The 108,225-nt window shown below is 47.5% G+C and overlaps 10 protein-coding genes, 3 long non-coding RNA genes and 2 pseudogenes across 31 annotated transcripts; 10 read left to right on the forward strand and 5 right to left on the reverse strand.

The window, feature by feature from the left end:
* Nucleotides 1-6,423: 6,423 nt before the first annotated feature.
* On the reverse strand, nucleotides 6,424-18,726 carry LOC104584449 (putative disease resistance RPP13-like protein 2). Of its 15 annotated transcripts, none has more exons than XM_024455388.1 (14): nucleotides 17,375-17,587; nucleotides 16,019-16,802; nucleotides 13,360-15,296; nucleotides 12,924-13,290; nucleotides 10,814-11,258; nucleotides 9,815-9,867; nucleotides 9,500-9,600; nucleotides 9,187-9,303; nucleotides 8,944-9,044; nucleotides 8,552-8,608; nucleotides 8,023-8,227; nucleotides 7,704-7,941; nucleotides 7,450-7,597; nucleotides 6,424-7,036 (listed from the first exon to the last, which is right to left on the reverse strand). In XM_024455388.1, exons 1-14 carry the CDS (start codon nucleotides 17,481-17,483, stop codon nucleotides 6,764-6,766), a joined length of 4,935 nt encoding a protein of 1,644 aa, XP_024311156.1. In that variant the 5' UTR covers nucleotides 17,484-17,587; the 3' UTR covers nucleotides 6,424-6,763. The 15 variants fall into 15 exon arrangements, 10 of the variants coding, with proteins under 10 accessions (XP_024311156.1, XP_024311158.1, XP_024311157.1 ...); XM_024455390.1 differs by having other exon boundaries at nucleotides 12,924-13,050; nucleotides 13,258-15,296; XR_002960573.1 differs by adding an exon at nucleotides 7,215-7,327 and having other exon boundaries at nucleotides 6,894-7,036; nucleotides 12,924-15,296.
* Nucleotides 17,498-20,703, forward strand: LOC100832795 (disease resistance protein RPM1). Its single transcript, XM_024454528.1, has 3 exons — nucleotides 17,498-18,258; nucleotides 18,622-20,630; nucleotides 20,681-20,703. The coding sequence occupies exons 1-3, from the start codon at nucleotides 17,498-17,500 to the stop codon at nucleotides 20,701-20,703; spliced, it is 2,793 nt and encodes a 930-aa protein (XP_024310296.1).
* A 13-nt stretch (nucleotides 20,704-20,716) lies between these two features.
* Nucleotides 20,717-21,304, forward strand: LOC112268972. Its single transcript, XR_002960579.1, has 2 exons — nucleotides 20,717-20,859; nucleotides 21,056-21,304. It is a non-coding gene; the product is annotated as an uncharacterized LOC112268972 (long non-coding RNA).
* Nucleotides 21,305-23,994: 2,690 nt separating this feature from the next.
* On the reverse strand, nucleotides 23,995-27,971 carry LOC112268631 (atherin-like). The gene is made up of 3 exons (XM_024454530.1): nucleotides 27,959-27,971; nucleotides 24,922-25,953; nucleotides 23,995-24,429 (listed from the first exon to the last, which is right to left on the reverse strand). The coding sequence occupies exons 1-2, from the start codon at nucleotides 27,969-27,971 to the stop codon at nucleotides 25,040-25,042; spliced, it is 927 nt and encodes a 308-aa protein (XP_024310298.1). The 3' UTR covers nucleotides 23,995-24,429; nucleotides 24,922-25,039.
* Nucleotides 27,972-29,178: 1,207 nt separating this feature from the next.
* Nucleotides 29,179-31,008, forward strand: LOC100833106 (GDSL esterase/lipase At3g09930). Its single transcript, XM_024455399.1, has 4 exons — nucleotides 29,179-29,258; nucleotides 29,345-29,922; nucleotides 30,014-30,293; nucleotides 30,400-31,008. The coding sequence occupies exons 1-4, from the start codon at nucleotides 29,201-29,203 to the stop codon at nucleotides 30,636-30,638; spliced, it is 1,155 nt and encodes a 384-aa protein (XP_024311167.1). The 5' UTR covers nucleotides 29,179-29,200; the 3' UTR covers nucleotides 30,639-31,008.
* A 3,103-nt stretch (nucleotides 31,009-34,111) lies between these two features.
* LOC104584898 (keratin-associated protein 5-2-like) lies at nucleotides 34,112-35,089 on the forward strand. Its single transcript, XM_010240711.1, has 2 exons — nucleotides 34,112-34,590; nucleotides 34,762-35,089. The coding sequence occupies exons 1-2, from the start codon at nucleotides 34,112-34,114 to the stop codon at nucleotides 35,087-35,089; spliced, it is 807 nt and encodes a 268-aa protein (XP_010239013.1).
* A 1,457-nt stretch (nucleotides 35,090-36,546) lies between these two features.
* On the reverse strand, nucleotides 36,547-41,811 carry LOC112268970. Its single transcript, XR_002960577.1, has 2 exons — nucleotides 41,423-41,811; nucleotides 36,547-36,987 (listed from the first exon to the last, which is right to left on the reverse strand). It is a non-coding gene; the product is annotated as an uncharacterized LOC112268970 (long non-coding RNA).
* A 729-nt stretch (nucleotides 41,812-42,540) lies between these two features.
* LOC112268632 (retrovirus-related Pol polyprotein from transposon TNT 1-94) lies at nucleotides 42,541-43,529 on the forward strand. Its single transcript, XM_024454531.1, has 2 exons — nucleotides 42,541-43,375; nucleotides 43,483-43,529. Exons 1-2 carry the CDS (start codon nucleotides 42,541-42,543, stop codon nucleotides 43,527-43,529), a joined length of 882 nt encoding a protein of 293 aa, XP_024310299.1.
* A 6,420-nt stretch (nucleotides 43,530-49,949) lies between these two features.
* LOC100833722 lies at nucleotides 49,950-57,511 on the forward strand (annotated as a pseudogene). Its single transcript, XR_002960017.1, has 5 exons — nucleotides 49,950-50,446; nucleotides 50,706-51,203; nucleotides 51,334-52,484; nucleotides 54,790-55,390; nucleotides 55,514-57,511. The product of XR_002960017.1 is annotated as an uncharacterized LOC100833722 (transcript).
* Nucleotides 57,512-58,380: 869 nt separating this feature from the next.
* LOC106865433 (receptor-like cytoplasmic kinase 176) lies at nucleotides 58,381-61,033 on the forward strand. 2 transcript variants are annotated; one of them, XM_014902463.2, is made up of 3 exons: nucleotides 58,381-58,859; nucleotides 59,026-59,533; nucleotides 59,651-61,033. In XM_014902463.2, exons 2-3 carry the CDS (start codon nucleotides 59,048-59,050, stop codon nucleotides 60,809-60,811), a joined length of 1,647 nt encoding a protein of 548 aa, XP_014757949.1. In that variant the 5' UTR covers nucleotides 58,381-58,859; nucleotides 59,026-59,047; the 3' UTR covers nucleotides 60,812-61,033. The 2 variants fall into 2 exon arrangements, with proteins under 2 accessions (XP_014757949.1, XP_024311162.1); XM_024455394.1 differs by lacking the exon at nucleotides 58,381-58,859 and having other exon boundaries at nucleotides 58,883-59,533.
* A 573-nt stretch (nucleotides 61,034-61,606) lies between these two features.
* On the forward strand, nucleotides 61,607-65,022 carry LOC100834640 (annotated as a pseudogene).
* Nucleotides 65,023-76,446: 11,424 nt separating this feature from the next.
* LOC104584451 lies at nucleotides 76,447-78,237 on the forward strand. 2 transcript variants are annotated; one of them, XM_010239134.3, is made up of 4 exons: nucleotides 76,447-76,567; nucleotides 76,944-77,412; nucleotides 77,506-77,583; nucleotides 77,724-78,237. In XM_010239134.3, the coding sequence occupies exons 2-4, from the start codon at nucleotides 76,975-76,977 to the stop codon at nucleotides 78,015-78,017; spliced, it is 810 nt and encodes a 269-aa protein (XP_010237436.1). In that variant the 5' UTR covers nucleotides 76,447-76,567; nucleotides 76,944-76,974; the 3' UTR covers nucleotides 78,018-78,237. The 2 variants fall into 2 exon arrangements, with proteins under 2 accessions (XP_010237436.1, XP_014757955.2); XM_014902469.2 differs by having other exon boundaries at nucleotides 77,730-78,237.
* Nucleotides 78,238-78,662: 425 nt separating this feature from the next.
* Nucleotides 78,663-81,867, reverse strand: LOC104584452 (cysteine-rich receptor-like protein kinase 19). 2 transcript variants are annotated; one of them, XM_024455400.1, is made up of 8 exons: nucleotides 81,305-81,867; nucleotides 81,038-81,042; nucleotides 80,883-80,990; nucleotides 80,668-80,765; nucleotides 79,947-80,160; nucleotides 79,634-79,862; nucleotides 79,396-79,543; nucleotides 78,663-79,219 (listed from the first exon to the last, which is right to left on the reverse strand). In XM_024455400.1, exons 1-8 carry the CDS (start codon nucleotides 81,349-81,351, stop codon nucleotides 79,001-79,003), a joined length of 1,068 nt encoding a protein of 355 aa, XP_024311168.1. In that variant the 5' UTR covers nucleotides 81,352-81,867; the 3' UTR covers nucleotides 78,663-79,000. The 2 variants fall into 2 exon arrangements, with proteins under 2 accessions (XP_024311168.1, XP_010237438.1); XM_010239136.3 differs by having other exon boundaries at nucleotides 80,988-81,042; nucleotides 81,305-81,864.
* Nucleotides 81,868-82,893: 1,026 nt separating this feature from the next.
* On the forward strand, nucleotides 82,894-83,633 carry LOC112268971. Its single transcript, XR_002960578.1, has 2 exons — nucleotides 82,894-83,280; nucleotides 83,402-83,633. It is a non-coding gene; the product is annotated as an uncharacterized LOC112268971 (long non-coding RNA).
* Nucleotides 83,634-87,531: 3,898 nt separating this feature from the next.
* On the reverse strand, nucleotides 87,532-88,622 carry LOC100835253. Its single transcript, XM_010240712.3, has 2 exons — nucleotides 88,612-88,622; nucleotides 87,532-88,075 (listed from the first exon to the last, which is right to left on the reverse strand). The coding sequence occupies exons 1-2, from the start codon at nucleotides 88,620-88,622 to the stop codon at nucleotides 87,586-87,588; spliced, it is 501 nt and encodes a 166-aa protein (XP_010239014.2). The 3' UTR covers nucleotides 87,532-87,585.
* Between the last annotated feature and the right edge of the window lie 19,603 nt (nucleotides 88,623-108,225).

Consider the following 108,225-nt stretch of genomic DNA (forward strand, 5'->3'; position numbering starts at 1 on the left):
GAAAAGTTAACACATGTAAATTCAGAGGTATAGTGGCTCAAGAGGCCAATACATGGAAGAGGGGGGGGGGGTGTAACATCAATTTTTAAGATAAATTGTGAAATCCAGAACTTGAACTTGAGACCTTTGACTCTGGTACCATGTCAAGCTTCATGCGCTAGCCAACGCAACCAAAAGTCCGATCTGATGGAAAGAGCTAGGCAATCCATTTATACACTTTAACAGTGTGGTACAACAACTATCATTCACGTTTTGCTATAGCGGTGCTATTTATGTATATAGGTAGACCTAATATAAGACCATTGGATGTACCAACAGTAGGTATATGACCTAGAGGTGATATTGGAGGTGTTATAAACTATTCAAAGGAGTGACTCATTCAAATGGGACAATAACTAATTCTATACCCAAAATAACATTTGATATCAACATACACATGCACATGCATATTTATTAAAACAAAGTAGGTATAATGCAAATGTGGGATTTAACATGATCAAGGGGATGCTTGCCTGGCTCGTTGAAGTCTTGGTGCTGCTCGGGGTCTTCGACGAAATCCTCGTACACGTGTTTTTCTACTCGTTCGCAAAAGAATCGAATAAGCAAATAAATAACAGTGAAATTCATAAAAGCTAAAAATTATGACAAAAGAGCTATTGGATATAGTTTTCAATTTGATGAATTTAGAAATTTGTTTCACTCGATTTGGAGTTACGGTTTAAAAGTTAGGGACATTTGTTTGTTAACAGAACGTAATGAACATTCACTGCTTAACTTTTGGCAAATGATTCTGATAAGCCGGCCGATCCACGCGCCCGCGTCCGCCACGTGCCAGGCCATCTGATCGCGACGATGCTAAGCGCGACCGCGCTGCGTGTCAAAAAAAAGCGCGCCTGAAAACCGCACAGTGTACCGGGCTGGGCCTGGCCTTCATTTTTCTGCCCCAAACCCGGCCCGAAAGCCTGAAAAAGTCTTAAATGGCTTAAATTGAGTAATATTTTTAGAAAAAATAGGTATAAAAATACATTTATTTATTCTGAAAATAATTATTTTAATGCTTAAATGGCCTATTTTTGGGGTTTCGGGCCGGGCTCGGGTTTCAGTTTTGACCGTCGGGCTTTTATGAAGCTCGGCTTGAACCCGGCCTAGCCCGGGTTTGTCCAGGTATGTTGCCGACCGGGAGAGTCGCTCCTGCCACAGGCCGCATCGCGGGCGTTTCCTCCCGCTGCCAACGTGCCAAGCATCTTTGCTGGCAGGAGCCGCTGGCCCCAACGCGCACCACTGTCCGGGGCCGCCATGACGACCTTGCCGCCTGCCGCGATCGTCGCCTGTCGTCGCTGCGACCTGCTGCGAAATCTGCCGTCGCGGGAGAAGAAGAGGCAATACAATTTTGGTTTTTTGAATTTTTTGACTTTATAAATGGTATTCTTATGTGTTACAAGTATGTATTTTTCGCGAACTTTGGGTGTCCGTCAGGGCATAAAATCCTCCGATCTGCCGTCTGTAGAGCCGTTAGATGAGCGCCTCATACCGTCTCCTTCCAATCACCCACGTGAATCCCTCCCCGTAACACAACTCCCCTTCGTAGCATCGGCGGAAGACCTCGCACCACCACCACCTCCCCCTCGTAGCATCAGTGGACTAGACTCACAGCATCGACGCATCCCCTCTCGCAGGACCCTGCCTCTTCCTTGCAGCACTGGCGGGCCCCCTCGTAGCACCACCATCAACCCCTCGCCGCACCGACGCCTTGGAGTCGCAACGCGTTTTGTCCTACTTGCAGCAGCGACGACCACGGCTCGTAGCATCGTCGGCCCTTGCTTGCAACATCGCCGACGAATGCTCGCAACACCGCCATGGCGGCCGGAGCTTACGGCTGCCACCGCTCGCAACACCGATGTCATGTACATCCTCGCCGCACCCATGAGCATCGCATGCAGCGTCGCTGGCGCCCTTCCTTGCAGCACCGTCATCACCGCCACCTACTTGCAGCAACCACGACCATCGCTTGCAGCATCATCACTGACCATCTCTTGCAGCACCGCTACAAGGGCCATGGCAGCTGGAGATTCCTTGCGGCCACCGCAAAACCACTGCTCATAGCATCAATGGCCCAGCCTTGCAACGCCCATGCCCACCGCACGCAGCATCGTCCCTGCTGCCACCTGCTTGCAGCAGCGACGACCACCGCTCGTAGCCACCATGGGAGTCACCAACACGGGAGAAGAAGTAGTGCATTTTGATTTTTCGATGTCGCAAATGATGTTTTTATAGGCTAAAAGCGTGCATTTTCTTTGCCACGTACACAACGACATTATGTTGCAACGATTATTGGGTATGTGCGAGAGGAGTCTCTATATATGATGCAAATGTTGCATGCTAAATTATTATGTTGCGATAAGCTTTTAGACCAATGTTGCGACGATATTGCAAACGTTAAATAAAAATATTGGATGCCAGAGTTTGATGCTGCGATGATTGGACGTAACATGCGACTCATTTTCTGAAATTTTAACATGGGTACGTATTTGATCACGTGTGTAGCCAGATACACGTACATGTCCTAATAGTTGATCGATTAATTGATCAGGCTGCGCTGCGCATGCACGTGCACCAGCCAAACCATCCATACACGATCAGATAACTATGGCTTGTACACGTACGTACATGCTCCATGTATTTCAGATCACAGGCGGTGCGCGGAACGGTAGAAACGTTAAACTAAATCGGACGTCACAGGTCTATCGAATCGTGTGGCCACGAAGGCGGCGGATCACGGGCTAGAATCAGCCGACCGACGCATAGCGATGCCCTTAACTTTTCGGGTAAGCAATAAAAAATGCAATCACAACTGATTGGACGTATTCCTGAAACTACCGGTTGCAATTGAGGAAACGGGCCACTGCTTTTGGCGCGTCTGGGTTGAACCCGACAGGTGGAGTCCACCTGTCGGTCAAACGGAACAGAGGGGACAGTGGCGGGCTTACCGGCGGCGAATGGCGGAACGGAAGCGGTCGTCGAGGGCACGGGAAGGATCAGGAGCTTTCTGCGTTCCTACTAGTTCTGCTTATGGACGACGGGGCGAACTGGAGGTGGCAGGAGACGAGGAACATCAGCAACCGGCAGCGGCGCTCGTCGCGAGCTCACCGGAGAGCTTGGGCACCTGAACAGGCAGAGGTTAAATACTCAGTGGGTGCCTAATGTGCCCTATGCAAGATTCATCGAGAAACGGAGGAGAGAGGCCGTCGCCAAGAACGGCGGAGGGCGCGACAGCGTACCTCGCCGGAGAGGAGGAAGAAGAGATCCTCCGGCTCTGATTCTGCTCTTGAGGGGAATTGAGGGAGATTGTAGGTGGTGCGAGGTGCTTCAGAGGCTCGGGGTGGCTTTATATAGCCGGCCCTCGGCGCACCGTAGGCTCGGTCTAAGGAGAGCGCGGAGGCGAGGAATCCGGGAATCCCGGCTTTGCAGCGCGCGTCCAACGGCGGCAAGATGCTCGCGCGGGGCTTATATTCAAAAATGTCGCGGTGAAACAACGCGTGGGAAGCGATTTACCATGCTGCGGATTGGCGCACGCAAACTGTTCGATGCAATGATTTCGGCCTGCGCGGGAAAGATAGATGCAGAGAACGGGAGAGAAGGCTTCGCGATGAACTATAAGAGAGTGAGGGAAGCTTCAGGGAAGCTGAGATACGCGGGGCTGCAAGCTGCGGCGGATGGCGGCGCGAGACGTGGTGGCGTGCGCGGGCGGCGACGCGCGGCCGATGCAACGGTCGGGGAGCGTCTGGCCGGTCAAGGTCGTCGAGGCCTTGACATAAGAGGCGTAGGGATGCAGGTCTATGGCTAGGGCGAGCTTAGGCTAGGCTGGTCGCGTCCAGCTACTGTAGCTGCGCCGCTCGGCTCACAGCAGCCTGAGGAGGAAGAAGGAAAGGCTAGGAGGCTGTTTAATGGGTCCAGGGGAACATCTATCTGTCCACAGAAAACACATTCCTTAGGTCCTTTCCACCTCCTATGCAACAGAACATCTCTAATCAAGATACTATTTCGATGAATCAACCACATGAATACTTTAATCTTTAGTGGCATTTTAAGTTTCCAAAACTGTCTAAAAGGAAATCTAATCCTACGAGTAACTAATGCATTATAGAAAGAACGAACAGAAAACACACCATTTTTCTCTAAAATCCAATGACATTTATCCTCCCCACTTGTAAGCCTTACTGTAGAACAATGATTCTGTAAATCTTGCCACATCATATAGGTATCAGTAGTAAAATTCTTCTAAAAGAGAGGATCTGTAAGTCACTGCTAATAGCATCAAATACATTAATGTCTTGATTCATAGAAATGCAATAAAGCCTAGGATATCTATGCTGTAAACTAGAGGGTCCTAGCCATTGATCTTTCCAAAACCTGGTCCTTTTACCATTCCCTATTTTCTTAGTACAGAACTGAGAAAATAAATCTTTAACCTGCATCAAACCATTTCAGAATTGAGATTGCCCTGTTTTTCTACCACATTGACCAAGTGTGCCCTTCTTCACATATTTATTTCTTAAAAGACGTTGCCAAAGACCATCCTCATGTTCTAATCTCCAAATCCATTTACCCAAATAACTAATATTTTTAGCAGTTAAGTCAACAACACCCAAACCACCTTACTCTTTGGGTTGGCATACAATCTGCCAACTCACAAGATGATACTTTTTTACACCTTGATCTTCTTGCCAAAGTAACCTAGTTCTAAAATAGTCTATATGTTTCTTAACACCTTTAGGCAAAACATAAAGTGACATCATGTAAGAAGGAACATGCGTTAAACTAGAATTTAAAAGAGTCAAGCGTCCTCCATAGGAAAGTAATTTGCCTTTCCGGCAACCTAATTTCTTCTCAACTCCTTCTGTATCTTTCCAATCAGCATTACTTAAATATTTATTATGCACAGGTAAACCAAGATATTTAAATGGAACTGTACCAATTTTACAAGTAAAAATTTGAGCCAGGGCCTCACTATTATTAACAGCATTACCAAAACAGTAGACTTCGCTTTTATGAAAATTAATCTTTAAACCAGTGATATGTTCAAAGATACAGAGCAGAAATTTGAGGTTCCTAGCTCCTTCTAGATTCCCATCAAACAAAAAAATAGTATCATCAGCATACTGAAGCATATTCAGACCACCAGGAACTAGTCTAGGAATTAAAACTTTAATTAGACCTTGTTTTTGAGCCCTCTTAAGTAAAACATTAAGCACATCTACCACCAAGTTAAACAATAAAGGAGAGAAAGGATCTCCCTGCCTGAGTCCTTTCTTAGTTTTAAAGTAAGGACCCAACATGTCATTTACCACAATCCCTACACTACCCCCCGTAACAATATGCATTACCATCTTAATAAACTGTTCTAGGAAGCCTTTCATCTGTAAAACATTGAGAAGGCAACTCCAACTAATTTTGTCATACGCTTTTTCAAAATCAACCTTAAAAAGGACTGCATCAGTATGGGTCTTAGTGACTTCATGCAAAGTTTTATGCAGTAACACTACATCATCCAAAATAAATCTACCCTTGATGAAGGCAGATTGCACTTCATCTATTGTTATCAGCTACTAGCATAGTTCTACAATTCAAGGTTTTAGTAAAAAAATTCAGGAGAGTATTGGACAGACAAATAGGCCTATACTTTTGTATACGATCAGCGTCCTGTCCGAGAATTTCACTTTGATCGGGTGCTCAAAACTAGTACTGTTCTTGCCCATGGTTTTGGTTCTGTGGGTGGAGAAGATGGTAATGCTCCAACGTGCAAAGGTTCCCGTTGTTTCCCATCTGAACCATATACATTCACTCTGTTGCAGGAGGCAGAGCAATAAAAATTGAAAACATGTTTTATCATGCCATACGCAAATATTTTATCACATCGTACACAAATATTGTACTAGTATAATATTTTTATGTGCTTTCATATTATGTCACATGATCTGTGTGCAACTTTTCAGATATCTTGATTCTATAAATTTCCTCCGCCCCATAATTTTTGCCGCTGTTTAAAGTTCAGACGGGACGACGGAGGGAGTGTTTACGACGGATCAGGCCTCGGAAGCCGGGCACGCGTACAGCGGGGGCACGCCGGCTCTCTGGTGGTGGCACATGTACACGAAGGTCTGCGGCAACTGGATCGGCAAGCGGCAGACGCCGGCGATGAGGTCGAAGGCGCCGTTGACGGGGATGTCGACGCCGACGGCCCGCGCCGCGGCGTGGTTCACGATGTGGCACAGGCACATTATCGGGCCGTTACACGATTCTGCGCAGGCCCTCGCAGCAGCCCTCCGGCGCCGGCGTCGGCACCGTGCTGGGCGTCCCTGAAGAAGGGCAGGCTACTCTGTACCATGCAAAAATACTCAGGCAAGACCAACCAAACAGGTGATATACGGACGTCGGATACTTCCAAGGGAAATTCCCCCACTTGGCAACATGAACAAGCCGGCCAGTCTTTCATGTTCAGCTGCCTCCACCCCCCATAACAGAAACATCACTCTTCTAGAAGGTTACAACTTGTTTTACAAATCTGTTCTGGCAGAAACAGGAGCCCTGCAGTCTTAAGCACTAGACCATACTCGCACTTTCAATACTGCTACACATCTCTCTTATGCTAATTAAGACCGTCATATCTCTTGCGCCGCGTGATTGCATGAAAGACGGCTTAAGTTGTCAATTACACATCACCAGAAAAAATCCTAGGAAGAAAACAAGCTTAAAGATAACGATGTCACATAGTTAGACATTGCACTTGTTGCTCCGGGGAATTCGGGGCAGACTCCTCGTTGACTTGCTGCATCGGAGGATTGGGAACAGGTAAGGAGACACTCCCACAGTTCAGCATGTGGAGAACCTCTGACATGGTGGGCCTGTCTTCCCGATGCTCTTGAACACACAACAGCGCTATCTGAACGCACCTGAGTATATCACTTATTGCAGGTTCATCATGCAACAATGGTTGTATCAGCTCCATTGTTCTCCCAGTTGACCATAACTTCCATGCCTGAAAATAGAACACTTCAGTGATCGTTCCAAATGAATGAAACTCCATCGATCCTAAAATGCAGTGATAATTAATCATAATGTTTAGACCAGCTCGGTTGTTTTCCATCAAGAATCATGTTCCCTTACAATGACAGTGACGAGCCCAGGTTACCCTCTTATGAAAAATGAAAAGAGACCTTTACCGGTAGGTCTCCGTACCGACGGCCCCAAGGGAAAGCCTCCGGCAAAGGCTTTGCCGGCGGGTTTTGTGTCTTTGCCGGAGGCCCTAGGCTGCCGGCAACACAACATTCTGCAGCAGTGAAGGCATAACACAGGTGTTTGTGGGGCAGGCCATATTCAGATAATGAGTATTGAAGCAACCGCAAAAATAAGATGGCAAAGAGGCAATATGCCCCGAGAGTGTTTACTTACATGAACAACCAAGCTTTGTCGTCTCTCTAGAAAATTTGTATATGGCTGTCTTAAACTGATTATCCGGAGAAGAGTGACACCAAAGGCATACAAATCGCTCATGGTGGAGATAATGCCTGAGCTAATATATTCAGGATCAAGATAACCGCTGCAAAAGAAAAATCAAACCATTAAAGAATCAAGGGCTGAAGGGCTTAATGTCATAATGACCTAGTGTCCGGTTAAAAAATGGACTATTGAACTGATATACTTACAGAGTTCCTGACACATGAGATGTCTCTTTTTCATCTAAACCTGAACTTAATACTTCAGAAATGCCAAAATCAGCAATCCTAGGAGTCATATGACAATCCAAGAAAACATTGCTTGGTTTCAGATCCCCATGAATTACGCGTAGTCGGGAGTGCTGGTGTAGATAGACTACACCTTGAGCTACCCCTTTAACTATGCCAAACCATATAGGCCAATTGATCTGGAGACCTTTTCCCTCCTCTGTAACAATAACAACAATTTAAAAGGAAAAATTAAGAAATAAGACAACAAAATAAACTGCAAATAAAATGAAAATATTACCAATTAGACAGTCCAAACTTCCATTTGGCATATATTCGTAGACTAATATCTTCTTGTCTCCTTCCATGCAGCATCCCAGAAGTTTAATGATATTTGCATGCTGGAGTTTTGAGGTAATTCGCACTTCATTTTCAAAATCAGGTCTATGAGATGTGTACTTGTCATTAATTTTTATTGCAACATCTAGACCACTTGGCAATTGGCCCTGAAAAGCAATAAATAATCTAGTCTTAAAATGTTTGTTCTATATTGGAAAAAATATCATATGCAATCACCCTTCGTGATTGCTCATGCATTTTTTTTTAATGGGCGATTGCTCATGCATTCAACCTTCGGTTTTCGAACCAAACCAACATGAAAAAAATCAAATTTGTAGCAAGAGACAAACAAATTAAGTTTAATGTCTGTAAGATTGTAACTTCTAGCATTCGGCGACATATCTTCCCTTCCGTTTTGATTTATCCTTGTTCAGATGTTTCACATTTGCTGTTACTCTTCACAAACACAGAAATTGCACCTGAAATTATACCTGAGCATTCGTCGGGCCAGGCCGGGCTTCGTAAAACCAGGTAGGGGAACCCCAAGCCTGAGGCAGAAAAAACCTCCGTTTTGACTATTGAAAATATTAAAACAATCCTTTTGAGATTAAAAAAATGATTTCTATACCTTTTTTTTTAAATACTTTTTTTATTCATTTCGGGACTGGTCGAAAAGTGAAGCCCCCCAGCCCGGCCGGGGACACTGGGCTTCAGGCCTGGCCACCCATGCCCAGGTACATTTGAAATACATAGGTACAGCAAACTGGGAGGTACATCTTGAACTTTACAGCATAATCTCACAAGAAATAAAAAATATAAACAATCTTTTTATAAGGAAAATCAAGTACGACACTACCAGTTACGAAAAAAGTATGTACATTACCTTGTAAACAGAACCATAACCACCCCTTCCAATTTTGTTGCCATGCGAGAAATCATTTGTCGATGCAGCCAGCTGAGAGAAACTGAATATTGTAAATCCTGCTGGAAAATGATCATATAAACAACCATTCTTCAGTACCACAAGACTTCACTTTCTTTCTTTGCTTTTATGGATATGGTTGTTACAAGCTCATATTAGCTCATCTTGTCTAATTGTAATATGTTACTGTTTCCAGCATGTTACCTATTCCTTCATGACCAATGAGCCTGTCAACCAAGCTAGTTGTCTCCTTCTGAGCCCACCAAGAAGGCCACCTAAATTGATGCCTTCTTTTGGGCAACACTTTAGTACCTCCAGAGCCTGCAAATAAGTGACTTAAACCCAGTGGACAACACTTGAAGAAATAAGCATGAAATAATTCAATCCCCATTGTTGTGGCAACACGATTAATAGCTTCAAAAACAAGCAAACATCGTTCAACATTATTGACCAATTAGTTAGGAACTACGAACATAATCAAAGATACAGTATATATGATATTTAATTCTAGACGTACCGTATCTACTAAAGCTGGCAAAGGAATTAGCAGCTTGCTTGGGCTCAGTTGTTTCTGAAACCCCTACTGATTCAATGTCGTCAACAACTCTTTCTTCAGTCCTAATACAAAACGATGTGCGTTCAACACAAAAATGGAATTGCTTCATACATGAGTACTATCATTATTGAAAATAAAAAAAATGAGTACTTTTAGGCAAGATTAAATGCAATGGCTATCATGTTCTTTCAAACACAACACTGTTATATGTATAACACGAGAATCGTGACATACAGGGTGACTAAAAAGCACCTATATTAGAGAATTAGGACTTACATCAGTTCAGGGTCTGAATGACTAGAAAATGACCCCAGCTTCTCTTTGACTGCCTGGAGTAAAAAGTAACTTGCTTAGGAGTTAGGACAATAGACTAGAAATATGGAAGAACTGGGATTTTCATGTAAGTTTTAAATATGTGGATGAATGGTGACCGCACAAGAGCTGATGTAAATCGAGTATATTAGACTGGTTACTATTATGCTTTAACAAAAGTAACTCGCTTAGGATATTAGACTATTATGCTTTAAAAAATTCTTGGAATATAATTACGGAATTCACCAATATATTTGTACTTTCAACAATCAAACAAACTGATATTAATATCCTTTTCAACCATCACAAATATCCATTTACTCTTTTGTTATTAATCTGTTGCTTGAAACTTTTAACAATTCATGTGACCTAAGTTACACATTATTAAGTCTAAAACTACACCTCTGAAGTACTATATATGTCGTGACATGGAGATGAGGATGGTTAGATGTGGTCATGTGGATACATTGATTCTGAAATGGGGCTGAGGTACTATAACAAAATTTCAGGCAACTTATGAGAAAAAACAACTTTTTAGATTTATTCCGACTTTTGCTTTCATATACACACACCGTACTGGTGGGTGCACCGGTGCAGTTACTCCACGTTGAATGTACTACCATGTGCTATTATATATTCTACTTTATCATTTTTCATAAATTCATACACTGTTTCTAAGATAATTCAAAGCAAACTACATGAAAAAAATCTCAAGTTGGTACGTAGTTTTTAATTACTACTCTCTCAGATCCATAATACGTGTCTCAGACTTAGTACAATTTTGTACTAAGTTAGTACAAAATCTGAGACACTCATGATGGATCGGAGGGAGTATATTTTAGAAATACCTTCATATTTGTACAAATAATAGAGTATGTTAAATATATATAGCAACAAATTAATAGGTGAGGCCATATATTATTTTGCATGCATGCAGTTAAGTAATGGTATATATGGACATACCTCTGGAGGAGACATACGAGCACCATCTTGAAAATGTCTAATAGGAACGACAACATTATTTTCTGAAGCAAGGGTGATGACCACCATCTGATCGATGATATCCCTGTTGACTTCCTGCAACTGTCTGGAAATTTTCCTGAGCCTGAAGGGTTGCCTGGCGACGGTACGCCTCTCCTTGCAGGAAGAAATGAGTTCAAGAGCCCGGCCCAGGTGCTCTTCGAGTGCGTCGAGGGCAGCGCTCATCTCCGCCCCCCTGATAACTTCCTCCTCCAACGGTGCCAGAATGGCACATAGTCTCTCCACAAGCGATCCAGTCCTACGGCAATCATGCTTGTTGTGCCTCACCTTATCCACCACCTCCTTGATCTTCGACCCAAGCTCGAGAACCGTCGTCAATGTATCGGCCATCCTGATTTTACGATCGAGGAGCATATCCAATCCCAATCTGCACGATGTTGAATGAATATAAATCCTTTTTTTTCGAGAAAACGCAAAAGCATTGCGTCTCGTTGTATTGAAAAGGTAGAAGAGTATTTACAAGCCTAGAGACACTGGGTACAAACACACGCAAGACACAATTAGTGCACATCCCAGGATTCGGGCAGCAACACACGCAATCCTAAAGCGCCTGCTCTAGCCCAAAGCTTCGCTTCCTCTTGGATCCTTTGTAGGATGGTGGAAGAGCAGGGTCGGGCGTTCTCAAAGGTGCACTCGTTTCGCTTGTCCAAATCATCCTAGCAGTCAACATGACCGAAGAGTCTAGACCCTTGCGGCATTTCGCTTGTCCAAATCATCCTAGCAGTCAACATGACGAAGAGTCTAGACCCTTGCGGAGGGGCTTTCGGGAAGAACAACGGTTGACAGACAAGGTGCCACCAAGTCGAGAGGGTAACTCCCTGGGTAGGAGGTTGGCAGGTCTCTAATCCAAGAGAGGACGCAGTGCCAGACCTGCTGCGAGAAAGGGCAGTCGACGAGAAGGTGTTGCATGGTCTCAGGGCGCTGGTCGCACAGCACACAACAAGGCTTGTGGGACAGGCCGCGACGGGCGAAAGGTCCAGCAGCAACCAAGGTCCGCGAGCCAGTAGAAGAACTTGACCTTCCGCGGTGTCCAGGTCTTCCAGGTGAGCTTCCATGAGTCGCTGCACATGGAGCCCTGAAAGGTGGCAAGGTAGCAAGAGCGAGCTGAGTAAGCTCCAGCCGAAGTCCAGCGCCACACAAGGGTGTCAGGCTCCTGAGTGAGGTGGGTGCGGCTAACAGCAAGCCAGAGCGACAGGTACTCGAGCAACGCTTCGCCACGCAAGTCACCCTGGATATCGCAGGCCATCCAACTGTGGTTCAGGAGCCCGTCTGCAACCGTCCTCAATATACGCCTGCGCTTCGAAACCAATTCATGGACAGCAGGCACGAGCTCGGATGTGGAGCGGCCGCCGATCCATCTGTCGATCGAACCGTTCCCGATCACCATGTGGGTAGAGGCGAAGAATAGGGACTGCTCCTCCTCGTTGAAGCTGAGGTCTAGGTCGTGCCATGGCTTAGAGAATCAGATAGCTCTTTTTTGACGTTATGGCAGGTGTGCTACCCTTGCATTAAGTTCGGGCAGGGGGGGGGGGGGGTGTTAATGGTAGGTGTTCCAAGTCTTCCATTAGCAGTCTGGTTGTGCGCAAGAGATGGGCCACTTGCCTACCACATCTACAGGCCTTAACTCCAAATCTTCATAATCAATCCGGTTTCTCGCTTTCCGAATTAATCAATCGATCAATGTGATTTAATCTAGACCATGAACTGTACAAGATGACAGTCCGGACTCCACAGAAACGTGATATCTTTTCCTTTGTTTTACACTTAGGAATTTGGGATGTGAGATCATATGTCCCATATGAACATATATTATGTCAACGTGATTTAATCTAAACTGTTATACCTTGGTCCCACCAAATCAACAGGTTTTGCTTTTTTCTGAGATTTTTCTAGCGTTATATCTATTTTCTGGTTATATTAGCTATTTCTTGGAACAACTCACCATGAACAATTTGGTAATCAGTAATCATTGATAATTTCAAAAGAAGAAGAAGAGAACACAAGCTCCTCCTTTTTGAAGGAAAGTTCGTACCTGGTGTTCTTATCTCCCCCTTTGTTCTCGACTTGAGTGTTGCATTCATCTTGGTTTTCTACCTCCACGATGGCATCTTGTTGGTCTGGAGCCATGTGTTCTTCCCCTTTTTTGCCCATAATTATACCTTCCTCGCCATAATCATTGATAATTTCAAAAGAAGAAGAAGAGAACACAAACTCCTCCTTTTTGAAGGAAAGTTCGTACCTGGTGTTCTTATCTCCCCCTTTGTTCTCGACTTGAGTGTTGCATTCATCTTGGTTTTCTACCTCCACGATGGCATCTTGTTGGTCTGGAGCCATGTGTTCTTCCCCTTTTTTGCCCATAATTATACCTTCCTCGCCATAAATGACGCAATCCACCAAATCTACGTCGATACTAGGATTGCTTAGATGATTGTTAACTGCAGTTGTCAAGGCAGACTCTGCATCAGTACCTGCTCCCCTAATTTTTGCGGAGATCTCTACTAGGCTTGACAAATGCTCGATGTTGATAGGTGCTGCACTATGTTGGTCCACAGCAGGGGCATTGAAACCTAGCTTGAGCTTCTGAAGCTTGGGCATTGCACCTGCCTCAAATTTCACGAAAGGTACTCTGCCTCTGCACCTGAACTTGAAGTATCTAAGAACTGAGAAACCTGCCTTTCCGAAGAAGATCATTTCTGCAGGCGCTGCCTCGATATACAGCGAGAGAGCAGTGAGTGAAAGAAATCCTCCAAGAACATCAATGTCATGTGTCAGCAGCTTCCCAACTGCAATCTTCAAAATACAGAGCTTAGCAAGTTTATTGGTCCAGTCAGGTAAGCTCGAGAAGATGCAACAGCGCCGAGATAAGTCGAGTCTCTCAATAAGTGCGGGAGGGGATAGAAAGGTGAAAACATCAAAAGAAATTCTAATGCTTGAAGCAACAGCGGCATTAGGACTATCAACACGAGAGGATCCTGCAGCAGGTGCCAGAGTTAAACATTTCAGGTTTCTTAGCTCCACCAGGGCTGAGCCAAGGAGTCGCATTTTGTCCTCCAGATTGCCAGATTGCACCGTAGAACAGGTGAGATGAAGCTCCTGAAGATTGGTCAGGTTGCAAATGTTCATCAGATTGCATCTTGAGTTCATGCTCAGATCGAGATACCCCAGAGTGCGAAGAGATCTCATCCAGCGAATGCTGTCAGGCAGAGGAGTTTCGCTAGGAAGACGGAGGTACAACAAACCGGCTGGCAGATCGAAAGTATCTGATGGAAGTGCTGCAGTTAGTTTTGCTTGAATTTCCAAGGCCACCAATTCTTTTAGCTGTTGCATCTGGGTTGGAAGCTCCACAGTCACATGAGATTGAGACACACCAATACTCAAATATTTCAGTCGAAACAGTGCCAAAATTCCAGTGAGGTTGAAACTCACACCATCAGGTTCAGTGAGGTTGTCACTCATGTCAACAGGTTCAAATAGTAATTTAAGGATCAGAACCTGAAGAAACCGAAACTTCACAATAGAAGGCATGCACTTGAGCAATCCAGAAAAGGCAAGTGATCGGACTCGCGACAGTCTCAGAGTCGCCGTCAGTGTTGCATCTTCCGCATTGCTGAAGTTGAGACCCAACCTACGGACCTTTTCAGCATGTCTTATAGAGGTCTGGGAATCATCTATGGCAATGCTGAAATTCTTTTCTATGGACTTGTCTCTAATAAACTGATGTACCATGCGGTGCACTGTACAGGACAACACTTCATCATTGCAGTTGATATCTTCAGGTTGGATCATTCCCCTGTTAACAAGCTCGTCAAAATAGCTCCCTGCAGTCTCCTCCCTGCTGGTATCCCCTTCCCCTGCACAGATAAAACCTTCAGCTATCCACTGCTTCATTAAATCATCCTTCCAGATTATACAGTCCTCCTCATAAAGACTCAGATATAGCATGCATCCTTTCAAACAGTGAGGAAGGCTGTTGTAACCGAGGTTCAGGACTTGTTTCACCCCTTCCAAATTAGGATCTGTGATCAGACCCAAATCCAGCGAATTCCTTAAGTAATTGCATTGTTCTATGCTGACTGGCTGGCATGCTAAAATACTGGCCGTGGCAATAACAGCTAGCGGCAGACCACCACACCTATTTATGATTTCATATAAAACATTATTGAGGTGTTCAGGAATTTCGGATTGACGGCCAAGTAGTGTGCTGGAAAATAATTGTCTCGACTCATCTTCACTGAGAAGTTCCTTCTTGTATATGTACTTGGAGTTACCAGCACAGCATATTTGAGCTACAACGTCAACTTCGGTCGTAGCCAGTATTCTACTGCAGCAACCATCCTTTGGCAAAGCACGGTTAACAAGATTCCACATTGATGGTGACAACAAATCATCAATTATGATGAAATACCTGTCAAAACATATGTATAAGAAAGTGCCACTTCATTTTTTGAGGTGGTAACTTACTAAAATTTAAAATTTCTATAGGAACTTCGTTTTTTTGCAATGAATAAATTCAGCGAATTCTATGTTCCATATATATTCTCGTGCAGGCCACGATGGACTTTCCGAGTAATCAACAGCCAAATTTGGTTAGGTGTTCGAGAATTCATTTGAAGATCAAAATATTTATGTGGTACTTTCATAGGGGCGGTGCAGCCAGATGCCGACAAAGGAATAGTGGAAGGCAATCAGTGTTTGTTGCTTCGGTGAGGAGACAATTCAGCATCTATTTCTTGTTGAAAAACATCTATTTCTTGATTATCATTTTGCTTGTTACTTAGACGTATGGACCAGTGTATCATTAAGGTGTGAACGGATATGGATTATATGATCTATGATAAGGCAATTCATCAAAATTAGTACGGAAATCCTTTGAATCAAAGAGGCCCTAAATGGTGTAACTCGTCTAATGTTTGTGCAACTAGGAGGTAAAAGTCGGAATTCACTCTAAAAGTAATGAAGCTCTAGCTCTTCGTGATTAAGGTTCGTGCATATTGAATTTTGTCTTAAAAATGACAGGCTTTAGCGAATCAAACTGAGCAAACATTAGCAGTTCGCTGCATGTATGCCTCCCAAGTGTATTCAACGATCTCAAAAATAGATTAATGACAAGAAATTAGAAGTACTTACGTCTTATCTTTTAGGTACGCATTCAGCTCATCTACAATTTTTTGCAGCTTCCAATTGCTGTGTAGCTGATCCTGTCGAACTTGCGACAGTATGCTGGTGAGGAGCCTCCTCACGTCAGGCTTTCGAGAAGCCTGCACAAAAGCCTTGCACTGGTATTGCTGTCGGAGCTGACGGTACAGCTCTCTGGCAAGGGTGGTTTTACCGACCCCGGAAACCCCAACAATGGACACCACCTTCCGTTCTGGCTTTCCATTATTAGCTAGCAACCTGTGGATCTCTCTAATGGAGCTCTTGTGCATACCAACAAGGCGATGTTGTTGTCGGCGTGGAGGCGGGGGCGGCCAGTTACCCAAAGTACTTCTGCTACTGCTGCTAGGCTGCATCTCACAGTTTGCAAGATAGCAATCGTGCCATCGAATCACTTGCGCCACACGAGCCCTGAATCCCAAGATCTCATTGGCAACGGTGACACTCTCCCGCGGTTTCAGCTTCTTGATGCTGCCGGCGCCATGGACGAGATCGTCGATGAAGTCGTCGATATCGTATGACAGTTCGCGCACCTCGTCAGCCCAGCAGTCGGCCATTGAGGCAGGGGCAACTACCTCGGATGGCTCTATGCAATAATTGTTTAGCAGTTGCTGTAGATCGTCTTTCAGGATGTTGATCTCGTTTCGCCCTGCCCCTTGCAGACCATAGTGGCGTGACAGCAACCACTGGAGCTTCATGGGAAGAGAGCGCATGGCCCCCTGGGAAGCACTGGTCCAAGCCTCCATTTCCCCCATCCCTGAAGCGAACCACAACACTGGTAAGTCTGATTCACGAATGTAGGCAAATATGATGACAGATGAATAATAAAACAGAAATTATATACACATGAACAAGCAGATCGGCAATGTGTGGACCTCTAGGCTCTAGCTACCATGGCCAGGCTAGCTGGACATTAATGTGCACTCGACCTCTACCATGACATGGTAAAAAGAAGTTTTATGATACAAATGAACCAAGGAACAATCGTTCCAGCCAAACAGATGGTTGGTGAGAGTGAGACCCGGTATTAGCAGCCAGCCGGCCTTGAGGAACAATCGTCGCCCGTGCCAATGCACTAATGAACCAAGGCCAGGCCGGCTGTTGGCATTACACTAGATAACGGTATTAGTGCATTGGCGCATTTAACACTCCGTTCAATTCCTAATGAACAAGGGACAGGCCGGCTGTTGGCACACTAGTATTTCAGCCGGCCTTCAGGGAAGAACAGGCCGGCCCGCAAGTCCGATCAACTCGTAGCAGCTGGCTAGATCGAGATCGATAAAATATTAGGAGTAGAACTTAGCCGGCCTGGAATTGCGTGCTTCGTACCTTGTCTCTTGGCTCCATCGGCAATCCCCTTGATTTCCCGACCCACCAAAGCCAGGCACTCGCTGCCGCCCACGGACAGCATCAATGGAGAAAGCCGCGGCGACGGCATTCGCGAAGGTCGCCATGGGGAAGGCGATGGCGCTGATCGAGGAGAAATACAAGGACTGGACGAGCATCAAGGACAACTGCGAGTCCCTGGAGAGATCCCTCCTCTTCCTCGCCGCAGCACTGGACGACGAGCTTGCCAGGCGGAAGGGCGCCGCTCCGCCCGTCGCTCTGGCGAGAGCGTACAGCAAGGTGATGCGCGAGCTGACGCACGACATCGAGGACTGCATGGAGCGCTTCCTCTACCGCGTCAGCCGCAAGAAGGGGTCCTCAAGGATCCGCCGGGTTTTCCACTGGGCGGCCACGGTTGGCCTCCGCGACCAGTTCGCTTCCGAGATCAAGAAGCTCAAGAAGCGGTCCGAGGACGCAAATGGCACCATCAGAAATCTCATCGCTTCTTCCAGCAGCGGCAACCATGCCGCGCCTCCAGCAGAACTACAGCCTTATTGTGTGGTGCCGGAGCCTCTTGGCATCAAGGAACCCATCGAGAAGATCCTGTCTCTGTTAGATCTGACGGGGCACGAACCGGAGAAGCTGAGGGTGATCGCCATCGCGGGGTTCGGAGGCTCCGGGAAGACAACTCTCGCACAGGAAGTGTTCAAGGTGGCAAGCCCATCATTCACTTGCAGCGCCTTGGTTGGTACACTGGACTGCGGAAATGCCAATGACCTTCTAAACAAGATAATCAGGAAGGTCTGCCAGCCGCCCACCGCTGTCCTCCAAGAATCAGATTGTACAAGTCTTCAAGATCGTCTCAAAGTTCACCTAAGGGATAAGAGGTCAGAGACTCCGGTGTTAGTTACTCTTCCATATTGCACGATCATTGATATATTTGCCTATCTATTTGCCTGCTTGTTGTCTATTACTCCCTGTGTGCTTTTTTCAAAAATTCATACATGCAGTTTTTTTTACAAAATAAGCTAATGGGACGATGTACTACTTGGCTTTCTTTTCATATTTCACTTTGTAATCATGTTGTCCAACATGTGGTTGTGTATAAAGCCATTGTGTGGTCTTACTGTTCAAAAAGCAAAATGATAAATTTACTTTTATTTCATCAAAAGGAAATCTTTATAAATCAAAAGAAACATGGCTTAACTGTAACTAACCTTATTTTCTTCTCATTTCCTTTTCGTTTATAGGTGTCTCATTGTTATTGATGACATCGACGTGCATTACTGGGACATTGTAATCCCTATCTTCAACTTCAGAGACAGTCTCCCTATGGGCAGCAGAATAATAGTGACCACGTCCACTCATCACGTAGCTAATACTTGCACTTCCGGGCATGGCATCGGTTACATGCACAAGATGGAAACTCTTGGAGAAGAAGCTTCAAAGGGTATAGTTCTTCCAAGGATACCTCCTCCCCCTGAGTTGGCACGGGGTTCCACTGCACTTCTGAAGAAATGTGATGGTCTTCTGCTTGCTCTTACTAGCGTGAGAAGACAATTGACAAGTGAAAAGGAATTAACTGGGGAATCATGCAAGGAATTGAACAGCAAGTTGGGTTATTACCTGGAAGGAGACAGGGGGCCTTACTTTGCAAGACTTCGAGGTGTGCTTATGGATACCTATGCCGGTTTGCCTGATTATAATGCCAGAAACTGCTTGCTGTATCTCGGTATATTCCCAATCAATCGTCCCCTCAGGAGGAATGTTGTGACCAGGCGATGGCTGGCTGAAGGATATGCACGAAGCCATCAAGGCCAACAACATGATGTATGGGCTGCTCAGCAAAATTTTGAGAAATTTATCGACCGTGGTATCATTGGGCCTGTTGTTCCAGGAAGCAATGCAACAGTAGAGCTATGCAAAACTCATGGTATTGTGCATGAGTTCTTGTTGCGCAAGTCCATGTGTGAACAATTCCGGCACCTTTCTATCCATCCAGGGAATGATGATACAGGGTACGGTATGATGTCAGATGTTGATTTATCTCGTGTCCGGTCTCTGACAATCTCAGGGAATGCAGGTGATGCTATCTCTGATTTTGGTAAGTACAAGATTGTGAGAGTGCTGGACCTGGAAGAATGCACTGACATAACAGATGTTTATATGAAAGACATATGCATGAGGTGGAATCTGAGATATCTAAGCCTGGGGCCCACCGTCACTAAACTTCCCAAAGAAATTGCACAGCTAACACTGTTGGAAACACTAGATTTAAGCAAAACGAAGGTGGATGTGTTGCCGGTTGAGGTTATTGGATTGCCCAGTTTAGTTCATCTGATTGGAAAGTTTAAACTTCCAGGTGGAATCAGCACAGAGCAACTGCCGAAAGAACGTAAACTTGAGACCCTGGCAGGATTTGTGGTCAACGGGCACCATGAATTCCTTCAACTTATGGCCCATATGAAGAAACTGAACATGATCAAGATATCGTGTCACTCTGAGAGTGGCCAGGGATTTCAGAAACTTATTTTGGATATGAATACTCAGCTTATCGAGGCCATTAAACAGTACACTGGAGCTGACATAACTGAAGGCAATTTTCGCTCCCTGTCAGTTGACTTCCGAAGTTTACCGAAGGATGCTCAGTTGGCTCTGGCAGAAGTATGTAACCAAAGATTGCTGCCCGGTAATACAGAATATTACCTCACCTCGCTGGAATTATGCGGCAGCTCATCCACGTTGCCCCGGTTCATTACCTTGTTTCCTTATCTCACTGAGTTGTGCCTGATCTTGACAACAATTATGACACAAGAACTTCTGTCAGTCCTCGCCAGCAGAATGCATTTCTTGCTTTACCTCAAACTGACCGTTGTCAACCAGATCGACGGCTTCAACGTGCAAGCTGGGGAATTCAAGAGCCTGCAACGCTTATGTTTTGTGTCCAATGTTGAGAATCCGATCCTACCAGCAAGCGAGGATGGATGTCCAGGGGGACTTGACATCAAACATGGAGCTCTGCCGCAACTCGTGTCATTGCAGCTGATTTGCAGGCATCTAGTTGGTCTTTCTTGCATCAACATTGCACACCTGAAAGAACTCAAGGAGATCATTCTTGATGCTAGAGTGTCTGACACAACAACGGCGACATGGGTAGAAGAAGTGACAAAGCACCCCAACAGACCAAATGTTATGACGGTCGAATGGGCTGATGATGATGATGATGATGATGATGATGGCACGGACAATGATGAACGAGGTTCTGCTCCTGACCAGGGACCAACAACTGTTCGGAATGGGATTATCGAGCAAGAACAACCAGAGCACTCTGAAGTGCAGACTGCTGGGCGAAGCAGCATACATAATTTCAAACACAGCTGCTCAGGCCTTACGCTCAACATTCCTACTTCAGTACAACAGCACAATTAACGGTGGCGATCTTGGTCGTTAAAGCTAAATGCAGACGTACCGGTCTCCCTAGCTTCCTGGTAAATATCTTGCTCTCACTGTTTAACTCTTCTTCTTTGTGTTCAACAGAACGCACTATAATACTGGCATGTCCTGCACATAGTCATGACCCACAACAGTTTTTAGTTCAGTTAAGTTATATTTCAGCCATTTGGACTGGTAGTGCAATTATACATGTGCATTTTTATCGACCTTATGTTACTTTCTGTATCGCAGAACAGGGCGTACCTTTTGTGCGCCAGGCTGCAGGGTATGGAGACGATTTATCTTCGATCTTCATATAGGGAGTCAGTGGGGAAGAGAAACTGCTGTCGTATGGTAAAAGATTCAACGATCTGTAACTTGCTGAAGAAATCTGCAAGATTTAGACATGACTCAGTGTGCAAACAATTTGATTTGGTCCATGTTTTTCAGTACATAAGGATATAGGAACTCATAATTTTGTGATAGGTTTAGGGGAGATAATATGATGGTACACCTCTGGGGGGGGCAGGATGAGCACCATCGCTCGTCTGTCTCGAGATATATGGTACACCATGATGGTTAATGCCACTTTGAACTCGAAGTTCCCATCCGATATGCCCCAACCCACCATGCTCAGTTGCTTTGCTTGGAAAGCTTCCCCGACGTGCAGGTGCAGCAGAGGCACATGTCGTTGGCCAGCTCCTGGCAACCCATCACAAGCTCCAGGACCTCACCGAGGACCTTGCCGAACGCCTCGACAGCGGCGCGCACTGCGGAGTCCACTCCTCCATCAGCTCCGTGTTGCCCTCGCACAGTGACAGACCATGGATGCCCCTTTTGTTCGTGGATGCGGCATTTTGACAAACACCCTGCGTACCTGAGCCATGTGAGGCGCACCGGTCACTCCACCCTTACAAGAGGAAGAAACGGTAAACGCCGCATCCCTCGGCTGGGGCATTTCTCCGAGCACCTTCGCGGCGTTTGCCTCGGCTTGGGAGCGGGACTCCTCCGCCGGTCCAGTGCCGACGGCGGTGCTTTGGATTGGCCAGAAGGCCCCGACCGAGAGAGTTGCCACGCCTCGGCGTCGTCGTAGGACGGTAGGAGTAGGAAAATGGTGAATCCTCGCCGAACCGGCGACGATGACGAGGTGCGAGCCGTTATTGTGCTCCTGCTCAGGCGCCATTCCTGGGTCGATTTTTGGGTCACATGTTCAGGAAAACCACCCTTTTTAAAAAAAAAACCGTGCACTAATTTCGTTGTTTATCGCGTTTTGGCGGTAAAACAGACGGGGGGCCACATGGCTCCACGCTGGCCCAGGGCGTTCACCGTGTCCGGCCACGGGCGACGCCGCCATAGACTGCTCCGAGGAAGCTCTGGCCAGAGGAGTGCGCTTCGTGGTCGCGGACTGTCAGGGCGCGGGCGCGGCGAGTCTGGCAGAGGACGCCGACCACGACGTGGCCCCGTTCAAGCAGCTCGTCCCAGAGCTCAATACCGGCGCGCTCCCGGCAGAGGCCATGGCCGCTCCGTCTGGACGTTCCTCGAGGCTCTGGGATGGCGTCCGCGGGGAGGCCGCCGCCATCTCCTTTGTCTTCCCCACCGCGCGAAGCCCCTTCCACCCTCGGATTCAAGCCCCGCGAGCCCCAGCCGCCCCACATCGGAGCCCAACCCCGGCCTCCCCGGATTCGATCCCGCGTACCCCGGCCTACCTCGGATTTGATCCAAGCGATCCTCCATCGGGCTGCGTCGCGGGGGCGGTCCGGGGCACGCCTTGGCACTTCGGGGTGCTCTCCTCGTGCGCGCCGGCAAAGGGTGGCGGAAGACGGCGTCGACGACGGAAATCGACGCCGGAGATCAGGCTGCCGTCGGCGGCGTGTAAGACCCCGGACCGGAATTATGCAATTTAGCCCCAATTTGTTAACCTTTGCATAACTCAAGCCTCATATTTACATACACGCATTAATGTGTTCATCACAGGATTTTGCAACATGAATATCATTATCAAACTATACAGAAGAGAGTAATTACAAAGCTCATACAAGGAGCAGAATAATAATTATTACAAAGAGAGGACACATGTCCCAACATTACATCATTACATCAGCGAAAGTCGAATTATGCCCGAGTACGGACAAGAATACAGCATGGCCTGAAGAGGCTGGAAGCTGGAAGGAAACCCGCCACGAGTCTCAGAACCCTGATCTGGATCTTCTGGCTAAACATCGAATCCAACGTCGTGCTCCATGAAGAACCTAGCGGCTCACCGTTCTGCTGGAACTTCTGAAGAAAACAACCTTGCAAAGCAACTAAGTACAAAGTACTCGCAAGACTTACGGGGAGATCTATGCTAGTATGCAACATGTCTCAAAGGAGGGTAAAGTGGGGTTATGCAGCAACAGATATCTGGAGAGACACTCTAATAACAACGTCTAAGTAGAGGATGAGAAACGTCTGCCAGGTAAAAGGTGATTAACCTATTTACTAAACACCAAACAACACAATCCTCATATCACCCCCTCAACACCCTGTGAGGAAGCAATCCAAAGGACACTCACACTTAAGCAGTTTTGAGCATATCCATGATTAAGGCTAATTACTACTCAAGTTTATGAGGTTAAGTTAATTAAATTGATTAAGTTCTCTATGATCAAGTAATGACCAACCACGTCGTCCATAACCGCAGACACGGCTTTCCGAAAGATTTATCCCTACAGGGTGTGCCAATTTACCCGTACACGTTCGTCCAACCCTTGTTACCACTCGAGTAGGAACACACAAAGACGTGTGTCAGCAGGATTGGGCGACACGACGTTTCCAAGCCTCACAATTAATCCAGGGGACCACCCAACTGAGTCTAATCCGAAACGAGAGCCCGGCCGAAACGTCGTACGGACTCAAGAGTTGCGGAAACAGCTGGTAGTGGTTCAGTGTCCGCAGAATGACCATTCCAGACGTGTGCCGCAGTCCTATATGAATGCAAAGTCAACAACAAGTCTCCACGAATCTCTGTGTGCATGCAATGCAAATGCCAAATGAAACGCCCGAACTATGTGGCCCCTGGAAGAGCTATGAAACGAGTACTAAGTCGAGGGGGAACCCATATATTCTCCCATGAGCGGTTAGCGCGAAGTTTCTTGGATCGGCGAAAACGAGAACTCAGTTCTTAGGTCGGCGCAAATGGAACAAATCACCAATGCGTTCGAGCACGGCCTCCCATCGTTGCCTTGTTACAATTTAATATCATATCACGGTTCAATAATTGCAATTTAAATACAGGAAGTAGCATGTGGATGTAGCAATTGTGGAACCACAGATATAAGAATAGTAGATTCGCAACTAAGCATGACATCTAATGACCAAGATGTAGGGCATCAACAAACATGTGACATGGTATTAGGACAAGTAACAAGACATAAGGCAATAAGTGGAGCTGACTAAAAGCTATGCAATCCTAGAGGCATCGTGACCAGAACTGAGAACGTAACTTAGTGCAAGAAAGAGAGAGAGGCATTGGGTATAATCAACATGTTCAAGAAATGGCTGCTTGCCTGGAGTACTCAATTGTCCGGAATTGAGCAAGAATTCTGGAAGAAGAACACAAGCGTAGTCGTCGTTGTAGGAATCGAAGACTAGCGAGGAAGAAGCAAATCCACCACATAAAAGGAAAGTATAAGCATACACGATACACATGGTAATTAATATGCGCAATCAAGGGATGATGCGTGACATAGGGATGATGCATGACATATTAAGTATTCCGATAATAAATCCGATTTACAATTTACCAAGTTAAATTGAGTCCGAAACATCTACACATAGCATCTAAACAACTCCATATGCAAGGAATAGAGTTTAATTGATTAACTACACACAACAATGTGATAGTTGTATTAGCATGCATGACAATGACATGAATAGGTGCGATGCATGCTTTAAAACAAGAACGACACACCAAACAAACAACTCGGTCGGGGTTGCACACGCCGGTGGCAACGATGTACCTGCAACTAGTGCTATCGATACAAACACGGACATCTCATACAACACATGCGTTTCATATATTGCAACCTACGGGTTTCCGCCGAAGAACGGTCGGTTCACGGGACGGTCGCTCGTTATACCTTGGACACGTGCGGCGTCGCGATGTAGAGGAAGTAGTCGACATAGTCATACACGTAGTCGTCATAGGCGAAGTAACTGTTCACGTAGGCGATGTAGTCGTCGCGGCGAAGTAGTCGTTCAAGGCTCCAACTCCGGGGTTCGTCGGTCTTCGCGGCGCACGGCAAGGTCTTGAGCAGCGGCACGGCGAAGCACACGCAGAGCGGCGGCAACGTCAGCACAGCAGCAAGCACATGGAGGCGCTGACCAGCAGGGCCCACACGTCAGGATTCTATTAATTTTAGAAAACAGAAAAGAAAAGGGGAAAAGGCCACGGGCCTGGGCATTGCTGGGCTTTGAGACGGGCCAGAGAAGATGGGCCAGGAGGGGGCTCGGCTGGGCTTGGGCGAGCCGGGCTTGCTCGGGCCTTCGGGCTGGAGGCAGAGGAGGCTGGTGGGGAGCGCTGCAGGCGGGCAGAGCAGAGGAGAAAGGGAGGCGCGCGTGCGGGCATGCGAGGTGGAGGCGGCGCCGGGCGGCGGGGCGAGGCGCGCGGGCGGAGCCGGGTGCTGGCGGCGCGGCCAGGAGCAAGGGGAGAGGCGCGCGGGGTGGTGGTGCTGGAGCAGCAGGCGGGCGGCGCGCGTGGTCGGCTTGGCGAGGAGGCAGACGATGCAGGGCTGATGGTGCGGGCACGGAAGAGGAAGAGGCGCGGCCGGGCGGCGCTCGGGGAAGCAGAGGGCGGAGCGGGAGCTGGGCGGCGCGCGAGGAGAGGCGGCGCCGGCGGTGAGCTCGCGCGGGAGGCAGCAGGCGCTCGCGGAGCTGCAGGCGCGGGGAGAGGAGGGCGCGCGGGGCGGACGCGGGCGACGGGGAGGCGCGCGCGAGGGAGAGAGAGCCAGGGGGCTTGGCCACGGGAGGAGCTCGCGGGAAGGAAGCTCGCGTAGAGCCAGCGAGGTGGAGGCGCTCGGGGAAAGAAGGAAGAAGAACGGAAGAAGAAAGAGCTGGCGGCGTGGCTTGGGAAGAAAAAGGGAGAAAGAAAAAGAAAAGAAAAAAGGGATTAGCTTATAGGCAAAAGTTAGGATTCGACCAACAAAAACCTCAAACAAAAAATACAGTTTTGCAATTTTAGAGTTTCGCAATAAGTCAAGAGACAAGAGGTTAAGTCTAATTAAATCCGGATTTATTTTGTCAAACCAAATTAGATTTTCTACAAAATAATTTTAGGTTTTCGCGAACACAATAAAAAGACAGCAAATGACAACAAAAAAGTGACATTTCGTGCAAACAAATAATTATTTCATGCAACATGATGCTAATGACATGGCAAAATAAAGATGATGAAACGAACAAAATAAAGATGATGACAATAATTAAATTACCAAACAGTCCAAAAGAATTTAAAAGGAAAATGGTTGGTATCGGTATGTTACACGGCGGGCGGCCGGCAGTGGATGCGTGCATCGCGGGATGGCTTCGGTACGCGGGAGAGGAGGTCGAGGGCACCGGAGGGCTCGCAGAGGCGTTCCGGTGCTCGATCGCAAGCGGCGGGGCCGGTGGAGTTTCGAGGCGGCGACGCGAGCACGGGCGCCGCTAGGCCGGAGATGGGGATGAAAGCCTCTGTGCGGCGCGGCGGCCTTGGAGCGAGTCGACGTCCACGCGGTGCAGATCCTGAAACGAGGCTGAGCAGCTAACCATATTGGCGCGGATTCGAGGGCGAGGGCAGGCCGGAGCAGCCGGGCGAGGCTCGTCGGAGGAGAAAACAGAGAGGATTCGAGGGAGAATTAAGGAAAGGAGCTCTCGGTGGGGAAGAAAACCAGGGAAGGAGCAGGGGTGGAGGAGAAATAGGGAGGGAGTCGGGGAGCTGGCTTGGGGATAAGGGCGAGGGCGCTGTGGTGGAGCAGTGCAGCCGGACGGACGAGACGGTGAGGTGATGGCGGCCATGCGGCTACAGAACGACGAGGACGGGAGCAGTCGGGGCAGGCTAGGGGTCGGGTCTGGACACGACACGGTGGACGGCCGGGGCCAGCGTGTTGCCGACGTGGACCTTACATGTGGGTCTCCCGTCAATTTTTCTGTCAAAACACGATAAACAGCAAATTAGTGCGTGGGAGTACAACGGACCGAGAAAGTGGTGATAATTTGAAAAAAAAGGTGGTTTTCCTGACATGTGTCCCAAATGTGATGGTTTTACGTAATTTTCTTTTTTTTAAGGATCCTCTAAAAAAACATAGGTTGACTGCACTACACCTACGGCGCCTCCTCCCTGGCCGCCAGCAGCCTCCGCCCCACGGGTCGCTTCTCCGACCACCTCGTCCGGCCCGACATCCTCGCCACGATGCTCAACATGGGTAGACTCGAGGGCCCGCCGGCGCGCAAGCTGACCATTAAGAACTACTGTGACGTGTTCGGGATGAACTTCACCATCGGCGGCTCGATCTCGCGTAAATGTAAATTGTAAATAACTATTCGATTGCATCATCACACAATTTACAAGAGGTCCAACTCGGTGCTGCTAAGTTGACCCTGCGTAGGAAACGCCGTTGTAAAGAAGTCGAATAATAAACGCTTCAAGAGCCTTGGTTAAAACATGCAAAAATACACAAAGTTTACAAACAAAAAACAAATTCTACCTGCATACATAGAATTTATCTCGTATGATATTTTTTAAAACAAACACGTTTTTTTTACAGAAAAATGCGAAGATATCACGCCACAAATTAGTTCGTTTATGAGATGCTTATGCTTATCAGGTACTACTAATTCGGGGCTGCCTGATGCATGTAAACTGCATACATAAACTTTGTTGTTTATTACCTTATTTTACATGATATTTGCATCACTTTACATGTTATTATCCTTGTTTTTAGTGATTTAGGAGATTTTCCTAATAACCCTCATTTATTTGGTATTTAACTCTGGGCGGCAGAAAATCCATTTTCATTGTTTTTACTCTGTCAGGAGCTACGTAACTCATCCGGACCTGAAATTTCACGAGGATCGTTATTTTTAAAGGACAAAGATTGCGTGCAAAGGAAGCCTAGGCCGTGCCATGGGGCCAGCTGCTACCTGTCGCGTACATCGTATACAGACCAGCCCACACATTTTTCAAATATATGGACTAAACTGCTCATAGATTACTTTTATTCTCTCACGGAAAGAAAAATATGAGTTCTTTTGAGAACAACGACCTGACTTTATTTATTTATTTTTGAGCGAATGATCTGGCTTTATTTATTTTTTAGAACTGTCTGGCTTTATTGATTAATAGAAAAAAGTAAAATAGATGGAAACAAGCTAAACGAACATAAGGAACGATCCACTATAGAACTAAAAGCTACATCATGATCTTCCGAAATCAACATCTCTAATCCATCTTCCGCACTTTGACGTTTCTCCATGTAACCGGTAACGGAATTGCAGAACACCGTGATTGCACAAACTGGACTAACATTATAGGTTTTAAAAAGCCGCTTGAGTCGCCCACCTCAAACAATGAGAACCTAAGATCGTTGAACGTACCATGACCGGGACACACCCCTTACAAGGCAAGTTGTGAAACTGTTTCTCCGTTGATGAATTGACAAGAAAAAAAACCAAAAACATCAAAAGAAGAATTGCGAGAACCACTGACTCCATGAAGTAGAACGCGACGCCTACGCCAGGACGGGGACGGAGTCAGGACATAGATCTTCTAAACGACGTCATCTCCACCGTCAAGATGCCACCGTGAAGAACACACAAACCTAATCAGCAAACTGCAAAACAGATGCTAGATGTTGTTCCGTGGTTCCCCGTCTCTTAACGCGGAAACGGCAGTCAGAGGCGAGGGGACCGTTGGAGATTAAAATTCCCTTCAGCTAGGTCTTCTCTTGACGGCTATGGTTCATAACAGATACGGGGAGCTGCGGAGACCGGAGAGACAGCGTTGCGGCGTGGATTTGGTATTCAGTGAATGTAGTACAACCGATCGAGAACGTGAGTGCCAGCTTGCGCAGCCCAGCCCAACATCGCCGGTTTCAGCGCAGGGAGAAACGCAGTGACGGAAGAACAAAACCTGGACCGAAGAACAAAGCCTACTCGCGCAGCCCAGCCCAGCCTAACAGAGCAGGGAGAACAGAACGCAGCGACAAACGGACGGAGAAAAGCTCGCGCAAGCCGCGTTTATGCATGCCCCGATCCCAAAAAAATAGTAACAAACTTGATGCCTATCAATTCGGGGCACCTCTTTCCCGTCTAGCCTATAAGTACAGGCGCGTGTCATACGCCTGAGTATCCAGCGACACGAATCACACGATCAGAAACATAGATATGACGAAGCTAGCAGCGACCTCTCTCCTCATCCTCGCTGTGGTTCTGCTGATAAATGGTAATCTCCTTAGTTGTTGTTTGGTGTTTGATAATAAATCTCGATTAACTGTATTTCTCTTGCAATTCTTTTTTGGGTGCAACTAGGCGTGCAATCTGTCAAGCAATCGGTCAAGGCTCCTGCGCCTGCACCATCTGACAAGTTTCCCGGGAAGAAACCACGTGTCGGAGTGAAGAGCGGGCACTCCCATGTGTACAAGATGTTTGTGTTCGGCGACTCTTTCGCCGACAACGGCAACCTCCCGAGGTGGTGCTCTAGCCCGATCACCCGGCAGTGGCACTACCCATACGGTGCCTCCTCCTTGGCCGCCAACAGCCTCCGCCCCACGGGCCGCTTCTCCGACCACCTGGTCCAGCCTGACATCCTCGCCACGATGCTCAACATGGGCAGACTTGAGGGCCCGCCGGCGTGCAAGATGACGTTGAAGAATTACTGCAACGCGTTCGGCATGAACTTCGCCGTCGGCGGCTCGGGCGTCTTCGAGCCGTTCCTGCCACCGCTGCCGCACCGGCTCAAGCTGACGACGCTCGCTGCCCAGATTGACCAGTTCGAGAAGCTCCTCCATGACCGCGTCATCGGGAGCTGGAACCTCGAAGACTCCATCGCCCTCGTCGCCATCTCCGGCAACGACTACACCCGCGTCGCCAACGCTAGCAGCAACGAGGTACGTATAATCATTGTGCCATCCTAGTCGATCGATAAGCTTCCATTAATTTACTATATTTAAAAAAAATTGTGGTTTGTTCCATGCGTAGATCTTTGCGTTTGTCAAGAACGTCACGACGGAGATCGCGGCGAACGTGAAGAGGCTGCAGGACCTCGGCATCAACAAGATCCTCGTAAACAACCTTCACCCTCTCGGGTGCACGCCATGGCAGGCCAGGCCAAGCAACTACACCAAGTGCGCCGGCTTACCCAACGTGGGATCCAGCGTCCACAACACCGATCTCCTCGATAAGCTCGGCGGGATGGAGAACGTCAAGATCGTCGACCTCAACACCGCCTTCTCCAAAATCGTCGGCGAACAACCCCCTGGTACACACATGTTTACAACTAATTTGTTTGTATCTTTCTGGTTAATTTGTTTGTGCAATAATCCGATTAATCGATTGATGTATGAATCTGTGTTACCCTTGTTTAGGGTCGGGGTCGGAGCTGGCGAAGCGGTTCAAGTATACGCTGAGGCCGTGCTGCGAGAGCTCGGATCCGGACGGCTTCTGCGGGGAGTGGGGCGAGGACGAGCATGATCGGCTGTACACGCTGTGCAAGGACCCGAGCAAGCACTTTTACTGGGACGATGTGCACCCCACGCAGGCTGGATGGCAGGCCGTCATGGACCAGCTCAAAGTTGAGATCCAGGAGTTCCTCGACGTGTTCTAGCTTGGCTAGATATTGTTCCATGCGTGCCGTGTTAGTAATTTTTTGGTTCGTTGGGTCGTCTGTTAATTGTCGGTTTCGAGTGTCGTTTAGGTTGGTTGTTTTTGGACGGCACTATCTCGATGCCATAGTTGTGTGAGTTATGTTTGCATCTTGTTTTGTTGGTCTTCATGGAATGGTTCAGTTCTCCGGAAATTAATCAACAATCAGCTAGTACTAGATGCCTTTTATTTCTCAAAGGCCAACGTTTTGCGATCTTCTCTCCTCTGTTCGACGCAGTTTCTGCAGAGCACATTGCCCTGGCCAAATGCACATTAGTGCTGCTGAGCTTTGTTTAAAAAATCCATTTGTACAGCCAAATTCTAGATCCAGAGGTGTTTCGTTGCGTACAAACACACGTCTGAAATGCTGAGTTGGTAGCAAGAACTAGGGTGGCAGATCCCCGTCGCCGGCGCCGGCGCCGCCCCTGGTTGGCTGGTTAATTAGGCGTCGTAAGATAGGCAGCTAGGTGCTTGCGCAAGGATCTGGCCACCCTGTTTGTGGGAACACCGCAGCACGCGGACACTCTGGAGGTGCGCACGTCCGCGACCTGTTCGTGGAAATGCCGCAGCAAGCGGGCACTCGAGTCCCGGGCCTCAGATTCCGTTTATCCTCGTCCTCTCCGGTTGTGGGAAAACGGCGGCATATCGTGCCGGCCGGCCGCTTCGCCTCCGCTGGTAGCCCGTTTCTGACGGCAAGCCCCACTACCACCGTGCTAGACTGGTACTAGTAGTAACACCAACCCACCCAGGCATGCTCTGCTTTCTGCTCCATACAAAGAATGCCACATAGCCAAATGCTCTGGAACTTCCCCCGGGAGTATCTTACAGTCTCGAGCTAGTCTCATCTTGTGTGCAGGTCACTAGGCGGCTGGCTGACATGGCACTGTGGACTGGGCTGGGTCAGGCGGCGGCGGTGGCGCAGCTCGTCGGCGCCGACATCGGCGGGCTCATCTCCATGATCATCTCTGGAACTTCTCCCAGGAGTACTTGATCGTCTATGAGTACATGGAGAATAGCACACTCTACGAGCACCTGCACTGCGAGCCCTCCTCACAGACGAGCGTGTCATGGAAAATGCGCATCGATGCGCTTCTGGGCGTGTCGCTTGCCATCGAGCACTTGCAGTGCCACACCGTGCCGCCGGTCATCCACTGCTTACATCATAATATCTTCCATATGTAAATACAGAATGCTGACACTTGGCTACTCGTATATCTTCCATATGTAATAAGGTTATCAAAGTAACCCGATGTACATTCGAGTAACTAATTTTCTCCTCCCCTGCAAAAAAAAAACTAATTTTCTCCTCGGTGGTCGAGGTCTTGCACAAGTTGGAAATCAACACATATCAAACCACGTCAACAACCAATGGTAATTGTGAACTCCACTTGTAACATTCATGGCGCAGATCTTGACTTGGCAACCTGTGCAATTTACATAAATGATCCAATTTACGTAATCGTGCAGATCTCGCCCTTGCACATGGCTCTTGCTAATCTACTTCCTCCGTTCCTTGAAAGAAGACATACTTAACTTTCATTAAGGCAAGTCTTTGACTAAGAATTAATCTATTAATATGTGGCTCATAAAATATGAAACCACAACTAATATATAGTACTTTTGATAGCGAATCTAACGATACTAATTTAATGTCACAGAAATCATAGCTTAACATATTAATTTATAGTCAAAGTCTTGTCCTAATTAATGAAAGCTAATATGACCTCTTTCAAGGAACGGAGGGAGTACATTTCGCATATACACCGGTGGAGCCAGCATGGTGGCACGGTGGGGCCTGGACCACCCTAAGAATCCGGCACATGTTCACAAATTATTGTTAACAAAAAGAAAAAAATTCGAAAAAACCTATTGCTCGGTTGAAAAGTTGCGGCCCAACAACCAACAGGCCGAATAGTACGCTACTAACCGCATGGGCGATCTGTCTTCACAAGCGCATCGTAAACCGCACGGGCGTTCCATCTTCGCAAAACGCTTCGTCTCTCCCTACTGCTGTGCCTGTACGACTACAACTCCCAAATCCCCAATTCCCTGTTACTCAATTCCCCACGAAATCAAAGTTTCGGTCAGGCAAGAGGCGCTACCGCACCTGTAGAGCTGAGTAGGACGCGGGGTGAAGGCAAGCAGCAGGCACATCACTGGAAAGGAGTGTTCCAAGGCGGCCACGCCGTCGCCGGGCATCGCAAGACACTTCCAAAGTTCCAATCTTTGTTCGTTCTGAAGCTTTCAAGCCTAACTTAAGGTGTGCTTTTGTGGGAATTGAGAATTCAGATCATTAGATGTTGCTTTACATTGATTGATAATTCATTGTACTGAACCTAAAAAAATTTAGTCGCCCCACCCTAAACAAAAATCCTATCTCCGCCACTGCACATATATAGTGCATTTCAGTAACTAATTATCTCCTCGGTGATCAAGGTCTTCACCAAATTGGAAGTGAACGCACATGTCGAGCCACATCAAGAACCAATGGTAATTATGAAGTCAACTTGTAACATGCATGGTGCAGATCTCGACATGGCAATTTGGTGCAATTTACATAAACAATCCAATCAACCTAGCTATATATAGTTGATTAAGTCATAGGTATGAACCTAGGGTCTTGCACTACACGAGTGCCTATAAAAATTGCATATATATTCCAATTACGAGTACGAGAATTGAAAGAGATGAAAATTCTCAATTATCTACGACGTCTAGGAGATAGATAGAATATTTTCAGCAACAAGAAAATCGGAAGAATCTTTCTCTCTGTTCACTACCATTCCGTGTCTTCGACTTCTATTAGTTTTTTTTCTTTTTTAATGAAATAGCTATAGTTTGATATAAGAATCTATTTCTCAAAGTAATGGAAACCATTCTCTTATAGGCTCTTGTGTTAGCTCTTCATTATCTCTAGCTTAATCCTAATTGTGTCTACACTAAGTAGGAACAGAGAGACGAGAGACTAATTAATTGCGGCTTGAGTCCAAACATATGTATGCGGGGAATCGGTCAAGATGAGTAGTCATATTTATGAAATGAAGTCAACTACTAATATGACAAGAATGGCCCAGATCTTGACTTGCAACTTGGTTCAGTTTACATAAATAATCGTTCATCCATATGTGTAGTTTAGTCCTGCTAGCTATACGCCTATACCAAGGGTCGTTCTTGGATGGCTATAAATTGCATCAACCAATCCTTCATATGTACACCACACTTAAGTCTTCACGTTTCATCCCATGTCTTGGATCTTCCGTAGCTAGGCAATAGCTAGTAGCTCTAGAAAGTTGCTTGCTCTGTTCACAACGCAATGGCTTCGGGGGCAGCCACTCTCGCTCTCAAAGTCGCCGCCCTCACCGCCGCTCTTGCCGTGCTGGCCGTGCCTTCCTTGGGGCGTTGTCCGTCTCTCGGGCCGGTACCACCGCCTCCACCATGGCAAGCTTTACCACCACCACCACCACCATCGTATGCATCGCCACCACCAGCAAATGCATCGCCGCCGCCACCACCATTGCCCACATCACCTCCACCGATGCAGGCATCACCACCGCCGCCACCGTCATATGCATCACTGCCGCCCCCGCCATTGTCCACACCACCACCACCGATGCAGGCATCACCGCCACCGTCGCAAGCATCACCACCATCGCCATGGCCACCGGCCCCCGCGCCAGCACCAGTGCCGGGGCGATGATATCATGCAACGACTGTTTCACGCAGTGCTACGTGCCGTGCCGCGCCACCGTCCGGTCGAATTGCAGCGGGCAATGCGACGGCGTCGAATCCAGCTGCAACTACTGCAAGACGGAGATCATGAAGAACTGCAAGGCCAGCGGCAGCTGCGACGACGGCAGCTGCGACTGCGATAAGCTCGACACCGCCGGTTCATGCACCAGCGCCTGCACTACCCGGTACTGCGACGGCTGCACGAACGCGCTCGACAGGCAGTGCACGGACAACTGCGGCCGCGAATGCTCCGCGCCCAGATGCGTCCCATGGGAGCCTGCACAGGTGGCGCCGGCGCCTTCGACGCCACCTCCGGCTCCGGCACCGGCACCGGGTCCCTCGCCGGTACGATGCAGCGACTGCTTCGCGCGCTGCTCCGCCACCGTGGCTGCCAAATGCAGCAGGAACTGCGACCGGCCGGCGGGCTGCGACGACTGCAGGTCGGCGGCGCTCCAGGGGTGCACGGCGTGCTGCAGCACCGACGGCAGCTGCAGCGGCGGTGGAGGAGACTGCGGCGCGTGCGACTACGACTGCGGCCGCGGGTGCGACAGCGCGGTGGACAGCAGGTGCCGGGGCGCCTGCTACGTGCAATACTTGGCGTGCTGGCACTGCCAGACCGGGGAAGGACAGCAGTGCGCGCTCGACTGCATCAGCAGCGGCTGCTCCAGGAACCAGGAGTATTAGCAAGATGCATGCATGTAGGGCTGGCTTAATTAATTTGCATCTGTTCCTTGGATCCTGGTCAACGTGCTTGCTTAACTGTATATGCATTTATATATGTGCATTGGAAGCGGTGATGGAACACGATGGCTAATAAATGTAATAGTATGATGTACTCCTAATAAAGCCGTCTCGATCAACCTGATACGAGTTCTTTGTGATCATATTCATAATTGGATTGAAATTTACATGTCTCCGAATTGTTAACTGCCTCTAACTATAATTGTAATATACTAGTAACTAGCACCGTGGCAAGGGCATCATCTTAAGGTGCCGGAGAAATAATTTTATTGTTTGATTCTAGATATTATTTTATTCAAAATAATACATTGCTATACTTTCATTGTGCCGTACGATGTAGAAGGAAGAACATTGTAACAGTCAAATTTTGATGTTTGTCGTGGAGGATTGATAGTGCCACAGATTGTAGTTTCTGCATAAACCATTGGGATGCAATCATCGACGACTCTATCTTTGGTTTATTTGACAATATTCTGCAAGGATACATATTATAGCATGATATACATATCTTTTTACTGAAGTGAACAATTAAATTCCAATTTTTCATACTGGCTGGATCCATGCACCTGAGCGGTAAAAATCCGAGCACCGAAAATCGAACTAAAACTACATTGCATTTCTTTTTCTAAATGATTGCAAGACAGGCATGTAAATTGTGAATGATAATTGGCTGTGAATAACTAATTACTTCATTAATCAATCATATACAAGTTGTTGGGCAGGGCTGCTCAATATTGTTTTTCAACTAAGGATCAAAAGCTAGCAAGAAGCATGAGGTGATAATCACTATAGTGATCAGCATATTAGGAAACTGTAAAGAGATCGACTATTGTTGTTCTCACAACTCCAGGTTTGTAGCCTTGTGTGTCTCATGTGGGACGGATTATCCTTTCAGTGGTAGGCGACATACCTATTGCTAGAAAGGCATGAGGTGATGAGTTCATCAATCTTAAGACTTCGCGACCCCGATCTTCTATAGGCGATAAAGTGTGGTGTCGTAGTGTACATGTGTGTCGAACTGTGGGTGTGTTTTTACAAAAGACCGTTGAAAAACACTGATTTTCATAGAGGAGCTGTGTGAGGTATTACTATATTAAAATTGTTCTGGGCAATAGTACTCTTATAAGGCAACCTAGAGTACCCTTCAATATTTATTTGGTTGGATACATGCTTTTGGAAGGTCATCGCACAATACTGCCATAGACTAATTCAGAAAACAACACATCAGAAGCTGTCAAAGATTCAAGGAACAGGGAAAACTTTAGTACATCCAGTGAGTCTGAAGATTTTTGTGGTCAAATAAGTTTCTATTAAAATTTGATATGAAACAATATAGACAAATTTCAATGGTTCCATAGGGAAAATATGTTATATTTAATATAGAAAAATTTCAATGGTTCTATAGGGAATATATGTTATATATATAGCCAGTAAAATACAAATGTCATATCATACTATCAAGATGTAAACTGAATCTCTTAAGAGAATGTTAATGTGAGAGGATAATAAACAGAATCAATGATAATTGACCCAAAAATCTGCAGAAAGCAAAATAATGAAGAAACCGTGATCTTCAAGATGGGCATGAAGAGACGCACTGAATAACCTTGCTTTCTCATTGAAAAGATGACAATTAAACATGTACATAGTAAAGACATGTGAACCTGTTACAAAAATTATATATAGTACGGTAGAATGACAGATGATGTAGGTGCGAACTGCAAATGATGAATATTGGAAAACATCTTATGATTAATAAACTGATTAATATGTACACAATAAGTAAATCTGACCTTTTGTAGGAATTTGAAGGACTCCTTTGCTGCATCAGAAAAATTTCCCTGTAGGTTTTATAAAAACTTTAGGGACTTCTTTGCAGGAAACACAAACTATAAGAACATAAGAAAAATAAGGTAAGTTGTATGAATAATAGATCTGAATTATACTACCAGCTGTGGTGGAATTATATATGAGGGAAACATAGCATATATAACATGCATGTACTTTCCTTGCAGAAATTTAGAGAAGCATACAGAAAATCCTTGAGCTATATAGTTTTGTAAAACTGTATAAAGCCCTATAAGAACCTGGACATATACTTTGATTTGCCATTCTGATAGGCTACACCCTTTGCCAACTATCTCTTCAAGGTGAATAATCATATAATATATTTCAGTGTATACCATATTACCATGTGCTTTGCTAAGGAAACAAAAGGAGCTATCTTAAAAATAGATCATGTAGAGGCAATAGGAGAAACTATTGGCAAACAATAAATGAAAGATCGCTTAAATGTCACTCGACATACACTGCTTAATTCCAAAGAGCGCCTGGGAAATCAATGAGTAAAGGTATTGTAATCGTACACGCAGATCAAGATAAGCAAACTGGGATAAAACTGCAAGTAATGGCACACTCAGTAGTGATGTTCAGCATGGCAGTTGGACCTGGACGTTCAGGGCTTGGGGGAGGAAAGATCCATGACGATTATTGGTCTTCCAAAGCGGCAGAATTAGGCAATGGATCATCCTATGATTGATCGAGAGGAGAGAAATTTAGGAAGCAAAGAGAACTCAGCAATTTTGGGGAAGATGACAAAGATTCGCTGCAACTGCACCAATGCTGTAACAGAGGCTAGAAAAATCCGGCAGCGATTGCTTTGCACAGTGATGCGAGACTGCTAGAATTCTTGTTCGTTTGCCTGGGTCGGAAACACAGTTGCTCTCACAAGATTGGACGGATTAATAAAATCCAATAGTGTTTCAGATCCAATGACGTCAAGATTCCAGATCTAACAGAGCATCATCAAGGGGATCGTGTGCGTTGCCGATGAAGCGCTCCACCGACGATGCCATGGCAGGCAGTGGCGGATGGTCAGCGGCGCTAGGGTGGAGATCGTCAGGTACGGGCGACCGGCGCCTCCAAGAACCCCGACGTGCATGGTGGGGTTCCTGCAGCTGTACCTGCCCCGATGGAGACTGGAGATCGATTTCTTTTTTTTTAGGGAGACTGGAGATCGATCTTGGGCAACGGATGGCATTCGGATCCTATTTTTAGGGATGGTTCCCTAAAAAAAAACGGAAGATGATGTGCATCGGAGCACGTATATCTAAACCGTTGATTATCTGTTTTATAACACGGGTCCACATAATAGATGGCTAGATGTTTTGCTTTTTTGTGGGATTTTCTAGCATCTCTATCTTTTTTGTGATTGTTCCGTCATGTACTTTTAATATATAATAGATGTCTATCCGTGAACATCTAAAAAAATACATCTACATGGTATTTGTGATAGTTTATTCTAAAAAATAAACCCTAAAAAATAGATCAAAATGATAAAATAACCAGGAATACATGATTCAAATCCCAGACTTGGCATGGGTGCTCATAGGGGCAGGGTGTGCGTGCGTGCGTGCGTCGTCGTAGGGTTGAGTGTACGTGCACGTGTGTGTGAGAGTGCTTGCGTCCGTACTGTGTTTCCTAAAAAAAGAATATTAAAAAAAACTCAACAAATTTAAAATAATTCAGAAATATACAAATATTAAAGAAAATCATGAAAACATGATATTTGAAAAGCATGTTCCTACATTTAAGGCCCCTTCTATAGTGCTTCAAAAGAGTATAATCTCTATACTAAAAGTTGTTTATTTAAGGAAAGTATAAAGTGTTCCTATAAAAGAGCTGCTATCTAACATTTGTGGCGTAGTGTATGTCGAGGCTATTTAACAGCGGTATTAGATAATGGTGATAATGGTTTTTGAATTCATAATACAATGATCTTGTAACCTTAAAAACAAGGAAATTCCACGAGAGAAACTTCAGAAATATTACGTAGATTTATTAAATATTAGACTTTATAAAATCAATTAAAATAATCGTATAACCATAAATTGAACAAAGTAGAACAGTCTAAGAAAGAAACTCTTGAAAATTTACAAATAATTTGGAAAACATACAAATATTATAGAAAATCAAGAAATTTGGGAACTACATGAATAAATTTAAATAGTCTTGGAAATCATTTGCATCCAGTCATAATAATAGAGCAATCAAGGCTACATAGTGTGCCTGTTAACCCTGCTCATGGATTTGTCTCCTTAACAAGAATTCAAGTTCTCAAGAAGTGGAAAAAGTAAGCAACTTTGCAATTTACTGGAGGGAAGTATGCAGCCCATACGAAAATCAAGAGCCCGCAAACCATGTCTATTTTCAGTTCTTGTACACAACATGTATATTTTCAACCAGTCAAAATCTGCTGCCGCCAGAGATCTTCAAATGCAGCATTATGTTTTGTGACATTAGTGCATATGCAAAGTTACCATGAACAAGAGGAAATCCAATTGCCAAGTTTCTGCACAAGTTGGGTCATGATCTCTGTCGGTTGTAAGATCCCCTTGGGTGTTCTTTTACAGGGTCTGCTTGAAGTAAAAGTAATAATGGGTTGATCATGTCTTCACTGCAGAAGAAGTAGCCATTTCCTCCAAAAGTTCCTTTTGCTCCATCACAGCAAATTTGTACATCATAATAACCTTATTTACGTTGGTGAACGTCCTTTTTGATTCAAGCTGGGTGCCGTGCTTATCGGACTTTGGCTCGTCGATCACCTGGTTCCAGGAAACCGGTTGGCATCGTAGGCACATTTGGGTACCTTGACCCTGAGTACTACATCACACATCGCTTCTGAAGCCGACGATTGACTTGTACGGCTTGGGCGTGGCGATGCTCGAGGTACTGACTGGAAAGTGTTGGTTCATCTTGGCTTAGACCGAGTCATAAGGGATTAGGATGAGGGTGGGGCCCACGAACCAATGTTCGTGGCCTTATCCCAACGAACGATACGCACCCTGATCGGGGGTGCCAAAACCAATCGATGGTTCAGGTCCCTTGTCGTGCAATGCTATATAAGAAACGAAATCGGCAGTAGACGTGGATGTGACTCTCGTTCTCATTTTTGATATGGACATGGCCACCACGGATATGACCATTAGAATCCTAATTGTTGGAGTATTCAATAACAATTATAATCAAGTGAAATCAATTATTAAATGTGTTCAATATGTTACTTGCAAAGAGGCAGAGCTACTATCTTATGTGATCTTGTTATGCAGGCATCTTATTGAACTCTACAAGTCCAAAGTGTAGATGAGGCGCCATATCATGCAGCAGGAGATTCAAAGTGAAGCCTATCAAGTCTACTTTCCAACAAATCAAACGGCACATGATTCAGAGCTTGTTAGAGAAAGATACCACGAATTAAAGTTGAATCCGATTCGGGTCCGAGCTGTCAGGAGACCCGAATTTGTTTTAATCACCCAGGACGCATCCGGTGTCCAAATCAAACATACAAGTACTTGTTGGAAAGGTAATTACAATACCTTTCCAACGCATCCAGCCCCACAAGGAGATTCAACGCATGCAGACCGTGGCGGACAAAACAAGCAGACGGATCTGTTTTTCAGTTCCCAAATGAGTTGTAGTTTGTTAGGAAAGTTAGAGATAGACTTGGTTTCAGCCTCCATACTCAAGGTGGAAGAAAATCTCTCTCCCTCCTCCTTTATATACCCCACCAGCCCCCTTTGGAGACTTGGGTTTTGATTAGATAAAGTTTAGCCATCTTTGCTACTTTCATATAATCGCGTGTGTCGGTTAGACCACCTGTTTTACCGTCGTCAAGACTCCAACTTATCGTCTCGTTGAGACATTGGTTTGATATAGTATATTCACAATTTCAGATTGCATCTGCTATTTATCTTGTTCTTACTTGTTCTTCGATTGCTTGCAGGAACAAAGACCTTCGTGGTCAGATTGATCGTGCCCCCGCATGATCAATAACCCTCTGGAGTTGGTGTATCGATTGCTAGTGCTCTAAATAATTACCAGTGCATGTTTAGGCCTAGCCTAATGAATCTTAAGTCCTAACAATGGTATCAGACGCCTAATCTGGTAAAATTAGAGCCTATTTTGTTCACTGGTTAATCCTCCGATTAGGGTTAAGATTAATACTACTTAATTACTTTCTGTCACTGCTAATTGCACATGATTAAGGACTAATTAAGGTTAGATTAGCACTGCTTTTTCCTAATCGGATTTTTGGCCGTGGGTTTCATGGGTTTACTCATGCTGTCGGTTAGCAATTAGAAGGAGGGGAATTTTTGAACTGCAAATCCTCAAATGTCAAAACCCTAAAATTTCCCCATATCCAAACCCTAGATAAAGTTCCTGAAACCGTAATGTCAAATCGAAAGAATGCTTTTCGGGATAAATTGATGTGCTTACCTGAAGGATGGCGGCATCTCGTCTCGCCGCCGTCGACTCCAAACGAAGTAGCCGCCGCCGGCTGCCGCCATAAAAAAAAGGCCACGGCGTCGCCTATCCTTCCCTCGGGGAGGAGCCGCACGGCAACTTAGCGTGAGAGGGCGCCGCTGCCGCCACCACGCCGCTCCGGTGCGTGGGAACGCGCTGTGGCCGGCCGGCATCCCCGCCCCTCATCCGCCCGAAGGAACAGGCGTCGCCGGCGGCGACGCTCGACGGAGGAGCGCGCGGGGCTTGCCCTGACGCGCGCTGCTCTTGGGAGCGCAGCCGCCGTGCCGCCCAGAACGCCGGTCGCCGGGTCGGGTCGCCATGGGCGCCGCCGCCGTCTCGGGTTCCACCGAGATTTTCAGGGGAGGAATGGTGAAGTGCGGCGGCTAGGGTTTGGTTTGGGCAGTTTTGTTCGGCCGAGGAGAAGCCATAGCCGTTGGATCTGATCCAACGGCTGCGGATCACGCGGGCATGAAGATGGGCCTGCGGGAAGTAACGAGCCAATTTCGGCCACGGGCTTCAGCCCAAGTTAAAAAGGCTGCGCGTTTTTTTTCCTGTTTTTTTTTCTTCCGCTGTGCACGTGCGGGGAATCAAATGGGCCGGCCCAGTTTCGGCAAAAATGACGATTTAATGTTTTTTCTTTAATTCCAGTGCATTTAACCCATAAGATGTTCAATTAAATATGTTTTTGCACTGTTAATTAATGAAAATTGGCCGAAAATTATTCTTGCTGACTGTAATTGGACACTTAATTATTCTGAATGAGGTTGATCCAACGAGATACTTTACTTAGATTATTTTATTTGCTCCATGATGTTTACCTTTTAGGCATCAATTAATGATTAAATTCTAATGTATATTCTTGATGACTAAGTTGGTAAAATACTTTGGCTCTAAAATTAATTCTGACCAACGTTGTTTTAATTTATGAGCTACCCCATTATGTTTGCTACAATTCTTTGTCTTTTCTGCCCAAAAGTGATATGACTTAGAATTGTATACTCCTTCATGTTTATTAATCTACCAACGTAAATTTTTAATCATGCAATTTAACTTATGATTTTCTTATGTTATAATTGACAGCCGCTACACTGATGCGCTATGACAATATTGAGGTGCTAACGGGGAGCAACTTTAAAAATTGGAAGTCCCACGTTGAAATGAGTTTGGGGGTTAATGGACTCGATTACGCTCTCAGGGAAAAGAAACCTAAGCCTCCAACTCCTGGAGTTGCTGGGTATGATGACCTTATGAAAGCTTATGAAATAAAGCTGGAGAAGTGGGACAATTCAAATCATGTCACCTTCCTTGTTATGAAAACTTCAATCTCCCTTGATATCACCGGGGCTCTCCCCGACAAGGGCACTGCTAAAGAATTTCTTAAAGCAGTTGAAGAACAATTCAAAAGTTCGGAAAATGTATATTCTCGAGAGCTTCTTGGCAAGCTTCTTGAGAAGTATGTGATTGAAGAAAATGTAAGAGGCCATATCTTGAGGATGGTGAATGCAATTTCGAAGCTTAAGGCTTTGGAGTTTGTCCTTAATGAAAATATCCTAATCCTCCTGATATTAGAGTCTCTCACTCCAGAATTTGATCAATTCAAGATCAATTACAATTCCCTGAAAGAAAAATGGTCGCTCCCGGAGATGACTCCTCGAGTTGTTGAGGAAGAACAGAGGATCATGAAACAGGCAAAGGACCAGGCTTTCCATGTTGGCTCTTCCAAGAGAAAGCATGACGGCCAGGCATCTTCCTCAAAGGCTCTAAAGAAGCAATTCATCCACAATGATACTCAGACTGCTCCAAAGGGCAAAGGCCAGGCTGCCAACACCTCTGCTGGAGATGCGAAGAATACTTGCCATTTTTGCAAGGACGTAGGACATTTCCGGAAGAATTGCCCCGGATTTCTCAAGTGGATGATGAAGAGAGGTAATGATGAAGTTACTTTTGTTGATGAATCATTGTATGTTGATTTTTCTCGAAATACGTGGTGGATTGACTCAGGTGCAACCGTTCATGTTGCAAACTCTTTGCAGGGATTAAGTTTGATCCGCACCATAAGGACAAGAACAAGAAGTATTAAAGTCGCCAATGGGAAAGAAGCCGATGTTGAAGCCGTGGGGACTCTCACATTGGAGCTGCACACCGGCTTTCATCTACATTTGAATAATGTCCTTTACGTACCTACATTGAGTAGGAATTTAATTTCAGTTTATTGCTTAGACGATATTTCTATTTCATGTTTGTTTGGAAATCAACGATGCGTTATCAAACATTGTAATAATGACGTTGGCCTCGGTGTCAGATGAGGCAAATTATATATGTTGATGGTTAATTCTTTGGTTGATGTTTTAAATGTGAGTGATGTTACTGTTTTAAATGATGAATGTAATGTTGAGAAGAAATGGAAAAACACAAGCACTTCTTCGAAATTGTGGCATCGTCGCTTATGCCACATTTCGAGGGGGAGAATTTAACGTCTCATTAAAAATAAAATACTTCTTCCATTAGACTTCTCAGATGCGGACAAGTGTATTGACTGCATTAAAGGAAAATATGCAAAAACGATTAAGAAGGGAGCTACAAGACCCTCACAGGTCCTCGAATTAATTCATACTGACATATGTAGACCCTTGAATATTAAGTCTGTAGACGGGTTTGATTCATTCATCACATTCACGGACGATTTTTCCCATTACGGATATATTTACCCCATACGCGAACGATCTGAAGCTTTGGACAAATTTAAGATATTTAAAGCCGAAGTTGAAAATCAATTAAATGAAAAGATCAAAGTTGTACGTTCTGATCGTGGGGGAGAATATTATGGAAGGCACGCTCCTTATGGGCAAATTCCAGGACCTTTTGTAAAATTTCTAGCTGAAAATGGGATTTTTGCCCAATATTCAATGCCTGGTAAACCTTAGCAAAATGGTGTGGCTGAGCGTCGCAATTGCACGCTTATGGATATGGTGCGAAGCATGCTCAGTCATGCAAGTTTGTCGGTTAGACTATGGATGGAGGCCCTAAAGACAGCTGCGCACATATTAAATTTCGCTCCAACAAAATCAGCACCGAACACACCTTATGAGATGTGGACGGGAAAGAAGCCGAGTTCAAATTATTTACGTGTGTGGGGCGGCCCTGCAGAAGCAAGAATTTTCAATCCACAACCTAAGAAATTAGATCCAAAAACGATAAGTTGCCATTTTATTGGATACCCTCATAGGGGAAAGGGATACTGTTTTTATTGTCCGGGTCACACCACTAAATTTGTGGAGACCCGACAAGCGGTATTTTTTGAGGATAATGAAGTCACGGAAATAAGGGAAATCAATCTTGAGGAGAAACGGGTATGTGTCCCGTCCCCGGCCATCCAAGAGTTTTATCTCCCAATACGAAATATTAACGTGACACGAAATATTGAACTTGAGGTTCGTCGCTCAGGCGCTGAAACAAATGGAGATCCTGAAACAGAAGAAGGTCCCCAGCAAACTGGAGACCAAGAAAATGAGGATCCTCAACCAGATAATGATCCTCCACCATCACCTCTTGTGAGAAGATCACAACATGAAAAAAAGAAGGCCATCCCAGATGATTATGTCACTTTTATGAGTGAGGATATAAATGATTTAGGATAGGTGGAGGACCCATCCTCATATAAGGAAGCGATCGAAAGCGAAAACTCGTCTAAATGGGTAACCGCCATGGAGGACGAGTTGAAATTTATGGACACAAATAATGTTTGGAACTTAGTAGAAATTCTCAATGGAGCTAAAAGGGTAGGCTGCAAGTGGGTCTACAAAACTAAATATGACTCCAAAGGAAATGTCGAAAGACATAAAGCAAGGCTTGTCGCAAAAGGGTTTACACAGCGAGAGGGAATCGATTACAACGAGACTTTTTCTCCTGTGTCATCCAAGGATTCTTTTAGAATCGTTATGGCATTAGTGGCTCATTATGATCTAGAGCTACATCAAATGGACGTTAAAACGGCATTCCTAAATGTCGATTTAAATGAAGATGTATACATGACTCAACCGGAAGGTTTTGTGGTGGAAGGGAAAGAACATTTAGCATGTCGTCTAAAAAAGTCGATTTATGGCTTGAAGCAAGCTTCCAGACAATGGTACCTCAAGTTCGATGAAGTGATCCGAACTTTTGGTTTCACAGAAAATGTTGTGGACAACTGCATATACATCAAATTTAAAGGCAGTCGCTTCACAATTTTAGTCCTATATGAGGATGACATATTGTTGGCATGTAGCGATAAGGATATGATGTATGAAACCAAGAATTTTCTGTCATCAAATTTTGATATGAAAGATCTCGGTGAAGCCTCATATGTCTTGGGCATTGAGATTCATCGAGATAGGTCTAAATGCACATTGGGACTATCACAGAAAGCATACTTTGAGAGGGTACTGAAGAAATACAATATGCACAAGTGCTCCTCCTCACCTGCTCCTGTAGTCAAGGGCGATAAGTTTGGGACATTTCAATGCCCCAGAAACCAAACTGATCAAATGAAGCATGTTCCTTACGCTTCTGCTGTCGGAAGCATTATGTATGCACAAGTATGTACACGCCTTGACTTATCTTATGTTACCGGAATGCTTGGCAGATACCAATCGAATCCAGGACCAGACCACTGGAAGGCCGCAAAGAAAGTCTTGCGTTATATGCAAGGTACTAAAAATTACATGCTAACGTATCAAAAATCTGATAACCTGGAAGTTGTTGGTTATTCAGATGCTGATTTTGCCGGGTGTGTGGATAGTAAGAAATCCACGTCAGGTTATATATTCACACTCGCTGGGGGATCCATATCGTGGAAAAGCTCCAAGCAAACTTTGACTGCTTCATCTACAATGCAAGCAGAATTTGTAGCATGTTATGAGGCCACTGGGCAGGCTGTATGGCTAAAGAATTTTATTCGCGGACTTAAAGTGGTAGACAGCATTTCTAAACCACTAGTGTTGTACTGCGATAATGAACCCGCAGTTTTCTATACGAGTAACAACAAGTCAAGTGCCGCTGCCAAGCACATTGACATAAAGTATCATGTTGTGAAAGATAAATCCAGGATCAAACAATTGATGTCAAGCATATCAGCACTACTCATATGCTTGCGGATCCACTAACCAAGGGCTGATCACTCAGTACTTTTCGTGATCATGTTGCCGGCATGGGACTACTGGAAGCCGAATGATCCTGGAAATTTAAGGGACCAATAAAAGGAACCACTCCCAACAAGAAAAATGTTATCTTTTGAAACAGGCTGCTATACTATAAGTATTGAGTTTCAAAGACATTTTTATCGATCATTGTAACACCTTACTTTGGTATGATATTCCTGTGGAAAGGGACGAATGTAAATAAGCCTAACGATCAAGGGGGAGAATGTTGGTTGATCTTGGCTTAGACCGAGTCATAAGGGATTAGGATGAGGGTGGGGCCCACAAACCAACGTTCGTGGCCTTATCCCAACGAACGATCCACACCCTGATCGGGGGTGCCAAAACCAATCGACGGTTCTGGTCCCCTGTCGTGCAATGCTATATAAGAAAGGGAATCGGCAGTAAACGTGGATGTGACTCTCGTTCTCGTTTTGCCCACGAAATTCCAAAACCCTAAACCCAAAACCGATCTGGGAAAGCATTGTCTCCGACGGGAAGACCCGAGCCTTCTGCTCCCGTTCCGGGCCAGTGTAGGTGGCGGCCGGAAGGAAGGAGAAGCTTCACCAGAACTCCTCCGTCGACTACTTCCCCTACTTCCTCTACGGCATCGCCACTGCTTCATCTCTCCACCGACTCCACGACAATGGCATCGTCCTCCATCGCCCGTATGAACTTCTCTATTTACCTCTACTGCTAGTGCTCTAAATAATTACCAGTGCATATTTAGGCCTAGCCTAATGAATCTTAAGTCCTAACAGAAAGAAGCCAATCTTCATGGATAAGCAGCACGGCCGAATGATCATCGAGTCCGGTAATCTGGTGGAGTTCTTGGACAGGTGCCCGACACTAGAGCCGACTCTGCAGCGGCTAGAGCCTAGAGGCACTGGAGCTGGTGGCAAGAACGGCAGCGCAGTGCGTGAATTGAGGGGGCCGGGAGGATCGACCACCGATAGCAGACGTCGTGGCCAACCTATGGCGCTCCAGCTCATCTGCAGCAGCGAGGAGACCGATTCAGGGTGTGAAAGGGTGCTATCCCTCTGTCAGATTGAAGCAGTGTGGCGTGCAGAAGATCTATACCAATATATTAAATTGGAGTTGGTGGTGATGGTACGGTCGCCGCCGTAGGTTGGTACGGTTGCCGTCGTAGGTTAATTTCGTTAAAATTACAACTAATATGCCACTGCCTGTTATTTTTTTTCCTTCAGTTTTTTTCATGATTTCTCCTACTCCGTCTTACAATACAACCGACGCCACCACACCCGCATGCCGACCTCGACGGCGCCATGAGTTGCCTACACAAAAAATAAAAATAAATAGTTTGTGATTTTGTTGACCCGTAGCAACGCGCGGGCACACCTTCTAGTATGAAGTAGTTTAGGTTACAAATTTAGTACTCCGTATCACTGAAGGTAGGATGTGTGATAAATTGTTTTTTTCCTCTGTAAACGGATGCTGCTCATCAAAGATTGCTCAATCATATATCGTGGATGCAGTATCATTCTTGTCAGTTTCTCGCCAACTGCCATGCCTGTGATGTGGCTATACGCCTTGCATGTTGAGTAGTTGACTATTCCAACTTCAAGAAGAAGATTGCTCAATCAAATTGTTGACGTAATATGAATGTCCTCAGTTTTTCTCGTTTTCACCAAGTGCACTGTAGGTCGGCATCGTGCTGTTATGTTCCAACTTTGAAGACAATATTATTATAGAGGTGTGAACCCTGTGATGTAGCTTGTGTTTCTTCTCTTATAAGTTGGTCATGGGCAATTTGTTCCGGATGTTGAATCTTCATAATCATGTGCCTGGCATGCTTCTTTTGGATGATACTGCTCTTCAGTATGCTACTCACATACTCATCTCACAAGTTACCTATAACAATTCATGATAGGCGATTGAATCGTTTTTCTTTGGGATGTAAGTTTTTACTTGAGATGAAAGCAGGACACTTCGTGCAAGATTGCTTACAAAATTTGCAATCCTAGAGCTTTCGGTGTCAACGCTCCTTTTCTCCTGTTGAGCTGCATCAACATTGAATTTCAGAAATCCTTGTTCCGGAGCAGTCCATTTTGATCACTCAAGTAGAGGTGACCCAAAGAAACATGTTGTATGGTCCATTTTGATCACTCCATTAGTTTGTGTATCTCTGGAATTAAGGAGTGATTAAAATTTAACTAAAAAAATATTTGACTAAGGGATGTTGTCCCTGACAGAGTGACGGAGGATCCAATGAGCTTGGCGTCATATTAACCTGAGCTGAAAACCCAGATCAACACAAACCTCACGGGCCCTTCGTTGATGCCGAGACAGACGCCTCGAGGTAGGGAGAGGCCTAGAGACGGCCTCTAATGTTGGAGTTTCTTCTCCTCACCTTTTCTTTGTCGGTTGTCGACAGAGCCACCATGAGGCTAGGGATTATGAAGATAATTGCTGTTGGCATTGCTCTTCTTCTTGATTTTTGTTTCATCTTTTAATAATTCTTTTGGTTGCTCGACGTCTTGGACGACTCTTGGCATTATATTGTTGTAGAGGACGGATCGACCACTCTTTTCGAAGGAGGAAAAAACAAGTATTGAACTTTTTCTTAAATAATTTGTCCCAAAACCTTTTTTTGTGAGAAAGTAATTGGTATAACTCTTTTTCTTAGAGAGCATAATATATTAGTAACATATTGCCGCGCGGTTTTTCTTTTGAATTAGCTTGTTGTCTTGGTCCAACAAGGGCTGCAGTTATTACCCAATTTAACGGCCTCTGTCATTTGTCCTTAATTTTGAATTACTCCCTCCGATGCTTAATTTTTGTCGTGGTTTTAGTTTAAATTTGAGCTAAAAATAAAGAATTTGGTATCGGACATCCTGCGGTCTCTTCGACACCTCATCTCTGGACCCGTTTGCCTAGAGAGCGATTGCCTTACTCTCACTCGGGAGCTCGCCTGACCCTCAACAGGGCGCTTGCCGATCTCCTTGCTGGCGGCAGAGACGGTAAACCTTCTCAGAACCCTACAAGACTTCTCCATCAGCAAGACGCCAAGATCCGCAAATGGGGCTGCCCACGACATTGCTGCCTATGCTCGTTTAGGTGTGAGTTCGGGTGTGTTGACCGGTTCAGTTCCTGAAGCTGTTTCTATGGACCGTGTCGAACCTTGTAACGACTCTTATTGCAATTAATACACACCCTTCTTTCAAAAAAAAAAGAAAAGAATTTGGTACGGGAGGAAGCAGCTCGTTATCTTCGGGCCAAAAAGGTTAGCCCGACCATATTGATAACCCAAGTTCGTTGGGCCTCCGTGCTGTGGTCCATTTAAGTTAAACGCATGGCAAAGCCGACGCCGGGCAAACGCCACGCCATCGAGATGCGCGCACGAACAACCCATGGAGGCGACGAGGCGAACTCCCTACTGGGCGTGGGGCGGTGCACAGGCGGCGGAACCTTCAGCGTGCCAGCCGGAGCAGCCATCTCTCTTCGCGGGGCGTCGCTGTTACCTGCCGCAGGAACAGCTCCCCAAAATGGCAGCGACGGGGCGCGGCGTGTGAAGCGCGCTCGAGGTGTTCGTGGAAATGCCGCGCCAGGAAAACGGCGGAAAGTCGTGCCGGCCGCCGGCGCGGTGCGGCGTGGAATGGAAGGCCACGGGCGGAAGACCCAGCGCATTGTATTTCTTCCCTCACTCGAGTCTTGACTTGAGTACAGGAGGTCGTCGTCTCTGCTCTGCTCTGTGACTCTGGTGTGTGAGATGAGCACGCAAGCGCCACGGTCAACTGCCCGAGAAGTCAGTCCAAGATGTCAAGCGCATCCAAGGTGCAGGTACGACCGCCCCAGCTTCCAGGTAGTTTCACTGAGGCCGGGCACCTCAAATTTCTACTGAGAACGCGTTGCTTTGCTCTGCTCCCCCCACTCCCACTCCCACACCCATGCGCACACGCCTTGCTCTGCTTTCTGCTCCATAGAAGCATAAACCAACAGGCAGGCAGGCAGGCAGGCACAGAGCGACTTCAGCATCTTACACCGCGCTGGAACTTCTGCAGGACGGCAGGAGTATTTTACAGTCAGCAACCCTTCCGAGCTAGTCTCCCTCTTGTGTGCAGGTTACTAGGCGGCTAGCTGCCATGGCGTTGTGGACTGGGCTGGGTCAGGTGGCAATGGTGGCGCAGCTGGTTGGCGCCGACGTCGGCGGGCTCATCTCCATGATCATGCAGGCTGCGCTGACAGCTCGCCAGAACAAGAGGGAGTGCGAGCAGCTCGCGCGGCGGGTCCTCATGATCGCAGAGCTTCTGCCGCACCTGCAGGTGCAGGATCCGGAGGCCGTGCGGCCGCTGGTCGGGTTGGGCGACACGCTCCGGGACGCGCATGAGCTTGTTGTGTCCTGTCAGGGGAGGAGCGTGGCTTATCAACTTGTTATGTCTGGGAGGCAGGCTGACAGGTTCAGAGAGGTCCAGAGCAGGATCGACTCCTACCTCATCCTCTTCCCCATGGTCAGCTACATCGGCATAACACGCCAACTCAACCGAATCTACAACGTCCTCGTTCCAGATGATGCCTCAAGCTTTGAACCGTCTCCATCCTTCCAGTCGACCCTGGTTCAGGTATGTACAAGTATAGTACAAATTGATTGAGTTCTCCCTGAGATTCTGAGAAAGATGATGGAAATTGCCATGATTGTTTTCACGTGACGGAGAAAAGCTTACTACTCATTTTTTCTGGTTTTTGCCTCAGCAGCCTGCAGAGGTCGCTCGGGAGGTACTACCGCATGGAACCGGGGAGTTCAAGTTGCCAGAGATAGTGGCGGCCACCAATAACTTCGCCCTTGACACCGAGATCGGTGAAGGCGGCTTTGGAACGGTGTACAAGGGCAGACTTCACGATGGGCGGGAGGTGGCCGTCAAGCGTTACCGGCACCAAGGTTCCCACCAGATGAAGGAGTTCAACATGGAGCTCGCCATCCTTTCCCGTCTCCGCCACAAGCACATCGTTCATCTCCTTGGCTGGTGCCTGGACAAGGTGAAGGATAGGCGCCTACTATCCTTCCGAAGAAAGAAGCAGGAGCAGGGGCACTTGGTCATCTATGAGTACATGGAGAATGGCACGCTCTACGACCACCTGCACCGCGAGCCCTCCTCGCTGGTGACTGTGTCCTGGAAGATGCGCATCGATGTGCTTCTGGGTGTTTCGCGTGCCATCGAGCACCTGCACTGCCATGCCATGCCGCCGGTCATCCACCGCGACATCAAGTCAGTGAACGTCCTTTTTGACTCGAGCTGGGTTCCACGTGTGTCAGACTTTGGCATTTCAATCACCTGGCAAACGACGAATGAGGAGGAGGACTTCCCCGTTATAGGCACATATGGGTACATCGACCTGGAGTACGCCCACACAGGGCGCCTGAAACTGGCAAGTGACGTGTACAGCTTGGGTGTGGTGATGCTCGAGGTACTGACAGGGAAGAAGGCAATTATTGGCTGGGATGGGGAGACAGATTCACCGCTGGACCTGGTATCATTCTCGCTCCCCATCATTGAGGCCGGCAACATTGGGGAGTTGCTGGACAGACGCCCTTTGCCGGAACCAACGCCGCAACAGCTCATGGCGCTAGAGCATGTGGCGCAGACAGCAGCATGCTGCGTGCAGATGCAGGGTAAGGATCGGCCAGCCATATCAGACGTCGTTGCCAGCCTCGAGATGGCGCTCGATCACATCATCCCTTCCACCTCTTTGGCTGATGGGGTTCACAAGTGTTCTTTGCCTGTGCACTTCCACGACTCTCGTCCATGTCCTCGACTCTGTCCTGAGCCAGCTGAGAGCTGGTTTGCTACACAGGAGGAGTCGGAAGGGGTGCTATCAGATTCAGATATCCCTGAACCAAGATAGTGCACCATGATGTGCGCCCGAACACTTCACTTCTACATAGTCCTGAAGACATGAAGGAATTTATTATGTTCACTATCCGAGCATCAGTGGAGATTGAAAATGTGAGTGTCAATCATCATATTGCTCGGTAATATGAATCTTCTCAGTTCTCACCAGGTGAGCGGTAGGTAGGCATCGTGTTCATGCTGTTATGTTCAATATATACATCCTGCAGTTCTATTCCAACTTTCAAGACAATATTACATGTGTGTGAACCCTGTAATGTAGCGTGCGTTTCAAATCTTATAAGTTGGTCCTGGCCAATTTGTTCCGGATGTTGAAGTCTTCATAATCATGTGCCAGGCATGCTTATTTTGGATGATACTCCGTACTACTCTGCTCCTCACTATGCTAGTCACATACTCATCTCACTAGTTATAACTTATAACAATTCACGGTAGGTGATCGAGTTATTTTTCTATGGATGTTAGTTTTTTTGTTTAAGATGAAAGCGGGACACCGTATGCAAGACTATGCGAAGCAAAATTCCAATCCTGGAGCTTCCTACAAGCCTGGCCTAGCGTTGCTGGGTGTGTCAACGCTCATTTTCTCCCGCTGAACAACATCGACATTGAACTTGAGAAATCCTTGTTCAGGAGCAGTCCATATCTTAAAGTCATATATATATAGGCATTAAAGTTTGCATATCTCTTTAATTACGGAGTGATTAAAATTTAACAAAAAACAAATGACCAAGGATGTTGTCGGGTGGTGTCATATTAACCTTAGGGGAAAACCCTGACATGAGGACCAGAAGATGGTGGCACTGTTGACATCACTCACCATATTGTGGACGTCACCCTGAGGCTCTAGTATGGCTCACTTCGGTTTTTTATTCCTTCTCTGAGGTGAAAGCATATCAGCTTAGGGGACAACCATTGAGGCATCCTTCCGGAGTTTCAGATCGTCACCTCTTCGCTCTTCACTGTCTGAACAGAGTCACCATGAGGCTAACAGGCGTTAGGGATGCCACTTATGAAGAAAAATGTTGGCATTGCTCTTCTTCTTAATTTTGGTTTCACTTTGCAATTATTTGCTTGTAAGCATTGTCAATGTCTTGACCAACTCTTTGCATTATTTTGTCGCGGAAGGTGGAAGGATCGACTACCTTTTCCAAAGGAAAAAAAACTAGTACTGTAAAAATGTTTTCTTAAATAAATAATTGGTTGGTATCAACATTTTTTTGAGAAAATATTGTTTTTTTTTAGAATCACTTGTAACTTTATTCAACCTCGAAAACCATTACAAGTGTAGTGTTTCAGATTATAGACATAACAAATTACAAAATAGTCCTTACAGCTAAGAATTACAATGAAATCTCTTGATTAACATAATTGGTATTAACTTTTTTTAGGGAGACTAATTGCCATCTAACTTTTTTTGACATGTTGGCCCTTTTCTTTTGAGTTTTTTTTAGAACAATCTTTCTTTTGAGTTATCTGTGTTGTCTTGGCCCAACAAGGGTTGCACGGTTATTACCCAATTATCTCAATGGGCCTTTGCCTTTTGGTCTTTCATTACTTTGAATTAGCTCGTTATTGTAGGCCGAAAAGGATAGCCCAACTATATTGTATTCCAAGTAGTTCGTTGGGCCTCGGTGTTCTAGGCCTCTGGTCCATTCAAGTACTACAGGTCAAAGTCAAATCCGGCGCTGGGCAAACGCGACCAAATCGATACACGCACGCGGAACAGAGCAACCCATGGACACGGAGGCGACGAGGCGACCTCCCCTACTGGGCGGTGGCGGTGCACCCGCGGCGGAACCTTCAGCGAGCCAGCCGGAGCAGCCATCGCTCTTGCCGGCCGTTGTTATCATCTGTCGGCCGTCGCGTTCCTGCTCCTCGAAAAACAACGGGCGACGGGGCTCGGCGCGTGGATTGCGCTCGAGGTGTTCGTGGAAATGCCGCGCCGGGTAAACGACGGCAAATCGTGCACGTACTGCTTGCCGCCGGCGTGGTGCGCGTGGAATGGAAGGCCATGGGCGGCAGATCAAGCGCCATGTCTTAACCCTCTCTTGGGTATTGACTTGAGTACGCGAGGTCGTCGTCTCTATGACTATGAGAGCTTGAAAGCCAAGCTCCACGGTCAACTACCCAAGAAGTCGGGTCCAAGTCAAGCGCATTCAAGATGCAGGTAGTTTCGCGGAGGCCACCTCATTTATGCTGACAGCGCGTTGCTCTGCCGCATACACGGCTCTCCTCACTACCACAAATCCACAATTTCACCCCCACGCATTGCTTTGCTCTCTGCCCCATAAATCAACAGCCACAGAGCCCTTCCACTTCCAACAGGTAGATATTTCTTTGTCGTATTTTACAGGCAGCAATCCTTTCGAGCTAGTCTGGACTCTCAATCTTTTGTGCATGTTAGTAGTAGGTGGCTGCCTGCAATGGCGCTGTGGACTGGGCTGGGTCAGGCGGTGACGGTGGCGCAGCTGATCGGCACCGACATCGGCGGGCTCATCTCCATGATCATGCAGGCTGCGCTGACGGCTTGCCAAAACAGGAGGGAGTGCGAGCAGCTCGCGCGCCGGGTCCTCATGATCGCAGAGCTTCTGCCGCACCTGCAGGTGCAGGATCCGGAGGCCATGCGGCCGCTGGTCGGGTTGGGCGACACGCTCCGGGACGCGCACGAGCTTGTTGTGTCCTGCCAGGGGAGGAGCGTGGCTTATCAACTTGTTATGTCTGGGAGGCAGGCCGACAGGTTCAGGGAGGTCCAGAGCAGGATCGACTCGTACCTTATCCTCTTCCCCATGGTGAGCTACATCGGCATAACCCGCCGTCTCGACCGAATTTACAACATCCTCGTTCCAGATGATGCCACAAGCGGTGAACCGTCTCCACTCTTCCAGTCGACCCTGGTGCAGGTATGTATAAGGTATAGTACAAATTGATTGAGCGCTTCCTGAGAAGGTGATGGAAATTGGACGTGATTGTTTTCAAGTATGGAAGGAAGCTTACTACTACTCATTTTTCTGTCTTCTCCTCAGGAGTCTGAAGAGGTCACTCAGGAGGAATCACCGGATGGAACCGAGTTCACGTGGCGGCGATCATGGTGGCCACCAATAACTTTGCCCTTGACACCAGGATCGGTGTAGGCGGCTTTGGAACGGTGTACAAGGGAAGACTTCATGACGGCCGGGAGGTGGCCATCAAGCGCGCCCAGCACAATACGATCCAGGTTGAGGAGCAGTTCCGCATGGAGCTCATCGTCCTTTCCCGTCTCCGCCACAAGCATACCGTTAATCTCCTTGGCTGGTGCTTGGAGAAGGATAAGCGCCTACTATCCTTCCGAAGAAAGAAGCAGGATCAAGAGCACTTGATAGTCTATGAGTACATGGAGAATGGCACGCTCTACGACCACCTGCACCGCGAGCCCTCCTCCTCGCTGGTGACTGTGTCCTGGAAGATGCGCATCGATGTGCTTCTGGGTGTTTCACGTGCCATCGAGCACCTGCACTGCCACGCCATGCCACCGGTCATCCACCGCGACATCAAGTCAGAGAACGTCCTTTTTGACTCGAGCTGGGTTCCTCGTGTGTCGGACTTCGGACTATCGGTCATCTGGGACATGAAGAAAAACGAAGAGGAATTTCGCATTGCAGGCACGATTGGGTACGTCGACCCGGAGTACTACCACACAGGCCGCCTGAACCCGGCGAGTGACGTGTTCAGCTTGGGTGCGGTGATGCTTGAAGTACTAACAGGGAAGAAGGCATTTATAAGAGATTTATGGGTGGACCTGGTATCCTTCTCGCTTCCCATCATTGAGGCCGGAAATCTGGGGAAATTACTGGACAGGCGCCCAGCACCAGAGCCAACACCTCAACAACTCCAGGCACTGAAGCACGTAGCACAGACAGCAGCATGTTGCGTGCAGATTCAGGGCAAGGACCGGCCAGCCATATCAGACCTCGTCACCAGCCTCGAGATGGCGCTCGAGCACATCACACCTTCCACTCCTTTGGCTGGTGTGGTTTCCTTGCCTGTGCACTTCCATGGCTCTCATCCATGTCCTCTTATTTGGCCCGAGCCACCTGATACTGATAGCCGGTGGTATATACAGGAGGTGTCTGAAGGGGTGCTATCAGATTCAGACATCCCTGAACCAAGATAGCGCACATGAAAGCTTAAGAAAGTCAAATCATTTAACCATCAACATTTTACACTAAAAAGAACTCAACAAAAAAACCATTGCATTTTTACTTTGTAACGCTGGCATGCTGGAGTATTTTGAAACTCGAAATGATTGCATTTTTAACAATGCCTAGCCATCCCTCTATAGGTGTAGGAGGATCTTTAAAGAAAATATGAATCTAGTATTTCACCGTGCCAAAAGAAACACCTACAACAGTTTCAGGGGCTGGATTGTATCTTTCAGATAACGTTTCGTTATCCTGAACTCTTTGTAACATATTTTTTTTATACATATCTATATAGTCATAGTAGATCATTGATCTACTGTACTTTCCTCAAAAAATAACTACCGATTTTTCTAATTTAATCGCAAAACCACGATCATTCGGGCAAGTTTTGACACATTGCACGATTTGGCCATTTGCCGCTTTTAAGCTTGTTTAAGACAATAAAAAACCAATCAAAATTTGACAAACCTACAGAAATTATTTGAATACAACTACCAATAACACAAACATGAGCTCCATTACATATAGAAGGACATTATAAGTACATTTCAACAAAGTTTCAACATAGAAGTACATTCTTCACGATTAGAGACAAACAAGGGTCACACAAATTAAACTTCAAAATTTCATTGGTTTAAGCTTCAACCCTGTAAGTATTAAACCACCCACATACAACATTTAACCAATGACATTGAGGATGCATGCACAAGCTTAAACGGGGCGAGCAGCCAAATCGGTGCAAAAGTGACAAAACTTGCCTGAATGGTGGTGGTTTTGCGTTAAAATTACGAAAACCATGCAGTTGTTATGTGACACATGTGTCTTCAATGTGATGGTTCTGTATAATTGACTGTGAACGGCGCGTCTAACGCCGGCTCAGCCCGATCAACCTGACTTGTGGGCCCCACCGGTCAGAAATTCGCTGAAATGCGGCTAACGATAAAATCAATGTAATTTGTAAAAACGTGCCCGAATGGTGGTGGTTTGCGATAGAATTAGAAAAACCTGTACCTATGTGAAACAATTGTCTTCAGTGTGGTGAGTTTGCGCAATTTAATCGTCATATATATACATGGTGAGAGGATGCCTCAAAGGGGCACCTTTTACAGGAACCGTTTGTACGGTGTTTTTTTTTTAAAAAGATATTAAGAATTACATCATTAGTCACTAATCATAACTGCTATTGTTAACTGTTGTCAGTTAGGTGGTCGATGATACAATTGGTGGTGCAATTAACCTTTTCACAAAAAATCGAGGAATCATGTCGATCAGGACTATCGGGGGCTGCGAATTGGCGAGCACCAGCAACGCAAATAAGGTGGTCGATGATCACGGAGCTAGGAAAGGATTCCCGAATTATAAATTCTTATTCGAATTTCTCTCTCTCTCTCTCTCTCACGATCGCTTCCTTCCTCTTTCTATTCAAACTTGAAAAGGACGGGCGCAGGGCAAACCTATTGTTGCTGCTCAGTATTTATTTTCGAATTAGCTTGTTGTCTTGGCCCAACAAGGGTCATACGTCAGTATTACCCAATTATCTCGATGGGCCTCTGCCATTCCGTCCTTTATTTTGAATTAGCTCGTTATCTTTGGGCCAAAAAGGGTAGCCCAACGATAGCCCGGCTATATTGACATACCCAAGTACTGTAGTGGTCACCGCTCAAAAGAAAAAAAGTACTGTAGTGGTCCATTCAAGACGTGCCAAAGCCAACGCCGAGCAAACGCCACACGGCCGAAACGCCCTCGCGAACAGTCAACAATCCATGGAGGTCCTTTCAGAAAACAAAAACGGCGATGAGGCGACGACGGCGACCTGGCCTGCTGGGCGGTGCACCCGCGACGGAAGCTTCCGCGTGCCAGCCGGAGCAGCCATCGCTCTCGCCGGGCGTTGCTGTCGTCTGTCCTAGCGTCGCCTTCCCGTTCCCCGAAACGGCGGGCGACGGGGCGCGGCGTGTGAAGTGCGCCCGAGGTGTTCGTTGAAATGTCGCGCCGGGAAAATAGCGGCAAACCGTGCCAGTCCGGCCGGCCGCGGCGCGGTCCTGCGTAGAATGGAAGGACGTGGGCGGAAGATCTCGCGGTCGTCTTCTCTTATGAGATGAGCATGCAAGCGCCACGGTCAACTACCCAATAAGTCGGTCCAGCAAGTCAAGCGCCACGATCAACTACCCAGCTTCCGGGTAGTTTCACTGAGGCAGGCTACTTCACCTCCGCTGAGAGCGCATTTCTGCCGCGTACACAGCGACCCCCACCCCACTGCCACCAACCCACCCAAAGCACGCATGCGTTGCTCTGCTTTCTACTGCTCCATAGAAAGCATAAATCAACGCGGTTTCAGTGCCTTCTTATTTTGTGTGCAGGTTACTAGGTGGCTTGGCTACCATGGCGCTGTGGACTGAGCTGGGTCAGGCGGCGACGGTGGCGCAGCTCGTTGGCGCCGACATAGGTGGGCTCATCTCCATGACAATTCAGGCTGCACTGACAGCCCGCCAGAACAAGAAGGAGTGCGAGCAGCTCGCGCGACGGGTCCTCATGATCGCAGAGCTACTACCGCACCTGCAGCTGGAGGATCCGGAGGCTGTACGACCTCTGGCTGGGCTGGGCGACACTCTCCGGGCCGCACACGAGCTTGTTGTGTCATGCCAGGGCAGGAGCGTGGCTTACAAACTTGTTATGTCCGGGAGGCAGGCCGATAGGTTCAGGGATGTCCAGAGCAGGATCGACTCCTATCTCATCCTCTTTCCCGTGATCAGCTACATCGGCATAACCCACCAACTCAACCGAATCTACAACGTCCTTGTTCCAGATGACGCCCCAAGCGGTGAACCGTCTCCAATCTCCCTGTCGTCCCAACTTCCGTACCTACAGGTATGTACAAGGACAGTACAAATTGATCTAGCTCGATGTCTACGAAATTAGTGAAGTGATTGGGAAGCTCACCGCTGTATTCTGTACAAATTAATTTGTGTTGCCTTTGTTCTGCAGGAGTCTCCAGAGGTAGCTGCAGATATGATGATTCCCCATGGAGTTAAGCAGTTCACGTTGGATGAGATCACTGTGGCCACCAATAACTTTGCTATTGACGGCAGGATCGGCACAGGGGGCTCTGGAGATGTGTACAAAGGCAGGCTTCACGATGGGCGGGTGGTGGCCGTCAAGCACCTGATGGCTGATAGGTCACAGAACAAGGCAGATGTTTTCCGCATGGAGCTCGCAATCCTCTATCCGCTCCTACACGAAAACATCATCCGCCTCTTTGGCATGTGCATGGAGGGGGAGGAGCGCTTGGTCATCTACGAGCACATGGCCAACGGCGCGCTCAGCGACTATCTGCATGGCCAGCCGGCGACGGCATTCGATTCCTCACCGGTGAGGACGTCCTGGAAGACGCGTGTCGAGGTGTTGCTGGGTGCCGCTCGGGGGATCAAGCACCTGCACTGCCACGTTGTGCCGCCCGTCATCCACCGCGACATCAAGTCAAGCAACATACTTCTCGATGCGCGCTGGGTCGCACAGGTGACCGACTTTGGCATATCGGTCTCTTGGGACACACGCCAAGCTGATCGGGTGCATAGTGTCATGGGCACATATGGGTACGCTGCTCCAGAGCACTTCTTGGAGGGGCATCTGAGTCCAGCAAGCGACGTCTACAGCTTCGGCGTGGTGATGCTAGAAACGCTGACAGGGATGCTACCAATCCTGATTGATTCGAAGGAGGAACTGGCGAGCTTCGCTCTTCCAGCAATTGAGGCTGGGAATCTGAGGAAGGTGCTGGACAAGCGCCCAGCGTTGGAGCCGCGGCACTTCAAGGCACTTGAGCTGGTTGCACGCATGGTCGTGCGCTGTCTGCGGCTGAGCAGCAGGGATCGGCCACCAATTTCTGTCGTCGTGGCAAATCTCGAGGCGGCACTTGAAATCATCTGCAGCGATCCTAATTCGGTCAGTGAAAACAAATTTAAGCGCTTCTTTTTCCCAAAAAGCACAAAATCCATACATACAAGACTAAGAAGGCCCAAGAGACAGCCACACACACACACACAGCAACTTCCGGAGGCTGAACTGCAAACCAGAAACTCCAGCAGCATCCTCGGCCTTGATATCTACCGTAATTGGGAGGAGTTGAGGACGCGTGCCGTCAAGACATAAGCGCTCCTGTTTTTGTTCAGTTAGCTCTGACAGAATCCCTATGATCTGTGACTCGATCTGGTTTGTTCTGTCCCTAAAGAAAATATTATTTGTTCGGTAATGTATCCACGGCTCAGTTGCTGCCGATTAATTTGGCCATGTACTTCATATATATTTGTCATCTTTCTCGCGAGGACACATACGCGAGCAATCAGGCCTAACGTGACACTGCTCTTCAAGACTTGTACTCAGTTGCTGCACAAATGTTCCCTCAGCCCAGGCCTTCCGCAGTCGCCCCAGCTTCAGGTATGTACAGGACTTCTTTCTTCGGAGCAGGATCACCTGATTGTGTATGAGTACATGGAGAAGTAATTTATTGGGGGTGACTATCTGTGCATCAGCGGTGGTTCAAAATGTGTGAGTGTGATGAATCATTTTTTTATTACCCAAACACGTGCAGTTCAGCCAGATTGCTCAATCATATTGCTGAGGTAATATGAATCTTCTCTACTCCCACCAAGTGCACTGCAGGTAGGCGTCGTGCTCATGCTGTTATGTTCAATGCATCCTGCTGTTCTGTGCCAACTTTGAAGACAATATTACATGTGTGCCAACCTTGTAATGTAGACTGTGTTTCATCTGTTCAATGTTAAGCCCTTGATAATTATATGACACATACTCAGGCTTGCTCGAATGTTAAAGTATTGCAGTGGCCAGAAGGCCCCGAGCTAGAGGGGTGCAATACGTTGGCGTCATTGTAGGAGCAGGAAGATGGTGAGCCCACGCCGGGCCATTGAGCCAAAAGGAGGAGGCCTGACGAGCGTGATTTATTATGAACACTTGAAAATTCAGAAAAGAAAATCGGCAAGGGTTCAGACATAATATCTCTGTATCTTTACTTATAACAATTTGACTTTCTAAAGCTTTTTAAATGATACTCCTACCTTAACCATCACTTTACATTAAAACAAAGTCTACAAAAAGAATTTAGAGAAAGAAGGTTGAACACACATTCATCTTACATTACAAAGGAGTCATCACAAAGACTGGCAACATATTACTAGACTGCCATCCATGCCTGAAAATGCATATCCATCTAATGATCTCTTCCTGGCAATATAGTGCAGATAATTTTAGCTTCACTGAGAAGTCATGTCTTTTGAAAATATACACAGCAAACATACATCTTTTGAAAATATTCCTACATATGCTCTCTTCCTGGCAATATTAACTGACGGCAAGATGTCAATTAGGACATCAAGGTCAAGCACGTTGTTGATCCAGCACCCTGCGACTGCGAAGCTCATCTGAAAGTTTCCCAGGCAGGAACAAGAGTGGCACAGGAAAACGACGATGTTCCCTCTGAGTCTCTGACAGGCCACAATGACTGCCGCTGCATCCTTCGTCGGCTCCGTATCCTCCAGCCGCGACAACAGTATGCTCGGAGGACGACCTTCTCCGGTAGTACCCCGAAAGAAGAAGCCCAACTAAATTATACCCAAGTAGCTTAATGGGCCGGCATCATCTGGGCCCTTTTACGTACAAGCAGGATCCAGCATCCCCTCAAAAAAGCAAAGCAAAGCAAAGCGCCCGCCACCCATGGAGATGCGCGCACGAACAATAAACAAATCCATGGAGCCGTGGTGGGCGGCGCAGCTCCGATGGAATCTTTCCGCGTGCCGACGACGACCAGACGTCTCTCGTGCGACGCACGGAGCAAGGCGCGTCGTCATGTTCCCCGAAAGATACGGCGGCGACGCGCGCGGCGCGTGAGCTGCGCTCGAGGTGTTTGTGGAAATGCCGCGCCGGGAAACGGCGGGCGGTTCATGCCAGCTTTTTTCCCCGTCCCTGCACTGCTGGACTGAGCAGTCGTTGGAGTCAACCGCGCATCAAGGAATAAGCGGTACGATTCCCCCTCTTCACCTTTTTGGGTAGTTTCGGGGATGCCACCTCGCCTCCGCTGAAAGCCTGTTGCTTTGTCTCGTTTCTGCCGCGTTCACGGCGCCCCCCACTCCCACCCACGCGCATTGCTCTGCTCTCAGTGGTACTCCTTTTCGAGCTAGTCTGAATCTTGTGTGCAGGTTACTAGGCAGCTGGCTGCCATGGCGCTGTGGACTGGGCTGGGTCAGGCGGCGACGGTGGCGCAGCTCGTCGGCGCAGACATCGGCGGGCTCATCTCCATGATCATGCAGGCTGCGCTTACGGCTCGCCAGAACAGGAGGGAGTGCGAGCAGCTAGCGCGCCGGGTCTTCATGATCGCGGAGCTGCTACCGCACCTGCAGCTGCAGGATCCGGAGGCCGTGCGACCGCTGGCCGGGCTTGGCGACACGCTCCGGGATGCGCATGAGCTCGTCCTATCTTACCAGGGAAGGAGTGTGGCGTACCAATTCGTCATGGCCGGGAAGCAGGCCGACAGGTTCAGAGAGGTCCAGAGTAGGATCGACTCCTACCTCATCCTCTTCCCCGTGATCAGCTACATCGGCATAACCCGCCGCCTCGACCGGATCTACAACATCCTCGTTCCAGATAGCGCCACAAGCTCACACTCGACCCAGCTGCAGGTATGTTACATTTAAAATACAAATCAACCGAGCTCTCCCGGAGAAACGAGGGAAATTCGTGAGAAGCACCAGTGTTTTTCCACTCGTACATTCAGTGATGATTGATGAAATTCTGCTTACTACTCATTTGTATGTGGTATCTTGGTCACTCAGGAGTCTGCAGCACGGGTCGCTGAGGAGGTACCACGTCATGTTGGAGCGGAAGAGTTCACGTTGGCGGAGCTCGTGGAGGCCACCAATAACTTCGCATGTGACGCCAAGCTAGGTTCAGGCGGCTCTGCAATGGTGTAGAGGGGCAGACTTCACGACAGGCGGGAGGTGGCCGTCAAGCGCTATTATAATCACTGGCGTAACCACACGGAGCTTGCCATCCTCTCCTCGCTCCGACACAAGCACATCATCCGCCTCCTTGGCTGGTGCACGGTGGACAAGGAGTACAAGCGCCTGCTGTCCTTTCGAAGAAAGGAGCAGGAGAAGGAGCAGCTGCTCATCTTGGAGTACATGGAGAACGGCACGCTCTCTGACCACCTGCACCGCCATCCCTCCTCGCCGGTGATCGTGTCCTGGAAGATGCGCATCAATGTGCTCCTGGGTGTGGTGCGCGCCATGGAGCACCTGCATTGCCATGCTGTGCCGCCGGTCATCCACCGCGACATTAAGCCGTCAAACATCCTATTTGACTTGAGCTGGGTTCCGCGCTTGTCGGACTTCGGTGTGTCGGTGACCTCGGACGAGGAGCCATCCAGCATAGCCGGCACGTGTGGGTACCTCGCCCCAGAGTATCCCTACACAGGCCTTGCGACTCCAGCAGTTGACGTGTACAGCTTGGGTGTGGTGATACTTGAGGTTCTAACTGGGAAGGCAGCTATTTTTCAAGGGGAAAGAGACTCACAGATGGACTTGGTGTGCTTCGCGCTCCCCGTCATTGAGGACGGCAATTATGGTGAGTTGCTGGACAAGCGCCCTGTGCCGGAGCCAACACTTGAGCAGCTCAATGTGCTGGAGCACGTGGCACAGACGGCAGCATGCTGCGTGCAGATGCAGTGGCAGGACCGGCCAGCCATATCAGACATAGTTGCCAGCCTCGAGATAGCACTGCAGCACATCACCCTTCCTTCCACCTCTTTGGCTGGTGTGGTTTCCTTGCCTGAGCACTTGCACGGCTCTCTTCCATGCCCTCGTTTATGTCCCGAGCTAACTGAGAGCCAGTGCGATACACAAGAGGTGTTATCAGATTCAGACATCCCTGAACCAAGATAGTGCACATGACTCAAGCCCGAAAACTTCACCTTTTTACATATTTTTTTTAGGAAACACGGCACTCACACACACGGCGCACAGAAGACGTGAAGTAATTAATTTATTGAGGTGACTATTTGAGCATCAGTGTAGGTTGGAAATGTGAGTGTGTGATTAATCGTCAAAGATTGCTCAGTAATATTGCTGAGGTATATAAATCTCCTCAGTTCCCAACAAGTGCACTGTAGGTTGTGGCATCTTGCTGATAAGTTGAATACATATATCCTGCTGTTTCATTCAACTTTGAAGACCATATTACAGATGTGTGAACCCTGTAATGTAGCGTCTGTTTCATATCTTGTAAGTTGGTCCTGGCCAGTTTGTTCCAGATGTTGAAATCTTCATAATCATGTGCCACGCATGCTTCTTTTAGATGATACTACTCTGCTCTTTCAGTATGTTACTCACATACTCGTCTCACTAGTTACCTATAACAGATCACGATAGGTGATTGTATCATTTTTCAGTGGATGTTAGTTTTTGTTTAATATGAAATCGGGACACCTTATGCGAGATATGCTAACAAGAATTCCAATCCTAGAGCTTCCCTACAACTACTGAACTACAAGCCTTGCCTAACGTTGCTGGCCGGTGCTTTTTTTCAGATCAACAGTAGCCCCGCAGGACCCGGTTCCTTACAATAGGGAAAAAGTCTGACAGTAAAGTAAACCAGCAACATCCGCTGAAAATGAACAGTATCAAGCAACAAGAGCAAAACTGGTCATGAATCTACTCTTACTCAACAGATGAATCCCCAGTCACAACTGAGTAGCGGCGAACGATCTGGGCCAGCTTGCTCTTGACTAGGGCTGTGCGCAGAGGTTCAGGTCGTGCCGAAGGAGATCTCTCCAGGACAGAGCAGGGGCTGCATGTGGCCGCAAGCTTTGACGTTGTCCCAGGCGTTCCTGGAGCACCTGGTGGAGGAGGCAATCCTGCAGACAAATATTGTGAGATTTGCTTGGAACAGCCGCTTTCAGATCCATGCCAGTTCCAGCGGCGAGACCAAAAACTGAGACACCCTGCTGCAGAAAGAGGTTCTGCTGCTCAACATGGGATCCTTGAACAGTAAAGTCCACTTCCTGAGAGACTGCAGGATCAACCACCAGATCTGTTTGATAGAAAGCCAAACCTGGTTATTGAAAATCATATGACTCCGAAAGTTCCAGATTCCCCGCAGAACTACGGGGCAAATGGAATTGAGGGCTGATGACTTCTTAGCTAACCAAAGGCTGACAATTGACTCAAAATTATCACCCAAAGCTTTGTTAAAAAAGGAAGAAACTACACCCTATATTTGTTTGGCTATTAAACACTCAAAAAACATGTGTTGCCAGTCTCAGGTTCAGAGCACAAAACACAATCTAGAGGTTTTGCAATGTGCCTTTTATGCTGATTATCTCTGGTCATAATCTTGTTTTTATTTATCAACCATAAGAAAATGCATATTATCTCTTGTCATAAATACGTTCGTGCGTATCGAGTTATGAACGGACAGGATTAATCGTTTTCCGTTATACCACTGAATGGATCTCTATCGATGACTAGGACAGTGCAAGGTGTCTAGCTTGTTGGCACAAGGCACTAGCTCTTGTGGATCACTAAGTACAGCTGGCTTTCATTCGGTAATTCGGGTCAACTCTTCGCTAGGCCCCGGCTGGCAGCTCGCACAGCAAGACCACGCTTTGCCCTGTTTGAATCGACGCCGAGGGCTTAGAACATTCCCGAACTAACATCTCTGTGCTACCAGACCAGATAGAGTAATTTGGGCATCCAAAAGAGCATCCCCAAATCGTAATTTTTGGGCATCCCTTTACATGGTATTCTAAAAAATAAAAATTAGGGATGGACGTTCGGTCTAGACAAAAATTCGGTATTTGCATTATTCCAAATTTAGTGTTCCGAAAATAAACTTTGCCGAAGGCCAGACCTTCGCAAAGAGGATTCGGTGATACAAACCTCACGACTGACAAGTAAAGATAGTACTGAGCCACTGCCCTAAACATTATGTGGTCTTCCTCGGTCATTTCCACGTGAAAGAACGTCTCTATCTCTTCACCTATGCGTTTACCGAAACCGAGCCCGAGTAGTATGATAGTCACACTGTTGGAAAAACATTCTTTGCGGTAGGCATTTTTTCGGGTTTTCGGCAAAGCCTAGATCCGTCGTAGGCCAAGAGAAAAGGCATCGACAAATAATAGAATTAATAGAAAAGGCTTTCGGCAAAGAAGGTGGCCACGTGGACTCGCCACCGCAGTCAACGGCGCCATGAATGGTAGAAACTTTGTCAAAGGGCAGACCTTCGGCATGTTAGAGGTTGTACACGTATGTAGCTTCTGTATATGTCTTGTACTCATGTACTTGTACTATTCCTTTTATATATATACATCAAGCCACGTCCCAAGGACGGTGTGCGGTTTCCCTCAATACAACCTCTCTAGCCTAATCTTCTATATGGTATCAGCCTAATCACGATCCCTTTCCATGTCTTCAGCCGCCAACATCACCAGCGCCGACGGCCTTGGCCTCCTCGGCACCGCCGGCCTGGGCATCTTCAACCGCACTGCAGCCCTCGCTCCCCACACCATGGGAACCCTTCAAGCCGGCGTCATGCTCTCCTCTCAGCCCGCTGCCTCTGCTGCTGCCAGCGCCATCGTTCTGCCCCCGATCGGATCTTCAGCCGTCGGCGCTCCTGCAGTTTCTGGTGCTCTACCAGTCGATGCTGCATCGACCCCTCCGTTCCACTTCGCGCACCTCCTCACCATCAAGCTCACGGCAGACACCTTCCTCTACTGGCGGGCTCAACTCCTTCCTCTTCTTCGTAGCCATTATCTCATGGGCTATGTTGATGGATCGCTGCCCTGTCCGCCGCAGTTCGTCGCCGTCGCCGGGTGCGCCCCTCTACCGAACCCTGCGCATCGCACCTGGGTTCAGCAAGACCAGGCCATCCTCTCCGCGATCCAGTCGTCGCTGTCCGAGGGCGTCGCCGGCATGGTCCTCTTCGCCTCTACTTCTCACGACGCGTGGTCCATCTTGGAGAGCAGCTTCTCCTCCCAATCCACGGCCCGGTCGACGCAGCTCTGCAACCAACTCGGCGAGTTGAAGAAGCGGGACCTCTCTGCTGCGGTCTTCTTCAACAAAGTGAAGACCCTCGCGGATACTCTCGCCTCCATCGGCCAACCTCTTCGCGACGAGGAATTCACATCGTACGTCCTCAACGGCCTCGACAGCGAGTATGACTCCCTCGTTGAGGTGGTCAACGGTCGTGATATTCCCATGCAAAACCACGTGATCTCTACGCTCGTCTTCTCAGCACCGAGCAACGTATTGAGTCGCGGCGTGCGGCGGACGTCTACCACGACACCTCGTCCGCCAACGCCGCCTACCGGGGCGGGTCTCGCACCTCCTACCGCTCCAATGGTGGCGCTTCCGGTCCTAGTGGGGGGAAGCCAATCCTATCCACTCCACCACAGCAGCAGCAGCTCCGGTGTCCGGCGCCCTCCTCCAACCGCGCCACCAACGGTCGTCTGGTCTGCCAATTGTGTGGCATCCCTGGCCACCTCGCCTCCCGCTGCCACAAACGCTTCAAGCGTGACTTCCTCGGCATATGCAATGATGGTCGCAACAACGAGCGTCAAGCGGCTATGGTGAGTCAAGGCCACACTCCATCCTATTCTCTGGATGGGAGCTGGTACATGGACACGGGAGCCACGGATCACCTCACCAACGAGCTCGGCAAACTGACCGCCCGTGACTCCTATCAAGGCAATGACAAGGTCCATACTGCCAATGGACAAGGTATGCACATCTCTCATATTGGTCAAGCATCTCTTCCAACCACCACATCCAGAATGCTTAAGCTTCGCAATATCCTACATGTTCCTTCTGTCACACGTAATCTCTTATCTGTTCCTAAACTTACTCGCGACAATAATGTTTTGTGGAATTTCACCCTCTTGATCTCTTTGTTAAGAATCGGGTCACGAGGGACACACTTCTTAGAGGTCGCTACCGTGGTGGTCTATATGCTCTTGATGTGCCTACCGTCTCTCAAGTCTTCGCCGGTGTTCGTGTTTCGTCGTCTCAGTGGCATTCACGTCTTGGTCATCCGGCCTCCCCTATAGTTCGCCATGTGCTTCACCAGCATGCTCTTCCCATAGCCACTAGTAATAAAAATGTTACAGTTTGTGATGCCTGTCAGCAAGGCAAGAGTCATCAGTTATCTTTTTCCCTGTCTACTCGTGTAGCGAAAGCTCCTCTTGAACTTATTTTTTCGGATGAATGGGGACCGGCTCAAACTTCTGCTAGTGGTCATAATTATTACGTCAGTTTCATTGATGCTTATAGTCGCTTTACATGGCTTTATCTTCTTAAGCGCAAGTCTGATGTTTTTGATGTTTTTGTTCAGTTCCAAACACATGTTGAACGCCTTCTTAGCCACAAAATTAAACATGTTCAATCTGATTGGGGGGGGGGGGGGGCGAGTATCGCAACCTCAATTCTTTCTTCCAGAAACTTGGCATTCTTCATCGTGTATCGTGTCCACATACCCATCAGCAGAACGGCGCTGCCGAGCGAAAACATCGACACATTGTTGAAACCGGTCTTACTCTTCTTGCTCATGCATCCGTTCCTTTTCGCTTTTGGAGTGATGCCTTTTCTACCGCTTGTTTTCTGATTAATCACCTTCCTACCCAAGTCCTTGACATGAAAACACCCTTAGAACGTCTTCTCAATGAAACACCTGACTACACCTTTTTCAAAGTTTTTGGGTGCGCGTGTTGGCCTCACCTTCGCCCATATAATTCTCGCAAACTTGAGTTTCGTTCCAAGAAATGTGTTTTTCTCGGGTATAGCTCTCTCCATAAAGGTTACAAGTGTCTACATGTTCCTTCCAATCGCGTTTACATATCTCGTCATGTGATTTTTGACGAAAATTTATTTCCTTTCTCCAACTTGCCAAATAATTCCTGCTTGTTTCCTTGTCCCAACTTGCCAAATAATACACCTTCCAATTCTGTTGCCTCTGACCAATTTGTAGATGTTGCCTATTCTCCTGCCTTGTTGCCTAACCACGGTGCAGGTACCGGACGAGGCGCACGGTTGCAGCTCCTGGACAATTCGGTCGGTCTCCTGAACGATCCGATCGATCGCGAGCCTGCGCATGCACGTGGGTTCAACAACGACCATGTTGGGTCGGGTCCAGCTGAGCCGGCCAGCCCATCTGCTGGTTCGGCCACTCCTCACGTGGCTGATGGGCCAGCAAACCCGGGCGTGGCTGATGGGCCAGCGTCGGCAGCGCCAGGGGCGCCCTCGCCTGCGCCCGCACGTGGGCCGCCTTCGCCCGATGCTGGGCCTTCCTCGCCTGCGCCCGCGCATGGGCCGTCTTCGCCCGATGCTGGACCAAGCTCGAGCTCGGCAACGTCTCCTGACGCAACGATGCCTGCTGCCTCGTCTGCTGTTGACACGGCTCCGACGCGTGCTGCACCGCCTCCACCTCGTCGACCTCACACGCGCAGTCGCAGTGGCCCATGCCGTCGCTGACCCCGCGACCGAGCCTCGCTCTTATCAGGCTGCCATGAGTATTCCACACTGGCGGACTGCTATGGAACAGGAGTTTCAGGCGCTTCTAAAAAATGAAACATGGTGCCTTGTCCCGCCACGACCTGGTCTCAATGTCATCGACTCCAAGTAGGTTTTTAAGGTCAAGCAGCATGCCAATGTTCCATTGAACGCTACAAAGCCAGACTTGTTGCGAAGGGGTTCAAGCAGCGATATGGTCTTGATTATGAGGACACCTTCAGTCCGGTTATCAAGCCTACCACCATCCGTCTTTTATTATCCTTGGCAGTCACTCGAGGATGGTCTCTCAGGCAGTTGGATGTTCAGAATGCTTTTCTTCATGGTGTGCTAGAGGAAGAGGTCTATATGAAGCAGCCTCCAAGGTTTGTTGACCCTTATCGACCTACACATCTCTGCCACTTGGTCAAGTCTCTGTATGGTCTTAAACAGGCGCCCCGTGCCTGGCATGCCAAGCTTGCTTCAGCTCTTCGCTCTCATGGCTTTACCCCATCAACAGCGGACACGTCCTTGTTTTTGCTCCAGCGACCTGCAGTCACTATGTACCTCCTGGTCTATGTTGATGACATTATTCTTGTCAGTTCATCCGCGTCTGCTGCAGATCGTCTCGTTCTGGCTCTTCAGGGAGATTTTGTGGTCAAGGATCTTGGTCGTCTGCATTTTTTTCTTGGTGTCGAGGTTACTCACAGTTCTTCTGGTTTGTCACTTACTCAGAAGAAATACTCCCTGGATTTATTACGGCGTGCTGGCATGCTTAAGTGCAAGCCATCGCACACGCTTATGGCTGCGACTGACCGCCTATCTATTGATGATGGTGATCCTCTGACTCCTGATGATGCCACTGAGTACCGCACTATTGTTGGAGGACTTCAGTATCTGACTATCACTCAGCCAGATATTTCTTTTGCTGTCAACCGTGTTTGCTAGTTTCTTCATGCTCCACGAGATTCTCATTGGACCGTAGTTAAACGCATCCTTCGTTATGTGCGTCTCGCTGCGTCTTATGGTTTGCATCTTCGGTCACACTCCTCTGACCAGCTGTCTGCTTTCAGTGATGCTGACTAGGCTGGGAGTCCTGATGACCATCGCTCCACGGGGGGATATGCTGTATTCCTTGGGTCTAATTTGATAGCCTGGAATGCTCGCAAACAGTCCACTGTCTCTCGTAGTAGCACTGAGGCCGAATACAAAGCAGTGGCTAATGCGACTGCTGAACTCATCTGGGTACAATCCTTGCTTCAGGAGTTGGGTATATCTCAAGACCAGCCTCCAGTCATTTGGTGTGATAACATTGGTGCTACATATTTGTCTTCAAATCCAGTGTTTCATGCACGCACCAAGCACATCGAAGTTGATTATCATTTTGTGAGGGAACGTGTTGCACGAAACCTACTTCAGATCAAGTTCATCTCCTCTAAAGATCAACTTGCTGATATCTTCATCAAGCCTCTATCCTTTCCATTGTTTGAAGGTTGTAGGCGCAATCTAAACCTACTTGACACGGTTAAGATTGAGGGAGGGTGTTAGAGTTTGTATACGTATGTAGCTTCTGTATATGTCTTGTACTCATGTACTTGTACTATTCCTCTTATATATATACATGAAGCCACGTCCTAAGGACGGTGTGCGGTTTCCCTCAATACAACCTCTCCAGCCTAATCTTCTATACGGCAAGAGATTTCAATTTTCGTTTTACGCACGTCCACAAAAATTGGGCCATGCGACCCCCGAGTTCGAATTCTTTGACCAAATTTCAGGCCTTCGGCAAATGCTTAACTGTACAAGGAAGAGCTAAGAGTGCTCCTCGGGATAAGGGTGGGGGCGGGGGGCAAAGGAAGCAAAAAAGCGGGGAGAGGCCCGCGGGTCGGCTAGCCTCCAGGGTCTGCCGAACAAAATTTTCTATTTTTCAAATTGTGTACCTTTACTCCTAGACGTCTTTCATGGCGTTGCTATATATGGGCAAAAAAAATGGTAGATCTCCTGCTGTTCAACGAAACGAAAGGTGGAGTATTGCAGTACAGTACTCAAATCAAAGAAATCAAATGCACGAGGGATCGACTGGGACCTACAAGCTTAACTTGCTTGGGATCGAGTAGCGTACGTACGTCCGGGCGTCTGATTCTGAACGATGGGTCGATGGAGAATAATCAACGACGTGTAGGGTGGGATAGGGGGTGGGACGTATCGACGGACAGGATTAATCGCTCCGTTATAGCACTGAATCTGAATGGATCTCTGTCGATGACTAGGGACAGGACAACCACCAGCTACAAGGCCTACGCACGTACGCACGTAAGCCCGGTGAGCTTCACGGGCAAGAAATTAAGGCCTAGATGGATAGATATGATCGATGCTTCCTCTCTATCCTCAGCTCAGCTGTAAGCCTGTAAGTGCGCGTCGAAGCCGTAGCTGGCACCGACCTGGATCGTCGAGGTCAACCCAAGTTTGCCTCTGATGCCATTATACTACGCTCACTGCCAGCCGGGGCCCCAGCAGCCGGAAGACAAAATAGCGTGCTCGACCGAACAATTGCCGTAGTAGTATTAGTTAGTATATTCTTTTGTCCTATTTTTTTTTTGGCAAAAGGACATTTTATTACAACTTCATAGACACGTCGCTAACAACAATGTGCAAACCTGCACTTTCAGAGAGGTGATAACAGCTTTTACAGGCAAGAAGATGATGGATTATGTGCTAAGTTGCTAACCCTACACAACTATAAAAGCAAGCTTGAACATTATGAAGTTTGTAAACTCCTGTGCTAATTGCCTGTGACCAACCTTGTTGTTTTCTCTTCTAATTTTGATAACTCTTGCATCCAAATTTTGAATATAGGTGAGAAGTTGGTGCAGATTTGGTTTTATAGACCAATGTCCTGGATGGTTGATCGGGTCGTTTTTTACCACGGCTTCTGCAAGGACATCGCTATCAGTTAAGAAATTCGGCCGATGAACTCTCATGGCTGCTCCAATCTATGCTGCCAGCTCCAGCGCTTGAGCCTCTGCTTCAAGTGTTGAACCTGCAAATGAGGAAGCCTCCACGAAAACATCATACTTTTGTTCACCTCCAATCCGATGCATAAAGATACCAGCGCCTGCTTTAGTATTATTAGTATAAGCTTGAGCATTGGAGGCTGTGTTCCGGAACCCTCCCGCTCCCTATCTGCATAAAAGCTGCTAACTCAAAAAAGATGTATGGCTTTCGTTCCTAAATATAAGAACAATTTGTACTAAGTACACAAAAAGAATCAAATTCGATTAAATTTATAGAAAAATAAAAAATCAAATTTGATTAAATTTATAGACAAATTTGCTGACATTAGAAGTTAGAAATTATTTTTTACTCCCTCCGTCCAACAAAGGATGTCTCAACTTTGTCCAAATTTGAATGCATCTATACACTAAGTCATGTCTAGATACATCCAAATTTTGACAAACTTGAGACATCTTTTGTTGGACGGATGGAGTATACTCATTTAGTGTTCTACATCTTAGTAGAATTTTTCTATAAACCTGGTCAAATTTGAAAATAGGATAAAATCCATCATTTTGGTTTTTATATTTATGAGGAGTGGAGGGATTATTACGTACTCCCTCCATCCATATTAAGTGACTCAAATTTGCCCCAATATGGATGTATCTATGCCTAAAAAGCGTCTAGATACATGTAACAGAAACTCATTTAGTATGCACTACTACATACAGGCCATTAGTGTCGGGTGAAATTTGCCATCGGTGGCGTGTGCACCAAACGACAATAATTACTGGCCACTGATGGGTTTTCCATCAATGGCGGGTGCATAACACGCCACTGATACACGTCCCCGTCAATGGCGGTCACATATACACCCAACACTGATAGCATTTTTATGAATTAAAAAAAAAGCAGGCCACAGGCCCGCACGCAATGAATCAAAAATTCACAATTCAATGGACGAAGCACATACTCCATAGAACAAATCACAGAACAAATTTGTATTTTCGTCAAAAAAAATTGCCACTGCAGCCCGCCTGAACCCAGTGCCCGCCACGCCTCAAGGAGATTGGCGGAGGAGGCGCTCTTTGGGGGCAGCGGCGGCGAGCGGCATCCTCTCCGGCGACGGGGATCTACAGAAGAATGAGAGAAAGAGATGGTGAGAGAAAAAAACCAAAAAAAGATTGAGAGAAAAAAAAACCTGATGCTGTCCGCGCTCAGCTTCTCCGGTTGCTGGTCTTTGTGGTCGGTGGGATCCGGCGGCGGACGGGCTCGCAAATCCGATGGAGCGCGGGCTCGGGGACGGCGCCGTGATCGAGGGATGCCGGATCTGGCGAGTTCCAGCCCGGTGGGCGCCATGGATCCGGCGAGGTATCCAAGTAGTTCAAATTTGAATTACTTTTAGGAAATAGCTAAAAATTCATTTAAATGGAATAAAGTAGCTATAAAGCTAGAAAGTTCCAAAGTTTTGGACACTAGCAATGAAATACAGTCTACTTCGTGTGAAAATTGGATACGAATCATTTTGAAACATACTAATTGTACTTGCTTCATAAAATACTTCATTTTTGCATTTAGAAAATGGAAAGTCACTTTTTAAAACCAAAAGGTTGTAACTCTCTTTGGATATATTGTTTGGCATAGCAAGATGTAACTTAAGAAAAAATAATCACATTTTTCTGTTTTTTTATGAATTAGTTATGATTTTTTCAAATTTCAGCACTCTCCTGGATGGTATTAGTGGCGGGTTTTTAACTAGAACCCGCCACTGAAAGGTGGGTCATCAGTGACGGGTTTTGCTTGAAAAACCGTCACTAATAGACTGGCCACTGATAGGGGGTCATCAGTGGCGGGGTTTTGAGGAGCCGCCACTGATGGGTCGTGTTTTTTATTTTGGGGTTTCTCAAGAAAGCCATCAGTGACGGATTTTTTAAACACGCCACTGATGGGGTCGCGTATAGCCTGTTTTGTACTGGTGATGGGACAGAGGGAGTATTACTGTAGAACAGTCTCCGGTCCCCGACGCACCTTATATTATTGAATTGTCTTCGACCTGAATTTCTCTTTCGATGGATTGTCGTAGCAGCAGTTCAATGGATACACGCACCACCAAAACTTGTCCAATCGTTATATGGCATCCAGGCATGGCCCCCCATCCAAGCATCCCGTCAATTTCAGAGACAACAACTAGCTCGATCACTCGCCAGAACAAGCGGAGGGCGGCGATCACTGATCCCGAGGCCTTCTTTGGGAGTAATGTAATTTTTACACTAGTGTGTTGATATTTAAGACGATTGGATGTTCATTGAGTACTCCCAAAACACTAATACAAGGTTATTAATTAATAAAAATGAGGCATCTTTTGTGTAAAAGAAATATGGATAATTCCCTCCAATCGCTTCCTACAAAAAAAACCATTTTACGGTTTTTAGTATTTTCTAATTTGGGGTGCGTAATACCTAAAAAACATTAAAAAAAATGCTAGCACGAAACAAGGCCTGAAGATGGAGCCTTCCATCGTGAGCCTAGGGAACCTATGAGAGAGAACCTGATCTTTTGAAAACCTGTTGGAGAACGGCACGATTTTTTTCAAAAAAATCTTATCTCTCCTGTATCTCTAAAAATTAGTTTTGGGGAACATGTTTGAAACAACCACTCTAGATATGCTCTCAGGTCAATGCCATTTTTAGAGATACAAGACCGGGCCGAAGGGGAGAAGCTGTGTTTGCGAGGCTCAAGGCGTACGTGTATTATTTGCTAGATAGATGTCGGCATCCATTCTGCAGTACTCCGGTTGCAGCCTGGGAGAGATGCGGTTCACCGGTGGACAACGCCAGCGCTGCTGACCAATCACGCGCATACACACACGCAGTCGGACGTTCCTTCCGTTGGGCCCACGCAAGGCCCAGGGATTTATTCGGAAATCCAGCTTAATTACTTGGAAATCTCTTACACGTCAAGTCGCAGGAACGAACGTAGTTAATTAGAGCCTCTCTGAGGTATATATACACTCCCAATTCACGGCGCGACTGTCGCTTTCCCGCAGGCTAAGCCCGCCGGCGTGGATTTTTATCTCAGGGCCCGGCGGCCCGGCCCGCGGATGTTGGACACCACGTCGGCGTCCAAGTCCTTGTGCTCGTGACGTTCTTGCAGTCGTGTGGTTGTTGTGCCCACAGCCACAGGGGTGTCGGGCTTTATTAAAACCCGCTTGGCCAAGCGGCCAAAGCCCGTACCCGGCAGCACACACGTTCTATATATACGTAGCCCCCGCCATTCCTCCGCTTCATAGTTCATACATAGCAAAAAGGAAAAAAGGAAAGGGAAGTCGGACGCAAAGCAAAGTCTCTCTTCTCTACAATACCGCTGAGTAAGTCTCGCCCGGCCCCCTCCCTGCCTCGTCGATTTTGATCCATTTTGGGTGCTTACTACTCCCATCTTACTTGGAAGTAACTATTGTTTTAGTGAGTACTCACTGTTATTTTTTCCGTTTCATAATTCTTGTCTTAAATTTGCTCAAAAATGAATGTATCTATTTCTAAAAATTGTCTATATACATGTAATTACCCCAAACTGCCAATCCACATGCATCCCCAATTCCCCAAAGACACAGACCAGTTCACTAGCATCATGATCTTGCCCCAACACACATAGATGACAGACCCTAGCTAGTTCTACGAACTCCCTCACCCAAGGGGCATATATATGGTCTCTAATCCATTTCTTCTACTCTTTGGGGATTGCAGACTCGGATCGGATCGGATCGAAGCGCGAGCCATGGATCTGGCGGTGGGCGGGGGCGTGCTGAAGCTCATCTTCACCCTGGTCGTCGCCATCAGGGCCAGCGCGAGCACGGCGAAGCAGAACAAGGAGGACTGCCTCCAGATCGCCAGGCGCGCAGGCAAGCTCCACGCCACGCTCGCCGCCGGGGCGCACACGCTGGCGGAGGCCACACGGCAGCACCCGGCGGTGGCCTCCGTGCTCGACGACCTCCGCGAGGCACTCCGCGAGGCCCTCGAGGGCGTCAAGGCCTGCCAGAGGGACTGCGGCGCCCTGATCCGCCTCCTCAAAGCCGCCAAGGTTTCGGCCCAGCTGCGTGTGCTGAACAAGGACATCAAGGACCGGATCATGGACGTGCTCCTCGTCACCAGCATCTACACCAACGGCCTCGTGTATACAATGCACCTCTACCACATGGAGCATCTGCGGATTCAGGTATATATATTATACTATCCTGCCTTCTGGTTCTAGCAAGAGGTGATCATATATGCCCCACCCAATTTGATGACTTTAATTACTTCCTACTAGCGCCATATAATGATGCACGCCCACCACATGGAGCATCAGAGACTACCTCGCCCGCTGCCCCAAATGCAGATCCAGGAGGTATATAATACTCCACTACTACTTCGAGTTTGATCGTATGTCTTAATTTAGTAATTAATTGCTACTGCTTACCTTCGTTAATTATCGTATTGTCGTCGACCTGAATTTCTCTTCTGGTGGATTCTGACATTTTGTTGTAGCATCAGGGCTATGGAAACACGCACAACGACCAAAGCTTGTCCAATCAGTCGTATGCCATCCAGCCGGCCTCACCGTCAATTCCTGAAAGAGCAACTAGCTCGATCCCTTGCCAGATCGAGTGGACGGCGGCGGTTCCCGAGGATGTGGACTTTCGTCGTGAGGCCAGGGATTCAAACATTGAGACTCGTGTTGTCGTGCTCCTCATTCTCGTCCTGCTGCTCCTGGGCACCCGCTGTGGCTTAGAAAGACTCCTCCTTTTCTACCTGTGGCGTTTGTTGTTTCGTCTTGGCTGATGAGCAACCCTGGAAACAAGACTCTCTGGCAGGACAGTTTTCCAACTCTACATCGGTGTACTGTTGTGTTTTGTTTTGTCAATTTTGGAGTTCGTACATACTATGAGTTAGTGTTCTTGTTGTCAGCCTTGAATGTAAAGAGTGCAAATAGTATGTATTTGTATGGTATTGCTATTGTTCAAAGTATATGTGGAGATCACTTGAGCCTTTTGTTGATTTATTCATTTCATTTTTGTTTGAATCATGTTGCCTTGACTATTTGAGCACAAAATGTCAGACCATAGTACAGGAAGGGCCCTCAGGGCGGGTATGAATTGGCTATCCGTTGCACACCATCACGGATAGACGGGTCTTTTCAAGAGGAGTGTCAGGCTGCCTTGGATAGGTAACACTTTGAGATGGTTCTTCCAAAAACAACCATTATATGACAATGCTAGCACAGGGCATGTATGAAGTAATATGATGTCAAAACGTTTCGACAATACATATGTCATGTATGGAAGATTGGTAGTGTGTCAAAATGCCTCTGCAGAGAAGGAAAGCATTTGATATGACCAATACATTCGCAAGACAATATGCATCTACCAGTTACATCTAGGAATGATAAAACATAGATAGATCAGAGATTCAGTTCACAGATAGAAAGACAGCCATCAAAATATATTGATCATGAGAAGAGATAGCAAATGACCAGGACAGATTGCCTTACTTTTCAAACAATAGTTTCATATGGAAAACAAAACTATGGCATTATCTATCTATTTGTGTGGAAAAGAAAACAATGGCTCTATCTATTAGTTGGGCAAAAACAGGTAAAAAAAACTACCGTTTCCACAGGCCGGCTTATATACAGTCTGGCCTTTGATTTACAACTCGATGAATCAACAAAAACCGGGCAAAACAGAGACACACTGCTATACTCTACCCTACTATAGCTTTACAGATCGATCATCTATCCTTGATCATATGGTGTAAGCCGGGCATCACGGGGAACGCCTGCCAGTGATCGGGCTGTTGTCTCTGAGCATTCGGAGCACGTCGGACATGTCAGGACGCAGCGCCGGGTCCTCTTCAACGCAGAGCAATGCCACGTGGATGCACCTCTTCATCTCCTCAACCTGCGATTCTGTTACGCCAGTGGCACGAGCGAGCCTTGGGTCAACACACTCCTCCAGCTTTCCCGTTTTCCACAACCCCCAAACCTGCACAAAAAGGACACATGTAAGTATGTATGTAGCTGCTAGGACAGGAACTAGTTAGTGTCTACAGCAACAAAACGATTTTTAAAAGAACAAAAGGGATTTCTCACTGATCCGGTAAGGAAATCAAAGAGTTATTACAAGCAAGAAACGAACTAACAAGATGGCGTAGTTCTTACCAACACATTTACAGGGTCCTTGCAGTTTTTTGCTTCCTGATGTCTGCTCCATCCAGTGAGGAGCTCGAGGAGGATGACAACAAAGCTGTAGACGCCACTCTTGATTGAGAACCTACGAGACAGCATGTATTCGGGAGCTGTGAAACCCCTGAAAAGGACCGATCGCAGAAAATCATTTCACAGGCAAAATGAAAACCAAAGTACTAATATAGGTGATGCCATCTTGATTACTACATACCATGTCCCTATTACGGTATCAACAGTCCCTTCCTTGGCAGAATCAGGTAACATATTGGAGATGCTAAAATCACAAATCTTGGGAGTGTAGTCATGAAACAAGAGTATGCTGCTCGGCTTTAAATGAAGATGCACGATGCCTAATCCGCATTGCTCATGAAGATAATCTACACCAATGGCAATCCCTTGGATAATAGCATTGAAGATCTTTGGCCACTGTATCTTACTGCCTGCAAAATTGAACTAATTAATTACACAGAGCAGAGAGAGGGAGAGAAGGGATTAGAAAGATTTTAGTTGGAAGGGGAACATACCATGCAAGTGATCAGACAAGCTTCGGTTGTGCATGTATTCATAGACCTGGTAAAATAATCCACCAGAAGAGCAACACCCCACAAGTTCCACAATATTTTTATGCAGAAGCTTTCCTGCGATATACTCCTCATTTTCACATTCTTTTCGGCAAGCCTTGTACTGCATCTCACTATATGCTTTGATGGCAACTTCAAACCCATCACGTAATTTACCCTGAATCAAAAAGGTTATTTGGACTATAATTAAAACTATATAAATGTATTGTGTGGTAGTATAATTGTATACATATGCTTGCTCTGGCGCTATTTAAGGGTTCAAAAGTTATAAAAAAGGGAAAATTTTACAGGAACACCATACTTATAATTAAAGATAACCAAACAGAGTGACTGGAAAAATACGACTTTACTTGACATACACAAAACAGATACAAGCAGTTCATGATTAACTGATACCATGGTAGCCGTACGTACCAAAACCACAGTAAGCATATACATACACAAAATGATATAATAGGCTGTTCTGAAAAGAGATCGGTATAAAACACTCTAAACAAGTTGGTTTAAAAAATCAAAAGTAGGGCATACAACTTAGGCTTATGAACAGTCCAAACCACAGTAACCATGAGTACAGCCCCGGACATTGACTGGACCTTAATGATATACAGCTGGAAAACTTAAAACAAGATTACTTGGCAAATCATGAAAGCAGATTGGAGGATACCTTGTATACAGTACAAGAGTCACTTTCTCCAATCAAGTTCTCTTCTGAAAAGTTATTCGTAGCGGCCTCCAATTCAGACAAATTGAACTTTCTGAGACCTGTGTACGACGTAAAAGCAAATAATCAACACCATACGTCTACAGAAGCGAGATGCCCAGATCAATAGGACAATTCAAGAAAACAGACATGGCATATGTGCAGAGGCTATTTCTTACAATAACAGCGCATCCCGCCCATAACAGACAGAGTAATGCCAAGATGATGCAGAGGATGGGTGTTGTTTCTCTTCTGAAAATATATAACAATATACACGATCTTACCTGATGATGTGGCAGCAGGCTCCCTTTCCATGAAAGAGTTTGTCGAAGAGCCCTCCTGAGATTAGCAGGTACAGGTTAAGAAAACAGAAAAAATCCAAGAGAAAGTGTGCATAGCTATATACTCCTATATCTGTATGACTGTGCCGGAGATTACTGAAATGATGAATGATCAATAACGAGATGAAATTCATCAATCCCGAATTAAACTGCAACTAATTTCCCTCTCAAATTCAGATTCCGGTGGTCTCCTGACTGCAATTTGGACTTCATAATATACTGACAGTTGAATGTAACTGTGGTAATTACTTGCTTGTTACCTGAATTTGAGGAAGCGGGTGAAGCAGTAGTCCTTCATCCCCATCATGTTTCGACTGCTACGCACGAAGCAGGATGCTGTTGGTGTGCAGGCTCGTGGAAAGGATCACGTCCAGTACCCTGTCCCCGATACTCTTGTCCAACTTACGAAGCTCATCAGACACCTTGCCGGCGTTGAAGCGGCGGGCGACGGCGCCGTCCTCCTCGCACTCCATGACGGCCTGGAGCGCCCTGTAGAGCGCATCGTGGAGCCTGTAGAGCGCGGATGCCACCGCCTTGTAGAGCGCATCGTGCGGCCGGGAAAACCTCGCTGCCGACAGGAAGGGGGCCCGGCCGGCCGCCGCGGGACGGGAAGCCTCATCTCCGGTGCCCGCGCTTTAGCTCAGAGGGGCCGCCCGGCCGAGAGCTTAAGCTGGGGGGTGGGACGGCGCGCGCAGCAAGAGCAAGTTGCATAGAGTGGTGGCTCGCCGGCGAGCGTGTCGCGACGGCGGCGGCGCTTGGGAGGGAGGCGGGTCCTCTGTATAGTGGGCCGCATCTTGGGCTGGGTTGGGTGGTATATGTGGGAGGATTCCTTTTGTGTGGAATTTCCAAACATACTCTTTTTATTCTGAAAACTCAGTACTCCCGCGAGGCCACGACTGATCTCGAGACTCACAAAGCAGAAAGCCGCTGAACCCAAAAAGGGATCAACCTTTTTTACGGAGCCGGATCGAGTGACCTGCCATGGTGAAGGCATCGTGTGTCCTGCTGCCTTCCATCCACCGTTCACTGAGATCGGACGGCCGGAAACGATTTTAGACACAACGACTTGAACAGGAGGTTTAGACAGAAGAACAGTAGTACAGCAGCAGGTTTATACAAGCCATCTGAAATTCTGAACAATCGTAAATTTTGCAAAGACAAAATATACAATCAAAATCTGAACACTTTTAGAAATCTAAACAATAGGGCATACAACAGGTTTTAAAACCTTGAAAGTCAAATCTGAAGAACTGAATTTTTACAAGGACAAAATATACGGTCTGAGCAATTGATATTTATAAGTTGCCTCAAATTCTTCCTTGTCTCAAATTCAGATTGTGATTCCATTCTTCTTTTTACTTCCACTGCTGACGGCAGTGGGTGGCCGAGGCCGTCGGGGCGTGGAGAGCCGGGGAGAGAGGCCGTGGGACCGGGGCTGAGGAGAAGCGGGCGGACGAGGCCGTCGACCAATTTCTCCCACCGTCGGAGCCAGGAGAGGCGGGCAGACGAGACCGTCGGGGCGGGGAGAGGTGGGGCGGGCGGAGGAAGTCGGGGCACGGAGAGGCGGGGTGAGGGAGGCCGTCGGACCGGGGGTGGAGGAGAAGCCGCAATTTCGGCCGAAGAAGCCCACGAAGTTCTTCTCGTCGCTCCTGCTGCTTCCTCTGTTGCACTCGTGGGATTTTTACATGTTATGAGCTGCTAGCCGTTCGATCTCAGTGAATGATGGATGGAAGGCCGCAGGACACGCGATGACTTCACCACGGCAGGGCCCTGGATCCGGCTCCCTTTTTTAGGGACTGAGATCCAGTGGCAGGGCACGGTGTGCCATGCTCGGTATCCACCGTTCAATTCCATCCGATGAACAGCAGCGACTGAAGCCCCATGACGAGGGAAAAAACCCTTCGAGGGTCTTCTCGCACAGAAATGACAGAACTGAAGCCACGCCGCAGGAGCTTTCCGGCCGCCGCCGCCGCCGGAGAGGAAGGGAGCAAACTCCGCCGTCCCCCGTTCGATCCTCCTCCCCCGTTCCTACTGCTTCCTCCGCTGCGTACCGCTCCGCCTTCCTCCTCCTCCGCGCACAGCTCCGACGGCCTCCCCCATGCGACCTCGCCTCGTCGGATCCATCCACTTCCCTGCGACCACTCCACCCACTGTCTGGTAGCCGCCGCCAGCCTTACCCCTCCTCCTATAGCAGTGGCATCGAGCTCCAGGCGTCGGAAGACTCCAGCAGCAGTAGGTATCATATTCCTTTGTTTTTTTCTGGATTTTGTGATGTCATGCGCAATTGAGTGGTGTGTATGATGTCCTGTTTGAGCAAACTCTTGTTGATTGGGGTGATGTGCTGTCCAATTTCACAGGATTTGATTGCAATTGCAGGAGAGGGACGGGAGCAAGTGTTCAGCTACTGCTTGTGTAATCTGTTTCTAGATTGTTCAGATTTTGCTTGTGTAACAGATTTCAGTGCTTCAGAAATGAAACCTGCGACTAATTTGTTTGTGAAACTGTTCTCCTCAGTTTTACTGGCAACTCTGAACTGAAACTCCATGTAGAATCTCAGTTTTCTCTAGTACATGGTCAGAATTTCAATTATTCAGTGCCCCCGTGTTATCTAAATGTCTCTGCTCTGTCTTCAAGCCTGTAGTTCGGCAAGCCTGAAGCTTCTCCTTTCCTTCTGAATTTTGGGAGCAGCCGGGGGTGGTTGCATGGGGAAAGAAGGAAGCCGGCGGCGCGGGTTGGTCGCAGGGGGCGCGGAGGGAGCCGGCATCGCGGGATGGATGAGCACGTCGCAGTGGGTGCAAAGGGGCTGGAGTGCTCTATCCTGCGGCGGCGGTCGGCGCATGCGGCGACGGCCGGCGAAGCCGCAGTCCTCTGTCGAGAAACAACCGCTCGTGCCCCATGCGTGCGCTCGTCATGAGCCTTCAGTCACTGCTGTCCGTCGGATTGAATTGAACGGTGGATACCGGGGCGCATGGCACACCGTGCGGGATCTCAGTCCTTTTTTCCGTGCTCCCGATTTCCGGCGCGAGTCGCCTCGCGAAGGAGTGCCTCCGTCCGAGGGGTCGGGTGATTCCGGTCGAGCTTTTTTACGTGCTCGTGCATTTTCATCTAGCTTTTTCAACCTTTCGGCTTCTTGCTTCTGCACCTTCATGAATTCTTCCTTTTCTTTGACTAGATCGCGACAAGCCTTTGAGAGGGAATTGGCGTATAACTACAACTCCGCAAGGGTCGGATCCTTCATGGGTATCCCAGTGTCGAGAGTTGCTTGGACTCGTGCTTTCTTGGCGGCTCACCTTGCGATGTTTGGGTGCCATCCGCGGGTGCTGGTGGCGTCGGCTTCAGGGCAACCAGGTTTGTCACGAAGATTTGGGCGATGGTGCATGGGGGTGGGAGATCGTTGTGCTGTGGCAGCTTTTTCGCTCTGAGCAGTCGCTAGGGACGGGGCTTTCTGCGCGTGGGGAGCGATTAGCTTGAGGGTCGGAATAGATCTCAACGGGGATCTGTTCTGCTTCGTCAAGAGGGCCCGTCTGGTCTAGCGGCAAGACCTTTTTGGGTGAAGGTGGTGAAGGCAGTAGGAGGAGGAGGAGTCGGATCCGGCAGTCGGAGGATGCCAGATTGGTCGGCTCGAAGATGGAAATCCCCGAACACGAGATCCACGCCGGCGTTGAGCGCATCGAAGACTGCACGCCTGGCTGGAGGGTGGCGGTGAAGTGGAAGGAGCCGAAGGTCATCGACTCCGCCTGAGTTGACAACACATGTCTTTCCCACAAACGACGCCAATGACGAAGGGGTGACTTCGACAATGTTCATATTACTGGACTTGTATCTAGGAAAGTTTCGAGTGTATGTGTTGGCGATCTCGTCGGCTAACAAGGACACAGGAGACACGATTTACCCAGGTTCGGGGCCATCGGAAGGTAATATCACTACGTCTTGCTTGTCTGGATTGTATTGATGAGTCGACTATAAGGGAGCCGCGAGGGCTAGATGCACAGATTCGATCTGGCGAGTGCGTCTAGGCGGCTTCTATGCTAGATTGGTTGATCTTGACTCCCCCTTCTGGTCCCTTAATATATGCAGGAGACCAGGTCCTAGGTAGAGTCCAAGTCGAATACATTGTTGAGATATACTATGTTTAGCCTTCTTTGTCTTGAGCCGCAAGTTGAGCATATGGACTCTTGTTGTCGTAGTAGACTTCCTTGTGGGCCCCAGCATGCATGGCCGTGACGGGTATACTCGAGTCGAGTGCGTGGTTAGTCATAACCACGTCAGGGCCTCCCGGCGAAGACTCAATCCATCTTCTGCGGCTCCCCCCCTCCCCCCAGCAAACCTACCGACGATGAGCGACGAGGCCTCCCGGTGGCGTCGAGGGACGAGCATGCCTACAGAGCATGGAGGAGCAATGATGGCGAGTGGAAGAAAAGAAGAGACGTTACAAAAAAGATAAGGGAAGGAGTGGAGGACTAGAGGGCGCGCTCCGTCCCAAAGCACGAGAAGCCCAAAGCGCGAGAAAGCTTCTGGTCATGTTGGAATATCGAATGTATGTTATATTATATTGATTGAATTAGTGATCTATGAATACACGTAGCCCCTGTAGACCGGAAAGGAGGTACTACGAGTTTATGATAAAATTAAAGGTAGGAGAATGTATCCCACCATTGAAATAATCTTATTGTTTTCCCATCACATCTAAGAATGTTGAAATCACCACCGAACAACATGGCGTCTGTTGTATTGTCTGGACGATTGGATTTTTTTTTCGTTTCTCCCACAGAAATTCCAAGAAAATATAAATTTGGCACATTTCATCAAACTGGGCGACATTTCATTTAAACTGGGTGACATTTAATACAAAAAAACTAAAACCCTAGCCCTAGTCATCGTTCAGATAGGCGTCGAAGTCGAAGTCATCATGGTCTTCCTCGTTGTCGCTGTCAAGGACGATGACGCCGGGCTCTTTCTTCACCGCCGCCCCCTTCGCCGTTTCTTCTCGGCCGCTTCCTTCTTGGCCTCGGTCTCGCTCCAGGCAAGGATCCCGGCCTCCGTCATGGTGAGGGAGAGGCGGCGCGCCTCCTTGGCTTCCTCCTCGCTGGCACGCTTTGTCGCGTGCCGGCCCGAGAACTCCTCCGGGTCACCGTTGCGACGGAACTTGAGCACGGGGCGCTCTTATTCCGGCTCCGGCGCCCACTCTGGCTCTACCTTTGGCCTAACGAGCTGGAGGTGGCTGCGCGGCGACGACGCTGCCCGACGCCCACGAGGGAAGGAGCCGTTGCGGGAGGAGGAGCCGGAGGAAGCCGACGGAGCAGGCCACCCAGCGGGGCGGGCCGACCTCCGGCGTCGTGGCCGCCGGGGTCTCCAGGCAGGCAGGGGTGCTGGTGGCGTTGTGCGCCATCACCGCCGCCAGTGTGCACCCCGGCACTTCCCAGAACGTATGTGCCTCGCGATTTTATGCCTCGGCGGTGGCACGCGCTGGCCTTGGCTCTTGTACTAGGCCCTGACGGCATCATGCTGGTCGGCAAAGTCTGCCGGTGTGGCGATTCCACTCCGGCAGCTCGCGCTCCTCCGTTGTCAGGCCCTGCTAGAAGAGGGCGGTGATGGCTTGCTGCCGGCTCGCCCTTGCAGCACCGGCAGCGTCGGGATGACACCGAGGGAGAGAGCCCAGCCGCCCGGCAGCTTGCAGTCCGGCGGTGCCGGGTTGTCGTGCTCGTGCAGCGCCTTCGCCTCGGCGACGGTGGGGGACTAGCGGGACCAGGCAACAGGTGTTGTTGCCGCCGCCGGCCATCTTCTCGTGGGTGCGGCGAGAGACGAAAGGGCGAGGAGAGAGAGAGGAGAGGAATGGCGAGCACCGCCAGGGGAGGGGCTGCTTTTTATAGCCAAGGAATGAGGAACGGCAGGTGTTGGGAACACGGCGAGATTGTGTTGGGAATGCGCCGGGGAGCGGTCGCGTGGCAACCGGTGGGCTTTGACCCGGCGAACCGTCATTAATCGCTTCGGTAGCCGAGGAGAAGCCGGTTAGAGCGATTAATGTTCGCCGACAAGCTGGGCCTGTCACAATAACGCGTGCCGCCAACGCTCCTGCTCGCCTCCTTGTGGGTTGGTTTCGGCCTGGGGTTGCCGGCTGTTTTATTTGGCTGCGACGGTGCAAAATTTCATTTGGTGAGCCTGGCAGGGTTCGTTTTTTTTATCCAGGCGCGGCCATAACTGGTTTGGGGGGCCCTCAGGGCTGCTGAGGAGATGCTTTTATAACCTGCTTTACTCCAAAAGAAAATCACTCCCTCCATCTCATCATAGTAGAAACAAAACTCAGGGTATCTGACAAGGCAGAACTTCTGTGATGCCCATCCCACGTACGGAGCCTGGATGATGACCAAAGATAGCGTACGGAGTTCAATTTTTGCTGACTAAAGATAACACGACGATTAGTAAGTACAAAGCAAAAGAACGAGTGTTCCTCGACGCCAATTACGAAGCTCGCCTCCGGTCCGCGGCTTAATTTATTTCCTAGCACACGCAAGTGGATGCACGAAGCAGCACAGACAAGGAATTAAATGCTAGTACGACAGGGAAAGTCGATCGACAGGACACTGGCCTGACGTGACAAGATGGAACCGTGCGAACAGGAACGAGCTGCTCCTAGGATTTGGTCGAGGCGGCGGGCGATGGAGACGTGGGTGAGCAAAGGGATGAGGATGAGGTGGGAGTCGATCCTGCCGTTGATCTCCCCGAACCGCTCGGCGTGCCTGTCGGCGTCGAACAAGCGACGGAACAAGAATGCCGCGCTCCTCTTCTTCCGGCAGCACGCGAGGACGAGCTCGTGCGCGTCCCTGAGCGTGCCGCCGAGCCCGGCCAGCGCCCGCGCCGTCTCCGGGTCCTGCAGGTGAGGCAGCAGGCCGGCGATCACGGACACGCGGCACGCCAGGTGAGCGCAGTCCTTCTTGTTCTGCCGCGCCGTCCTCGCCGCCCGCGTGATCTTGGAGATGAGACCGCCGGCGTACCGGCTCAGATGCGCCACGGTCGCAAGCTCCATTGCAGCACTGGTACCGCACTGGTTAGTAAATAGTCACGCCGACTATATATAGTCGCGTCCGTTGCGTGGCATCAAACCGAGTGAGAGAAATAAACTAGTAATTCGGTCAGAAGTAAACTAGTACTAGCACTCCGTAAACTATATTAGCCGTCTCGAAAAACACGAATGCACGATTATTCCATCCGAAAAGGCAGAGTGCACGCAGCTCCTGCAGGCATCCGCGACCGAATTGATCGACATGGCCATGCGAATGCCTTCTACTACAATTTTCTTGTCGCCTCGGGCCCGTTGTCATCGGCAGTAACTGGCAGTGCGGCTTGGCGTTCCCGTTGGCCGGTGGCCTGCCTGCGGCTGTTGGGTTGGACACGTCGGGCCTATACGGTTACACAGCTGTCCGTTCGCGGGGTCGGCTTCTGCGCGTTTCTCGCCGTCGTTCCGTCTCCTTTCTCTTTTCTCTCGGTACTAGCTTTCTTTTTCCGGTTATGCTATTTCTCGGCTGATTGAGAAATAACTAAAAGATGGAGTATATGCTTTGATGGCAACTTCAGACCCATCGCGTAATTGACCCTGAAACAAAAAGGTTATTTGCACTATAATTAAAACTATATAAAATATTGTGTGGTAGTATACATATGCTTGCTCTGGCGCTATTTAAGGGTTCAAAAGTTATAAAAAATGGAAAAATTACTGGCACACCATACTGATAATTAAAGATGACAAAACAGAGTGACTGGAAAAATACGACTTTACTTGACATAACAAAACAGATACAAGCAGTCCATGATTAACTGATACCACGGTAGCCGTGGGTTATTTAGAAATTCAGACCTATCTGTTTAATGAATGTCAGTCACAAGATACTGACAAAAGTTTTAGCTAATAGATTGGGTAAGATTATTGGATCTGTTATTGCAAATACCCAGACTGGTTTCATTAAGGACAGATATATAATGGAAGGGATTGTTCTCTTACATGAAGCTGTTCATGAAATCCACCAAACCAAACAATCTGGTTTGCTTCTGAAGATTGATTTTGAGAAGGCCTATGACAATGTCAAATGGCCATTTCTCTATCAAATGATGCAAGCTAAAGGTTTTGGAGATCTTTGGCATGATTGGACTTTGCAGACTGTGAGAGGGGGGAGGGTTGCTATCAAATTTAATGATCAAATTGGCCCCTATTTCCCCACTTACAAAGGTGTCAGACAGGGGGACCCACTTTCCCCACTTTTGTTTGACATCATTGCTGATGGGCTATACATGCTCATTGAAAAAGCAGTGAATCAAGGTATGCTGGAAGGTTTGGTGCCCCATCTAATTGATGGGGGTTTAACTATCCTACAGCATGCTGATAAAACCATTTTCTTGCTTAAGGATGACATCATCAATGCTAGGAACTTGAAGTTCATACTTTGCATCTTTGAGCAAGTTTCTGGTTTGAAAATAAACTTTCATGAGAGTGAGATCTATTGTATGGGAGAGGCTGTACAGAGAAGTGTGGATTACGGTGAGATTTTTATTTGCAATGTGGGCTCCCTGCCTCTGACATATTTGGGCATCCCAGTTGATGTCAAGAGGCTAAGCTCGTCCCAATGGAAACCTCTTGAAGAGAAGATGGATAAGAAGCTTAGTGGTTGGAAAGGGAATCTGCTATCTATTGGTGGAAGGGCTGTCCTTCTTAATGCCTGCCTTAGTAGTGTTTCCCTATGTATGCTCTCTTTTTGGAAGCTCCTAAAGGGGTGATCAAAAGACTGGATCAATTTAGATCCAGGTTATTGTGGCAGGAACATAATGGTAAGAAGAAGTATCACCTTGTGAACTGGCCTACTGTTTGTCTTCCTAAAGCCAGTGGTGGTCTGGGGATCTTGGACTTACAGGACATGAATAAGAGTTTGCTCTGCAAATGGCTGTGGAAATTGGAAAACACCGAAGGGTTATGGCAGGAGATGTTGACTAAAAAATATTTACAAAGACAGATTCTGGCTACTTGGGATCAGGGAGGTGGATCTCATTTTTGGCAAAGCCTGGCTGTGAATCATATCTTTCAGCAGTGCATTACCAGGGTGGTGGGAAACGGTGCAAAAACTCTGTTCTGAGAGGATATCTGGCTGGATGGAATGGCTCTAGTCAGTAAATTCCCAAGACTGTATCATATTGCATACGAAAAACAGGTGACTGTCCTGGCAGTGAGAGAAGGTGGAATTCAGAATGTTCAGTTCAGGAGGACTCTGCTTGGCACCTATTTTGATCAATGGCAAGAGTTTCAGAGAAGATTTCTTGAGTTTCAATTTAATGAAGAAGAAGACAGAGTCAGATGGAAGCTGTGCTCCAATGGGGAGTTCTCAGTACACTCACTGTACACTCAACTGAGAGGCCTGGATGTGGTTCATTACAAGAAGATGTGGGATTTGAAAATCCCCTTGAAGATCAAGATCTTCTTGTGGCTGATGCTTAAAAATAGTATCTTAACCAAGGATAATCTGCTCAGAAGGGGGTGGACAGGAGATGAGCACTGCCATTTCTGTGCTGCGTTTGAAACAACTGATCATCTCCTGTTCTCTTGCTCGCTTGCGAGGCTCATATGGCAGGTAGTTGTCTGTGCTTTTGGCTTTGTTCGGCCACCTGAGAGCACAACTGATATGCTTGGGGCTTGGCTGGCTTCTTTCCCAACTAATCAGCGCAAGCTGGTGCTGTGTGGGGGAGTGGCAGTTGTCTGGACAATCTGGAAAACCAGAAACACAGCTTGCTTTGAACACCAGTTCCCTTCAGACCCAGCAACTGTAATATATGCTATGTGCAATCACCTGACTTTGTGGCCCCCCTTGCAGAAAGAACAAAATCGAAGAAAGCTGCTGGCGGGAGTGCTGAAGCTTAAGAAGGCGATCAGGGAGGCTTATGCGGCGTATCAGGGCTGGGCGACTACAACCAGAAGGATTGCTAACTGAAAGTTGCTGCTTGCTCTGGTCCTTTTGTTTGGCAAGTGGTGTAGCTATGCGTGCTGTTTTTGTCTTTCCAGTTTTGTTTTTCTCAGACACTGTTTTCTTTCGGTAGAACCTTGTTGTATTCTTTAATGGAAATCGGTTAGGAGCGCCCACTGTTTCAAAAAAAAAAACACGGTAGCCGTACATACCAAAACCAAAGTAAGCATATACATACACAAAATGATACAATAGGCTGTTCTGAAAAGAGATCGGTATAAAACACTCTAAACAAGTTGGTTTAAAAAATCAAAAGTAGGGCATACTACTTAGGCTTATGAACAGTCAAAACCACAGTAAGCATGAGTACAGCCTGTTGGAATATTGATCTGGGTTAAATAAATTGATCGAGAGGATAAGTACGAGGAAGCCCCAACGGGTCACTCCCGAGTCAAACGTGCCTTAATCGGAGGCTCTAACCAATGTTGGTTTCGGTCCCTGACGTGCAGCTACATATAAAAGGGGAGGCCGGCACTCTCATGAAGTTTTTATCCATCTTCGTGAGGGCTTCGCCAAAACCCAAAAATCTCAACGACCCTTCCGATCTGGGCAAGCGCTGAAGCATCGGGAAGATCGACTCCAACCACGACGTCTGCTCCGGTGACCGGGCAGTGCCGGTACAGACCGGAAGGACGCCGCTATCTCCATCGTGCGACTACTTCCTCTCTCCAACCATGGCATCCTCCTCCATCGCACGTATGGTTATATCTTCTCTAAATCTTCCTCGTGTTAGTACTCTAATGATGACCAGTGTTTGTTTAAGTTTAATCTAACGATCATTAAGTCTTAACATTGGTATCAGAGCCTAATCTGGTCTAATTAGAGTCTAATTACGAAATTAATCCGGTTTGCTTCTGTTGATGCTAATCTGCTTAACGTTAATACTAATTGTGTTAATGCTATTCTGTTAACGTTTAATTAAGGTTAGATTAACACTCTTAATGTTCTAAAATTGCAATCGGATTGATTCATGCCGTGGTGTTAATGGGCTCACTCACGAATAGCATTCAGCAAGAGATTAGAAGGAGGGGAGTCAAATTGCAAAACCCTAAGAAATTTCCCCAAATCCCCGAACCCTAGAATGTCAAATTGAAAGTTTTTGCTATGTATTTACCTTATGTTTGACGGCGCACTGCTCATGGACGACGGCGTTCCAAGTCTTGGACAAAGGATGCCGCCGTCGCCTCCAAAAGATGCCGCCAGCCGCCGCCATGAAAGGGACCACGGCGACGCCTATCCTCCCCTCGGGGAGGAGCCGCACGGCAAAACCAGCGTGCGAGGGCGCCGCCGCCGCCACCATGCTGCTCCTGCACGTGGGAAAGCTCACCAGCGGCTGGTTCTCGCAGCCCCTTCGTCGGCCACCTGTCGCCTCCCGCCACTAACGCCGGTGCCGGCGGCTCCACTCGACGGAGCAGCGCGCGGGACGAAGTCCAGCGCACGCTGCTCCGGCGAGCGCCGCCCCCGCGCCGGACCGCCGCCGTCGCACGCGTGCGCGTCGCCGTTGGCGCCACCGCCGTCTCAGGTGAGACCGGAAAAAACGAGAGGAAAAATGTGAAATGGGGGCGGCTAGGGTTTTCCGGGGGTTTTTTATGCTCGGCCGGGGATGAGACGCCTCAGCCATTGGATCTGATCCAACGGCTGGGGATAATGCTGGTGCTCGTTTGGGCCTGCGGAAGGAACATGGGCCCAATTTGGCAGTGGGCTTCGGCCCAGGTTATGAAGGCCCGCGCGGTTTTATTCTTTTTCCGCTGCGCCCACGCGGGCGATGATGTGGGCCGGCCCATTTTTGGCTAAAAATGAAGTTTTGCTGTTTTTCTATTATTCCAGTGCGTTTATGTTGTATAATATGATGTTTAAATATGTTTAGCACTGTTAATTAATGCAAAATGGCCTTAATTTTTTTCTTGCTGACAGAAATTAGACATTTAATTATTCTGAATGAGGTTGAACCAACGAGATGCTTCATTTAGAATATTTTATTTGTTCTATGATGTTTACCTTTTAGGCATCAATTAATGATTAAAATTCAAAAGAATATTCTTGATGTCTAATTTGGTAAAATATTTTGGCTCTAAAATTAATTCTGACCAACGTTGTTTTAATTTATGAGCTACCCCATTATGTTTGCTACAATTCTTTGTATTTTCTGCCCAAAAGTGATATGACTTAGAATGGTATACTCTTGCATGTTTATTAATCTACCAACGTAAATTTTTTAATCATGCAATTTAACTTATGATTTTCTTATGTTACAATGACAGCCGCTACATTGATGCGCTATGACAACATCGAGGTACTAGGGGGGAGCAACTTTCAGAATTGGAAGTCCCATGTCGAAATGAGTTTGGGGGTCAATGGACTCGATTATGCTCTCAGGGAAGAGAAACCTAAGCCTCCAACTACTGGAGTTGCTGGGTATGATGAACTTATGAAAGCTTATGAAATAAAGCTGGAGAAGTGGGACAATTCAAATCATGTCGCCTTCCTTGTTATGAAAACTTCAATCTCCCCTGATATCATCAAGGCTCTCCCCGACAAGGGCACTGCTAAAGAATTTCTTAAAGCAGTTGAAGAAGAATTCAAAAGTTCGGAAAAAGTATATTCTCGAGAGCTTGTTGGCAAGCTTCTTGAGAAGTATGTGATTGAAGAAAATGTAAGAGGCCATATCTTGAGGATGGTGAATGCAACTTCGAAGCTTAAGGCTTTGGAGTTTGTCCTTAATGAAAATATCCTAATCCTCTTGATATTAGAGTCTCTCCCTCCAGAATTTGATCAGTTCAAGATCAATTACAATTCCCTGAAAGAAAAATGGTCGCTCGTGGAGATGACTCCTCGAGTTGTTGAGGAAGAACAGAGGATCATGAAACAGGCAAAGGACCAGGCTTTCCATGTTGGCTCTTCCAAGAGAAAGCATGACGGCTAGGCATCTTCCTCAAAGGCCCCAAAGAAGCAATTGATCCACAATGATAATCAAGCTGCTCCAAAGGGCAAGGGCCAAGCTGCCAGCACCTCTGCTGGGATGTGAAGAATACTTGCCATTTTTGCAAGGAGGTAGGCCATTTCCGGAAGAATTGCCCTGGATTCCTCAAGTGGATGATGAAGAGAGGTAGTGATGAAGTTACTTTCGTTGATGAATCATTGTATGTTGATTTTTCTCGAAATACATGGAGGATTGACTCAGGTGCAACCGTTCATGTTGCAAACTCCTTGCAGGGATTAAATTTGATCCGCACCATAAAGGTAAGAACAAGAAGCATTAAAGTCGCCAATGGGAAGGAAGCCGATGTTGAAGCCATGGGGACTCTCACATTGGAGCTGCACACCGGCTTTCATCTACATTTGAATAATGTTCTTTACGTACCTACATTGAGTAGGAATTTAATTTCAGTTTCTTGCTTAGACGATATTTCTATTGCATGTTTGTTTGGAAATCAACGATGCGTTATCAAACATTGTAATAATGAAGTTGGCCTCGGTGTCAGACGAGGCAAATTATATATGTTAATGCCTAATTCTTTGGTTGATGTTTTAAATGTAAGTGATGTTAATGCTTTGAATGATGAATGTAATGCTGAGAAGAAATGGAAAAACACAAGTACTTCTTCAAAATTGTGGCATCGTCTCTTAGGCCACATTTCGAGGAGGAGAATAGAACGTCTTATTAAAAATGAAATACTTCTCCCATTAGACTTCTCAGATGCAGACAAATGTATTGACTGCATTAAAGGAAAATATGCAAAAACGATTAAGAAGGGAGCTAGAAGAGCTTCACGGGTCCTCAAATTAATTCATACTGACATATGCGGACCCTTAAATATTAAGTCTGTAGACGTGTTTGATTCATTCATCACGTTCACGAACGATTTTTCCCGTTACGGATATATTTACCCCATACGCGAACGATCTGAAGCTTGGACAAATTTAAGATATTTAAAGCCGAAGTTGAAAATCAATTGAATGAAAAAATCAAAGTTGTATGTTCTGATCGTGGGGGAGAATATTATGAAAGGCACGCTCCTTATGGGCAAATTCCAGGACCTTTTGCAAAATTTCTAGCTAAAAATGGGATTGTTGCCCAATATTCAATGCCTGGTGAACCTCAGCAAAATGATGTGGCTGAGCGTCGCAATCGCACACTCATGGATATGGTGCGAAGTATGCTCGGTCATGCAAATTTGCCAGTTAGCCTATGGATGGAGGCCCTAAAGACAGCCGCGCACATATTAAATCCCGCTCCAACAAAGTCAGCACCGAACACACCTTATGAGATGTGGACGTGAAAGAAGCCGAGTTTAAACTATTTGCGTGTGTGGGGCTGCCCTGCAGAAGTAAGCATTTTCAATCCACCACTTAAGAAATTAGATCCAAAAACGATAAGTTGTCATTTTATTAGATACCCTCGTAGGGGAAAGGGATACCGTTTTTATTGTCCGGGTCACACCACTAAATTTATCGAGACCCGACAAGCGGTATTTTTTGAGGATAATGAAGTCACGTAAATAAGGGAAATTAATCTTGAGGAGAAACGGGTATGTGTCCCGTCCCCGACCATCCAAGAGATTTATCTCCCAATACGCGCAATGTTGAACCTGAGGTTCGTCGCTCAGGCGCTCAACCAAATGGAGATCCTGAAATAGAAGAAGATCCCCAACCAACTGGAGACCAGGAAAATGAGGATCCTCAACCAGAAAATGATCCTCCACCATCACCTCCTATGAGGAGATCACAGCGTGAAAGAAAGAAAGCCATCCCAGATGATTATGTCACTTTTATGAGTGAGGATCTAAATGATGTTGGAAAGGTGGAGGACCCATCCTCATATAAGGAAGCAACCAAAAGCGAAAACTCGTCTAAGTGGGTAACTGCCATGGAGGACGAGTTGAAATCTATGGACATAAATAATGTTTGGAACTTTGTAGAAATTCCCGATGGAGCTACAAGGGTAGGCTGCAAATGGGTCTACAAAACTAAATATGATCCAAAGGGAATGTCGAAAGATTTAAAGCAAGGCTTGTTGCAAAAGGATTTACACAGCGAGAGGGAATCGATTACAACGAGACTTTTTCTCCTGTGTCATCCAAGGATTCTTTTAGAATCGTTATGGCATTAGTGGCTCATTATGATCTAGAGCTACATCAAATGGACGTTAAAACGGTATTTCTAAATGGCGATTTAAATGAAGATGTATACATGACTCAACCGGAAGGTTTTGTGGTGGAAAGGAAAGAACATTTAGCATGTCGTCTAAAGAAGTCGATTTATGGCTTGAAGCAAGCTTCAAGACAATGGTACCTCAAGTTCGATGAAGTGATCCGAACTTTTGGTTTTACGGAAAATGTTGTGGACAACTGCATATATGTCAAATTTAAAGGCAGTCGCTTCACAATTTTAGTCCTATATGTGGATGACATATTGTTGGCATGTAGCGACAAGGATATGTTATATGAAACCAAGAATTTTCTGTCATCTAATTTTGATATGAAAGATCTCGGTGAAGCCTCATATGTCCTTGGCATTGAGATTCATCGAGATAGGTCTAAATGCACATTGGTCTATCACAGAAAGCATACTTTGAGAGGGTACTGAAGAAATACAATATGCACAAGTGCTCCTCCTCACCTGCTCATGTAGTCAAGGGCGATAAGTTTGGGACATTTCAATGCCCCAGAAACCAAATTGAAGCTGATCAAATGAAACATGTTCCTTACGCTTCAGCTGTCGGAAGCATTATGTATGCACAAGTATGTACACACCCTGACTTATCTTATGTTACCGAGATGCTTGGCAGATACCAATCGAATCCAGGACCAGACCACTGGAAGGCCGCAAAGAAAGTCTTGCATTATATGCAAGGTACTAGAAATTACATGCTAACGTATCGAAAATCTGATAAACTGGAAGTTGTTGGTTATTCAAATGCTGATTTTGCCGGGTGTGTGGATCGTAAGAAATCCACGTCAGGTTATATATTCATACTCGCTGGCGGAGCCATATCGTGGAAAAGCTCCAAGCAAACTTTGACTGCTTCGTCTACGATGCAAGCAGAATTTGTAGCATGTTATGAGGCCACCGGGCAGGCTGTATGGCTAAAGAATTTTATTCCCGGACTTAAAGTGGTAGACAACATTTCTAAACCACTAGTGTTGTACTGCGATAATGAACCCGCAATTTTCTATACGAGTAACAACAAGTCAAGTGCTGCTGCGCACATTGACATAAAGTATCATGTTGTGAAAGATAGAATCCAGGATCAAACAATTGATGTCAAGCATATCAGCATTACTGATATGCTTGCGGATCCACTAACCAAGGGCTTACCACCCAGTATTTTTCGTGATCATGTTGCCGGCATGGGACTGCTGGAAGCCGAATGATCCTGGAAACTTTAAGGGACCGTTAAAAGGAACCACTCCCAAAAAGTAAAATGATTACCTTTTGAAACAGGATGATATGCTATGGGTATTGAGTTTTAATGGCACTTATCTGGCTATTGCAACGCCTTACCTTGGTATTTTATTCATGTGGAAAATGGACAAATGTAGTTTAACCATACGATCAAGGGGGAGACTGTTGGAATATTGATCTCGGTTAAATAAATTGATCGAGAGGATAAGTATGAGGGAAGCCCCAAAGGGCCACTCCCGAGTCAAACGCGCCTTAATCGGAGGCTCTAACCAATTTTGGTTTCGGACGCCACTATCTCCATCGTGCAACTACTTCCTCTACGGTATCTCCAACCATGGCATCCTCCTCCATCGCACGTATGGTTATATCTTCTCTAAATCTTCCTCGTGTTAGTACTCTAATGATGACCAGTGTTTGTTTAAGTTTAATCTAACGATCATTAAGTCTTAACACAGCCCAGGACATTGACTGGACCTTAATGATATACAGCTGGATACCTTGTATACAGTACAAGAGTCACTTTCTCCAATCAAGTTCTATTCTGAAAAGTTATTTGTAGCGGCCTCCAATTCTGACAAATTGAACTTTTTGAGACCTGTGTATGACGTAAAAGAAAATAGGGTTTTTTACTTCTGTGCCCTTGGTTCCTTTGTTCTACTCAGTTTTGCTCAGGTCTTAGAACACTGCTCGCTTCTACCCTACTCCTTTGCGCAAATGCTCGCTTTTGCCATCACGGAGCACTTCCTCATGGTCAACTCGGTCAAGCCGTTAGCTGCTGGCAGGTGGGGCCAGGTATAAGCCTGACGGGTGGGACCAATGCGCACTGCTGACTATGCGTCGGGCCGGGCTTCGGCTAGCTTACTCTGGCCACCGCGACGACGGCCGCTGCGGCGTGGGGATCGGCGCGAGCATGAGGACCGGGACGGGGACATGGACGCTAGGATGCGCCGCTAGGATGCTCTCGGTCGGCGTGACGGACGCCAGGATGTGCCGCTGTCATGTGCTCACGCCGCGCACACAGCACAACACAGCCATCGAAGAAAGAACCTAGTTCATATATTCCAACAAGGGCTTACATAGCATATAACGACATTAATTTTGAAAAAAAAACGCCGATCGATCGCTCACTCCTCGGCTTCGTCTTCAGATTCCTCCACAAGCGGCGCAGACCCCTCGACAGCCACCTCCACGGGCGCCTCCGCCTCCTCCATGTACGGGAGGCCGTGCATCTCGCCGGCGTGGGGGAACATGGTCGTAGTGTTGGTGTACACATTGTACAGCGTGAATGCGATCAACTCGCATCCACACCAGTACACGCGGCCAAGGAGGTAATCGGCATCATGGCTATTGGTGAGGTGCACCAGGAGGGCGGTTTTGACGCCGTGCTCGCGGAGCCTCTCCAGGCAGTACATTGGAGGGCCACCGGCCTCCGGGTGACCGAAGCCGGTGTTAAGGAAGTTCCTGGCCAGCTCGATCGAGCTCCGACTGCGCGACATCCCCCACACCTGGAGCGTCCGCTCCACACGCAAGCCAGGTGGGAACAACGCCTCGTCAGTGAGGGGTGGCGGGTTGAAGGTGAGGCCTTTGAACGCCATTGCTTGTCGTCAATGGGGGCGTTGGGCTGCGGGTTGAAGAAGTGGAGTGGAGAGGTGTGTAGAAGAAGGAGAAGAATGGAGAGCTGTGTAGAAGAAGCAGAGCCATGGCGCCGGGTTAAATAGCGATGGTGACAGGGGAAGGGGAGAGGTTTCCGGCGATCGGTGGGCTTTGAATGCGGTCGCCGGCACAGTTTCAAATGCATGGGAAACTGGCGTACATGGTAAGTTGGAGGGAACTGGTGTCAATAGCAGGAGTGCGCGGCGGCGCGGTCCAGTGAGAGCGATCCCAGCACGTTTCCCACTCACTCTCAATAACTGTGAGATCGTCCCGTCGGATTCCTCTCCCCACTACTCTCTCGGTCCCGTCGGCTTCCTCTCCCCACTACTACTTATGTGCGTGCCCAGTAAACCGATTCTCTCGTCTCCTCTGATCTCATCTACATTCTTCCTCTCGCTCTATCTCGAGCTCTACCGCTTCTCTCCACCATGGCCAAGGACAAGGAGCTAGTAGACGGTACCGAGAGCTCGGCCGGCGGCGGCCATGGGCGTGAGCTGGCCATCACTCCGCCGTCTGCCACCCGCTGACATGCGCCGACGGCATTGTCCCATGCATTGAACATGGACGCCGCCGCCAAAGCGTGCCCGCATCGAGGTGGACGTCCCGTGCTCGTCCTGCGGCTGATTCCCCCTCAACGATGATGATGACGACGACGATGACGAGGAGGAGGAGGAGGAGGCCAAGTGCGAGATCAATCGGCGCCACGCCGAGCTCCTGCACACGTACCAGCAGCGTGTGTGGGAAGCCGACCGACGGCACATGGCTGCCACGAAGGTGGCTTCCGTGGTAGAAGATTTCGCCAATGAGTGCGGCCGGGAGGCGGCGGAGGCGAGGGAGCGGTACGAGTTTCAGCTCGCGATGCTAAACTCGGAGCGGGGGAGGAAGAACATCTAGGAAATCTGGGCGGAGCACGACGCCCTCTTCGCCTTGCGTCAGGAGCACGGCCTCAACGACGGTGACGGCGACGGCGCTGCATAATGGAGCTCGTGCCTCGGTGTCGTTATTTATCTCTAGCTACATATGTATATGTTGCTACGTATCTCTATTTTTGTTCCTATTTTGTAATCGATCTTGCGTACCCATCAATCTATACATATATGGAATGTTATCCCTTTTTCTCTTATATATATGGGTATGGTAACGGCACAAGGTTGTACATTTTCGGCACCGTGACTTTGTTGGGATGCTTATTTTGAATGAAACAAAGTTGGTTGACCTCCTCAGGTAAAGTAAGCCAGTCACAAATTGATTTTGGTCCAAATTTTTTTTGGTGACAGGTATTGACAAATAAAGAGCCCATGCAGGTTTTCAGATTTTTCCGGATAAAATTTCGTATTATTATATATTTTTTTCCAATTGGCGGAATAGGAAAAAAACAGTAGTTTAGGTGCAAAAAGGATTCAAATGCGTTTGGACCCGATGCATTCCAAGTTTTTTGGAATGCCATGGCACAACCATGAATTTGTTATATTGGTTCCACATCGATTTGTGCGAAGTTTCATTGAATTTTGAATTACGAGCCAAAAAGGCTAGAAATTCAAAGAATGCGCGAAATATAGTTCCTGAAATCCAGAAAATCTGAAATTTGGAGAGAACATCGAGGATGAACACTAAACGCTATGAAAATCTTCTGGGACCGAAATTGTGAATCTAAGTAGTGATTAAGGTAACAGTTCCCCAGATTTGTTTGAATTTGAAATTCAAAAAATAGGTAAACAATTCAGATTTGAACAAGCTTTGAGATAATGACATTAATATGCATATGTGACTAGTGTGCAAAGTTTGAGTTCGTTTGGAGAAAGTGTTGTGATTCAATTTCAAAATTTACATCAAACTTCCAACATCCCCTTTAGTGATTATAAAACATTCCAGAGAGATGTGCTAGTTTGGTCTGATTTTTTTTTGTGACAGGTATTGACAAATAAAGAGCTCATGCAGGTTTTCAGACTTTTTCGGATAAAATTTCCTTTTTTCCAATTGGCAGAATAGGCAAAAATAGTAGTTTAGGTGCAAAAAGGATTCAAATGCGTTTGGACCCGGTGCATTCCATGTTTTTTGGAATGCCATGGCACAACCATGACTTTGTTATATTGGTTCCACATCAATTTGTGCGAAGTTTGATTGAATTTTGAATTATGAGCCAAAAATGGTGGAAATTCAAAGAATGCACGAAATACCGTTCCTGAACTCTAGATAATCTGAAATTTGGAGAGAACATCAAGGATGAACACTAAACGCTATGACTTTCCATTCGGATTACGTCTCTTCTATCATAGATCAATTTGGAGTAACTTCAATTTCCAAGCTTCTTACAAAATTGTCCATCCCAGTGGGCTCAAAGGGCAAAACGTGGCTCTTTCTTCCCACTGGTGAACAAAAGTCAATTTTCTCAAAACAAGTTGAAATTTCGATTAACCAGAATACAACATCAACAACAGAACACAACATCAACATCGATTAACCCTTGGTGAACAAAAGTCCACTTTCTAAAAACAAATCGAAATTCATAGGAACTGAATAAGTGACAATAACAATACATTCCCATGTTTTTGCCAGGGCTAACATTCTTCATCCCGAAGCAGCTCATCTTCCTGGCCGCTCTTTCTGCCGTCCATCGCGACACCGTCGTTTCTCAACTCAGCCGCTAAACCTTGCCGCCACGACCTCGTAGACATGCCGAAGCTATATCCGCAAGCCGTGCATCCTCTCGTGCTCTATTCTGGCCGGAACGCAAATGGCGTTCGCGCCGTCCAGAGCATGCTTGCGCGCCGCTGCTTTCCGCCGTCATGGCGAGCGTCCTCCACGAGCCTCGCCACCTTGCCCAAGAGACCCGCATTGACTCGAGAATCCTTCCTGCAGAAGTAATCGATCCGAGGTGCCTCCAATCGCTGTGTCACCATCTTCTTCCTCAGCTCCTACCGGTTGCTGCCGCCGAGCAGATCTCCTTCTCCGGTGACCTCCGGACTCCACCGCCGCCTCCCTCAGCTCCACCTGATCACTCTGAACCTTCCGGTGATTCTCATCGAGCCTCGGGTGGTCCGAGTCATCCCCGCGTCGCTGCACTTCTCTGCCTACCACCCACCAGCGTCGAGGTTCTCGCGTAGTGCTCCTCCACCCCTTCCAATGCCTCCGTCAGATTCGTGATGACCTACTCATTCTTTTGTGCCTCTTTCCTGCCTCTCCCGTGCTCTGTATCGCCCCGCCTCTTAGCGTCGCCCTCCATACCGCAGACCGCACGAGCCCGCGGCCAGCAAGATTTCAGCAATGAGAAGCTCTAGCGCCACCTCAGGGTGAAGTGGCCTTGCGCCTGCTAGACACCCCACCCCCTGCCTGGCCTGTGTCGCGCAGGAGAGCAACTCCGGCGACGGCAAAGCGTCGGCGAGGCAGTGGCCAGAAGCCGCCTGATTTTTCCTTCCGACGGTGGATCCACTTGCAAATTAATCATTTCTTCTATAGTCAAAGGGATCATTTTCCTGTTGCTTCAGCCCCACATGTCAGTAGCTAGGTTGGCCCCACTCGGCAGGATTTAACCTGGCCCCATCCGTCAGGAGGTAACGGTCAAAGGTCTTGACCGTAAACAGGTCCGCCATGAGGACATTTGCGAGCATTCGTCAAAGAATGAAGTAAAGAAGTGAGCAACATTTTAAGCCTCGGGAAAAACTGAGTAGAACTAAGCAATGGAGGGCACGGAAATTAAAAACCCAAGAAAATAATCAACACCATACATATACAGAAGCGAGATGCCGAGATCGATAGGAGAACTCGAGAAAACGGATATGGCATCTGCGCAGAGGCTATTTCTTAGAATAACAGTGCATCCCGCCTATATACCTGATGCTGTGGCAGCAGGCTCCCTTTCCATGAAAGAATTTGCCCAAGAGCCCTCCTGAGATTAGCAGGTACAGGTTAAGAAAACAAAACAAATCCAAGAGAAAGTGTGCATAGTTATATAGTCCTATATCTGTATGGCTGCACCGGAGATTACTGATATGAATGATCAATAACGATATGAAATTTATCAAAGGTGCGCCTTTATCAACCCCTAATGAAACTGCAACTAATTTCCCCCTCAAATTCAGAATCCGATGGTCTCCTGACTGCAATTTGGACTTCATAATATACTGACAGTTGAATAGTAACCTGTTACCTGATTTATTTATTTTGAAAGGTCCACCAGAAGCTGGCTTTCTGATGTATTAGCAGGTAGAGATAATTACAGGGTTTGCCCTAAGGCAAGAAGGAGAAAAAACAGCGAAGTGAAAAAAGTGAAGAAACGAAAAAGGAAGGAAAAATCATGGGGGCTCCTAGAGGAGCTTCATGAGCGCCTTGGTGCCTCCAAAAACCCATTCCTGAGCTTCATCCTTGATGAAGATGGCGATCTGGCGCATGTAGGTGACCTTGTCGTGGAAAACTCTCGAGTTTCGTTCTCGCCAGGTGGAGTGACACACGAGGATGAAGAGGGACCCGAGGCCTTTTGGAATTGCAATTTTGCATGAGGCGGTCATGGAAGTCTTGGATCGAGATGGCCCCACGGATGGCTGTCGCGAGGGCACGGCAGTTCGGCCAGAGCGCAACCTCGCACCACAGCAGGCTGGAATAAGGGCACTCCATGAAGAGGTGGAAGGAGGTTTCCAGGTTGCAGCGACAAAGCGGACAAAAGTAGCAGTTTGGTCAACCCCGCCGCTGAAGCCGATCTGCGCACCAAAGGCGGTCCTGGAACATGAGCCAAGAGAAGAACTTGTGTTTCGGAGGTGCGCACACGCGCCAAACAGCCTGGGGAAGAGACGAGAGCGTGGATCCAATAAAGTGTAGCCTGTAGGTGGAGCTAGATGAGTACGAGCTATCTGTGGTAAGGATCCAACGAATGGAATCCGGAATCTCGGGCTGGAGATGAATCGCGTGAAGTTCCCGCCATGAAGGGATGAACTCGAGAAGGACGTCAGGAGACAGATCGTGGCGCAAGTCGCGAACCCAACGATGATCAGTGATAGCTTGGGCGACCGAAATATTCTTGCGGCGGGAGATGGCATGCAGACGTGGGAAAGCAAACCGAAGCAGTCGCCCACCAAGCCAGTTGGAGTGCCAGAAGCTGGCGGTGGCGCCGTTACCAACGGTGACGCGAGTAGCAATAGCAAACAGGTCTCGGTCCGCGTCGTCACAAGGGGTGGGCGTGCCGACCCATGGCCGGTCCGGCGTGCGCCACTCGAGCCAGGGCCAGCGAAGACGGAGAGCCCGACCAAAAGCATCGAGGTTGACAATGCCCAGCCCGCCGTGCTCAAGAGGAGAGTAGACCTGAGACCAACTAACCTTGCATTTTCCTCCCGCGATCTGGTTCTCGTCGACGCCCCAAAGGAAGCGGCAAAAGATTTTGTTGAGCGTGGTGATTAAATTCCTGGGAAGCTTTATCGCGGTCATGGCAAACACTGGGAGGGCACTAAGCACAGAGTTGGTGAGCGTGCGTCGTCCACCCGCGCTGATCCATCTACCCCTCCACCCAGCCAAACAGGCACGAGCACGGTCTAGGATGTGCTGCAAGTGAACTTGTTAACTAAATTTGAGGAAGCGGGTGAAGCAGTAGTCCTCCATCGACCATCCCCATCATGTTTCGACTGCTGCGCACCAAGGACAATGCTGTTGGTGTGCAGGCTCGTGGCAAGGATCACCTCTAGTATCCTATCCCCGATACTCTGTTCCAACTTACGAACATCCTCAGACACCTTCCGGCGTTGAAGCGGCCTGCGACGACGCCGTCCTCCTCGCACTCCATGACAGCCAAGAGCGCCCTGTAAAGCGCATCGTGGAGCCTGTCGAGCGCGGAGGCCACTGACGGGTGCTTCGCCGCCGCCATCGTCGAGCGAGGTCAGGGAGGCCTCCAGCGAGCAGGCTTGCGCCGCGATGTCCTGGCAGTCGTCCTTGTTCCGCTTGGCTTTTTTGGATGCAGCCCTGATGGCGATTACCAGGCTGAAGATGAGCTTCCGCGCGCTTCCCGCCGCAACGTCTGCGGCCACCATGTCGGGTATCGATCGTGGAGATCACTCGATCGGACGGATTCGCATTCGATGGGATGGATCCCCTCTATGTGCGCGGCGCCTGCAATAACAACGGAGAATGGATTAATTACCAGGGAGTAAGTTCCGGTCGAGTCTGGAGCGGCAAGGAAGAAGGGGAGATCTTCGGCCGGGAAAACCTCGCCGCCGCCGCCTGCCCGCCGGTGGTGAACAGGAAGGGGGCCCGGCCGCAGCGGCTCGGGAGACCTCATCTCCGATGCTCGTGCTTTAGCTCAGAGAGAATTCCATATTTGCCACTGAAAATTTGTCCGAATGCCCAAATGTCACTGGGAATTTAACTGTTCCAAATATGCCACTCAAATTTTGCACGGAGTCCAAATATGCTACTACCGTTAGTTGACCGCTAGTAAGAGATGGAAAAACAATTTTGCCCCTTTGTAGTACTCCCAATGTAAGTGCCATTTAGCTTTTTAAACTTTTCCTAAATTAAGTGTCGTTTTAGGAGCAATCTACTCCATGAGTGAGTAAAAGCTTTGGCATTAAATGCTTTTTTCTTTCTCTCACGGCTGTTCAGGGCTTGCATGTAGCGATTAAAGCAATGATTAGTTACAACGAGTACGTGGTTATCGGCCAAGCAACATTAAAGAGTAAGCATGTCAAAAATTGCATGCGGCTGCATGCAGCAGTTAAGCCAAAATTGCATGCAGCTGCATGCTGCAATTAAGCCTGTAATTACAACCACAACAGGCTATTTTCCTTTTTCTTTTTTTCTGACCAGTGGACCCAATGATATTTTGGTCACTATGAAATTGACTTAGTAGTCAACTAGCGGTCAACTAACTGTGATTACATATTTGTACCCATGCAAAATTTGAGTGGCATATTTGGAACAGTCAAATTCTCAATGGTATTTGAGCATACGGGCAAATTGTCAGGATCCCTTTCCGCTTCCACTCAAGTTGCCAAGGATGATCCTCACGCTTACTTTGAGATCCAACGGCTGACCTTGCTTCAGTAATTGCATAGTGTTATTCACTGTTTACTTTCATTTGCAGTTCAGTCCCAGTGATTGTTTACCTTAAGTTCAGTTAATGTAACTCTGAAACTATGTGGACTCTGGGAGATATGTAATCCCTCGTCCTGATGAATTGAGTAGAGAGAAAATTCCCTATTTTTCCTTGTTCTTACGTTTCGCACTTTACCTACTGTTCTTCTTCCTTAGGAAACCCTAGTTCATAGCTCCCCTTACCCAAATTCCCCACCAGATCTGTCCAGCTACTGTCGATTTTCTTCCGATAATCGTTCGGTAGCTCACAAGGGGCCGCCCGGCCGAGAGATTAAGCTAGCGGGTGGGACGGCGCGCGCAGGAAGAGCAAGTTGCATAGAGCGGTGGTCCGCCTCGTGCGCGTAGCGACGACGGTGCTGCGGCGATTGGGAGGGAGGGAGTGGGGGGAGCGTTATGTTTGGTTCGTGGGACCCCTCGGCATGTGGACGTCGTCTTTGGGGTGGGTGGGGCAAGATCCTCTGCCGTGCGCCACCTGATCTTGCGTGGCTGACGCGTGGGCCAGCCGTATTTGGGGCCTACATGTCAGCCACACAAAAGGCAGGGGACATATGTCAGACAATCCACAGCGGGGCAAGGGATAATGTCGGATAATCGGATTCCGGCCTTTTTCCGAGGAATTCCTTTTCTGAGCCGGAATTTCTAAACAGGCGTTTTTTTTTAAACCTTGTGCTCCTGCTACCGATCGAGGATAGTATTGTTGAACTGAACTCACAACCATCAACTCAAATCTTTATAAGTGTAAAGATAAAGATAAATGGAGAGGAAGTACCTAGGGCTTTTATTATGTTTGCCCGTGAAGTTCACCGAGCGTGCGTAGGCTGTGAGAGCATATCATGTCCGTACGCGTGGCGTTAGACTTTGCCCTGCTGCATTGTAAGTTTTTTTCTGTCAGGATGGGTGGAGGCCCATTAAGCTACTTGGGTATAATTTAATTGGGTTGCTCCTAGTTGGCCCAAAACTACAAGCTACCAATTCAAAATGAAACGACTTATGCTTTCAGCTCTTTCTCGATCATATCAAAGCGATGAAATCTCAAGTATATGCTTGATTATGTCTCTGTTTGACTGGTTGCATATTTGCATTTCCTTGGTGCATATTTTTAAGGCCACTCCCGATGTATCGTCCCTTAGCTGTTGTCTCTTAGCCCAGCATAAATGCTAAGAAACCATATCCCACCGCATTGTCTGTTAAGATGGTATCTAAAGTAGCAGTTATTTAATATCTTTGTGAAAGAGAGTTAATTATTTTGTGTTAGTTTGCGTGAAAAGACGATCGCTAGCATAAGAGACAATTTCATTATTAAGAAGATGCCATGTCACCAAAATGTCTAAGATGGCGTGTGACACTAGCGTTGGGAGTGGCCTAAGCTACACGCATGGTCATTTTGTCAGGATTCTAACTTCTATTTAACTTTGGATTGAATAGAGTTACTTGCTTAAAGAGAAATAAGATTCTAAAGATATGTTCTCTAGGGACGTGCGTACACGTGCTGACTTACTAGCTAGTACTAGCACCGGACAGAGCAGTCACACAGACACAATCTTTACTACTACTTAAGCCACAGTTACGTCCGTGGTTTACCGTACGTCCTCCCACCCCCCACTGAAAAAAAAATCCTGAAAAAACGGGTCCCCCCACCCCTTCCGAGGAATCATTCGCCCACAAGGAAATATTCAATCAAGCATCAATCGATTGAGTTCATAAGATGACCCAATGCATTAGGCAACTCTTGGAGAGATTTCAGGAGAGGCACATCTCGGTTAGTTGCACGTATAGTGTGAGTTTAGGGGCTAACGGCCTGAGATTGGCTGTTATTTAAGGCATGCTTTGTAATCTTGTTTTTGGAAACAGAAAGAGGAATAGGAAAGGAGAAAATCTCGGGCTGTGAGAGGCAGCCTCGAGGCCCAAACCTTGCTTTCCTTATGTTCGCGGTGTTGCCAAGAAAAGAGATATCGTGAGAAGAAGAACTGGAGTTGCAGATTCCTGCCGCGGCAGAAAACCTGCAGGCTGGAGCTGCGTGAGGCAGAAGAGGAAGAAGAAGGGGAGCA

Source organism: Brachypodium distachyon, chromosome 4 (assembly GCF_000005505.3).
Source record: "Brachypodium distachyon strain Bd21 chromosome 4, Brachypodium_distachyon_v3.0, whole genome shotgun sequence".
NCBI classification, from domain to species: Eukaryota; Viridiplantae; Streptophyta; class Magnoliopsida; order Poales; family Poaceae; genus Brachypodium; species Brachypodium distachyon.

Bases quoted from the DNA above. Each gene is read 5' to 3' on its own strand.
- LOC104584449 (XM_024455384.1), bottom strand. From the start codon at position 17,483: ATGCCGTCGCCGCGGCTTTCTCCATTGATGCTGTCCGTGGGCGGCAGC. The intron at 9,868-10,813 runs GTATGTCCATAT...TTTTTACTCCAG, and splicing joins CTCGTATGTCTCCTCCAGAG to GCAGTCAAAGAGAAGCTGGG. The intron at 7,037-7,449 runs GTAAGTAAACAC...TTCTATTTTCAG, and splicing joins GACAAAGCTTGGTTGTTCAT to GCATGGAAGTTATGGTCAAC.
- LOC100832795 (XM_024454528.1), top strand. From the start codon at position 17,498: ATGGGGAAGGCGATGGCGCTGATCGAGGAGAAATACAAGGACTGGACG. The intron at 18,259-18,621 runs GTCAGAGACTCC...TTTCGTTTATAG, and splicing joins GTTCACCTAAGGGATAAGAG to GTGTCTCATTGTTATTGATG. The intron at 20,631-20,680 runs GTTCTGCTCCTG...GGGATTATCGAG, and splicing joins CACGGACAATGATGAACGAG to CAAGAACAACCAGAGCACTC.
- LOC100833106 (XM_024455399.1), top strand. From the start codon at position 29,201: ATGACGAAGCTAGCAGCGACCTCTCTCCTCATCCTCGCTGTGGTTCTG. The intron at 29,259-29,344 runs GTAATCTCCTTA...GGGTGCAACTAG, and splicing joins TGTGGTTCTGCTGATAAATG to GCGTGCAATCTGTCAAGCAA. The intron at 30,294-30,399 runs GTACACACATGT...ACCCTTGTTTAG, and splicing joins CGTCGGCGAACAACCCCCTG to GGTCGGGGTCGGAGCTGGCG.
- LOC104584898 (XM_010240711.1), top strand. From the start codon at position 34,112: ATGGCAAGCTTTACCACCACCACCACCACCATCGTATGCATCGCCACC. The intron at 34,591-34,761 runs GTACTGCGACGG...GGTACGATGCAG, and splicing joins ACCAGCGCCTGCACTACCCG to CGACTGCTTCGCGCGCTGCT.
- LOC112268632 (XM_024454531.1), top strand. From the start codon at position 42,541: ATGCGCTATGACAATATTGAGGTGCTAACGGGGAGCAACTTTAAAAAT. The intron at 43,376-43,482 runs GTAATGATGAAG...AACTCTTTGCAG, and splicing joins CAAGTGGATGATGAAGAGAG to GGATTAAGTTTGATCCGCAC.
- LOC106865433 (XM_014902463.2), top strand. From the start codon at position 59,048: ATGGCGCTGTGGACTGAGCTGGGTCAGGCGGCGACGGTGGCGCAGCTC. The intron at 59,534-59,650 runs GTATGTACAAGG...TTTGTTCTGCAG, and splicing joins CCCAACTTCCGTACCTACAG to GAGTCTCCAGAGGTAGCTGC.
- LOC104584451 (XM_010239134.3), top strand. From the start codon at position 76,975: ATGGATCTGGCGGTGGGCGGGGGCGTGCTGAAGCTCATCTTCACCCTG. The intron at 77,413-77,505 runs GTATATATATTA...ACTTCCTACTAG, and splicing joins TGGAGCATCTGCGGATTCAG to CGCCATATAATGATGCACGC. The intron at 77,584-77,723 runs GTATATAATACT...ATTTTGTTGTAG, and splicing joins CCCAAATGCAGATCCAGGAG to CATCAGGGCTATGGAAACAC.
- LOC104584452 (XM_024455400.1), bottom strand. From the start codon at position 81,351: ATGATGGGGATGAAGGACTACTGCTTCACCCGCTTCCTCAAATTCAG. The intron at 79,863-79,946 runs GTATGTTCCCCT...TCAATTTTGCAG, and splicing joins CTTGTCTGATCACTTGCATG to GCAGTAAGATACAGTGGCCA. The intron at 79,544-79,633 runs GTATGTAGTAAT...GGTCCTTTTCAG, and splicing joins GATACCGTAATAGGGACATG to GGGTTTCACAGCTCCCGAAT.